The sequence below is a fragment of the Gobio gobio genome (assembly GCF_949357685.1).
Source record: "Gobio gobio genome assembly, chromosome: 1".
In the NCBI taxonomy this organism is placed as follows: Eukaryota; Metazoa; Chordata; class Actinopteri; order Cypriniformes; family Gobionidae; genus Gobio; species Gobio gobio.
In genome coordinates, this window is record NC_137097.1 from 30868370 (window position 1) to 30977249 (window position 108880).

The following is a 108880-nucleotide window of genomic DNA, read 5'->3' on the forward strand; positions in this document are numbered from 1 at the left end:
TTAATTTTGTGTTAAATAAATATTTTTAAATTGTAGTTTTGTAAAAAAAAAAAAAAAAAAAAAAAATTCAATTTATTTTTAAAAGCAAGACAAAACAGTAAAAAAAAGCAAATTTATGCAATGGTGAAAAATTTGGCAAAAAAAAAATAAATGGAAAAAATATATAAAAACCTTGTTCGGTATTCGGCTTCGGCCTTCGGCCAAGTGTTTTTTTATTATTCAGCTTCGGCCAAGAATTTTCATTTCGATGCATCCCTACTAACTAAGCATTTATCAGTACAACATACTATTCATTTTTCACTTTACTTCACTATACTCATGCTTTTTTAAGTCTAATTTTACAGTGTAATACGTCAAAAGCTCAAGGAAATTTAGATTTCTCATGTCATGACTGCTTTAATGATGACTTTAATGATAACAGGTTATCGTGAAAGGTTTTTGAGGTGGGAGTTTCTGTCGACACTGGAAGGGCTGTGAAAGGCAGCGTGCGAGCTTGCCCACCTCTGTGGCGTCAAGGCCAGTTAGCATGCATCATGTACATAATTTCTGAGAAAGAGGAAGTGCCTGGCTGTTGACACAGCAGCTGTGTGAGAACCTTGGCTTATTCTTGTAACTACACTTATGCTACATTCAACCGAATTAAACATGAGGGAAATTACTTCCTGTGGTCTTTCAAGTTAGAGCCGGTCAGTTGTTTTCTTTTTATTATTTGTTTCAAAAAATAAAGTGTGAGATAAATTGGGTGTTACGTGTTACTAAGAGTACAGGCTTGTAACTGAGTTACCTGGAACTTGCATTTCACCACCACAATCCCGTTGCTTAATTCTCTACATTTTAATGCATTGAGAAAGCAACAAGAAATTACATCAAACTGCTCATCTTCTGCTGATTGGGAAACATTGTTAAACCCAGCATCTGATATACTGGTAATTTACATGCAACAATTTATTTAATAAATTCAAAGTTTTTTTTGTCGTTATTGTATCATAAATGTATCATGAATTTGGATCATTTATCTTCTTTTTGAGCAAGTGTGCAAACACATATACTTCAAGCTAAAGAAATATCAGAATGCAGTTCAGAAAGTGTTACTTGCATACTTGTTTCTGGCCTTGGAATGCAACCTCCACTGAGTTTATTACTTTCATTATGTATGAATGAGTTAATTACTTTTATTATGTTTTTATTTTCCATCTACCAATGGGGTAAGACAAATCTTGTTTCTGTTTGAAATCTTGTTTCTTGTTTCTGTCCCAAACAGAAATAGGATTATTTTTCTTACTCCATTGGCAGATCATTTAGCTTATTTCGCCCAGAAAACAAGAAAACAATATCTTGTCATTTGACTTATCTAGTGAAAGCATCTTGATTTAAGAATAATTTTTTGCAGTGGAAGTACAGCTTTCTGTCTTTACAGTAAGTATCGTTTTTACCACTTTCAGTTCTATTGAACTGTTGATTGTTCAATGATACTCTGCAGTGACACAACATCTTCAAATGCTGTGCAAGCCAGTGTCTTTCCCATTTTTGTAATATTGGCCAACCCTCAGAGTATTCCACTGTTACCAGAGAACATCTTGGCAGAATGCCTTTACTGTGCTGGGTGAGTGTCTTTCGGGCAGTCTTACAAATCTTTTTTTAAGTACCCAGTTTTTATGTGTAAACCAACTAAAGCAAAAATATCTCCCGCTATTTTGGCATCCTCCAGTGTTTTGTGACTGTTGGGATTTGACAGTATTTACTTTCACAAAAATGTTCCTATTCATATGACAGGTTAAAGAGGTACTTCACCGCTGACTAAATCTAATTTAAATAAAACTTGGTTGCCTATACAGTAAAAAGGTGATTTAAAAAAAATCAGTGCTGCATGATTACAGAAAACAGAGAAATGAGGCTGTTGTCTTCCCTTTTGCCAAATAGGTAGGACAACTTCACCCCCACTCCCAGCAGTCTGCTATGGGTACGTTTAGCCAGTGGTGTATCGTCTGGGTATGCAAGGTATGCATCCTCTCATCCTTTTCCCGAGGTTACTGTAGTGTGCCGGATCCGGGCCGTATCCAGATCAGATATTGGACCGGCAGCATTACAGGTCAGAAGTCCGATTAGATCAGAACATTCAGAATAGTTGTCCAGTTCCATCTGGTTTAAGATCGGAGTCATCACATAGGAGACGGGTTTGATGAGGCCTTCACAGGGGAGAGTCTATTTGACAAGTGTCTATGCAGACACTTCAGGGATGCGTCAGTCGTGTCTAGATGCAGGTCCACCAATTGATCTGGATACAGCAGACTACTGTAAACCTTGGGATAAGCAAAGAGACTAACATTAGCGTAGATATCATTCTTTTTATTATGTAACGAGTACATCAGGTGTTATGGGAAGTGTTCCTGGTTCCGGCTGACCTAGTTAGTGCAGCCTAACAATCATTTCACGAGTTTATGTGCCCATATAATCTTAGTGAAAGTGGTAAACAGATTTGGCTTGCTGTCTGCTATAGAGGGGCTCGGAGAGAATATTCTACCCAAGCTCCGATTGCCCCCCATAACAGGCAAAATTGTACAAAAGGAGGAGCAGGGGAGGAGGAGGGATGCTGCAGGAACTAAAAATGGGAAGAGGTAAGCTGCTGGTTTTTATACCTTGGTATTAATTGGAAGATTAGATGGGCGTACTACTCCCGAAATTACGTTCAATAACTTCCCTTAATTTATTTGAATAATAGAAATTGATAATGTTCTATGTGTATGCCAGGTTAAAGATATGTGTTTTTAGTCTAGATTTAAACTGACAGAGTGTGTCTGCTTCCCAAACAATGCTAGGAAGTTCCAGAGTTTAAGAAAAGGATCGACGACCAGCAGTTGATTTTGATAACTGGATGGAACTGGATGAATATTTGAATGCTACCGATCTGAATTCTGACTTGTGATGCAGTCTGAATCATAATAACACTGTGTTTGTTTTTGCATAATTGTCCTGTTATCACTGTAAAGCTGCTTTGAAACAATCTGTATGTTATAAAGCGCTAACTAAGCAAAGGTGGCTTGATTTGTCTTGCCATGCATATGGCCCCTGGGTTTTAAACATAATTTTCCCGGAGTGCGAGGGCTGACTTGCTAAACGCCACTGCGTTGAACAGTCAAATATCACCTTGCTTTAGTAGGAAATACTTCTTAGCAAACTTTTAGTCATAATGGTGTCGACTTGTATTGTTCCCGGGTGCAAGAATTCAGAGTAAACTTTTAGTTTCTTTCAGTTTCCAGTGAAGGATCCAGCATGTTTTAGGCAGCGGCTCCAGGTGGGTTAAACCATGGAACTGATATGCAGAAGGTTGATGGTTCGATCCCAGCGGTCACCACCAGTGTGTCCTTGAGCAAGGCACTTTACTCCATGTTGCTCCAGGGGGATTGTCCCTGTAATAAGGGCACTGTAAGTCGCTTTGGATAAGAGCGTCTGCCAAATGCATAAATGTAAAATGTAAATGTAGAATCGTAAATATGGAGAGAACACCACAACAGAAAATCTGAAAAACCTTTGTAGTCAACATTTCGAGTGATTTTAAAAGATAATTGCGAGTTTTTTATCTCACAATTGCGAGAAATAAAGTCAGAATTGCAAGATATAAACTCTCAATTGCGAGAAAACAGTTGTGTGTTATGTCATAATCGCAAGATATAAAGTCAGACCTGCGATTATAAACTCATTATTCTCATAATTTATTTCTTGCAATTCTGAGAAAAAAAGTCAGAATTGAGAGAGAAAAATGTGCAATTACCTTTTTTATTTTTTATTCTGTGACTGAAACAAGCTTCCATAGTTTTATTCCAAAAGGAGAGGGGAAAAAATGGAAAGAAACTGCCGTTCTGTCAGTTCTCTGCAAAATTGATCTTGGAAATGACTTGGAATATAATCACACAAGTTATATGGGTTATTTTGTGAAATGTGTCTCTATAAACTATGGTTATGGAAAAGCATGGCATTAAGATTCTTCAGAAAAGATTAGAGTATTGGAATGACATGAGGGCGAGTAAATAATCCTGTTTTTGTAATGTCAGGGATTTCAGGTTGAGTTTCAACTGGCCTGGCTTTTAAAACAAATTTATTTTGAAACAAATTTCTTTAAAGTTTCCTCTTTTCTATGGGTTCTATGTGGTTTATATGGCAACAGTAACGGTACAAAAATATTATATATTTTGCAGGTGGGTAGCTTGTTTCCATGGATACACCGAGGGCTGTGTTTGTGCTGGGCTTTGTGCTGTGAGGTTTCCATTGACGTCAGAGTCTCTGGCTGTAATCTGGAATGGTCACCATGGTTGCAGTGTATTTCTCTCTCTCTCTCTCTCTCTCTCTCTCTCTCTCTCTCTCTCTCTCTCTCTCTCTCTCTCTCTCTCTCTCTCTCTCTCTCTCTCTCTCTCTCTCTCTCTCTCTCTCTCTCTCTCTCTCTCTGGGAGTAGTTCCAAGCTTCCGCTTGTCTTTTCCAGTTGAAACGAGCAGGCGCATTTCTGTCTCTCTCTTTCTCTCACTCTTTTTTTTTTTGGGGGGCATTCTGATGTCTGGAGACTGACTTGTTTAGAGAAAACTTGAACAGAAAAAGTGGGGAAAAAAACGTTCACACTAAAAACAAGGCTAGAGATGTGGCAGTCACAAAACAATGACAGTTAGGCCATATTAAAATTTCTATCTAAATTTCACTCAATGCAATTATGAATGTAGCTCCTCTTTTGTTTTGTTAGGTTTCAGCAAACTGTGCTGTAAGAGAGCAGAATGGTGAATGACTGAGATCCAGTGTGATTCATGCTGTGACTTGTTCCTAGCAGTGTCACGGAAGATCACAGTCTCCATCACTGTCTGGGATTTTCATCTAATGCCTGGTACACATTGTATGATTTTGGGCTGTCCCAGATAAAAGATGACCAATCGTGGTTATTTCTGTAGTTGTGGCTCCTAAACGGTGGTCGTGCGTTGTACAGTGAGAGAGGTTCAAAGACGGACGCTGCCAAGCTCTTGCGGCCAAATATAGCCTGATTATTTTCTCACAGTGGCATTAATTTAGCATGATCATCTCACAGTGTTTGCTGCTATGACCTACGTCTATGTAATAGGCGTAGGCCAGTAAAAGCTAGCGACTGACTGTGGTCTATAGTGTCCTTGTTAGAGCACCCGCCTCCCACATCAGAGACCCCGGTTCAAATCCCTCTCAGAGTGGGTTGAGTAAGACCGGCTATATTTGGTGCCGTGACCTGGATGGGAGTGAGGTTTAGGGGGGCGAGTGTAACCGTCGTGGGCCAGTAAGAGCTGTGCGTGTAAACCTCATTCCCCTGGCCTCAAGAGGCGTGCTAGCGACTGTGGTCTTTAACGTCCTTGTTAGTGCCTGCCTCCCATGCCAGAGACCCTGGTTCAAATCCCAAGTAAGACCGGCTACATTTGGTGCCGTGACCCGGATGGGAGTGAGGTTAAGGGGGGGTGAGTGTAACGGACATAGGCCAGTAAGAGCTGTGTGTGTGAACCTCACTCCCCTGGCCTCATCGCTGCAGTCTTTAGCGTCCTTATTAGTGCACCCTCCTCCCATGCCAGAGACCCCGGTTCAAATCCTGCTCAGAATGGGTTGAGTAAGACCGGCTACATTTGGTGCAATGACCTGGATGGGAGTGAGGTTTAGGGAGGTGAGTGTAACTGTTGTAGGCCAGTTAGAGTTGTGTGTGTAATCCTCACTCCCCTGGCCTCCCTTCCTTGTTAGCGCACCTCCCACGCCAGAGACCCTGGTTCGAATCCCGCTCGAAATGAGTTGAGTAGGACCGAATACATAGTGACTAGTCAATAAAAATGCAACATGAAATGGTGTATTGGTCAACGTGATATGCCATTAAAACTTAAAACTACTTACCTCAAGCTCCATTTGCAAAACTTGCCTTGCCAAGTTGGCCTCTTTTTCATAGCCATGACCACATCCATATTCTCCTCTTTCTCTTCCTCCTCTTTTTTTCAACGCACATAAAACCACAAAGGTGTCATCACCGAGTCTACATACATGTCATACCCAAGTGTACTAGATCCATGTCATACAGTGTGATTTGTAATGATCTTATAGGATTGCCGATATCACACAGTCTGTAGCAGGAGTTAGACAGACGTTTATCTCACACTGAAAAAATGCAGGATGCATTATAATGTTGTAATTTCGTCTGTGCTGTTCAGTGTGTGAAGAAGCTAGTTGGACCTGTGCTGAGGAATTGGCTGTGTTTCATCAGATTTATTATAGTGGGATCAAAAAGTCTGAGACCACACTGCAATTATGCAAAAATTTAACATTTTGGAAAATGTAAAACCAAGAAAATGTATTATTAACTTTTGTATATTTCATTATATACAAGCAATCTGATTTATGTTTGAATAAAGGACGACAGCGAAGACAGATTAACATCTAAGAAGCACTAGAGGGCAATTACTCAAAGAAGTTATTATGTGTGAAAGTCACAAGACTGCTATCCTCTTTTATATGTCCGAGTTTTATGTGTTCAGCTGTTTTGTTTGACTCTATTAAGGTTGGATTTGAAGCACAACCGTGGTGCAAAATCAAATATTAATTCATATTGCGAGAAAAAGTTGTTTAATTATTCCATGTTTTTAATGAGCTGTGTTGGTAGTCACCAGAAATGACATTATGTAATAGTTCTCACACTATACACCCTTTACATGTGAAACTTCACTTCTGAATGATCATACAAAGGAAGGATATTCACTAAAACTTTAGTATTTGAGAATCCCTATGAATCACCTTTTCACCTTTTCTCTTATTTCCTTTTTCACTTTCTACTTCAACCTCTTTGCTTTGCTTTAAGCACTTTTACGGTAAGCAGAAACTGTCTGGCCTGCTTGTGTTGAAAATGAAACAAAGGACATGAAATATTTTGACCTTTCCTTTGTTTCGTTTGGTTTGATTTAATGGAATTAATCGTGGTGTCACATGCACAGATGTGAGCATTTTCCCTTTTCTGTGTAACTACAGCACATGGAAACTCCAATCCTTTCAAACAAATGTCATCTATTTATTCATAGGGACATTTTAATTTGGTTCCCTTTCTTATAGATGGAACTCAAAACTAATCATATGACAATATATGTTATGCCAACAGATATGTAGGAGGACCAAAGGGCATTTGGAAAAATGAAAAATGTAATCGGCGTAAATGCCAAAATAATGAAGCAAGTGGTCTTTTAAAGAAAGATAGTACAAGCACACCTTTCAAGCAAATATTTCACAGATCACAACATTAGAAATAATAAGTTCAAAATGAAAAGTATTGAGACAGGTAACGCTTTATTTCAATAGTCAATTTATCCAACACAATCTCTGCAATTCGTGACTATTTTGCGTTTTGCTGAATTGGTGGCTAATTCGTAAAAATGTATACAATCTCATTAAAATGTTTTCGTATGATCTGATGGGTAGGTTTAGTGGCGGGATTAAGGGTGGTTATTCATAATGAGATTCATTTGAATATCATTCATTTTTGTACATTTATCAACTTGAACACCTGTTCAATTTCTCATTAATGCAATTATTTAATCAACCAATCCCATGGCAGTTGCTTCAATGCATTTAGGGGTGTGGTCCTGGTCAAGACAATCTCCTGAACTCCAAACTGAATGTCAGAATGGGAAAGAAAGGGGATTTAAGCAATTTTGAGCGTGGCATGGTTGTTGGTGCCAGACTGGCCGGTCTGAGTATTTCACAATCTGCTCAGTTACTGGGATTTTCACGCACAACCATTTCTAGGGTTTACAAAGAATGGTGTGAAAAGGGAAAAACATCCAGTATGCGGCAGTCCTGTGGGCGAAAATGCCTTGTTGATGCTAGAGGTCAGAGGAGAATGGGCCGACTGATTCAAGCTCATAGAAGAGCAACTTTGACTGAAATAACCACTCGTTATAACCGAGGTATGCAGCAAAGCATTTGTGAAGCCACAACACGCACAACCTTGAGTCGGATGCTCTACAACAGCAGAAGACCCCACCGGGTACCACTCATCTCCATTACAAATAGAAAAAAAAGAGGCTACAATTTGCACGAGCTCACCAAAATTGGACAGTTGAAGACTGGAAAAATGTTGCCTGGTCTGATGAGTCTCGATTTCTGTTGAGACATTCAGATGGTAGAGTCAGAATTTGGCGTAAACAGAATGAGAACATGGATCCATCATGCCTTGTTACCACTGTGCAGGCTGGTGGTGGTGGTGTAATGGTGTGGGGGATGCGTTCTTGGCACACTTTAGGCCCCTTAGTGCCAATTGGGCATCATTTAAAGGCCACGGCCTACCTGAGCATTGTTTCTGACCATGTCCATCCCTTTATGACCACCATGTACCCATCCTCTGATGGCTACTTCCAGCAGGATAATGCATCATGTCACAAAGCTCGAATCATTTCAAATTGGTTTCTTGAACATGACAATGAGTTCACTGTACTAAAATGGCCCCCACAGTCACCAGATCTCAACCCAATAGAGCATCTTTGGGATGTGGTGGAACGGGAGCTTCGTGCCCTGGATGTGCATCCCACAAATCTCCATCAACTGCAAGATGCTATCCTATCAATATGGGCCAACATTTCTAAAGAATGCTTTCAGCACCTTGTTGAATCAATGCCACGTAGAATTAAGGCAGTTCTGAAGGCAAAAGGGGCTCAAACAAAGTATTGGTATGGTGTTCCTAATAATCCTTTAGGTGAGTGTATATATATATATATATATATATATATATATATATATATATATATATATATATATATATATATATATATATAAAAAACCACTGGTAAGGAAAGAGTTAACAATGTAAAATGACTATTTAATTACCAAATTGCATTGTGTAATGAGATATGTACGATTAGAACTCAAATGCCGTGTAAATGCTCAGTTCAGCAGTCGTGAGGTGTGGCCCACTCATTACGTAATAACAATGCATGACTTGCATCTAATAATGTACTGAATGTCCTCACTGCTAATTCTGTGAAACCAGCTGATGCGGTTGTCTGCCCGAAGCTATCATTACTGTTTCTGGCATTAAAAATAGAAATATTCTCTGAGATGAGAAAGGAATCTATTGTGGCAGTTCCACTGGAGCACCGGGGATTCCTGCGAGCTCTTTATCTCTGTTTCAAAAACAAAACAACAGAACTCCAAAGAAGAACTAAAGCACCTCAGGTCTTCTGACTTGTCTGTCTGGTATTTTTACCCTCATTCCCCCTGAATTTCGTCTGAATCAGGGAACACATAACTGGGCCTTTTGAGGGAAAACACCGCCCAAATGTTTTAGAAAACAAAATGGGAACATTTGCCATTTCAAATGTACAAAACCAAAACTGCATCCAAAGTTCTATGGAATCGTGAAACACATGCCACCTATAGACGTGTAACACTTGTCTACCTGTTCTGAAGTATAAATAGTTTTTCCACTGTTTTACAAGCTATGCAAATTGTTCCTTATTTAGGATAATAATACGCATGATGTCATCTGCTTTTCACTGTTTCCATGAACTCTGTTGCACTGCTATTTTAGCATGCTGTTGTAAGCAGGATGTTGCAGTGCTCGTTTTGGCTTTATATTGAGAAATGCTGACATATATGCACAGGGCTGTAATGTCATATAAGATAGTTAGTAATCAAGATTAGTAACATCCTGTATGAGAGCATTTTAGCCATTTCACAGAAGTCCTCTTTGAGAAAGATTGGTTTACCTACTAAGGAATGCTATACTGCATTCATGCTTAATTGCTCGTGCTTATAAGGTTAGTGCAAGAAAATATTTGGCATGTAACTTGTCCCAAATTGTGTGGCTTTTTGAGGATTGTGATTTTTATGATTTTGCCTGACATGGCTGGGAAAATCTCACAAACTGGAGGAGCGACCTAAGCAATTTCTAGAGAACTGAAGATCATGGACTCTTTTAAAAATGTGACTGTATAAGCCAGAGGTCTTCAGCCGTGCCCTTGGGGACCCACTGTCCAGCAAAGTTTATATCCAACCTGCTTCAGTACAACTTAAGGGGCTGTTGGTTTGCACAACAACAGCGTTTTGGTGGCAAGATTTTGAAAACTTTTTTATTTTGGTTTTTAAGTGCAAAGTGCTGGACTCTTGCATTGTCAATACAATATTTTGACCAAAAATTGATGCACCTCTTGATGGAAATATAATTACTACATTTATTTTCATCAACAGGTACATCAGTTTTTGGTCAAGATCTTGTAGTGACAATGCAAGAGTCCAGCACTGTGTGTAGTCTCCTTCAGCACATCCCAAAGACTTTCAATCTGGACTCAATTCATGTGTGAAAATGATTCTTCATTCTTTCACATTTGAGGCCTGATGCATCTTGACATTGTCATCCTGGAATATGGCCATGATGTGTCTTCCTACATGGCTGTTTAAGAAATTAAAAGCTACACACTCCATCAATTAGGGTTAGAAGAACTGATGCCAAACATATAACAATGCTAGAAACATAATAATCACTACAATAATGATCCAATCATAGACTCTTTAAATCCAAAAGGTGATTTTTTTTTTAGCCGTCCATTGTATAAGAATAGTTCACCCAAAAATGAAAATGTTCTAATATTTAATCACCCAAAGGCCATCCAATATGCATAGGACTTTCTTTCTTCGGCCAAAGAGAAATGAAGGAAAATATTCCAGGATGGAATGCTAGTAAATGGTGCCCAACGTAGACTGTTGTTAACGGTCCAAAATTCATATTTGGGTAGCTTCAAAGGGCTCCACACAACCCCAGCATACAAATAAATCAATGTTTTCAGGCAAAACAATCAGTCAGAAAAAAAAGTATAGAATAATATACTTTTGGTCTGCAAATGCTCACCTTGGTCCAGCTCTGTGAAGCATGTTTACGAGATGGTTGAGGTCACGACCTCTCGACGTGACGTATGCAGCAAGAACACTGAGGAGATGGAGCGCTGTCCAAAACAAATGGTCCTTTCTGTAAAAAAAGTATTTGTTTGAGTTTATTTTTAGAAATGGTCCATTCAGGAATGTATCCCGGATGTAAAATCCTCTAGTAAACAATTCTTGATTCTTGCTACCTATGTCATGCGTGACCATATGGTTTGTTGTCATGACATGTCATTTTCAGTCATACAAGATGAATGAACATAATTAGTATTGCCATCATTTAAAATGCAGTAAATTGTTACATATTTATTTGTCTTATATGGACCTGTTGATATAAAACTGCTTTGTTTTTAGAATTCCTCTGACAAGTTTAATTAGATGTAGGACCCCATTCAGGGTCATGTTACTGTGAAGCCCATGACGTGCACATGGTAAGATTTTGTCTCAGAATTGTTCAAATATTAAACTTTTTTGGAACTGCTATAAAAGTGTTAATTTCTGTTGTCCTTTGGTACGACACCCCTATATTCTTAATTATTTCTATGTCACACCATAGGACACATTTCAGGAAAAAATTTCAAAAAACAGTGAAAGTTAGTGACCCCTTATATTTTTCCTCAAACATCTTTGACGACTTTTTTTTCTTCAAAAGTGGTGTTTTACAAAAAAAGAGAGCATTTTTACTGCTTATTTGTCAACTACCCACATACATTACCAGCTTTTTCTATGGGTCGCTATACATCCGCCATATTGGAACAGTCAAAGCCAGTCTGTAAACACTCAAGAGCATCTGCAACCGTAGTTATACACATGTATGAATATCTATATTTGCATCTATATTTCTATTATTCTGTAACTTTATTTTAATTAAAACATTAAATTGTAAGGTACCCTTTAAACGCATTAAAAAGAAAGTCTCAAAATGGCATTGCATCATGAGAGTTCAGGGTGTTGTATAATTCTGTAACAAGTCCTCACATGGTTAAAGTCATAGTCCGCACATATAAGCACAATGAGCGTGACTATGCATATGTAGGTGTGTTTACATACTGCACTTGTATGAGTGGGATTGAGACGTGCCCTGCCTGACTCACTCTACTCATCCCCTGACTGCGCTGTATCACAGAAACCTGCCAAACAAGCACTTGTCAGAATGGTTTAATTTATGAGTATGTTTGGAACAGTATGTTTTACACTTTTGGGCAGTGTGTTTACACACAGAGCACAAGACTTTCGAAATGTTGCCTCTCGCAGCCTCTTCCCTGCACAGAGATTACATCATTTCCATTTCGTCATACGGGAAAAGCGCAGCCACACAGCTGCAAATGAGAAAAATTACAATGAGGTGCTTGTAAGGGGACGTCCCTCTGATTGTCATCGGCGTCTTCTCATTTTACTATAGCGTTTCATGTCGTAAGCTTCGGTTATCTTAAGTGTCCATAAAGGAACCATTTTATTTTCATAGACATCTGAGATAAGTGTTCTGGGAAGTTATGACATCTGTTGTAAAGTTAAGTTGGAAGTTGATAAAAATATGAAAAGTGTTCACTTACAGTACTGGGTAATATTAATGAACTATGTACTTACTATAGAGTTAGGGTTTGGTAACCTTAAAATAAAGTGTTACCGGTAGTTTTTGGTAAATTCCTTAATATTTGACCTCAGTGTTGTCAATGAATCATTGTAGCGTCATACTTCCACTTAGTTGCGGTGAAATTCAACTCTGATATTTTAGTCTTACTTACATTTGGTTTTGTGTCCTACATACTTCCTTAAATGGTTTCTCTTTGAATGTACAACTTCCTTATTCTTAAAGAAAAGAGCCCTGTCAAGGCAGCACACGTTGAGACAGAAGACAAAAGCAGTTTGAAAAAGGAAAAAGCAAGAGAAGTCGTGAAGCGTTTACGACAGCTCACTGTGTTGTGTAATAACAAAGAAGTTCTGTGGAATCACATGATCACTCAACCGGCTACTAGAGAATTTCACATTTGATTATGGAGTACACTGGAAAACTCTGGCAGCTGGCTTAGAACTGACGTTAACCCGATCAGACCTCATGAAAGGATCTTTTGTTGGGTTTTTTATCACAGCAACCGAAAATAAAAACAACTGTTGGTAGTGCTTGCTATTGAGTTAAAGATTTGAACACACCCCTAACTCTCAGTGTTAAACTTCTGTTCTGAACTTGTTTTGCCCCTGAGAGAGAGGCGTGCGGTTATCTTCCTAAGTGGACAATAAAATGGACAAAATTATATCACAGACGTCCATTGAAAGAGGGAACTGATCCATATATAGAGATGAGAATATCATAAAGACCTGAGGGTGAGATTTTTCCCTGAACAACCTAACAGTGTTGCCAATTTAGCGACTTTGTCACTATAGATTAGTGACTTCTCACACCCCGTTTAAAAAAAAAAGCGACTAGTGATAAATCTAGCAACATTTTTGACTGCTGGTTAACATATAGTCAGTCACTATATCACACTTGTTCCGTTGTCTGACATAAAATATGTAAATGAGAACAGCTTTGTTGGACATTTGGCTATATATTGTATTAAAATACAGTATGTGAGCATGGATTAGGAAAGAAAATGTAAAGATCTGAAAGTTGGCGCATTACATCATCTAGTGACTTTTACTCTACATTTACACTGCAGGTACTGATGCCCAATTCTGATTTGTTGACTATATCCGATTTTTTGACGACCAGCATTATCTTTTAAAAGTGACCCATATCCAATATCTGGATTTACACTATACACTTTGCGAAACAACCCAAGGTAGACATACTGACCCGGAGAAGCTTAGGCCGAAAAGGAAGTAAAAATGGACGCAGATTAAATGAAAATACAAGCTTTTGCTTTCCACACCATCTCTAAAGGTCAGCAAAACATTAGTGTCTTAGTTCGCGTCATTCAGCAAGTCGCTTTTTCAATGATATACGACTCGCGTTGACAGGGGAATATCCGATCTGTCCACACATTTCTGATTCATATCAGGTTTATTTCCTCAAATGAATGAGGCCTGAAACCGATCTGAGAATATCAGAATCCTTGCTTTTTTCCTGCTTACCATGGATCATATCCTATCTTGGTTTCACTTTATTTTGATGGTCCCTTTAACACATTCTGTTGGCTATAAGTAACGTTGCACCTACAAGTGTACTAACTCTCATTAGAGTGTTAGTGGAGTATTATCAGACTGGTAGGGATAGGGTTAGAATAAGTTGACATGCAGTTTCAAAGTTACTTATAATCAGTTGAATGTCTGTTGAGGACACAATAAAGTGTTAGCAGATATTAAGTAATACTCTAAAGAGAGTTAGTTTACATGTAGTTGCAAAGTTACTTATAGTCAACAGAATGTTTATGAGGGACATCAAAATAGGGTTTTACCCAAATCTGTGCCCCATGGGACGAAAAAAAAAAAAAAAAAAAAAATCAGAACTGGGTCACTTGAACCATTTAATGTTAGAGACTTTCTGAGCAGGCTTTAGCTACTTTCCATTGAAATTAGTTGGCAACACTGCTAAATAGCATAGCTGTTCCCTGGAAACCACCCATAACACCTTGACATCAGTTGTGCATGTACTTGCAAGACTTTCTTCAAATAATGTAAACATTTCAGTTTCAAATCTAAAACCAAAGGTCACTGGGAGGTACATTTATGATATCTATGACTTGACTAGTACAAATACAGAAGAAATGTGTAGTTTGTGTTCATTCTTGTCTTTCATTGTATTTCTTTTATATTTTACTATCAATGAGGATGCATTGTTAATGGCACATATTGACTGTTGGGGGAAACGCATTACAAGTAAGGCATAATCAGATTACTTTTTTCAAGTAACAAGTAAAGTAACACATTACTTTTAATTCATCTTAATTTGTTTTTCCATTTATTGATTGACTTTGCATTTCCTTCAGCCTTCTTATTCATTTCACTTTGTGAAAGGGGCTTTTAGGTTAAAAAATAGAACAAACAAACAAGCCCAGCCCAGGTGAGAAAAAGTAATGCAAAAGTAATGTAACGCATTACATTCTATAAAAAGTAACAGAATTAGTTACTTTTAACCCTTAAACGCATACCTCAGTTCCTTAGTGACCTGGGACGTTATTCACTACCCTCCTCCTCATTAATTTTTTTAAGTTAGACATCAACCTTCTTAGAATTCCTCAATTAATGATTAACAATATAACATCATTATAAACAATATTATATTAGGCTGTGTTCACACTGCAGGCTGAAACGACCCAATTCCGATTTTTTTGCCCTTATGCGACCTGTATCTGATCTTTTCATGACAGTCTGAACGACACAGATCCGATCTTTTCAAATGCGACCCAGGCCACTTGGGTATGTGGTCCAAATCCGATACATATCCGATCTTTTGAAATGCGTCTTCAGTCTGAACTGCCAGGTCACATGTATCCGACCCGCACGTCGTTGATACGCGACAAACGTCATCATTGTACGTTGAAGTAGGCGGGAATGAGAAGATAAACAACTATAAATAAAAGAAGTACGCACCTGTTGCTAGCCAATACACTCCAACTCCAACGCGTTTCTGCACTGTTATGGGCCGCCGCAGACGTGTCTCTTCCCGTGACAAAGTTAAGGCGCTCACAAACATAATTGAAGGTGGATCTGGTCATTCTGAAGTTACTGACGAATTCGGTAACAGTAAAGCCACTCACATCAGTATCCCACCACTCCTGGCTGCGACTCACACGTTTCTCTGTACCGACGTTGCTACCACTGCTCCACAAAACGCCATGGCAAAAAACCTTGCTCTCCTCCTCTTTTTTAATTTTCTTCTTAACATGAGAAGGTTGTAATGGTGCTGGCTCCGTTGCGAAAATAACTTTAATAAAGCCAAACGAACTCCAATGCTGACACCCATATTTGGCTACTTCCGTAAACAACAAGTGACGTCGTTGACCGTTGAGTACTCTTCTGCGCATGCGGGTCACTTCTGGGTCATTTCACGTTCACACAGGAGATCACAAAATGTCGCATTTAATTGGAAATGTGAACAGCCTTGCAAAAAAATCGCATTTTTTCGAAAAATCGGAATTGAGCATTAAGCCCTGCAGTGTGAACACAGCCTTAGTGTCGCGTACGATCCGAGGTGTGTAACAGTGTAAGTATATTTTTTTCTGCACAACAATAATTGAATCTTTGCTGACTGAATAAGTGCAGTTCACCTTTATTCCTCAAAGTGGCAATGTCTGACACACAAAGATGAAGTGACTTTTCACTCATAGATACCGCAGGCAGAAAACAAAAGGGTAGGAAGAATCATCAGCAAAACTTGAAATGGCTCAGCGATTTATTGCTGAACGCGATCAAATATGAGTGTCACTGTCACTTGATGGTGGATCTGGTGAAGAAGCTGACAGGGCTTTAAAATATTGATTTTGAAGATGTTTAAAATTATAGTTTTGAGAATATGTTTGAGATGGTGAATATTAGGCAGATGCTGAATGTACTAGGAAATAAGCTCTGATGAGGACAGTGATGATGGTATAAAACATCTGCTCAAACTGAACCCTTCCAAGCTCCAAAAGATAACAAAATATGCTTTATTTTATTCTTCTGTAATTGTTACTCTAATATCCGGAGAGTTTAATTTTATCGCGACAGGTAGAGATCCATCTGTTTCAGATATAGAGCTGGGTCACTAAAGACTAGAGTATGTAATAATGATTGGCGAAACATTCATGCATTTAGAGTAACACACTACTGTAACACATTCATTTTAAAAGTAAATTTTCCCAACATTGCATATTTACAGCTGAGAGAATGTGCACCCAAACAGCTGACTACCAGTGAATTCTGGTAAACGCAGAGAGTCGAGGTTGTTCTGCACATGCGTGCACACAGCAGCTGGTTGCACGCCTTTGTGTGGCTGGTATGAAACTGTTTCCTGGGTACAACTCTCATAGTTCTCATGTCTTGTGAGAGAGGCATGCTTTTCTCGCTTTACTGTAAACGTCAGTATAGCAGGAAGAAGAAGGGCTGTAAGTACGAAACATGTCTGTTTGTCAGAAGCACCTTATTTCTCTGTGGTGAAAAAAAATGTTTCCCTCTCGACCAAACTTTAAAACTTGACATTTTGTGCGATAAATCCATGGGCGTGACCTCAAAGCATTTGGTTTGTGATTTATTGCAAAACTCTGTAATAGTTCTGGAAGGGGATAATTTGGCACCGCATGAAACCAAAACACAAGTTTGAGTAGTTTTCAATGAAAGAGTGTGTACTAAATGTCAGCTTAAAAAGTAGCTTCATCAAGGTCTGAACTGTGAAACGAATGGATTTTTCCCCCCTCCTTGTGACATTATTCTGCCAATGTATTGATCGTCACATGCGCATTCTCTTACTCACACACATTCTCAGACGTAGCCTCACACACACTCCCCGGCTGTCTAAGTACACTATATGCACACCACGTGACTTTACAAACCTGACTGGTTTCCCAGCAGACTTCAAGTTCAAAAAAGTTTAAAACAGTCACACCTCTTCCCTTTTATCGCATTCTGTACCGAGTAAAGCTAGACTGGTTTAAAAAAAGACATCAGCTGTAACCACACACACACACACACACAAACACACACTAGTCAAAGGTGTGGACACTTGACTGAATTAATGATTAATGAAGCTTTGAAGCTAAAGGCTTCTGCTTAAATGCTTGAAATGAGTTTTCTAGACAAATATAAATGTGTATGAAGTTCTTTACAATACAATAATTGTATTTTAATTCATTTTTATTTATGTTTTATTGACTTTAGAGTAAAGAGACGGGTGCAGAATTCAAATAAACTCCATCAGTATCATTTAAAAAGGATGTAAAACATCAAGTTTGTTGAGAAAAATCTGTAAGCTAGACTAAAGAAATAGATTTAGAAGTTTTAGTCACTACTTAATTCCATTTGTGTTATTTTATATACTCTCTAAATTAAAAATACTGGGTTATTTGAACCCATGTTTGTGTCAAATATAGACAAACTAAACCGTTGGGTAACCCACGATAACCCAGCATATTTAACCCATGTTAAATATAGTAACAACGAGTAGTTCTGTTCAAGCTATTGAATATTCAATGTTTTGTAACCTTTTTGGGCTTAAAATGTGGATAGAATCTGATTACGTACTTTATAAAAAGAAGAAAATAAGGTAACGAGTAGGTTAGGGATAGCAATATAAGGTGACATAGTTGCAAAGTTACTTATAGTCAGTAGAATGTCTAAAGTGGACCATCAAAATAAAGTGTAACTGAAAATATAATGGGTAACATATTAGTGTCATTGTTACATATGTTACATGTAGTTACTATCATCGGAACCATTGTACAAGACAAGACCCACCCACTTTTTATTCTGTTCACCTACCCCATTGGTGAAATGTCTGTGGGCTTCAAGAGATTTATAGTTTTTAAATTGTTCACTGGTATATGCGCTAATACCATAAACAAGATAGTTGACAATGTCAAGGTATGAGGATGGAGGGGTAGCAAAGAGGGGTCAGCGCTCCAACTTACTTCAGTCAGCTCATATGGATCTATGTTCTGAAAAGATGAAAATTTTTCCAAATAACGGTCCCTAGCATATTTATTGAGTAAAACGCGGTACGGCTTTTTCTCATTTTTCTTTTGCTTCTCCAGTTTTGCGAGTTATTTATTTCTGATCGCTACGTTTATCATATCTTCTATACGAGTCAGTCAGTAGCGATACCTCAAAAATTACAAAGGCCAATAAACACTTCATTATTAAACACACGTTAGACACTTTATTTCCACTTTTCAAATGTTTTCTTAATTTTAATGAAAATAAATGCTTTTCCGATCTGATATGTGATAGGAAAAGGGAGTAGAGCGAGTTCGGCAAAAGGCGGATTCGAACCTAGGGTTGATTCGCGTCAAAATGTTCTGCCATGCGCTTTACCCCTATTGCCACTGTAAATAATTAGGTGACTTTTGTAATTTTGTCTGGCCCAACCAGACGTTTAGTAAACGGTGTGGACTATTTGCACTTAATGTAAATTGCATCTCCAGTAAACATTTTGGGGGGACCCACCCACATTTCTTTTGCTTCCGACGCTAACTATAAATTATGCATTACATAACTAACCCTAAACCAAACCCTAAGTCCCCTATAGTAACCCTAGTAAGTATATGTAGTTAACTATTACTCAGTACTTAAATATATAATTACACTGTAACAATGACACCTTAGATTAAAGTGTAACCCCTAATCTGAACCCTAAGTACACTGTAAAAAATATATGATCAATAAGTTGACAACATGTTTTACAATAAGCAATTTTCAACTTTTTAGTTTATATTTTAGTTTATATTCAAGTTCTTCAACTTATTTTTAGTCAGTTTAATGTCATTTAAGTTGAAATGACTTAAACATCCAAGTTGATTGTACTTAAAAAGTTAAGACAGCAACTATTTCATAGTAATATTACTCAGTACTTAAAAGTATAGTTACAGTGTAACAGAGACGCCTTAAAATAAAGCGTAGCCATAAAAGGTTATCATTTGTAATTTCCTTTTAATTGCAATAGAAACACTTATCTCTTCTCGCATGTTATAGCTAGTCAGTCGCTTTTGTTGTCCAAGGTTGTTCCTTTAAATACAGTGTAAAACATTGACTGTAATCCTGAGCTTCCTCATATCAGTCAACGTCTTACTGGAACAGCCTTGTCGGAGAGCGCGAGGGGAGGATCATTCCCGCTCGCTGAAGTGAATATCTCTGAATCAACGTTAACCCTTCCAGGAGAAGGCGCTGCGGGAATCTGAATCATCTCTGATTCATCTACAATGTGAACTATTTCAAGCATTTTCAGTCTGAGGATGGAAAAGACTTGAGAAATGAAAAACCCAAGACGTGGAATTCATTTGTACAAAAATAGTGCTCTTTAATAAATTATTGAAATGTTCTTTTTTTGTATATAAATATAAATACCTAACATCAAAACATGGTTGAGATGTCTTTACAAAAGATAACCGATCATATGTAAACAAGTGTCTTGTACGACAAGGTGAAACATGGGTGATCTTTTAGACACAGACCACTCATGTATGTTAATACATTCAATTGCAAGCAGTCTCATTTAAACTGCTAAACACACAACTCTACACACAGACATTTTGTTTCAAAGTCTTTCAAGTACAAGCAGAATGTCCATTTTTATACGTGTTCAGTCCTGGTGTGTTCCCACCCAGAAGTCGTTTCTCAACAGCATGTCTGCTGTGCCTCAGTGCTGTGCTGTTGCTCACTTCTTCCTTTTTCCCTTGAAAGGCACAAATATTTACTTGGAAGAAGGCGGTGGCGGCTGGTTTCGGTTAAATGACTTTGCTGTCTCCCTGCTTGGCGGAGCTCGCAGATTCGGGGCAGTGCAGAGGCAGTGATTGGTGCCTGCAGATACTGGCACTGGTACAGGCGAAGGAACAGTACAAGTGTCCATTCAGTGGCAAGAACGAGGCTTCGAGATCCGTCACATGATAGTACTCATGAACAGTTCAATACTTCTTTGGCCCATCAAGCTTCCAAGGCTTGTCAGATTAGCTTCAGCTCCCTCATCGCTTAGCTCATTCCACAGATCAGTGCATCTCAATTAGCTTGCACTGGTTTAAATGGGAGCATCATACTCTTGTAGGAAGTCTTTGAGCTGTTGTGGCAGCTGCTCTTTTTTGCCAGACACGTCTATATGTCCATTCACGGTCTTCCTGCATAGATGCTGCAGGGAGGACATTGTGCAAGGTAGGGGCCTCAGCAGCTCCAGAGGGATTTTCTCCCCCCCTGTGTAGATGTAGTACGCGCTTCTCGAGTTTCCAATGGACAGAGCGTTTCTGGGCATGTAGTGATGGACGAGCTTCAGCACGCAGTCAAAGCGTGGCACGGACTGCATGCTCTTGGAGTCCGTCTGTAGGAAAAAGGACTTGTTGTCGCACTGCACCCGCAGGTTCTTGGTGCCCGACTCGGTCTTGACGCTGAGCGTGAAGAAGTGCCGGTTGTCCGAACTGTCTCTGACCAGAAAGGTCCCGCTAGGCTCCGAGCTCAACAGGTGATTGGCCTCTTTGCCGCTGATGGAGCCCCAGTAGAAGCCGCTCTCCTGGAGCATCCGGATGGCGTGTTGCACCATCTGGTATTGCAGCTTGGAGCTGAAGGTTTTGTAACGGTGAGACGGCAGCCGCATGCTTGCTTCAAACAGGCTGCTGCTCATTGCGTTGTCAAACTTGCTGTGGGTTACCATGGCGTGATCCTCTCAAAGATGGTAGCAGAAGCCTATGGAGAAAGACTTGGGATGAGTACCACAGGAAACATGCGTTCAAGAAGACTGCATTGAGTCAACAGTGTAGGGGTTTAAAGCCAGTTATCAAACTAAGACATTTAATACTGTTCCATCATGGCAGATTGAATGTAATAAAGATACCCAACTTATTCAAGTATAAAAAAATTATGATTTGTTGACAACATATATTGACTATATCACTAACATGTTAATTTAATGTCATTGTTAACATGTAACTAACCCCAAGCCAACCACTATTCCTAATCCTAATGTAATTAATTATTACTCATTGTAACACGAACACCTTAAAATAAAGGGTTACACTTTATTTTAAGGTGCCATGTTAAATGCAGTTACTGTAGTAATAACTATAATGTATGTATAATTACATGAAACTATCCCTAAACTAACCCCTATTCCTAATCTTGACCCTCTAGTAAGTACATGTAGTTAATTAAATAAAGGGTTAAATTTTATTTTAAGGTGTCTTTGTTACACTGTAACTATACATTTAAGTTCTGAGTAATATTAAGTAACTACATGTACTATAGGGTTAGGACTAGGATTTGATTTTGTTTAGGGTTAGTTGCATGTAATTATGAATAATTTATAGTTATCACTATGCAGCTATTAGGAAGTAAGAATTATTAAGTTGCGAAAGTTCACCCAAATATGAAAATTTTGTCATTATTTACTATGGAAGTCAATGGGGTCCATCAAATGTCTGGTTGACAACATTCTTCAAAACATCTTACTTTGTGTTTAAAAGAAGAAAGAAATTCATAATGAGTAAATAATGACAGAATTGTAATTTTTGGGTGAACTATCCCTTTAGGATAAAGTCAGAGCACTCTGATTAGTTTACAAGACGCTACATAAGAGAAAGCCTCTCTTACCTTTGAGTCTCTTTTAGTAGATGATAACTTTTTTGTAATATCCAAAAAAAGTAGTAAGTCTCTCTCCTCTGTTTGCCTGCGTTGACTCGTGTCTTGTCAAGAGAAGTTAGTGTTTCTCTTCACTGTGCCGTGCCGAACTCCTCTGTTATTTGTAGTGGCCTCGTCGTCATGTTCTAGTTTGGCTCCGCCCAGGGTTCTTCCAGTAAGGGTAGGTTGTCAGTAATACTATTCCTGGTACTACAAAATGCTCTTCCCCTCCCCCTCTCCCTCTCTGCTCTTCCAGATCTACCGCCTTACTGTAAACCTATTCCCTAAAACAACACCTCCCCATTGTTGATGGATAGATATCGTTTCCTAGTAACAGATATTTCGAATTCTACACATTCAAGTCATTCATGATAATAAGTCTTCTAAACGGTCTGTTTAGATGATATAGTGTATACCGACCGTATGGTATTTTACACATTAGTGGCCAACAAAATGACTATACTGAATATATCACAACTCGTGAGCTCTAACACACGACAGAGCTGAAGCATATCTATCCACAAGAGGACGCCAATGCTATCGGCTTATATTTACTATTAGAGGATAACTAAACGATATATAATAGTAATTATATTATTATATATGTAACTACAGACATTAATTACAGATGTAATTACATGCAGGTAATTTTTAAAAGGTCTGTACACAATAAATGCATTGTATCAAATTATTAATTTAAATGTTAGTAGCCTACTAGTTAAGGTCATCTGATATAAGTGGGTCTGTATTGGACCCATTTTATTTTAGCTAGAAACGTGAATTAATCATGTATTTTAAACAATGCAGGCATATAATAATCAGAATCAGATTTCCAGGGTACTAAAAAAAAACAGAGTAAAACTAAAAACATTAAATATGGCTGTCTAGATTGAGTAATCGTGCACATTATTTAGCCCACTGTCTATAGAACTGTATAAGACTGATTCTATGATTGAAAAGTCATTATTTTTTATTATTATAAGAAGACACCCCAGGTGAATAGAGTAAAAAACGAAATAACTAATAGGTATCACTATACTTCCTCAGTTGATCGATTACGTTAAGAATTCCCCCCAAAAAATTGTATCATAAGTTTTTTTAATTGTTATGTTTAAATATGCAAATGAGTTGTCTAATTAAATATGCACAAATTTGCATACATTACTAGAACAGGTTCAAAATTATTGTTCCTATTTTTGACATATTAGAGTCAAAAGTTTTTACAGAGGGAAGATTGGATATCTCTTTCATCACTCCATAAATTAGAAAATACTGTCAACAGCCAGAAAAAGCTTTAAAAAAGTTAATTTTCACAATTTTTTAAAAAAATAAAATGTATAAAACCAAATATGTTTATATATATATATATATATATATATATATATATATATATATATATATATATATATATTCCCAAATTCAGTATTCAGTTTTTTCCTTACCATCTGTTTTGTGTATCTCCAATTATAGTCACTTGTATTTATTTATAAACTTGAATTTACATGATATGCATGTATTTACGTCATCTAAAAGACTATAAAATACATAAAAAATACAATAAAATATATAACCCTAATATTTTGTTATCACAATTTTCTTTCGTCAAATCAACTTAGATTAATGTGGTTTAGATAACATAATATTTTGAGTTTCTGTTGATTAAACCAAATTTCTTCATTGTATTAACTCACATTTTTAAATTCAATCAACTCAAAATGTTAAGGCAACTTATTTTCTTAAGTTAAACCAACAATAATTTACAGTGTGGCTACTTTAATACTATTTTTAAAAACAGGAAATTTGGTTTATTTAAAAAAAAAAAAAAAATCCATTGTACTTTTCATGTAAATTTATTTGAACACTTCCCAAACATGCCAATGGCCTATATTAAAAGATTATATTAAGTATTCATTATCAAAAAAACAGTATCAAATTAGTCACCTTGACTAATCCGGTTTTTCATAGACCGTACAGTCAACAGCAAAGCTCACTTACTGAAAATGCTAAATCTCCTCAGGCAGAAACGTAAGCTAAAATTACCATGAAAACATGGACAGTCTGGCGAGAAACAGGAACAGAAAGACACATGGTCTCACATCTCACTAGAAACTGGACAAAATATAGCGTATCATGAGAGTGTGTCTGGAGGTCAGTTTTCCATTCGTCCTTGCAGGGAAAATGGCCCTGGACTTTCCAGACCGTTTGCAAGTTGAGAGTTTTGCATAGAAAGGAATTAAAACAAAACAAATGTCACAGTTCTCATTTAAAGGGAATACAACAGAAGAACAGTATCAGTATCATCTTCACCCATCACGGTTTCCTGGTTTGAGTTTTCCTGCTAACCCAGATACACACACAGAGAGAGAGAGAGAGAGAGAGAGAGAGAGAGAGAGAGAGAGAGACAGAGATGGCATCATCAAACTGTCGACACTGTACACACACTCTTCACAGAACAAATGCGGGAATATATGTTAATAATAAGTCAGTGCACACTTGCCAGATAGCATTTGCTCAGAGCAAATATGTAATGTTGATAATTGGTATAAGATCCAGGAAGGGTTTTTATTATGTTTAAACAAGCTGCCTTAAAGACAGAGCATGAGCTGCCGCTTATCAAGCTCATCTAGTAAAAGCACTCAGGCTATTGCAGAATAAAGGAGATATACTGTCAAGGAAAGATAAGAGTCGGATAAAAAACAAGATTGAGATGATGTTACAGTAATGCAGTTCAATTTCCGTGTGAATGCAGAAATCGGCAGTATTTTCTATTCTGCTTCCAGTTTTCGTCTCTGAAGTGCAGCGAGGTGATATTACACATGCTGTGCAATTTGTCACAAAAATAGCACAGTCTTATCAAAACTGTGTTAGGTCAGCTCTGCCAGTATAAATCAGTGATTTCACTGTACACTCCTCTTCCCATCTTCCTGCACACTGTATTTAAATCACATTTCGGGAAGTTGTAGCCATATTCCAAGATATACAAGGTGCATATATTTACAGTACATGAAGAAAAAATGTCATTTAAGGAAGTATTTCCGCATACAGTACATCAAACTTTCATAAATATGCTCTGGTAACGCTCAGACTCTTTACTCATTTGTATTCATGAATATTATTTGTTTTGATTTAAATGCCTCATATATGTTTCCATTTTGAAAGATTCAGTTGATGGGATGGTATAACAAATATTTTGAATGTGTACATTTGATTATCACAATAATTTACTTCTAAATAACAAAAGAAAACAAACTAAAGCCATTTTTACTAAAGCCATTTTTGACCTTTTAAAATTGTGAATTTATATATATTTAGTTTAGCCAGTTATATTATCCACATAATATTTTACTGCAATTTCTGGCACTATGTCAGGATTCTTGTTTTATCAGATATATAATTATATTACAGCATTAACAGTTTGTAATATTATGTGCTTTGGATAAAATAAAGTCACTTATTTCTTGTTTTAAAAATGTAAAATTGCTCCCTGCAGGCAAAAACACATTCCCAGCAAGCATTGCTTCCTTGAGCATGGCAACACTGTCCACGTTATTAATCCGTTGGGCTTATAATTGGGATTAGTAAAATATTTTACTAGGGAACTTGATAAGCATTTTGACTTCTGATAAGATCTCAGTGGCGTTTCCTGTACGCCATCTGTGTTTCTTGATTATTCATATCAGGGGAAAACCTTTCCTGATTCACTGAAACATGTGCTGTCTGACGATACAATGCTTTATGACATATTGTTGTATTAAAAAAATAATAAATTGTGGCAGAAGCTCATTGTTATAATGGGATGGAAAAGAAAACACACCTGCACATGATCTGCTGTATAACTGTGTGATGATTCAGTGTGAACTATGTGTACATCAATAACACTCGTCTTTACTGTAAGGAAGTAACCTGACAGGACCTTTTATCATCTTCCTCGTTTCCTTTTGGAAATGGAAAACTGTTAGGAAAAAAAAAAATTTGTTTAGCAAATTATTTAAAACCGAAAAGCAAATATCAGCAATATGACATTCATGATTTATGATAAATTATAAGTCAATATTGTATTTCTGTCAAGTTGAAAAAACCCTTTTTGTTGATCTTTCTGGGCATTAACAATGAGGAGGACATGTCACATGATCATAACCGGTGTTGTTTTGTTTTACATTATATTTTTATAATAAATTATTATTAGTTTTATACTTTATGGTATATACATTATAAAAATGTGTGTGTGTGCGTGTGTGTGTGTGTGTGTGTGTGTGTGTGTGTGTGTGTGTGTGCGTGTGTGTGTGTGTGTGTGTGTGTGTGTGTGTGTGTGTGTGTGTGTGTGTGTGTGTGTGTGTGTGTGTGTGTGTGTGTGTGTGTCAGTAAGTATATGCGTGTCAGCCAGTGTGTGTGTGGTCCTGCTAAACCCTTGGGGACAAAATGTTCCTATAATAATAATAATAGTAATTTTTTTATCTTGTGGGGACATTTTTTGTTCCCCATGAGGAAAACTGTTTATGAATCATATTATATAGCCCCGGTTTCACAGACGGGGCTTAGATTCAGTCAGGATTAGGCCTTAATTAGGACATTAAAGTGGCTTTCATAAACATGCCTTAGAAAAAAAAAACATTACTGGTGTGCATCTTGAGTCAAAACGTCGCATTCAGTTAAAATAGCTCTTTTTCATTTTAGTTCATTTTAGATTTGTGAACCTTTATGAATCACGAAATGGCAAATGGGACCCCCTATGGTGGAGTGCTGGGTCTTCCTTATATCCACTGTCCTGCAGAGCTCAGCTCTAACCCTAATCAAACACACCTGAACCCTCTGATCAAGCTCTTCAGGATCACTTGAGAAGCTGAAGCAGGTTCATTTAGAAAAACACTGAGTAAAAACCATCCTACATTTGATCTTACGATCATTTCTCAAATGTGTGTATGTGTAATTCAGAGAACGAATGTACGCACATAAAACGAAGATCCCCGCCTTGTAAACGCTGCCTAATTAAAATCATTAACATATGTGACCATGGACCACAAAACCAGTGATAAGGGTACATTTTTTGAAACAGATTTATACATCATAAATAAATTAGCTTTCCATTGGTGTATGGTGTGTTAGGATAGGAGCCGAGATAGAACTATTTGAAAACCTGGAATCTGAGGGTGCAAAAAAGTCTTAATATTGAGAAAATCTCCTTTAAAGTTGTCCAAATGAAGTCCTTAGCAATGCATATTACTACTAATAATACATTTTTGATATATTTACGGTAGGAAATTGACTAAATATCTTCATGGAACATGATCTTAATATCCTAATGATTTTTGTCATTAAAGAAAAATGGATAATTTTGACCCATACAATGTATTGTTGGCTATTGCCACAAATATACCCGTGAGACGCATGACTGGTTTTGTGCTCCAGGGTCACATATAACAGAGCACCGGTCAACGTCCAAATCCTTTACTTGAGAACGGCGAGTGGCAAGAATTGCCTAGATTTTCCAAATAATGTGGCACTAAGCTAGCCTGGCTCCGCCCTCCTACATACTTCCACTCAATTTTAGTTTTCCTTCAGGACTCCGTCTGGGATTGCGGTATATTCTCTGGTTTTCTCCGGTCAAATTTTAACCGGTCCAATCAGCGAACAGAGGGAGTGACCGAGAAAGATGACGTTGATGTCATGTGCTAATTTGAGATGACGTACGACCAAACGTTAGCGAAAAAGAAAGTTAACATTTGTCAATGGAGAGTGGCCAGACTCTCTGTACAAGTGAAATGTACAAGAGGCTGATAGGACCAGGCTAGCACTAAGCAGTTTTCCACATCAAAGTGCCTTTTTATAAATATAAACAGTGGTGTGGATTTTAGTGTACGCACACTCTACTAAATCTGCGCACACACATTTCATAAATGAGGCCCCTAGGGTCTAGTGGACTTCACAGATGTGTGAAAGTCAAGACACCTAGCGCTTAACACAAAACAGATTGTTTCAAAGCAGCGTTACAGTGATGACAGGAAAATGACGCATTTCGGCTGTTGTTCAGCTGAAGTCAGCTCAGTGTTGATTCAGTTCCGTTGTAAAGATGAAGGAAGAAGAATGGAAGTGGATTTCAGGTGTGATTTAGGACAGAGCTAGATTTACTGTCTCCCAGATAGCACATGTGCATCTCCACAATCTTAATTAAAGGGCACTTAATCTGGAAAGAATCTGTGTTCAAACATCTTTAAAAATGCATCTCCTAAATGTCTGAAAGGAAATATCTTTTCCTCTTCTATAAGAAAAAATGTCTTATCCCGTGTGAATGTGTCCTGTGGTAAAAATACATTATTCCATCGACCCTTGTAAAACTAATCCTGTCCGAATAGGGCTTTAGGGAGCACTATTTGTATGGCACAGAGTAGATTTGGGGCAGATGGTGGTCTGGACTTCTCTGCTGCTTCGCAGAGGTGCAACTGTTCCCTGCTGGACTCTGGACTTCCTCTCATGCCATGGTTTCTGGCCACTGTCTGCACTTCCTCCATGCTTCTCTTCCCAGCCAGTGAGAGTTACAGTGAGAGTACAGCAGTGTTCAACAAGAAGGAATCTGACAGTTACTCGGTTCACTGACATTGCCCTGCACGGTTGCATGCACACCTTTACTAGATTGCAACTCTTTTATCTGATGTCTGAACATCTTTTGACCTCAAAATACCAGAGAGCTGAAGCAGGCTGAGGCCTGCTATCTCAGGACACTTCCTTGCTGCTCCCTTTACATGAAAGAGGGTTCCGGCCTACAGGAAACTCCTCTGGAAGCACGCCAAGTCTCTCGAGAAAGAACAATCTGTTCCAGCAGTGCCAGCTCAAAACAATCTGCTCAGCCTTGTTTACAATTGGTGGCCTTTGTTGGAATTGAGAGGAAAAGCATTTGTTTACTTTTACAGTCTTAACACGGGAGCATTTCAGTCTAATTACAACTTAAAGGTGAACACTATTTAATTAGTTGTTGTTGTATACCTAGCATCCTAGCATCATGTAGAGGCAGCTAAGTAAGCATTGGTAGGTTAACTGTCCCCAAAATTACACAATATAATAGCATAATTTGCTGCTTCCCAAATTTATCTGTGCAAAGATACAGTAAACTGTATCCCTGTATCTCTACACAAACATGTGTTTACATATTTTTTTTTTTTGCAGGTTTACAGGATTTACAATGGTCACGACAGAAGTCGAGGATTCGAGATACACTACATTGCCAAAAGATTTCGGACGCCTGCCTGTACATGCACATGAACTTTAATGACATCCCATTCTTAATCCGTAGGGTTTAATGTGGACTTGGCCCACCCTTTGCAGCTAAAACAGCTTCAACTCTTCTGGGAAGGCTTTCCACAAGGTTTAGGAGTGTGTTTATGGGAATTTTTGACCATTCTTATAGAAGTGCATTTATGAGGTCAGGCACTGATGTTGGACGAGAAGGCCTGGCTCGCAGTCTCCGCTCAAATTCATCCCAAAGGTGTTCTAATCTATTGGGTTGAAGTCAAGTGCAGGCCAGTCAAGTCCTCCACACCAAACTCACTCATCCATGTCTTTATAGACCGATACTTTGTGCACTGGTGGGCAGTCATGTTAGAACAGGAAGGGGCCATCCCTAAACTGTTCCCACAAAGTTGGGAGCATGAAATTGTTCAAAATGTCTTGGTATGCTGAAGCATTGAGAGTTCCTTTCACTGGAACTAAGGGGCCAAGCCCAACCCCTGAAAAACAACCCCACACCATAACCCCCCATTATAACTGAAATATTTGGACATTTAATTTAACACATAATTACATTAAAGATGATTGAGAATATATAAGTGCAAATATATAAACTAAGCTATCAGGCTAATTGCTTTTCTGTATACTATGCTAGTATATAAGCTAACTAATACAGACATAAATGGTCATTATAATGTAGTTGAAACAGCATTTATCATAACATGATTTTGTAGGAGTTGTAATCAGGCACTAAAGAAAGTACTTATTAAAATGAATGGACTGGTGCAGGTATGATATCACTTTGTAGGCCAAAAAGTGGAAGTGAGTTAGCATTTTAGCACTTCCGGTTCCCTTGTCCCAAAGTCAATGGGTTTTTTGAATGGGATTTTGGTTAAATCAAGGTCTGTGGTGAACACAAGCTCAAGACACTTTCACGTTTCATTCTACAACATAAAACACATTAGTATTACCCCACTCATGATTTTTTAAAGCTGTTACATGTCTTGAAAAATACGGTTGCTAAGAAGTGGCTTAATGGGACTAGAGAGGCTGTCAAGGAGATTAAACGTCATCATGCCTAACAGGTAAACTCAGTCCGCTTTTACAACCTTATTATGCTTATGATTGTGCTCTTATAAACTAGTCTAACTCAAACGCTCTGGGAAAATGTTTTGAGATAAAGACTGAAAGAGTTGTCAGAAGCTTTAATGATGGAGACGTTGAAGTCGAGCAACCATGGTGTAGTTTGTTTATAGCCTACCTTTAGCCTTTTACTTCTGGTAACTGCATTAAGGCTTCAGAATTCATAAAAGTTGTATTCATCTGTGATAATTATCTTTATGGACAAAATGTGTAAGTATCATGCACTTTTGTTGATTACACAGCTTGATTTTTTTGCAATAATCCAAAAGCCTATGGGAAAATCCTTGGGTTTTTATCAAGGGGAACCAGTGCGATGCTAACTGCCGATTGGCCTACAAAGTGACGTCACACCTGCACCAGTCTTTTCGGAAGCAATTACTTGGGGTCCTTAAGAAGACCCGATTACAGGGGGGGGGGGGGTGTACCCGATTTGTTACTATACACACGGCATAGCAACTGCCATTGAGATGAATGGGAATGCTAACGGCTAGCTCTCGCCAGGTATCATAGACCTCACTGTGAACTTGGCTTGACTTTACATGCCCTAGGGTTTCCAAGAAACTCTGGCTGTGGCTGCATCTTTATTGTTATTCCCACAATGCATCCAGTGTAGAATGAAACACTGCTTCTCTTGTGAGTTCAGCCTACAATAATATCTCTACAGCTCTCTCTCTCTCTCTCTCTCTCTCTCGCTCTGTCTCTCTCTGTGGTGTGATCGACTGTTGCTGAATCAGGCAGGAGCGTATGAGCGTGAGGCCAGGAGGAGCTCCTCTCTTCTGGGAAATGGGCTGTAGTTAATTGGCAGCCTGTGAGTTCACACATGGATCTGTTTAAGAGAGGGGACGAGGAATCCCGCAAGCTCAGAGATCTGTCCTCACGAAACTCACGCTAGTCTCCCAGCAGCTGCTCCTGCTGCTAATCGACTGCCTGGCATTTCCAGTATGCTGGCACGTACAGTAATAATGTGTACTGGCTGCCGCCCAGTTTCCCATCCAGGACAAGGAAACCCTCACACTGAGTTCGGGCACTGATGATGCATGTTTAAGTGAGGAGGATATACCACATGCACTTGTTTTACACCACCCTCTGCATTAGTGCTGCTTGATAAATGAAGCATCAATATTACAGCAAATTTACAGTAAAGTCTCAATTGTTAACATTAGTTAATGCATACTTACTGTAGACATATACACTATATTGCCAAAAAATTTGGGACGCCTGCCTTTACATGCACATGAAATGTAATGACATCCCGCTCTTAATCCGTAGGGTTTAATATGGAGTTGGCCCACCCTTTGCAGCTACAACAGCTTCAACTCTTCCTGGAAGGCTTTCCACAAGGTTTAGGAGTGTGTTTATGGGAATTTTTTACCATTCTTCTTGAAGTGCATTTGTGAGCTCAGGCACTGATGTTGGACAAGAGAACAACATATATAGGCATGAAAAACACGGTAACACTTTAAGTCATGGTTGCATATATGTTACATGCAGTTACGCAATAATTATAAATGATGCATAATTGCATGCAACCAACCCTACAGCAAACTCTATTCCTAACCCTAACCCTTTAGTAACTTTATGTCGATAATTACTGTAACACAGACACCTTTAAAAAAAGTGTAACCAAAAACTCATCACTGTACAAAAACAAGTTGCTGCCTTAAATTTTTAAGGACAGTCAACTTGGATGTTTAAGTCATTTCAACTTAAATTACATTAAACTGACTTTAAAAAATGAGTTGAATCTTGTATAACAACTGATAAACTTTAATGTGTTAAAGCAATGCCGAGTTTAATGTAATTTAAAACATATGTTGTCATAACTTATTGATCATATAATTTTTTACAGTGAAAGCAAAATGTTATATATTACATTTGGGATATTACATGGGATTAGTCAGCAAATCCTCATTAAACACTGTCGGCAAGTATATTGATGATGGTGACTTTATTTCTTCTTTAGCTATTAATCCATGTAATACATGCAATGTAATACAGAATTATTATGTCTAAATGATCAAGTTTTAATTTTTCTCCAGAGACTTTAAGGTGGATAGGATCATATTTGTCCGGTCGCACACAGTATGTCAGAGTTCAGAATTATAAATCAGCCCCCTTAAGTATGTCCACAGGTGTTCCCCAAGGTTCTATTTTGGGTCCATTGTTATTAACATTGTATATCAATTATCTTCCATCCGTTTGTCCCGACACAAACATCCAAATATGTCACAAGTTGCAATTTAACTAATCTGTGGTTAAATGTTGGCTAGAACAATGCTGTTTACAGTTAAATATGTGTAGTGTGTAGCTGTGTAGTGCCAGATGTTGTTATACCAGGGGAAAGGATACAAGTTGTATCTGAAAACAAGTACCTTGGAGTTGAAATTGATTCTGGACTTTCTTTTAAGCCTCAACTTAAAAAAAGATTTGTAACCAGGTTAGATTTAGTCTGTCAAATTTAAGATTTATACGAGACTATATGTCAACAGAGGCTGCTATGTTGTATCTACATTCTATGATTATTTCTTATATCACTTATTGTTTAACAACTTGGTCACAAGCGAGTACAACTATACTCTAAAACCATTGGAGTCTCTGTATAAACAATTAATAAATATTCTTGATAAGAAATCAATTAATTTTCATCATTGCTCAATACAAAAAAAGGAAGTCCTTTTTAAAAAGGAAAACCTGCTTAAATATGTAGATATATGTCTTATGATTAAGACTATACATAGCCGGCGGAGAAAGAGGGGACTGCATTATTCCTCTCAGAAAAAGTAAATTTAGTCAGTCTGTATTTTCTGTCAGAGCAAGGGAATGGAACTCCGTCCCATCAACAATTAGAAGACTGGATATAGATGGTTCTTTTAAGTTTAATAAAAAAAATTTTAGTTTCTAATCAGCACTGTCAGCATTAGTATCTTAATATTTTGCTCCTGTTGTGTGTTAAAAAACTACAGTCGTGGAGGATGTGCGAGTCCGACGGTTATGTAGAGAGGTTTAGATAAAGGGGTTTGAGTGAATAATAATCAGTGTCTAAACTGACGAAAATATATTTTTTCAACATTATCCACATAAAAAAAACTGTATCTGCAGCGGCAGTGAGAACTTTTGTAATGATATGTTTGGCCATTAACTTAGGATGTGAACTGTGATAAGATGATTGACAGGGCAGTTTAAACGGTGACAGGATGCACATAACTAAGCAACAGAGCTGTCCGTTAAAGATGACAAAGTAGTTTGTCCCAAAGCCTACCTACTCTTCTGCTACATGCTCAAAAGTATTTACTTTTTCCTTCACAAAAAGAGTACATACTTTTAGGACGTAGTATTAGCAGGCGATTGGGACACAGCAATGGTATGAGAGTAGTATATGCTATGTGTGGTTCTGAATTCAGCAACTGCCTTCCTCTGAAACTTTAAATAAAATGTCATGAATGCACAACCTCTCTTGCCTTAACATAATATGAGATGATGTCAGATACTGAAAGGCAGATACAGTTACACAGCAAGTGTTCCAGCACATCTATTGTTCAAAAGTCCGGTTTGTTAAAAAAGCCCTTGAATGAAGACACACTGTGTTCTCATGTGTTCATGTTTCCCAAAACTACGGGTAAAATTACCAAAACAAAAAACAGCATTCCTGCTGGTTTCATTTGACATGCTGTGTGCTGTGCTCTCTCTCTCTCTCTCTCTCTCTCTCTCTCTCTCTTCTGTAGTCCTCATGTTTCTCGAAAATGTCACATTTCAACAAAGCACATCAAACGCCCCTCTGTTCCTCGACAGCGTGTTCTCAGTAGAGCTGGAAGAGTGTGTGTTTCAGTAAGAGTGTGTCATGAGGAAATATCCCAGCTGGCTGCCTGAACGGTGGGAGTATTGATAAGAAGTCCATAAAGTCTTTAAACACATATGTCACAATTTTCTGTAAATTGTGTTACAACTGTTTTAGGACTGATATGCCCAGGAAGTCAGAGGACCAGGAAATTTCTGTCCATAGCAGTAACTCCTGCACAATGTTATGCAACTAACAACATGTTCTTACTATAAGGTTAGGAACAGGGTTTGGTTTAGGGTTAATTATACATTACTTGTATAATTGTAATAAATGTGTAATTACACTGTAATAAGGACACTTTAAAATAAAAGGTTACACTTTATGGTCCCACTTTATATAAGGTGGCCTTAACTACTATGTACTTACATCAACAAATAAGTACAATGAACTTATTGTGTTCAAATTGTATTGCAAAACACTTTTCCTGATATTGAGGTGAGATAGGGGTAAAGTTAGGGACAGGTGTGGTGTATGGGTACGTTTAAGGGTAGAGTTAGGGACAGGTGTGGTGGTATGGATACGCTTAAGGGTAAAGTTAGGGACAGGTGTGGTGTATGGGTAAATTTAAGGGTAAAGTTAGGGACAGGTGTGGTGGTATGGGTAAATTTAAGGGTACAGTTAGGGACAGGTGTGGTGGTATGGGTAAGTTTAAGGGTAGAGTTAGGGACAGGTGTGGTGGTACGGGTAAGTTTAAGGGTAAAGTTAGGGAGAGGTGTGGTGGTATGGGTAAGATTAAGGGTAGTTAGGAACAGGTGTGGTGGTATTGGGTAAGTTTAAGGCTAAAGTTGGGGACAAGTGTGGTGGTATGGGTAAGTTTAAGGGTAAAGTTAGGGACAGGTGCGGTGGTGTGGGTAAGTTTAAGGGTAAAGTTAGGGACAGGTGTGGTGGTATGGGTAAGTTTAAGGGTAGTTAGGGACAGGTGTGGTGGTATTGGGTAAGTTTAAGGCTAAAGTTGGGGACAGGTGTGGTGTATGGGTAAGTTTAAGGGTAGAGTTAGGGACAGGTGTGGTGGTATTGGGTAAGTTTAAGGCTAAAGTTGGGGACAGGAGTGGTGGTATGGGTAAGTTTAAGGGTAGAGTTAGGGACAGGAGTGGTGGTATGGGTAAGTTTAAGGGTAGAGTTAGGGACAGGTGTGGTGCACTCAAAAAAATATTTTGGTCTAAATATAAGTTTTATGTATTTGAATTACATTACATTTTTCCATCCATTTGGACTACATGGTTTTAACATAAACAAACAAATAAACTTAATGTGATTCATATTTGTCAGTCAAACGTAAATGAAATAGGTAAGTTTTATGTAATGGTACACAGAAAAATGCCCATGATAAATTAACACAGCCTAGTGCACACTACTGAGATAAAGTACCATTGAAGCAGTGTTCAAGTTAATGAGATAATTGAGTGATGATTGAGAATTAATGATGAACACCTGATGATAATGAGCAGAATCACTGACGGAAAGAGAAACACAAGAACTACAACTGACTTCAGCCACAGCCTTAGATGAAATCAACTGAAGATAAAAGAAGACATTAAATCTCTGAAGATATCAGTAGATGAGGATTAAACAACTTCACAAACAGCATTATGAGCTTCACGCATTACTAACCAGACTGACTTTATTTCTGTAATTTCTGTTTTAATGAAAATAATAGTTTCATAGTATGGAAGTCACCATACTGGAGATGAGTGTCTGCTTTAGTTGGGCTCTTGACCCTTAATTTGTTTAGCTTTAGTTTTTCTCTGGCTCCTTTAACTGTGTGTTTATAAAGCACATTTGTTATTTCAAGGGAATCCAAGAGAAAATATTATCAGGTGATGTTGGCTATTTGTTTTGGCCTGAATCATTGCTCTAATTTAGAGGCTAATTTGCTGGTTATAGAGGTAATGTGTTATTAATTGTGTTGTATTCATAGTATTAGCCATGGGATTATGCAGCACAAGATACAGGACGGTTGTGTTAATTGAATAATATCCAGATAAAAAAATAAAAAAAAGTGCACAAAAGGTTTTAATCTACGGCATTACTTAGACACACACAGACATCATGAATCAGCGTTTGAATCTCTACAATGGTGACAATAAAAAAAAATTAAGATAAACAGATCAACTTTGAACATAAAACAAGCAACTAAAATGTCACGACAAAAACAGCAAAAGTAAAAGCAATTAGTATGTATCAAAGAAAATTTGTCAATTCAGATGCATAATTTATTCATGCCGCAATGCATGCTGGGACACATGGGGGGGGGGTTGATTGGTGGTACCCAACATGCACTGCAGCTTGAAGATTTTAATTGATTGTCACCATTGTTGAGATTCATCCATTGATTCTTGATGTCTGTGTATATCTAAGCAATGCCATAGATTTAAATCCTGCATATTATTCGAGTACCACAACGGTGCTGTAACTCGTGCTGTAGAATCGCATGGCAAGTATTATGAATAAAACAAAACTATTAACACAGTACCACAATAACCAGAGTATTAGACTCCGAATGAGATCAGTGATTTAGCCACACGATGTCATTAACAATATATAAATAGCCAACATCTCCAGATATTCTCTTGGATTCCCTTGCCATTACAAATGTGCTTTATAAACACACAGTTAAAGGAGCTAAAGAAAAAAGTTAAAGAGTTAAGAGCCCAACTAAAGCAGACACTGATCTCCAGCATGGTGACTTCAAACAAAACTATAAACAGAAAATTACAGAAATAAAGTCAGTCTGGTTAATAATGTGTGAAGCTGGTAATGCTGTTTGTGGAGTTGTTTAATCCTCTTCTGCCAAGATCTTCAGATGTAATGTCTTCTTTTATCTTCAGTTGATTTCATCTAAGGCTGTGGCTGAAGTCATTTGTAGTTCTTGTGTCTCTTTCCGTCAGTGATTCTGCTCATTATCATCAGGTGTTCATAATTAATTCTCAATCATCACTCAATTATCTCATTAACTTGAACACTGCTTCAATGGTACTTTATCTCAGTAGTGTGCACTAGGCTGTGTTAATTTATCATGGGCATTTTTCTGTGTACCATTACATAAAACGTACCTATTTCATTTACGTTTGACTGACAAATATGAATCACATTAAGTTTATTTGTTTGTTTATGTTAAAACTATGTAGTCCAAATGGATGGAAAATTGTAATGTAATTCAAATACATAAAACTTATATTTAGACCAAAATATTTTTTTGAGTGTGTATGGGTAAGTTTAAGGGTAGAGTTAGGGACAGGTGTGGTGTATGGGTAAGTTTAAGGGTAGAGTTAGGGACAGGTGTGGTGTATGGGTAAGTTTAAGGGTAGAGTTAGGGACAGGTGTGGTGGTATTGGGTAAGTTTAAGGCTAAAGTTGGGGACAGGTGTGGTGTATGGGTAAGTTTAAGGGTAGAGTTAGGGACAGGTGTGGTGGTATGGGTAAGTTTAAGGGTAGAGTTAGGGACAGGTGTGGTGTATGGGTACGTTTAAGGGTAGAGTTAGGGACAGGTGTGGTGGTATGGATACGTTTAAGGGTAAAGTTAGGGACAGGTGTGGTGTATGGGTAAATTTAAGGGTAAAGTTAGGGACAGGTGTGGTGGTATGGGTAAATTTAAGGGTACAGTTAGGGACAGGTGTGGTGGTATGGGTAAGTTTAAGGGTAGAGTTAGGGACAGGTGTGGTGGTACGGGTAAGTTTAAGGGTAAAGTTAGGGAGAGGTGTGGTGGTATGGGTAAGATTAAGGGTAGTTAGGAACAGGTGTGGTGGTATTGGGTAAGTTTAAGGCTAAAGTTGGGGACAAGTGTGGTGGTATGGGTAAGTTTAAGGGTAAAGTTAGGGACAGGTGCGGTGGTGTGGGTAAGTTTAAGGGTAAAGTTAGGGACAGGTGTGGTGGTATGGGTAAGTTTAAGGGTAGTTAGGGACAGGTGTGGTGGTATTGGGTAAGTTTAAGGCTAAAGTTGGGGACAGGTGTGGTGTATGGGTAAGTTTAAGGGTAGAGTTAGGGACAGGTGTGGTGGTATTGGGTAAGTTTAAGGCTAAAGTTGGGGACAGGAGTGGTGGTATGGGTAAGTTTAAGGGTAGAGTTAGGGACAGGAGTGGTGGTATGGGTAAGTTTAAGGGTAGAGTTAGGGACAGGTGTGGTGTATGGGTAAGTTTAAGGGTAGAGTTAGGGACAGGTGTGGTGTATGGGTAAGTTTAAGGGTAGAGTTAGGGACAGGTGTGGTGTATGGGTAAGTTTAAGGGTAGAGTTAGGGACAGGTGTGGTGGTATTGGGTAAGTTTAAGGCTAAAGTTGGGGACAGGTGTGGTGTATGGGTAAGTTTAAGGGTAGAGTTAGGGACAGGTGTGGTGGTATGGGTAAGTTTAAGGGTAGAGTTAGGGACAGGAGTGGTGGTATGGGTAAGTTTAAGGGTAGAGTTAGGGACAGGTGTGGTGTATGGGTAAGTTTAAGGGTAGAGTTAGGGACAGGTGTGGTGGTATTGGGTAAGTTTAAGGCTAAAGTTGGGGACAGGTGTGGTGTATGGGTAAGTTTAAGGGTAGAGTTAGGGACAGGAGTGGTGGTATGGGTAAGTTTAAGGGTAGAGTTAGGGACAGGTGTGGTGTATGGGTAAGTTTAAGGGTAGAGTTAGGGACAGGTGTGGTGGTATGGATACGTTTAAGGGTAAAGTTAGGGACAGGTGTGGTGTATGGATACGTTTAAGGGTAAAGTTAGGGACAGGTGTGGTGTATGGGTAAATTTAAGGGTAAAGTTAGGGACAGGTGTGGTGGTATGGATACGTTTAAGGGTAAAGTTAGGGACAGGTGTGGTGTATGGGTAAATTTAAGGGTAAAGTTAGGGACAGGTGTGGTGGTATGGGTAAATTTAAGGGTACAGTTAGGGAAAGGTGTGGTGGTATGGGTAAGTTTAAGAGTAAAGTTAGGGACAGGTGTGGTGGTACGGGTAAGTTTAAGGGTAAAGTTAGGGAGAGGTGTGGTGGTATGGGTAAGATTAAGGGTAGTTAGGGACAGGTGTGGTGGTATTGGGTAAGTTTAAGGCTAAAGTTGGGGACAGGTGTGGTGGTATGGGTAAGTTTAAGGGTAAAGTTAGGGACAGGTGTGGTGGTATGGGTAAGTTTAAGGGTAGTTAGGGACAGGTGTGGTGGTATTGGGTAAGTTTAAGGCTAAAGTTGGGGACAGGTGTGGTGGTATGGGTAAATTTAAGGGTACAGTTAGGGAAAGGTGTGGTGGTATGGGTAAGTTTAAGAGTAAAGTTAGGGACAGGTGTGGTGGTATGGGTAAGTTTAAGGGTAAAGTTAGGGAGAGGTGTGGTGGTATGGGTAAGATTAAGGGTAGTTAGGGACAGGTGTGGTGGTATTGGGTAAGTTTAAGGCTAAAGTTGGGGACAGGTGTGGTGTATGGGTAAGTTTAAGGGTAGAGTTAGGGACAGGTGTGGTGGTATTGGGTAAGTTTAAGGCTAAAGTTGGGGACAGGAGTGGTGGTATGGGTAAGTTTAAGGGTAGAGTTAGGGACAGGAGTGGTGGTATGGGTAAGTTTAAAGGGTTAGTTCACCCAAAAATGAAAAATGTCATTTATTACTTACCCTCATTTCGTTCGACACCCGTAAGACCTCCGTTCATCTTCGGAACAGAAATGAAGATATTTTAGTTGAAATCTGATGGCTCTGAAAGGCCTCCATTGGCACAATGCACGGTACACTCTCAAGACCCTTAGAAGGTACTAAAGACGTCATTACAAAGTCCATCTCACTACAGTGGTTCTAAAATAACTTTATGAATCGGCGATAATAGTTTTTGTGCGCAAAAAAACCCTAAATAACAACTTACATAGTGATGACGATTTCAAAACAAGGCATCATGAAGCTTCGAAGCGTTATGAATCAGTGAGCCGAATCATGATTCGGGTCGCGTGTCAAACCGCCAAACTGCTGAAATTTGGCGATTCAAACTGCTCATTCGACTCACTGATTCATAACGCTTCGAAGCTTCATGAGGCAGTGTTTTGAAATCGTCATCACTATGTAAGTCGTTATTTAGGGTTTTTTTGCGCACAAAAACTATTCTCGCCGATTCATAGTTATTTTAGAACCACTGTAGTGAGATGGACTTTGTAACGACGTCTTTAGTACCTTTTAAGGGTCTTGAGAGTGAACCATGCATTTTGCCAATGGAGGGCTTTCAGAGCCATCAGATTTCAACTAAAATATCTTCATTTGTGTTCTGTAGATGAACGGAGGTCTTACGGGTGTCGAACGACATGAGGGTAAGTAATTAATGACAGAATTTTGATTTTTGGGTGAACTTACCCTTTAAGGGTAGAGTTCGGGACAGGAGTGGTGGTATGGGTAAGTTTAAGGGTAGAGTTAGGGACAGGTGTGGTGGTATGGGTAAGTTTAAGGGTAAAGTTAGGGACAGGTGTTACAATGTAATTATATATTTAAGTACAGAGTAATAATAATTAACAAAATGTACTTACTATAGGGTTAGGGTTGGTTTAGGGTTAGTTGCATGTAATTATGTATAATTTACAGTTAAGTGTTACCAAATAAATTATAACCGTTACTTACTGAAAACCCTAGATCTTGCCTTCTGAGTAGGAAAAGTACTACAGATGTCATGTCGGTGCCACCTGCTGGTATTTCTCAGTTATTGCGTATGCATGGTGTTCTTATTTCTGGTGAGCAGCTGCATAACAGAGCTTATCTTCCCAGGGAACAAAAATAGAATGTGTTGCGAGTTATAAGTACCTAGGTATTTTATTTGATAGTCAACTAACTTTTAAGCCACATATTGATAAACTTGAATGCCCCAGTACATTACTTAAAAAAAACTTGATACCGTTTATCATAGCGTTTTACGTTTTATTACTGGTTATAGCTATCGAACACATTGCACTTTATATGATAAAGCTGAGTTGCCATTTTTATTTCTGAAGTTTTAGTTGGTATTGTTTTATTTATAAATCTATTTGTGGTTTAATTCCATCTTACTTGTCTCTCAGCTTTTCTAATATAAATTGTTACAATCTTCGTTCAAATGATTTGTTACACCTTAAAGTTCCTCGAGTTCGAACAGAGCTAGGAAAAAGAGGCTTTAAATATAATGCTTCCTCTGCTTGGAATCATTTACAAAAGATCTCACTTAAAGAGCTGACTATGCTTCCATCGCTAAATGAGTTTAAGTTTATGTGTTTTCTCCTTTGGTAAATTGTGTTTTTCTGTCTGGATGTGTTCTGTATGTTTATGTTATTGTAGCTGGCTTCTTGGCCAGGTCAATCTTGTAAAAGAGATTTTAATCTCAATGAGTATTTTAACCTGGTTAAAATAAATAATTAATTATGCGAGTGAATCAGACCAACTTTGTGTAGACAAAAAGCAAAACACAACCACAGCTGCGATAATATCTTTATTTCAGCATGATCTGGCTTACCACTACAATGGTATCGAACTCCAGAAAATCTAAATTAAAAAAGAAAGAAAGAAAATGGCACTCGACTAGTACAATACTGCTACATACAGTACACACATTTATAAAATGGAAACCAATATTCTCTATACACTAAAGTATGTACATCTCTGATAAATTAAACCAATACTGCTTAGATTGAATATTTAGCGTGAAGAATAACTTGGAAACCCAAGAAAGAAGGGGCGACTGGAGAAACGCGAGCAGGCACTGGAGCATCCCGAGGACTTCAGTCGTGACTGACTTTCAACAGTTGTTAGGCACATTTACTCATTTTATGAAAAGCGTTTTACTTGGAGGTCTGGGTTAAAAGACCTCGCGGAAAATAAAAACATTACCATCTGTTAATTGCCGTCCTGTCTGTCTGAGAGGTAGTACCAATGCATGATATCCTTGTAATGACGATATCCCATAATCCTTATCTGGCCACCATCCAGCCTTTCTGCTTATGTATGCAGAACGTCTGCGAACGCTGCCAATATACAAAGCACTGCAGCAGCTTCACACAACACGCTATACACGCATGTCGCATTTCAAGAAAAACGCTGGCGTCTGCCAAGAAAACAAACAAATGCCCATGGAGCCGTTTACCGTCAACGTTATCTAGGGTGATTTTCCCACCCTTTCCGACTTCTGTTGCAAATAATAGAAGTTTCTTTGAGAATTTTTTTTTACAATTAAATACACAAATAAACCTCTGAGGACTAAGCCGCTTGTGCACAATAAAAAAATGTAAAAAATACACGTATTGCCTATACATCTCATAGCACAAAGGACATCTTTCTCCGACGCACGTAGGAACTTTCGTTTGGTTTTCCACATTCTGTCAGACCTGCTGATTTCAGATAATGCAAGTGCGCGCGTGTGCAAGAGAGACGAGAGGGATAGAAAGAGAGAGAGAGAGAGAGAGAGAGAGAGAGAGAGATAGACAGAAAGAGCATATTTTGGTTAAGCATGAGGAAAAATGTTCTCTTTGGGGGTTTTCAAGGAAGCAGTAGCGAGTTAAAATCCCACCGACTTCCTTCCAACACGCACACGCACACGCACACACACACACACGCGCTTGAGCTGAGCGAGAAGACATTAAAAAGAGGCGCAGAGTCTATAGCAAGGTTTGCCCTCGCTGATCCTTGTAACGGTGTCTTTCTGAAGTTGGGGGTTGTTCTGGACTCTTCACAGCTCAGCTGCCTCCACGAGGGGAAGCGGTTCCAGTAGCCCTGAATCTGTTACACCGGCGTCCTGAGCAGCTCTAGTGTCTCTTTATAGAGGAGACCTTCTTCTTCCTCGCTGCCAGCATCTCGTAGAAAGGATCTCTGCTGATGGCCGCTCTGGGGATAAAGAGGAAGAATGTCATGAGGAACTGCTCCATTATGCTTTTTCATATGTAACCTTCCAAGCAGTTAACGTAAAAGACCTGCAAAGTTTTGAAGTCCTAAAAAAAAGAGAATCGATTCCGAACTGCTGAAATGGGTGATCCGTAATTCCAGTCTTACTTCCTGCTACGTAGCAAAGGAAGCATAAAACCAGTCTATGGTCTTCGTTGGCTGATCAACATCCAGACTCGGCCATCTGACCAATCAGGGCAGAGTAGACTAATCACATCAGACTGGGCCATCTGACCAATCAGGGCAGAGTAGACCAATTACAATAGACTGGGGGAACGCTCAAGCTCATACAAGCTCGGTGTGCAACGTTTTGTTACGGTTTCCGGGTTGAACGTCATGTTTCCTGGCAACGGTGTGCAACAGGGTTTGAGATACGTTTTGTTTTGTTTGGTGGGTGTGTCAAAAATGTTAGCCCAATCAGCAGCAACATATATATAAACCATGCGGTATTTAAGAGACATATTTTACTCTTGTATAGTGGAGTGACACTTTCATAAACTTTTCTATACTCCTCTGATTATATAATGGTAAATATTACAATATCATAGCACAACATTGACCAGCAGTAATGATGAGCCTAATACTCACAATAAAAATAATAACGTCATATAGATCATAACAGTCTCGGAGGTAGGAAGTGGATTATCCTTAACCTGAAATCTTAGTCTTTTCATCCTGAAATGCGAGGCAAATGTTGGATCACAATAATTAGGGATCACAGTTTCCACAAATCCCTTCACTCGATTGGGATGTTCTCTTTTTTTCTGGACGGCAAGGGCCGTGAGTGTAACATTGAGCGTGTTTTGCAGTATTAAACGCGTATTTATACCAATTTCATCAGGCTCTGATAATTCTTGAAAAAAAAACACAAAGAATGGCCTTCTCAGCTGCCATAGTTGCAACTCTTGCGTCATCAGAACAGTGTGTTCAACGCAGCACCGTTTCCGTTTAAAAAACGTTTTGCAATGTTTTGTCGGGGCTGAACGCAGCCCAGGCCATCTGACCAATCAGAGCAGAGTAGACCAATCCCAAAATTAGGAACCTCGAAATAACAATACCTGAGTCAAGATGGTCATTGTTACAAAATGGACTTAAATTTGATGACTTGAATGGATATTAAATATTGACATATCTTATTATATAGAATAAAGAGTGTGGAGTGAAATGATAAACATGGAACAATGATCAAATTATACAGTTTTGTGTTTGTAAAAAGGACCACAACTGGCTGTGTTTAAAGCAGAGTATGCCTTTAATCAGCATATCACTGCGTTTAGATGAGCAACACTCACTTAATGCTGTTCATCCATTCGTCTTTCTCCTCGATGGTGGGAGCAGAGATGCGGTAGAAGGTGTGATTCCCTTCCACCACCCGTCCGTCTGCCTCTGTTTTGCATGCCTTGATCACCTGGTCCTTATTGTCAGGGATGAAGAGCTCAAAGCAGTTCTGAGGAGCAAACACATGCAGACAATCACATATCTGACCACTAGGAGGAGATACAGTGCTTTGACAGTGGAGTCAAGCATTCAAGTCTATAAGTCACTGTTAGCATCAAGGAAAATTCATTACTTTTTAAAAATGTGTCTCTGCATCTGGACACCTTTGGCACCCTACTCCCAATATAATATGATTTGGGACGCACTATTCCTTGCACACTATAGTATGAATATGTTATTCGGATGCAGCCCAAGTGTTGAATTCTCTCATGGTTAAAGTTCATGCAAAAATAGGGACCGATTCTGCACATCAACTCCTTCAAACACCAGATCAGAGCTAAACTGTCCCTAGATAATCAGTTTAAAAATCACCCAAAAATGAAAATGACCCCATGATTTACTCACCCTCAAGCCATCCTAGGTGTATATGACTTTCTTCTTTCAGACGAATACAATTGGAGTTATTTTTAAAAAAATATCATTGCTCTTTCACGCTTTATAATGGTAGTGAATGGCGACTTGCGCCACAAGAACGATCCGTGACGTGATGTAGGAGTAGCGTAAGCTTGGATGCCTTTCGTGGTTTGAAAAAAATAGGTCTGGGCAACAAACTCAAGCTCCTCTGATAATTCTCTTTCAAAATTCTAATTTTAGGCTTCAGTATTTCCCATTGGTTGAGAATTTACTTGTGGTGGTGGGCAGGGCAGTGTGGCTTGACCCCGGTGCTTGATAAGTGGGTTCAGAATAAACTATGAATTGATATGCAGATAAAATGAGCTTTTAGTAACAAAAGTAATGTGCAAAAACCTAATGTAAATATTCTGCTCTTTTTAAATGTAGGTTATCATTGTTCTTTTATAGTATCACACTGAACCGAGTTCAGTGATTATAAAAGCAGCACACTTTACGAGTGTTTTGACAGCAAATTTTGATTTCATTTTAGTCATAATTTAGTCACCTGAATTAGATTTTAGTTGACTAAAACAAAAAACAATGAGTTTAGTTCAATTGTAATGCATTGAGCATTTAAGCATTACATAACTGACTGTTACTTGAATACATGTCAAAACTGAAATTGACATTATTGTGTTTTTGACATTAATACACAAAATAGAGCTCAATTCACTTTTATAGTTTTTATAATTTTGTATTTCTGTTTACGTTAGTATATCAGGTTAAGCTAAAGCTTCAAATAAGTTTAAGTTGATTTATTTTTTTAAATTTCAGTTAACATTCATTTTTATCAAGTAATGAAGATTTTTTAATGGTTTTAGTTAACTATTATAACCCTGAATTGAATAATGGGTTTCAAATGCTGTTCTTAGTCTTTCCTCCTGACTATGAATTAAATGGGAATGAAATTAAATACAGTTTATAGTGTAACCAAAAACGTTGATATAATGCGTGACTTTTAATCATAAACAAGCTCGAAAAACACTGTGACTCTTATTTTGAAATATCTGCACCTAACTATTGCAGTTGCACAGTTCAGACAAGGGAGATAAAATATGCATTGTTACAACCGTCTAAAACAGAGTTGTGTTCAAAATAATAGCAGTCCAACATCACTAATCAGATCAATCACTGTTTTTGGTAGAAATTATATTTCTACATGGCAAATATTTTACTAGTTGGTGTAGTAGAGTAAAAGAAAATCAACAGACCCAACAGCCATGACATGCATGCTGCGGATTTTCTGTAATCGAATCATTAATTGAAAAGGGTGTGTTCAAATTAATAGCAGTGTGGAGTTCAATTAGTGATCAATTAGAGGTTATTCATTCTGTGAAGAAACTGGTGTCAACAAAGTGGCCCTTATTTAAGGATGAAGGCAGCAAATGTTGTACTGTGCCTTTCTTTCTCTCTGAAAATCGGAGTAAAATGAGTCGGACATTGTTGAGAAGAACAACCAACTTCTTAATGCAGACTTTGATTAAAAAGCTGATTAGAGAGGGGAAAACATAAAGAAGTGCAGAAAATAATAGGCTGCTCAGCAAAAATTATACCAAATGCTTTAAAATGGCAACCAAAACCAGAAAAATGTGGAAGAAAACGGAAAACTATCATTAGAATGGATCAAAGAATAGCCAAAATGGCAAAGACTCTTCTAAAGTGACCTGTGAGTACTGTAACCATTAGAAGACGCCTATGTCAAGCCAAGCTATCGGCAAGAAGCCCTCGCAAAGTCCCATTGTTGAAAAAACGACATGTGCTGAAGAGGTTACAATTTGCCAAAGAACACATTGACTGGCCTAAAGAGAAATGGCGCAATATTTTGGGTAACACTTTAGAATAATGGTCATTAGTTAACATTAGTTAACTACATTAGTTAACATTAACAAAGATTAATAAACGCTTTATAAGTGCAGTTCATGATTAGTTAATGTTAATTTCAACATTTACTAATGCCTTATTAAAATCTTGTTAACATTAGTTAAAGAGCACCTATCATGGCATTTAAAATGTTCCAAATATTGTTTTAGAAGTCCCCAACAACAGTTTTGCATGCATGCAATGACAAAAAAGACTTTAGTTTTATTATAATATGCATTTATTTTTACCTGTTTTGACAGCGATTCTCAAATGATTCCTTTAGTGATTCACTTTTCAAAACCCCGCCTTTATGTGACGCTAATCTGCAGTGATTGGTCCGATGACCCAGTCAGTTGTGATTGGTATAGTCTGTGCAGATATTTTCGGAAACGGAACGCCCATCAAAGTCTTATAGTGACAGTAATTTGTTAATATGTGTCAGGAGTTATGAATATGAAAACCGCGTCGGAACCGTTTGATTGTAATATGAGCCTCAGCTGATCTCATTCATAAAAAAACTCCTCTATTCTCCTCACGAAGACTCGCGACAAATCAACATCCCTCAGGGCTTCTAGTTCAAAAGTGTGCAGATGAGGAGACATATTGATTGATTCTCATATGTCTGTGTCAAATTTCTAAACCGAGGAGTATTTTTTATGCAATACTTCCTCAAAATGCCCAGATGTAGCCTAATCATGAGCGATTGAGTCTCTAATGTGTTGTTTTCAATTCATACTGGCAGCCGAAGGGCGCTCTGTGCACATGTAGTCCATATATGGCACAGACAGACGAAGAAGAACCATGTGCCATTATAGAAGTCCATAATAAAAGCTTCCTGAGATCGCGAAACATGCAAATAGAGACATTTGAAGACTAATAAACACAATCGCGACGATGTATGGTTTGTCTTCAAGCCACTTAGTCTTCAAATGCTCATCCTTGGGCAGATGAAAAAAGTTTGCTTTTGAGTCTCACTTCAGAACACAGCGTCTCGTCGCCATGATGTTTTCTAGTTTTCACTGGCCTCTTGGAGCGCAATAAGTGGGCGTATCGTATTCAAATAACTTGACAAGTTGACGTCATCTAGTCAGAGAAAAAGCTTCGGTCTTCTAACGATTCTTAAAAATGACTCAGAGTCGACTCTTACTTTTGAAAGAAAATAATTATATATACGGTGTACTGTCATATTTCAAACTTTGCAGGATGTTTTTGTTCATTTAGATCTATGGTACACACTACATGAAAGGTAAATTTCAAAATTCCATGATAGGTGCTCTTTAATGCACTGTGAACTAACATGAACAAACCATGAACAGCTGTATTTATATTAACTAACGTTAACAAAGATGAACAAATACAGTAACAAATGTACTGCTCATGGTTAGTTCATGTTAGTTAATACATTAACTAATGTTAACTAATGACCATTATTCTAAAGTGTTACCATATTTTGTGGACTGATGAAAGCAAGATTGTTCTTTTTGGGTCTAGGGGCCACAGACAGTTTGTCAGACGACCCCCAAATACTGAATTCAAGCCACAGTATACTGTGAAGACAGTGAAGCATGGTGGCGCAAGCATCATGATATGGGGATGTTTCTCATACTATGGTGTTGGGCCTTTTTATCGCATTCCAGGGATCATGGATCAGTTTGAGTACATCAAAATACTTAAAAGAGGTCATGTTGCCTTATGCCGAAGAGGAAATGCCTTTGAAATGGGCGTTTAAACAAGAAACGACCCCAAACACACCAGTAAGGGAGCAGCATCTTGGTTCCAGACCAACAAGATTAACGTTATGGAGTAGCCAGCCTAATCCCCGGACCTTAATCCAATAGAAAACTTGTAAGCAAAACCAAGAAATGTGGCAGAGAAATTGTGGCATGTAGTGCAATCGTCCTGGGCTGGAATAGCTGTTCACAGATGCCAGAAGTTGGTTGACTCCATGCAACACAGATGTAAAGCAGTTCTCAGAAACCGTGGTTATACAACTAAATATTAGTTCAGTGGTTGACAAGAAGGCTATTAGACATCAGTATTAACATTAACATTAAGTTCATTAACACTGCTCTTTACCTGCTTTCTGTGTAATTCAGTCACAATTTGTAGAAAAGTTTTAGTTTTCATGAGACTTTGTGACTTCCTACTTTTTTCCCCATATATTTAAGCAGTGGAAAGTCAATAAGTGCCCTCTTTAAACTTTTAGTTTTACAAATCATCACATTAAAAATAACATTAAAATCGGATAATATTTAGAGATTTTAAGTGCTGGAAAAAGTGCGAAGCCCTTGAAATCCCTTGAAAAGAGCTTGTTTTTCACTCTCAAAAGGTTGCACGAATCCTGAGATGAATAATGACATTCAAAAAAACATTTGACTATTTCTGCCACAATACCATTTGGTGTTACAACATTAAATACATGGTTTATGATTTGTGGACTGAAACCCCTAAACTACGTCGTGTGTCAGGTCAGGGGTTACTCTTTCGCCTTAAATCGATGCGTATGGCCATCTGTCTTAAGCTAGTTATTTTTTTAAAAGTTATAAATATGGATATTTTTCTTACACAAAAGTATCGCTTCACTTCAGAAGGCCTTTATTAACCCTCGGAGCAGTGTGGAGCATTTTTATAATGGATGGATGTCCTTTTTTCTAAATCATGTCCTCTATTCACTGCCATTATAAAGCTTAGAAGAGCAATGATATTTTTTTTTAAATATAACTCTTTATTCGTCTGAAAGAAGAAAGTCATATACACCTAGGATGACTTGAGGAAGAGTAAACCATGGGCTAATTTTAGTTTTTGGGCGAACTATCCCTTTAAGATTCTGCCTCTGGAGTTTAAAACAGCTGAAAAGATGTTTTACCGGCTTCTTGTCCTCCACTTCACGAATGCTGAGGTTTTCCAAAGGGATGATGCCTCTTGGTTCTTTATCCTACATGAAAAGAGACCCATTAGTTTCTGTTTATCATAATTTCTTTAAACACAATTGAATGATGGTCAACATAAATCACCTACTGCAGCACGACATGTTTTATCAGTACTTACAGTAGTGTACTCAAAGTAGTAAAGGCAGTTATCTGTGAGGATGAACCACCGTCTTTTCCAGGTTTTGACACGTCCTCCTGAGGATCAAAAAAGGAGCGTTAGCCTTCCGCGCAACGAGACGTCAGACGTGCAGCTGAAGAGTTGAGCGGCAGAGGAGCAGACAGACAGACAGATGAACAGACGATGAGAGCTCTTCTACAGCCACTCCATGTCCAATAAGGCCCAAGCACAGCATTCCTTACCGGCAGCACACCATGCTCAAACCACTCCGTCAATGAACCGCCACAACTATCACACATCACCCGATAGTTGTCCTTCCTCTTAACTCAACTGAAAAGATCCCTTTACTTTCTAACAGACCAGCAAAATGTGTTTAAACAGCACTTTTCTAGCCGTATCGAGCTATGATCAGGTTGAGCTCACATTCTTGGCTCATTTTCCCACGTCTCTCTCTACAGGGACTACAAGGTAAACACCGCACTCAGTGATCCGAGGATGACCTCTGACCTCTGCCAGCCTCGCTTCGTCGGCAGGGAAACCTGATCACAGTGGCAAAGGAGATGCCATCAAAACACTTTTAACTAACTGTGTGTCAGGGTAGTTGATGCAAAACATGCCCATAGACATTTTTTTATAATTTATTAATCAATAGAAAAGAAGAATATATAGGGGAAGGTATACTTCCATCTATCCAGCATTTCCCTTTCACATTATATTGTAGCTGATTTTGCAGGGTATTTACATAAATTCATATCCAAAATTATGAGCGCATAAAATCTGCATGCATTATGACTATATAAAATAGTTAGAAAAATGCTGTTTAGGCCTGTCACGATTATTTGATTAATCGTCTGATTGCGGTTATTGGATCTAATCGCAAATATTTGAGATAACTGTGCGGTTTAAATTTCAGTCATATTTTGCAATTCAAATCATTTAAATTTAAATGAAAATATTGAAAATATTATTCTGAAGGATCATGTGAACGGCTGCTGAAAATTCAGCTTTGCCTTCACAGGAATAAATTACATTTTAAAATATATTAATACGGAAAATACTTATTTTAAATTGTAATAACATTTTACTGTTACTGTATTTTTGATCAAATAAATGCAGCCTTGGGACTTCTTTCAAATGTCTTTTTTTATTATTATTATTTTAAACATTGACCATATTATATTATTATTCTATATTTTTGTAGTTACAAGTTAAGTTATATTATACATTGGTGAACTTTAGAGACTTCTTTCAAAATGTTAATTATTTTAAACATTTAGCCATTATTACATTATTTTTTATACTATATTATAGTAATTATATTATTATATTTTTGTAGTTATAAGTTGTTATATTATGCCTTTGTGAACATTAGGGACTTCTTTCAAAAACATATTTTTTAAAAATTATTTTAAACATTTGAACATTATTATATATATTATTTTATTATATTTTTGTAGCTATAAGTTAAGTTATACTATGCCTTGTTGAACATTAGAGACTTCTTGTTTGACCATTATTAATATATTATATGATATGATATTATTATTTTTGTATTTTATTAAGTTTTGAGTAATATTTTAACTTTGAAAATATTATTTTCACAGCAGCAAAGAAAATCATATGGGTCTATTGAATTGAATCCAAGTAAAATATTTTAAAAAATTGTCAGGGTAAAATTCATGGTCGTGACAGGCCTAATATTATTAAAATGAGTTTTAGCTGTGATCCGGCACTGCACACAAGCAGGACACGTCAACCACCCTAAAGCTTTTCTGCTGAATAGGAATTGATCCTGATCCTCCTGCGCTACAGACTGCTATTGTATATGAGTACTGGCATGAGCGACAAACACAACGAATACGGATCAGAGCACTACAGCAGGTGAGAGTTTTTGAGCAAGCTGATTGGCTGAGTTACCGGCTGTGATTAATGATCACTCCAGTTGTAGAGCAGAAGCCCCGTCCACAAATGTCTCTCAGAGGGAGGAGATTTGTGGAGAGGGAGTGAGGAGGAGGCCGTGCTGGGCAGACTGACACGGATACAGGGCTGGGTGAAGGATGGGCCTTCCAGTCACGTCTCTGACGTGACAACAGGAAGCTACAGCAATTACACATCTTTGGATTTGTTTTACATGTATGCTAAAGTATATGCTAATCTCTTATTGATATGTAAACACTTAAGAAACTGTTTTATTTTGGTATCAGCCTTGATTTGGTATCAATTGAAACCCACCTACACCCAGCATCCTAGTGGTGAGTCCGATCTGACCAAATACATACACACACACACACATTATCCTCAGCGCTGCAGTCCAGCATCACACATATTTACACACACACACACACACACACACACACACACACCTATACTTTACGTAGAGCATGAAGAATAGCAGTCTTTGGGCCAGATGCAGTTTTCTGACTCAGTCTAATCAGATCAAACACCACTCCAGACATTCAACCATTACCAGTAAAATGGTCGAATATCATTTTTAAAAATAAGAGTTCACAGAGAAATGAAAATCTGTCATCATTTGGTCCCAAACAGGTACGAGTTCCTTCCTCCATAGAAAACAAAAGAGGACGTTCCGAAGAAAGTCCAAGCTGCTCTTTTCCATACAAACGGGGGGTGGGCGATATTACCAAAATTTTGGTAACACTTTAGTTTAGGGTCCAATTCTCACTATTAACTAGTTGCTTATTAGCATGCATATTACTATGATATTGGCTGTTTATTAATACTTGTAGAGCACATATCAATGGCTTATTCTGCATGACCATATTCTACATCCCTTAAAGGGATTGTTCACCTAAAAATGAAAATTATCCCATGATTTACTCACCCTCAAGCCTTTCTAGGTGTATACGACTTTCTTCTTTCAGACGAATACAATCAGAGTTATATTAAAAAATGTCCTGCCTCTTCTAAGCTTTATTATGGCAGTGAATATAGGACATGAGTTTGAAGCCCAAAAAAGTGCATCCATCCATTATAAAAGTGCTTCACACGGCTCCAGGTGTTAATAAAGGAATAATGGAAGAATGTCACATACACCTAGGATAACTTGAGGGTGTAAATCATGGGGTAATTTTCATTTTTGGGTGAACTATCCCTTTAAATCTAAACTTAAGCACTACCTTACTAACTATTAATAAGCAGCTAAATAATGTGAGAAGGTTCTTTGGCTCGTAATCATAGGGGAACCACTTTAATTGCTGTATAGCACCAAATCTTGGTGCTTCAGTGGTTCTTCACCGGTTCTTTGGGATGACTGAGGTGCTATATAGCACCGCTACAGTATACAGAACCTATTAAGCCCCTTTAAAGGTTCTTTACGAGCCTAAGAACCACTTTTAGTGCTATAGTGTATAGTAAAAAAAACCTGCATAGTCTTTTCAGTATGAAATTATGAATTAAAGCTAAAAAAAAATAATTTAGTCAAGAACAGTGAGTGCTTTTCTCGTTGTATTTTGTTGGTAAACATTAAGAACTATGTTTGAGTAACATAAACGGCAGCAGGTTTATATAAGACCGAACACACTGATCTAATATATTGACACAGTATATGTTTGTGTTAATTCAAGAAATAACTGACTGTGTTTACAGGGATACTCACCAAGACGGGTGTATTTGCCCATTCAAGAATGTTAAGATGCAAACAAGCTGAGTACCAAATTGAGTTCTCGTTTGTGACTGAATGGTTTAAAATAGCTTGAATGTTTAAACTTGCAAGGTTTAAAAATGCATGCTGATAAAAATGACAGTACAGCACTGCAAGGTCACATCAAATTTTTACCGTCTACCAAAATAATAGCACACCCCTACCTACAATGAATCTGAATAAGGACAGATGCTGTATGGAACGAGGCAAGGGTGAGGAAACATTGACAGATTTTTCATTTTTGGGTGAACTATCCTACATATTTAATCGTCTTCAGTTGCCGTTTTCATTGGTGTTTGTTGGGATCTGTTCAGAGTGAGAGGAAGCAGAAAATACTGCAGCTTCCAAAGTGGAAATGACACAGAGAGAGAGAGAGAGAGAGAGAGAGAGAGAGAGAGAGAGAGAGAGAGAGAGAGAGAGAGAGAGAGAGAGAGAGAGAGAGAGAGAGAGAGAGAGAGACAGAGAGAGAACGTTTCGAACACCACAGCAAACAGAGAGAGGTGCTCTTCAATACAGTGGTCACAAAATCAAAAACCAAGCACCCGCCACCATACAGAGACAGGGCGGCACGTGGACGAAACGCTGATTCGATGGATAAAACAAGCCGTCAGACAAACAAATGAAGGAACATGTAAAAACTAGAGTAAACTCATGGAAAGACGAACCCCATGGAAAATAATGAACCTACAGTGGCTAATAACAGAAACAGGGGACAGGAAGCAAGGCTTGATCACCAAAAGCACCTGAGAGCGGAGAGATGAGCGATTGTTTGGGAAGAACAGGTGTACATACCTCCTGAGGGAAAGACAACAGCCAAAATCATGGGAACAAACAAACAAATGAGGAAGAAAAGGAAACAAAAAAATTAAATTAAATAGGAAATCATACTCCCCACACACGCTGCCTCTCTGATCAAAGAAAGTACTGTGAATTACCGCTCCAAAAATAAAACAGGGGAGGAAAGTACAAGTGTACACTAGGGTCAGAAGACATTCAATTCACAATCATGTTCCTGTCCGTTTCTTTTGTCTCTTTTCAGAGCCCTTTAAGGCCTGGTCTGTAATAATAAGCATGTAGTACAACAATAAAGAATTGACTTTGTTATGATTCTTAATCCTCATTCAGTAAATCCTGGAAAATGCTGTTGTGGAAAATGGGAGGTCTTGAAATTAACAAGGTTGAGAACCGCTTCTTTATTCATTATATTGCATTCATAAGACACCTTATACTCATTAATAATTTCAATAAGAGTTATTAAAGCAATAAGACTTTACTTAAACAGAATAATTCAAATAACTGTATGATGTTGACAACTGCTAAGCATAAACATATAAATATGCGGAATTTGGACAGTATTCATGGATATACATTTAGTGAGTATAATTCATCATAATTCAAGAGGTTATAATGCACTACGCTCATTAATAGTGTAACCATGAATAGTAAGTATTATAATGCATACAGAAATTCCTGAAAACTGTTTATGACAATATTGCAGATTACAAAGGGGAACTCGGTTATCACAAATAAGGTTATGAATAGATTTATAAGACATTATATATACATTGCTGCCTTAAATTTAGTACAATCAACTTGGACGTTTAAGTAATTTCAACTTAATTTACATTAAACTGGCTTAAAAAATGTGTTGAATCTTGTATAACAAAAAAAAGTTGAAAATTGCGTAACTTATTTTAAAACATTTAAAACATATGTCGTCATAACTTATTGATCATATAATTTTTTACAGTGTAGAGAGTTTCTCTCACACCTCTCATGACAGCGACCACATGGGATGTTGATTCCCAACATCTAACCGGATGTGTTCAAACTTGTGCAGCTGATTCATTGTGATCCTGATCTTCATATGATGTGAGAGAAGATACTGATCCATCAAGAGTGCAGGGAAAGATGTGCTACTCTATATGCTTTAAAGTGTTGTGAGGATCATCAGATGAGCTTATAGAAGTGAGAGTGCATGTGTGTGAGCCTCTCAGAGCATGTGTTTGGACAGGACACCTCTTAATCAAATGTAGGTGTAGAGCTGTGCGATCATCACAAAAGTGAGACATGAGAAAGTCAGGCGTTTACTCATGTAGTCCCACTCACCCAGTTTGAGCAGCCAGCCCTCTCTGTCCGGGTTGAAGAAAGTGTGCGTCAAGTCATTGCCGTCATCCTCTGGGATTTTGAAGGGCTCGTTCTTGATGCTGTCATATAGGTTCTGCATGAGTCAAAGCAAAAGACAATGAAGCACAACACACGCACTGCACCTACAGAACAGGTCTAGGTCATGAACTGGGGACTCATCCAGGATAAGGGACAAAGATAACAATCAGCGCTAAAACAATAATACAAACACACCCATGTAAATCTACAGACATAAGAAGTGAGAGGAGACAGACCCTGAGCAGGTCCTCTGGTAGGTCTCCTCCCTCATTGATGCCTCTGTTCATGGAGATGAAACGCTCTACTGTGGGCTTGTCCTTGACGTTTGGGTTGTGAAGGCTGGTGTTCAACATGATGATGGCGAAGGACAAAATGTAGCATGTGTCTGCAAAAAAAACAAGCTGTCTGTTACAACCATTCACACTGACATCCAGCATCTGATTCAGCAAACATTGTCATTTTCAGAGGCACATTGGCTATTTAAATAGTTCATGCTCATAACTCGAATTAATGCTAATGAGGAGGACTGTGGAGTTACAGGGGGGCGATCATAACAAGAACATCCAGGAAGGAAGATACTCTAATATAGCCTGGATGCCAGCCGAACTTAGCCCCGCCCTCAACATTTTTACTCGGGCAGTTCGGTCTGGACTTTCTCCGTAGAGAAGTAATTATGCCGAACAGAAACTGTTCGGACCAATTAAATTGTCAGGGCGGGCTTTAGACGATGACGGACAGATGATAAACAGTAACGTAATCATCCACGTCACCAAAGAGCGCTTGGGTTCAATTTGTTCTAATCCTAAACAGAGAACTTGTTGTATATGCGTTCACCTTTACTATTTCTCTCAGAAATGATGATCGTGTTGGTAAGTACTCTGTGTATCCTTAAATTCTTTTTTTACAACACGTAAAAACACAACACGATGTGTTTACGCTCATCTTTTTCTTCTAACGTAACTTATTCCAGCGTGCGTGCAGACAGGGTTGCCAAGTTTTTACAACAAAACCACCCAATTGCTAACGTTCCTCAAAACTAGCCAAAAACAAGCCCAATAGCTTTCCAGGGGGGTTCTCCGGGGGGAAAAGGCATTTGGGGGGTAAAATATGTGTTATTTTGGCAGGGATGGCAGCTAAAATCGCATTCCTGGGTCTGTATATCACATAATTGGGGTCGCTTCAACCCGCAGACATGGCAACACAGTGCAGTTGAGTTCTGTTGACATTTGACAACTAACGTTATGCGTCGCTCCGTTGCTCTGATTGGTTGTAGGTCTATCCAATTGAGGTCTTTCCTGGTTCGGCTGAAACACGCCCCATAATCACAGCCCAACGGAGCAGTATCAGACTCATATTCTGACTAGAATTGAGTATGACGACGTCAGGCTAACTCTAATACATCTTCAGTAAAAAGGCCAAAGAGAGAACTTAAAGGCAAGACAATCCTTGGGTGTAAATACCTGTATGCGGTATTTTTACATATTGCTAGCATTTACACACAATAAAAGTTGATGCCATTTGCCTGGAAAATTTTATTTAAGTGTGTTTTAAATATAGGCTACAGGTAAATTACATTTACTTTAAGATACACGCAAGTGTCAGTTGAATTCGATAATTCAAGCTCAATTTGTGAGCATTACAAGGGAAAGCGGTATTGGTAAAATACGGCTCATGTTTCACTTGAACACTGGACACAGACAACTATGTAGAGTAGACTCACCTGTGGACTGAAAGACTCCCGGGTTGCATTGGCAGTAGCGCTGGGCAAACGCCTCCATCATTCTGTCAATCTTCTGTGCCTCACCAGGAAGTCTGAAACTCCAGAGAAACTGCCTGTGTGGAGACGAACATCATAATAATATTAGGTCTGACCACAAAAATATATACTGAACACTGTGGCAAATGTAGTAGATAATTTGTAAATTTCAAACATTTCCATACTGTTCACAGTACACATACTGCATAATATTATTTACACAATTATTTCACAACCACAACTTTTACCTGAGAGCCTGAACCAGGTTCAAATCTGTGAACTCATGCAGCTCCACAAAAGCATGAAGGACCTGGATATTGAAGTCATCCCTGTTGAACAATGAAAATGAGAGCAAGTAGTAAGTATTGCAGCTGACACTTTCATCCAAAGCATCTTATAGTACACCTGAGGCCCGTTCACACCAAGGATGATAACTATAAACATAACTATAACCAGGCTTGGCTAGTGGCTTTCCAAAGTTACTAGCCGCTTAGCATTTTCACTGGCCATAATTTTGACATTAATACCATGGGGAAAAACTGCCCTATAGATATGCTTAATATCATCTCATAATTTGGCAGGAAGTTTATTAGGCTGCTGTCACTTTAAGACCTGACGCACGGATCCATTACACTGTTACACGTTTTCTTTCTCAACTGTTTACATTCACTTAAATCATAACTGACTGTGTTTATCTGAATACTCATCAAGACTGGCATTTTGACTATTTTGTGTATTTTTGACTGTTTAAGCACAATAAGCAGCAAAAAATAACTTAATTTAGTCCTGAGAGGCGGCTTTATGTGTGCGCACTTTGGGTGTGAGCACAACATCTGCGGGAATGAGTACAATTATGCCAATACGGCCTTGTCAAGCCCTGTAACAGCAACAATATTCATCCGGAGCAAATGAAACAAGTGAGTGAGTGGAGGCGGGTTTGTGTGTAACTCGCTGTCGGAGAGATGAGCGAGAGAGAGAAAGAGAGAGAGAGCAGCTGGTATTGTGTGTCTATTCTGTGGAAAATGAGTATTGGAAGCGTTTCAGATCTTTTAGTATCAATATGTATCGAAAAATCAACACTACACTGCACTTAGTGTATTATTTCAGATGGCTTTAAAAGACTACAATTGAAAAATGTATATATTATACATGAAATTCAACCCACCCAAGTAGCTAGTAGGAGAGATAATGTCAAGCCCAGACAATAACAATAACTATATTAGCATTCACACCAACAGACGATAACGTTCTGTTTATTACAAGTGCAAGCTGCAGTTTTGTAGACTGTCGTTTTAAATGCTCGCACTCTTTAAAGCAGAATGGATTCTGATTGGCTGTCAATTTTTTATCATTCATCAGCTGGAGAAAAAAAAAATCAATCTAAAAATTGGTTCCAATGATATAGTTTCTCTACGCCGTTATTGTCAAAGTTGTGGTGTTGATGATTTTTAGAACTTTATATTAACTACGTTAATGCTGTGAATGGGCCTTTATCGGAGTAACCAAAGTTTAAAGGGATAGTTCACTCAATAAATGCTGCCATCCTTTAAGGCGCTGTGTGTAATATCATTGCGCCTGCTGCATCCATGGTACGGTATAGTTGACGTTTGGGTTGTGAAGGTTGGTGTTCAACATTTTCTAGGCCATATCGGCCTAGAAAATCGCAACTTTTCCTTTTCCGTCGGTCTTAGTACACGATGTAACTACAGAAGTTTTAAATAGGAAAAATATCAAATGTTTTTTGGTCATTTTTGAGCGAGATGCTAACGGTCTAATCAGATTCAATGATCTATGCTAAGCTATACTAAAAGTGCTACCGCCAGACCCGGAGATCGGCTGAATGGATTTGAAAACGGTAAAACTCAACTGTTTAACTCGAGGGGAGCTGGCAAATGAGCCCATTTTCAAAAATAGTGGAGTGTTCCTTTAAGGAATAGTTCCCCCACAAATAAACATTGTCATTTTGTAACCACACTGATGTCATTGTATGGCTTTCTCTCTTCCCTGGAATAATTACTGTTCTTTTACATGCAATAATGATAAGCAAATTTGTCACTGATGTGTGGATACATATATTTGTCACTCATGACAAAGTGGATGTGAGATCATTCAGCACTGCATCACTTTTCGAAACCCTGACATTTAACCTCTGCACACGGAGGAGTGATATCCCTCTTGGGAATGAGGATGATCTCGCCCTCTCTACACCCTTTCCCGGCGATCTGGTGACAGTCCACACATGGGACAAAGCACTGCAGACCCCCTCCCTAACAGAGATCTGCTTTCGAAGACAGCTCTGCTCTCTATTTCCTGACCGTTTCAGCAGCCACACCCATACCGAGGAAGAACAGAAAACAAGGAGGCGGAGGCAACGGAATCCAGGATGAGGCCGAGAGCACAAAAAAAAAAAAGAATTCTTGCGCAGACGCAACCAAGTCACTAGGTGTTGCCCAGTGAGCTAGAATAACATGCCTCTCTGAATGTCTGAGTCCTGTTTGAGTCAACATTCCTTAAATATGAAGAGTCTAATGAGCTTAGAGTCCGGATAACAGGCTAAACAAAGACAGATGCAGATGGGATTTACAGAACAATCCACATTATCCTGTCTCAGCAAATTACAGTGGGAAGATGACACAGGTTTGTAGGAATTTAGCAGAAAGACCAGGTGACAGATATTAGGTTAAGCTAATGTTTCTACTGATGGTGGATTTCAAGGTGTAGAAGGGATCTAACCCTGCTTCCATCCTCTGAATTCACATTTTTACTTGATATGCATCTTGGTGATTCCAACACAATGGGCAATTTATAATATTTTATTGATTTGCATTTTAATTAGATTGTATTTAAATAACAAAGCTAATATCCGTTATATATGTATATATATATATATATTCAAATATAAACTTTTGAGACACTTCTGGGTTCTAAAAGTACGGTTACACTTACCAGTGCTTAGCAAAATGTATGAAAATCCAGTCGTTTCAATAGGAATCCGTGCAATTTGGAATTTCTCGTAATGGCGAAACATTTCTCCACACATATTTCGCAGCGTGTTCATGTTTCTCACGCAAACTCATCACGATGACCAACAGAAAGCTGCTTGGTTTGAAAGCGACATTTGTGTAAGCTGTGCTTTGTGCATCACTACACTATTGAGAGTGGATGATGACCTTTTTGCCTGCGATATTCACCGAAATGTCGCTAATGTGACCATGCAGTAAAGAAACAGGAGGATAGACTGCAGCTACTGTAGTTACAAAGCACTTAGATGTCCCTAAAACCTGAAAAATGTACATGAGTTCAACAAAATATGCACTTATTGCTGCAATACAAGAATAATATCACTATTACTACTGGTTTGTGTCCGTTCATTTTCTATTTTCAAGGCCTGTGACCCCATTACCGCAAGTGGCACCACCAAATCATGTGATGGCGGCACTATTTGTAAAACAAGCGGTCAGGCTGGAGCACCTGTGTCAGTGTGAACGGCCCTTTATCTGGCCTAGCGGACGTGCACTAATAAACACACACACCTCTCTCCTAGGTAGTCTCCTATTGCAGTCTTGTTAAGACCTTCACCCTTGTAGAGGAACCGTGCAATGTCTTCGCTGGTGTGTTTCAGAAGGTCATTTTCAATGAGGAACTGGATCCCCTGCAAAAACACACACGTTCAAGGTGTTTAGCCTCTAAGACAAATGATACACAGATCTTTCAATCAGTGAATATGCTTTAATAGACTGCTTAAATCACCTTTTTGGGGTCCATGTTGAATTTCTTGCGGCCCATTGCAACTTGTTTGTTCCTCTGCATGTTTTTCCTTCGGGGAAAATGATGATGATCAGCAGATTATAAACAGAACTCTGTTAATTATACTCTTTTAAAAAAGATGTCACAAGGTTTTTATATAATATAATATATCCAAACGAGATTGGGAAACGCATTTGGTTCTTATTTTGAACAACACTTACTAAAAAACGCTGACAGTGTTTCCTCTGCCAGTTCTCTGTAAATTCCCTACAGTGACTTGAATTTGCTTGAACAGTTTAAAAGATTCCAATAAAATGGGATGAGATGACATTCAAGTAGATTGTGTAGTTTGTGTAGTCAGATTTGATCTCACGCATGACTCACTAAGTGACTCATCAGTGGAAATGAAGTGCATATGAGTAGTCTGTGAGGGGACGTCCACTCACCTCTCCTCTGTGGAACCCAGGTTCTCAATCTCACTGGTCACTTCGGCTATCTCATCCTTCAGACGCTGTGGTGAGAGGACATGAAATGGTTCAAATTAAAAAAGACTCTAGAGATAATAATGCCACACCATAGTGATCAATACAGATGAGAAATCAAACAAAGACACACATGTCTGGAGTTGTCTTGTGAGTGAAACAGTAACCCAAACAAGAAACGCAGTGTCCTAAAGTAATTTTCAAACAATTGCAAACATACACGTGTCTCGCCATATCCGTAAATAGAGAACGTTGATCCGGCTACTTTTACGCGTGTGGGAGTGGCATAGGTTAGTTGTCACAACGAGCGAGAAAGGTTGACATGGAGCAGTTTAATCTTGAATCTCAGAGTAATCACTTGTTTTAAACAAATGCTGAACAGAGGAGAATCTGCTGGCAAAAAGAGAATGCGACAGAGCTCGTAATAAAACAAGAATCAACATTGGCTTTGCTTTTCGGAGATGGCGAGAACTGTGGGATTTGAAATGTTGTAAAAGAGACGGAGATGGCGTTTTTATTACTCAAGCAGCGAGTAAGGTATTTTATTGAACAGATAAATTGCCATATGTTGCTCTCTGACGGAGTTCATCGTAAAGCATTATCTGTTATGAAGGCTCATTTCATTATGGTTGTTGTAGCGCTGTGCTGGAATTTATTTTTAAGGAAGTACTGTCTCTATTAATGGGTTTAGCTACAGTAACGTCTTTAGCTAGTCAGTTTGAGATCCTTTCCATCTAAACTGGTTATATCTCGTAAGCCAACTAGTGAATGTTTTATGAACAGTAGGATAATCTCTCTCTTTTTTTTGGTTATAAGAAAGAACCAAGTATCGTGGCACTCTCTGCATGTGTCCTGTCCCACCTCACGAGGCCTGACATTAACGGCTCAAATCTAATTCTAGCAGATGAATCGTTTGCTCTGGACTGCTCTCTTTGATATACATGACATTAAAGGAAGATAACTGGAGAATGGCCCCAAAGTAAAGACTAGAGACATCAAAATTGGATTATTTTACCATGTCTTTGGGGAGATTAATGGTTTTAGGACACAGGCCTGTCTCTTCTGCCAAGAGTTTAGTGACGGTCTGGAGCCGGGCTGGTTCTGAGGTCACACGCTGAAGAGTTTTCCCTCCTCGTATTCATTTTCCTGTTTCACCACCAGCTGCATGGTGGTCAAATTTGGTCTCAAGTGCTTGTCGAGCTTGTTTTTTCTCTGTTTGTAAATCACTAGCAAAGAAAAGCCCGTTTTTGTTTTCCCAAAACCAGAGCAAACCCACATTCCTCAGACGCTTGTCCTCCCAAAGGAAAAGTGCCACAAGAACAGAAACACTTCTGTCAGAAGACCTCAAGATGTAGAAATTCGGTTTGGAAAAGGCAAGGAAGTTTTCTTAAATTTGTTAACAATGTAAACGGAGTGTGCTAGGAAAGTATACATTCCCATGGAAAACTAAAGGAATGTTAAGTAAGTATATAGTATACTGGAGGTCAGCGCCATGACAGATCAAATCCATTTGACTGTGTTATATTAGTAGAGCTGAAAGTGATCAGTGTTTGGCTCATGTATGAGTGTCCTTTTCTAAACAATTCCACCCTGTTCCTGTCAGCTTGAGTCACTTCCTTTTTGGGCTAACGGTGTTCATATTTAGGGAATTACTGGTCAGATTCAACAATATATCACACCGATTTTTAGATTCCTGAAGTTATAATTATTATTATGTTTCAGAATAAAACATTTTTCACATCTTATATAGCAGCTATTGGATAAGATTAAATACTAATATAACTAATGGTTTACTTTTTTTTATTTTATTTTTTATTTCTCTGTTACTTTATATTTTTATCTACAATTTGCTTCACACAAAGTGATTAAATGCACAGATTAAAATACTATTTATTTTATCAATTTTAAAATAGTTATAAATCACAACTGTATGGCTGCCACTAACGATTATTTTAGTAATCAATTAATCGGTCGATTATTTTGACGATTAATCGGGTAATCAGATTTTTTTAAGACTTAAAATACATATATAATAACAATGAGGGAACAACATTTGGTTCAAATAAAGCATCAAAAGCAAGCAAGGAATCATAGAATACTGTTAAAATATAGAGGGTGCCAACGGCCTGGTTGTGTTGTTACATTTTACAGCAGATCGGCCGAATGACATTTAATTCACAGTAATTTCTTGAACAAGAATATGTGGACATCAAAACATGCAAACCCAGAGCAAGGGTTTAAACTTTCATTTTGAAATTACGATGAACAGTTACCATATTTAGAAACATATCGATATTCTCCTGTGTTGGTGTAGGTTTATAAATTATATACCTTACAAATCTGATGAAATGGCACACATTGCATTCCCAGATGAACGTTATAAGCAACCCAAACTCACAGCATGTGCAGAGATGGAATTTGAGACGTGCTTCACGCATTTAAATGATAACAGTTCATGTGGAGCAGAATTTACTGTGAACGGCGCCGCTCTGAGACGCAACTAACCTACACTCATTTAAATAATTAAAATGCTCAATAGCATTAATTAAGCTGTAGTTATGGTTTTATTACATTTTAATACATTGTGTAGCCTTAGAAAACGATCTAATAATGCGGTTCATGGATTCTCTTTTGTGGAATGCACAACTGAAATTCCGGTATTTTACTCGACAATGGTAAATTGCAATCAAGGATTTTTTTAAATCGAGTACTCAAATTTAATCAAGGAATCGGGACAGCCCTATAACTGTAAATTATAAAAAAAATGAATAAACCACTCAAATCCAAGTGTGATAGTGACTGACTTTTTAAAAAATGAATAAACCACTCAAATCCAAGTGTGATAGTGACTGACTTTTTAGGAATCGGGACAGCCCTATAACTGTAAATTATAAAAAAAATGAATAAACCACTCAAATCCAAGTGTGACAGTGACTGACTTTTTAAAAAAAAATGAATAAACCACTCAAATCCAAGTGTGATAGTGATTGACTTTTTAAGTTTTAAGTTTTAAGTGAGTTGAATGAATGATTCACGGCAGTTCTTCATTACCTGAATGTCGTCCAGCAGCTCCTGCTTTCGGCGCCGGATGTTTTCCAGTTCTTTTTGCTCCTCAGGCGTGAGGTCGTCAGGCACTGAGGACAAGATAAAAACAAAGATTTTATTTTATTTTTTCAGCCAGTGACTTAGGCTTACTTTGAACTGACGAAATACAAAAATTGCTCTGATAATTTTGTAGTGATGATATTACACGTTAACAGAGGTGAAATGACTAAAGATCAGTGAACAAAAGGGCTGTAAACAGAATCGAAAGGACAAAATATTACCCAGCAGCCACTTTACAAGCATACACACATCAATCATCAACATATAACTGAAAAGAATCAACAACCAGGGCTGGTTTCTTATTGTGATGCACACGATATTGTAATTGTATCAAGAGTAAAACTTCTCCAAAAGTGTAATAGACACCAAGCACAGTGGCACAAGGAAATAAAAAGATCCGTAAATACTTGCAGATGTCCTTAAACTGATCCAAAAGACAAAGCACAAATCAATCGAAACCCTTCTGAGTCGCAGTAGACCAACAAACTAGCCTGAACGACGCCTTCAGCATCACAGAAATGGGCTTTACTGCTCTCTAGCCAGACGCCTCAATCACAGGCACAAACTTTTATTCACCATGTGCCTGTGAGATCTCACTCACAGCATCCTCCTGTAGCCATGGCAACCCATCACTGTTTCAAACCCCATCTGTGAGGGTGTCGAGAACAACCACTCATCACCTCACAGCAGATAATCCTTCTGAAATACACTTGAAATTATATGCTTCATTCAGTGAAATTGAATTTTCCAACTGTAACATTCAAAACAGTTTCATTAAGTGCCCAGTCCACCAGTATCTAAGTCAATCAAGAACTGTATAAGTATAAGTCACAACCGTGAGCTGAGTAACATATATTCAGCTGTGAAACCCTTCTGGATGAATGACAGTGTGAACTATGCCAATATGTGGAGGTTAATGAATCATAACAGATATTTACATAAACTTTATTGCCAAAAGTTTTAGGACGCCTGCCTTTGCATGCACATTAACTTTCATGACATCCCCACAATAATGACATTCTTAATTCATAGGGTTCGTATACAGAACTTCTTAAGTTGAATTTAATACCTTTTACTACCTTTTTAATACCTTCAAAATATTTTTTAATACCAGCGTGACTTCTGGGAAGGCTTTCCACAAGCTTTAGGTGTGTGTTTATGGGAATTTTTGACCATTCATCTAGAAGCGCATTTGTGAGGTCAGGCGCTGATGTTGGACGAAAAGGCCTGGCTCGCAGTCTCCGCTCTAATTCATCCCAAAGGTGTTCTATTGGGTTGAGATCAGGACTCTGTGCAGGCCAGTCAAGTTCCTCCACACCAAACTCACTCATCCATGTCTTTATGGACCTTGCTTTGTGCACTGGTGCGCAGTCATGTTGGAACAGGAAGGGGCCATCCCTAAACTGTTTTCACAAAGTTGGGAGCATAAAATTGTCCAAAATGTCTTGGTATGCAAAAGCATTAAGAGTTCCTTTCACTGGAACTAAGGGGCCAGGCCCAACCCCTGAAAAACAACCCACACCATAATTTTACGAATGTACCACGCATGAATTCACTGAACTCCATTCTTTCACAAATGTTTGTAGAAGTGTCTGCATGCCTAGTGCTTGATTTTATACACCTGTGGCCATGGAAGTGATTGGAACACCTCAATTCAATGATTTGGAGAGGTGTCCCAATACTTTTGGCAATATAGTGTATATTTGTCTGGTTGAGACCACATTATATAAATACTTTAACATTTAACATAACTTTATTTATGAGAACCAAGTATTTCCATGTGTAAAAGTTTTACTCTAAAAACCACATTGGAATGATGCCTGTTTTCTCAACATCACAAGGAAAGTTTATGACCCTAAAACGCCGTTACCAATTACGTAGAAAAAAGTAATTCTGCACAAAATGAATTTGGACCTCTAAAAACTGATTTGAAAAGAAACCCTTTATTTAACAATGTAAAAACCCTTGTAAGTTCTGAGAGTCTGAGGGAAAGATATGGTGAACCGCTTCACATACATGCTGCAGCTCTACTGTACTGACACAGTTGGATGACGGAAAACCCCTCGAACACACAGAGACATCAAAGTTCTGCTTTCTCCAGCAATGAACAATGAAACGAGGTGAAGAGAGAGCTCAGTATTTGCGTTTCTCGAGAAACCCACATGAAGAACATGAATTCACTGCAATGCCAGAGTAGGATGGGCTCCCCACACAGGTTCTTTCCCAACACCGAGTTTTTTTCCTTGCTACAGCTACTTCAGACTTGCTCACTGGGGGCTGTAATGCCGTGTTCAGACTAAACAATATTTTTGTCTGTTACGATAGTGTGAGACTACGTGATTTTGACTCCTAAATTCTTGCCGTGTCATGGACAAGAAACATCAGCTCTTGCTGTATTTAACAACATAAGTGATGTCATCGGGAAGGCAGAACTAGCGACTGACTTCCTGAAGCAAGAATACATTTACATTTACATTTTTTTTTTTACATTTATGTTAACAAACAATGGCTACTGAAAGGGCGAAGGAGAATACAGTGAATGATAGTTTAAAGACTTGTTCAAGTCAAGTCAACTTTATTTATATAGCGCTTTTAACAATGGGGCGATTATTGCACATGTTTATCGCCAACGTTTAACGCTTCGTGACTAAACAAAGGGTGCCAACGCGCAAAACGGCAGGTGTAAAAGTTTTTATTTTTTTTTATTTTTTTTTAACGCCTCTGGTTAGTTTTTTTGGTTTGATAAGCCGCATTAAAAACTGGCCAACCAATGAGATTGGCGCTTTTGTTCACGTGCCTGGAGCTGCTGAAGTTACAGTAAAACACGACTTAGCGGTGCTAAAGCACAAAACAGTCTTGCCGAGCACACATTAATACCTAAGAAGAAGATGATGAAAAGGAAGTAAGTAGACGAAGAAGAAGATGCAACGAGGCAAGATGAATGTAGAGCTGCTGGTCTCTTTGGTGTTTAAACGCAAAGAACTTCCTGACAAACGCCACAGCGACTACAAAAATCTCCATAAAAGGGAGTTATTATGGAGAGGAACTGCAGATTAAATAGGATTCAATGGCGAGTTTCCAATCAAATCCTATTTGATCTGCATTCAAATCAAAAGCGTCATCTACTGTCAGGGAGTGAATTTGCACGTTCAATCTGCACATCGACAGTGAAAAAAGTCTCAAAAAACGCTGGCACGATAATCCCGGAGTGCACGAGGCTTAATGCTACTCGCCGGGTTGCTGAAGCGCCTTCGCTATCATTCGTCAGCTTTTATCGTTTTTCACTCTGTCGTGGTTGTCACTCGAGGAAACATTATAAATGCAGGAGTATTGTTGCCATCCTGCATTGCATAATTCCATCTAGCAGCACCAATACCATCGACCACCAATCTCTCTTTTGTGTCGCCATGTTTGAAAGCTGTGTATGGAAGAGTGTCTGTGCTCCTGTTGGTCAGCGTAACAGATGTGATGGAACCCGTTGTGAAGCTCCACAGGCGTGTCGTTTGTTGTTATCCACTATGACACACTATACAATATAAAACAATAAATTCTTGCATCCCAACACCCATTGTCATTTACGAATCACCACGACACTCCACGTCAAACTGATCATGCCAAAATCGGGCTGATAGAGTAGTCTGAACCTGGCATAAGACATTACTGCATGCCTTTAAACAATATGGATTATAAAAGCACTATGTAAATACAGATTACTTTACATGAATTAAGACCGACGTAGCACAACCTATCAACAGCTATCTGCTGCTTAAAACTGATTAATGAGTCAATCTCAAAATTTTAGGGCTGCAGGTTCATATCAGGTCTGAAATCGAGTAGTTTCGGTGCAACAGTTAGTTAGTGGGCTGCTAATCAGAAGCATCCATACATGCTAATGCTACAACATCCCACACACATAAACCCACACATACAGCTAGAGAGACAAGAGTCACAAACAAAACCCTTCTTTCTGTCCCTGTCCACCTTATTATTGCAGCATGCAGTATTGCAGTAAGCCGTTTTATAACAGAAACTACAGATTCAAAGAGACGAAAACAGCATCTCTCGACTTGCATCTCACACACCCATGTTCTGGATTTTTAAAACACAGCTCAGCTGGTTTGATCAGGGTATTATCCAGAACAAGCTCTTCTGCTTATTCATTGACCTCGTTTATCATGTGCTTTTTTGCTGGCATATTTAGTGTGCATGCTCTCATCTCTCCTCTGAGAGTAGCAGGAGTTTATACTGACCTGTTTCTGTGGTCCTTATCTAAGCCGTAAAGAGTGAAGAGTGTTTTGCTCTGATCAGTCACACAAGCAGCTCTGCAGTCATTCTTACTGAATGGAAGGATGAAGGCCTTTCTAATAGCAGAGGCACCGTAACCCAGCAGAGAAAAACCACAATTACAGAGAGCCTCTTGACATAACCAAACCCTTGAAGAGCTAGCCCAATCTCCATCTTGTCAGGATTGGCTTATACTTATTTTCCATCCAGAACCTCTGGAGAACTCTCCTTGCAAAGTCAGGACATTAATACTTGAGGATCTCCTCCTTCGGATTGAAACCAGTTTAACATCACTTATATCAAGAGCTTTAATAACCAATGAGCAGCAAAGAAATTGCAGAGACATGCATCATCTCCAAGAGAACCTGAGGTCTGATTTCATTCCTGGTCATTGTAGGAATATATGACCAGCTATAATGGTAACAAAATTACATTGCTAAGGCAACAGACAACTGCAGACAGTGCTGCTGGATAATGAAAGTAGATGTTGACAGACATTTATCCAAGGACTGGAGAAAGAAGAGTGTCCTGCAATGCCGCCATAAAATGCCACTATGAGCATGTTACAGACAATCCCCCTGGATCCAACCTGGGGTGTGCCATGGGGACTCAGGCTCAGGGCCAAAAAAAGTAGAACGTTCCAAAAGGCTCCAAAGAACAGGACACAATCTGTCGGTCCCTCTGAACTTAACTCTAGGAGGTAAGTGTGCAATAAATAACCCTGGTTCAAGCCCTGGCTGAACATGGAGTTTGTATGTTCTCCCAGGGTTGTCGTGAGTTTCCTTCAGACGCTCTGACTTTCCCCACAATCCAAAAACATCAGGTCTGTGATGGACTGGACATTCATCCAAGGTGGTTCCTATGGCCCAGCATCCCCGCAATCCTACAAGCGTTTGAATGGATGCAATGTGGAAAATGGCGACTTACTTGCTGGCTAACAGGATTGTTCAAATAGTGGCTCATGCTTGCTCTTTGTGGGGATCAGAAACCCGCCAGTGCTGAACCTTAACCACTACAACTCAAATTGCTCCTTTGTTGCAAAGAAAACCTTTCCATTGTCTTCTCCATTTATCCACCTTTATGTCCTTCTCTCGAGACAATCTTATCTATTAAATACAGCTGATTCCCATCATTCAGTAGGATTTGTAAAACACAAAGTCACTGTAATGGAGCCACATCTGTCCTGCCAGCCTGTAAACATTAAACATTTACTCAATGAAACAAGTCTAGTCATGAGTCAAAGACACTTCTCTTAGGATGTTTTCCTAATAGTTTTGTCTGCTTTATCCGAATCGGAGTTCCACCTCAATCCCAATGCTTTGCTATGCAGGATCAGGTAATCCATCTTACTTGTGTGCCGTTTTTTCAAAGCAAATTTGGATTGTATTACCCTGATCCATATACACACTCTTTCAGATTACTAGTGCCCTAAGGCGGCCCTAAAGGGACATGGTGATGGAAAAATATATAAAACGGAGGGGGAAAAAATTTTTTTTTTTGCATTTTCTCAGAAAAGTTGTGAAGCTTTCACCCAAGAAACTTTGCGTTTGCTCGCAAATAACTTTTGACTGGTTCATATATTATGTTTGTGCTAATGTAGTTTACAAACAATGATAAAAAACACTAAATTAAATATAATATAATTTGTTTGATATGTACAGCTGTTCAGGGATTATTTTATGGTGGTAAATCTCTTTTTTACTTTACTGTAGGCTACTGAAAGGCTTAATAGGTAGCCTCATAATGTCTACTTCTAGTGTATAACTTTAATAGTTAAACTAATCAAGAGAAAAACAAATTGTGTGAGTGTATTACATGATACAAATTTATTTTTTGACCAGTTTTAAAGTTGTTAAATTTGTTCCTGAAATTCACCCTTCTGCAGGGATTAGAGAAAAATCACAAAAAAAAAAAGGTATCCCAGTTTTACTAAAACATTTTGAACAACACAAACTGATGATTTGATCCAGATCAAAACCAAAATTGGATTTTGTGATCTAACTTGATTTCTGAATCTTTTTTTTACTCTTGTTTTCAGCTCTTTGGTTTGACTTCCAAAATGTAACATTGCACATACCTTACCTCTGGTAGGTTGACCCTAAAGGCTGATTTATACTTCTGCATCGGACCTGCACTGTAGCTTCTACACCATAGGCTACACTTCGATTTTCATTTATACTTCTGCGTAGTTGTCCGAGTCGACGTGCCGTTACACATGCAGAAGGAGTCCCCCTGAGGGAGGGGTTCTGGCAGACCAATCACAGCGCTTGCAGTCTGCGTAGAATTGACGCGCTGTTACATTTTTGGAGAGGTGCACATCAGGGTACGTCGTTGGCTACACGTTCTACACACAGCCTACGACGTAGCTACAGCGAACACTCGACGCAGAAGTATAAATTGGGCTTAAGACTGAAATACTGAGAAAGTCCATTCACTGGATATATTACGCCATTGTTCAAAGTACTGACCTAGGTCTGACATTTCTTCACCAGGTCTAACCTGCTGAAAAAGACAGCATTTCCAAGGGCACCGTGGGACTTCTTGGCGAATGAACACAGATAAGGTAGTGGGCAGATAATAGATGACTGAACTGTATGCAACTATGCTCTAGATAAATGAGACAATGCCTTTCTTCATGGGGCTTTTCTGCCTGAGTTTGTCTACAACTGAATATGGTTTTCAGAAATCCCTTGAAAAACTTACCTGCAATAAAAAAACATTCCCATAGTGCCTGGAATCAAATACAGCTTGACAGCGTATCACAGAATCATTCTAGGCTCGAGCCAACCACCTATTTTCTGTCTAAACATGAACAAGTAAAAGTAAAGCTTGCACCTTTAACTCCTCCTAGACATACAATATCTGTTGCTGATGGATAAAATTAAGCTGATGGTCAGCCAGTGCAGCAGAAATGGAACAAATGACTGTGTGAAGGCAGAAGCCATGTGTCACCTAATCTCACGTGTCCAGTGAACGCTCAACACCAGAGAGTTTTATCGAGTCCACAAATGATCTTTCTGTTTGCAATCAAACCACTCAATATGTAAAACAGGCGTAATTCATTTTACAGGCGCTTGCACAGAAACTGTAACATGGAATCATCGCAAAAGTCTCAACACCCTGCCAAGTAGCCATTTAAGTATTAAAACAAACTGACCTGATTCTGCAATCTTTAGTGAAATGTGTAAGTCGTCCTGATATCAGCCCACTTCTGTTCACACATCAAAACTCTCTCCTTCATTATCCAAAACAGCAGCAGAACCAGAGATCAACTCAAACCAGACAACTTATCTAGGTAAGAAGTGGCAGTCAAATATGACAAAGACAGACCGAGAAACAGGAAGACACATTTCACATACTGCTGAAAATCCATGTGCAGACAGTCCTTTCCATCCCACACGCTGTCTCTCTCTCTCTCCTCCCTTCTCTCTCAGACTTCTCAGACTCATAATCAAGGATGCCCCATCTAGTGGTGATTCTCTGCTCCTTCTTGCAGACATTTACTCCCAATTTGTTCACCACATTATTTATGGATCAAGCAGATACACGGAGCACAAGAGGGAGCACAAGTTGCATCAGTAAAAACCAACAGGACAATGAACAATCAACAGTTTTTCTTTACAATCGCAAATTAAACCTCTCAGGAAGAGACCATCCCACTGACATCCAAACTATCCAACCGCAGTTAGCTTATTTTAGCCATGTACTTGCTATTCAAAGGACGGTATACCCAAAAATACTCATCTGTTTGACTTTCTTTTCTTCTGTGGAGCATAAGTAAGGAATAATTAAATGGCCGTCATCAATAATTACGCTTATGCTACAGTTACCACACCTCAAAAACATTGTTATGGTTTTGACCTCCAAAACATAATTTTAGAGCTAGTAACGGAGGCTTGAGCCATTGATAGCAGACTAATGCAGTTATATTAGTTATTAAAGAGAAAGAGGGAGAGAAAGAGAAAGCGTATGTGAATTACCTCAGTCTGTGTGTCTCTTTCAACAGTGTTCAGCAGCAGCGTCTATGTATACAAAACCGTAAGACCAGCTCCTTTATTACCTCGCTAGTGAGAAATGTCATGTAGCTTTTTAGTTGCTAAACTATTTTACTGATAAAATCGACCAGAACTGCGCTGACAACACGTTTCTGTGCGAGTGTGTCCGTACTATATGTGTGTGTTTGAGTAGGAGAGCAATGAGAGCGGGAGAGAGAGAGTATGTGCTTTACGTACATAATAAAACGTAATTTTGTGGCAAAAACATAGAAACCATGTAACCAATCATGTCCTAATACTTGGAGTATAAGAGATCGGTACTTACACATGTCTGAGTTCGCAGAATCTGACGCCAACATTTACCTCTATCCTCCCCACCACCACCAGGATGGTCCCTGCCTATTACCTCCCAGGGGGTCAGCTGCACCCCTGCCTTCATCTTCAAGCAGGAAATGCAGAGTTTGTTACCTTCGAGACGAGAGCTACGCCAAAGAACATCTAAATATAATACTTGCTGGTCTGTTAATAAATTAACCCATTGTTACTTCATCTGGCCTCCTGCGTATTTCTGGTAGAACTACTTTTGCTGTGCGTTTCCCTGAAAATAATTGCACACCTAAGAACGTTCGTCCACCAATCAGATTCAACAGCCCCGTAGTATAATAGAAGATACTTTTAAGACAATGGAAGTCAATGGCAACTGTTTGGTTACCAACATTCTTGAAAATATCTTCCTTTGTGTTCCCCAGAAGAAAATTTTGGAATGACATGAGGATAATTAAACGATGTCAGAATTTTTGGGTGAACAAACCCTTTAGCTCTCAATCTAGGTAACTATATATTATTCTGCAAATCCACATTATATTGGTGTATGAAGGTTTAGTTCATAAGACAAAGGAGAGCAGGGGAGGAAACGTCATCAGATTTACTCAGGCCAATGAGTCACAATGTCATCACTACTTCACTAACACATAGTGCATGTCGGAAATATAACGTTGAACTTGTTATACCATAATGATCAAGGCCTGAGATCATCATGTGAATCCTTTTTCCAGGAATCGGCCAGCCTCAGTGTGTCCTGAGAGGCTCTTTAATCAGAACGACTCTGAGGAGGTGACACATTTCTGTGTCACACACACGTTTTTCAGTATCGCACGACTCACAGGAGTGAGTGAAAGCCAGGGAATCAAGGCGGCAGGCATCAGCCAAAAATAACATGAACAACAATAAGAGATTGTTTCAAGGCCGGTGTGTGGAATGCAGGCCGATTTATTTTTATCATCAGCCTAGCTAAACGATCACGAGGCACAGGAGGATTTTGCAGCGGATCTGATGTGTGATCTGTGAGAGGGAGGCCTGAGCAGACGCCGCTGTGCTGAGAAAACATCCTGAAGCTCTGCAGAGTAAACATCCTGCCGTTTATGTGAGCAAACGAAAGCGTACAGGAGAAATCTGTTGAGTAAACACCACAAATGACTATAAATCCTGATCGGTGCAGAGGCTCACGCCATATACCGTTACATGTGATGACAATTACTGAGGGAAATGTTAGCGCTTAAACATTTCTAAATATTAAATATTCTCATTCATGAAGAGACATTTGGTCTAGGGCTGCCCCTGAATAGTCGACTAAACGCAAGTCGATGAGTAGAGGCTTAGTCAACAAAATTTTAATTAGTCGGTTAGTCGCAAGAAAAAAAAAACTGAGGGACAGATCGGTAACATATAAACCCCAAATCAATATTTTTCTTTTTCTTTTTCTTTCACAAACAGTGAGCTTGCTGTGCCTGGTAGGCTACAGTATTTTCACCAAAATAAAACTAAAACTGGTTCGCATTTCTGGCCAGTGCCTGTGGACTAGTCAGTGCATCTCTATTTTTTATTATTTTTTAAATCATGCCCCGGGCTGACATCTTTTTGGGCCGTATTAGGCCCACGTGCCGTGTGTTTGACACTAGGGATGCACCGATACCGATACCAGTACTCGGGTGTCGGTCCGATACTGTTGTGAAGTACTCATACTCGTAAAACTACCCCGATACAACCGCACCCGATACCATCTTCGGATGAGGAGCCACGTGGTAAATGACATAATTCGGCATGCACGCCGCGGCACCAAGTGCAAAGGGGTCTCGCGCTCGCAAAGCTCACGACTGCCATAGTATGGCGTCATTTTTGCCGCGCGCACCCGAGTGCTTGTGCGGACGCGGCGAGTATAAACCAAGCTTAACCTCTCGTGAGGCAGATACCTCTCGGTACTGAGTGCTGAAAGTGAAGGGCTGTTTAGTAGGGATGTGCGCAATGACTAGCCTAACCCCGGTAGTATAACAACCCTAAACAAGCTTAATTGTTATACTAGTTTGATATGACATGGAAGAAATTGGAAAAGTTGTGTAAGCTTTCAAAATCCTCCTTCACCCGAGTGGAGATTTATCTGAAGCCTCCGCGAGCACCAGAGAAAACCAACGCATGCAAAACCTGAGGTAAAATAAAATGATTTTGTTTTGCTGCAGATATACACTTTTCAAAATAATATATTAATTTCAAGATATAACATTAACACGACAGTAATATAAACATAGCCTTTGTAAAAAAATATATATATTTAAAACAAAACCTTAAATGTGCCAAAAAATGTAAACGACTAGTATTTTCCAAGTCGTCTTGCAGCACTAACGTTTAATCGACTAGTCTCGCACCTCCCTAGCTCAGTGTCACACATTGTAGATGAGAACAGAAACAGGCTCATAGCTGATAATGCAGAGAAGCTTCTTTTCATCTCCAAAAAGGGCTGTATGGCTATGATAACATAATAATTTAATTCAGTTGTTCTGCTACTATGTTGTGTGGTACTGGAATCCACTGAATGTTACAGGTTACATTTATGTGAAATGGGCAGCAGTGCCATGTTTGTTTAGAAAAAACACCAAGTTGAATGTTAAAATGTCAGCAACAGCATCAATTTGAGTATTTACTTTGTTACAGTCAGAAAGTGAAAAACATCTGATGAAAATAAAACATTGTTAGAAGAACTCTAATGGTATTAAGTACTCGTATCAGTACTCGGTATCGGCAAGTACCCAAATGTAAGTACTTGTACTTGTACTTGGTCTGAAAAAAAGTGGTATCGGTACATCCCTATTTGACACCCCTGCTTTTTAATGCATCATTCGAAACAGTAAATGGTCTACTTATATTTGTGTAAAATCACAATTCAACAAAACTCACGCTTTTGTAAAAAAAGGGGGGAAAAAAACAGGAAGTGCTTTGTTTGTACCGTGTCTGTCTCTGTGAACTGGAGTGCATCACAAAAAATGAACTGAAACTCAGTCTGAGTTTGTAATAACTTGTCTCACAGACATTATACATCTATAGAAAGCTTGAAATGTCTACTTTTAAACAAATCAAATCAAAAACAAATACTCTCGGATTATGTAATGTATGTGAATTTCTCCACTATACTGCGGAGATAGCGAGTAGCAACATAAACTTCATCTTTGCAGCCGACGCTGACTCTAATTTATTAATATATACTTAAAATGTCTCCTTGATATTATGGCACATTAATGAAGCTGGTGCTTTTTGGCAAGCTTTATGAGCGTGCTTGAGTATGGAACATAGACTGTAAAAAAATGTGGACGACGCGACTTCATTGACTTCCGCTGACCAGAGTTGAAGCTTTCGTAGGCCCGCACACGGAGCTGACATCTTGGGACAGAGTCTGCGCAGTAGCGTTCTCGGGACCGGAGTTGCGCACTAGAGAGCAGGAAGTAGAGGCGCTTTATTATCAAAAGACCGCCCACACTCACAGATGCAGAACAATTCATTATGTTGGTGTGAAATAAACAGTTATAGAAATGTAGAAATGAAAGCTAAAGCTCGAATCTCCTCCCAAAAATCCTGAAAGAAGTCTGTTAGTGCCTCAGTGACAACTTCACTCAGAGAAGCCGTCAATCTCAGCTGTCAATCATGACGTCACACCCCCCGTTTTTATAGCATCAAATAACTCACTAAAACTAAACTTATTTAAAAAAACAAACACTTGAAATGAAATCATCGTAATAAAAACTGCCTAAAATGACAGAAACCATCTTTAGGAAACAATTATTTGAAGTGTAATTTAATTGTTTAGTGTGTCTCGCGTCCATTCTAATACATGGAGAGGTGGGGTTTAGGAGCTATACTGGGACCGGCCACCGGGGGCGATCGAGGCACGGAGGCTTCAGTTTTTGACAGGAGTGCTACAGGCTTGGTATGGAATAGGCAATATATTAGCCTATATATTAAGGCTCATTATGTTTTAGTAGTCCCCCCAGTATATATTTAAGTAATTAAATTAATATAAAACGTGCAATTAGTCGACTAATGTCTTAAATTAATGACTACTAGTTGACTAGAAAAATCTTTAGCTGGAGGCAGCCCTATACATAAATGCTCTGAGTTTCATTTTTAATCTGTTTGTGTTGATCAAATTGTGTCAAATTGATCCGCCATAGGTTTCCATGCAATTTGCCAAAGCAACAAAATGAAAAACACATAAGATTCAAGTAAAAACAGAAAACTTCTAATGTAGATGGACAGATAATTAACCCCTTATTGCCTTTATTTTAGTAATCATCAAACATTTGAAATAATTCGAAAGCTTACGAACTAAAAATTAATCCTGTGAAAACATGTTTAAATTGGACGTTGTGTTACCATGGAAACGCTACTTTAAATTCTTTTAGCGGGCTCCTCCCCTAGAAGGCGGTGTCAGGTTTCATATTTTAAAATTTATTTTAACTACTTTATAAATCAAAACCTTTTCTAATCTTGACAAAAGACATTGTCCGAAAGGTCTCAAGGTTCCATATTTAGTGACTATTTTGTAAAAGAACTGATATTTGGACAGAAATGTATTAATTTGTTGCATCAAAAAAAAATCAATGAAATGTGGGTGACACCGGTGGCTATTTTTGGTATATATAACAATATTTCATAGGAACTTACATTTTTTTAATATCAACTTCAAATTTGGAACACAACTTGGTTAAACGTATGGCTTTGATTTGATAGAAATTTTAGAGCAAAAATTATTTTGTAAAATAAAAAATGTTTAGTACAGTAAATTTAATTTACAGTCAATTTAAACTTCCATAACTTTTTCATACTTGAACTTTTTTTAAGTGCTTTCCCTTTAGCAATAATTTTGGATATGTTTGGATAGTGCATTTTCATATCTATTCTCAAAAAGTCAAGGTAAAATATAAAATACATTAGTATAAAAAATACATTTAAAAAAATTCATCATGTCTACTTGCACTGCAAAAAAATGCTTTCCTTAGTATTTTTGACTTGTTTCGAGTCTAAATATCTAATACTTCTTACATCAAGATGCATTTACTAGATAAGTAAAATGTCATAAGATATTTTTTCTTGTTTTCTAAGAAAACTAATCTTGTTTCTGTTTGGAAGATTTCAAACAGAAAAGATTATTTGTCTTACCCCATTGGCAGATAATTTAGCTTGTTTTAAGCAAAAACTCACTTCATTTTGATTTGATTTTCCAGAAAACAAGAAAAAATATCTTGTAAAAATATATAATGTAATTTCACTTATCTAGTAAATGCATCTTGATTTAAGGATTGTTAGATATTTAGACTGGAAACTAGACAAAAAATTCTAAATAAGAAAAGCATTTTTATTATGCAGTGTGTAATGACTATTTGCATGCTAAGGTGCAAATAACTACACCTAAGTATAATAGTCTAGTATTTAACATTATCCATACTTTGTGTAAGTAGTATTTATTGCCTTCAGCACTGAAAATAACCTGTCATTTTGTTATGTCTGGTTTTCAAACCCTTGTAAAGGTAAAATGGGTTTCTCACACTTGTTTTCAGTGCCGCAACAGTCTAGTAACTGAGATACAAAAAAAAAACTAACAAAAAATCCTTTCACTGTGAAACTCAAACAAATGAAGAAACCAGGATGTGAATAGGTGAATTCTCAATGGATTATTGAGAAGACAAGTCTTAAGTTTCAAGTAAACCTTGAGTCTTACATTTCATGTATTTCTCTTGTGTTTTCATGCATTTCATATTTTAGTCTTTAACAAGCTACAATAAAGGTTTCCTGTTTGTTTGTTTTTTACCTTTGCATTTTTTTTTCAAAGTGTTGATTTTTGGCAAACTGCAAACCAATGGCCGTCTTATTTGACCCCAACACAATCGATGTAACCAACATTTGTTTCCAAAATATGATGTGACATGACTTCAGCTTATAAAAACAAGCACATTTGGTAGTAATGCGCTTACAATGGATGTCTATGGGGCACAAAAACTTGTAGATTTGTTAAAGCACTCAAGATAATAAAGTCAAGTGGATGAACTTCTAGTCATGCACTACAGGTGTAATTCCTGTGGGTGGACTCAATGCACTGTTTAAGAGATGGTGTTTTTCTGATGCAATGTCTTGCCCACAGAATTCTACTGTAATTGCTTATTGTAAACAACTTTTACTTGACTGTATAAACTGAGGGATGAAGGGTTGATAGTATTTTCAATGATCGTCAGGAGCATGTCACAGACCCAACCCATGGTACCAGTAAACACATCTCTATCCTCTATCTCTGATAGTGTGAACACAAGGCGCACATGGACAGCATCCCACATGCTCTTCACATGGTATAAAACAACGCCTGAAGCACGCAAGTCAGGAAGTCACGTGACCACAGCGGTCACATAACCAACAGCAGACAGACAGGAAACTGAGCAGAGCTGAGAAAAAAATCAATCAATCAATAACATCCTATTTTACACAGCAGCTCAATTCAACAGAGAGGTCACATGCTAATGATATTAAACTGCACTGCATTTCGCAAGATCCTTAGCTGCACTGCAGAGTTTTAAAGGGCAGTGAGACGGTTGCTTCTTCCGGTCAGGGTTCAATGTAAGGTGACATTTCCTGTCAGGGCTCCTTCTCAGAAGGCCGGTTAGATGGTCCACACCCTTACTATGGGAAAGAGCACAACTACATACCTTTTTAACAGTCAAAACGTAAAATGTGTGATTAGAAGAAATCAAATATGAAAAATGCTGGGTTGTTTTAATCCAATTTTGGGTCAAATATGTACAAACCCAGCTGTTTGACCCACATTTGGGCTGAAACATGTTAACCAAATTTTGGGTTTTGAAATACATTAAAGGCATAGTTCACCCAAAAACGAAAATATACTCATGATTTACTCTCCCTCAAGTCATCCTAGGTGTATATGACATTCTTCTTTGAGACGAATACAATCAGAGTTATATAAAAAATGTCCTGGCTAATCCAAGCTTTATAATGGCAGCCCAAAATTTGAAGCCCAAAATAGTGAATCGATGGGTTTGTGTAAGAAAATTATCCATATTTAACACGTTATAAAGAAAAATATCTAGCTTCCGGGCGGACCGCCTTCTGTATTAAACTTACGAAGAGAGTGTAAAGCTTGGTTTAGACTCGCCGCGTCCGCATGAGCGCGAAGGTGCGAGCGACAAAAATTCCGTCATCGCGGAGTGGGCGGTAGTGCGCATTGAGAGCGCGAGACCCTATTTTGCATGGCAGTGTGTGCAGCGCATTTTTTGTAACTTTCCGCGCGGATCCGCAAACAAAGATGCACGAGGCGAATCTAGCCGATCTCTTTGACGTATCATCACACCCCCACCCAATTTGCACGTAAAAATGAGCCTACAAAAGCAGAAATAAGTCTTTTTATTGAAAATAAAGATATGTTTAATTTTTTTAAAAATTCAAGAAACTAAATGAAAATATTTGGTGAAATAAGGAAATATTTAATATATTGTTAATTTAGTTGTATACATGTGTAGCCTACATACATTTTGTTCTAATGTCACAAGTAATAATCTCACGGTCAGCAAAGGCTCGCGCTGTGGAACCAGGCGAAAGTCAAGGCTTAACGTTTACGGTCCGCCGGAAGCTAGATATTTTACTTTATAACATTTTAAATATGGATATTTTTCTTACACAAACGCATCGATTCCCTTCAGAAGGCCTTTATTAACCCCTGGAACCGTGTGGAGCACTTTTATAATGGATGGATGCACTTTTATGGACTTCAAATTTTGGGCTGCCATTCACTGCCATTATAAATCTTGGAAGAGCCAGGACATTTATTAATATAACTCTGATTGTGTTCGTCTAAAAGAAGAATGTCATACACCTAGGATGACTTAAGGAGAGTAAATCATGGGCTAATTTTTGGGTGAACTATCCCTTTACCTGATGATCTGTTAACGTAACCATTGTATTTCAAACAGATTAATTTAAACACCAATCGGTATTTCATGTACATTTGTGTGTTTATTTAGAAAGCAGGCATGTAATAAGTGGGATAAAGTACAGTCAGTGCTGTACTCAAGCATGCTCAAGCGTGTTGTCACATTTGATCTTTAAAATATATGAAGTATTCCATTTTTAGTGTTGTTTGAGGCACTTACTGGCAAGTTTAGACCCATGTTTGGGTATATTGGCAAACACAACTGTTGGTTTAATACTTTTGATTACATTTTTAAACCCAACGGTTGGGTCCATATTTGACCCATACATGGATTGAAACAACCCAGCATTTTTTACAATGCTGTGCTTTGTGTTCTGTGTCCAAAATCGATTCTGATTCTCAAAATGGTTTCTTCTTTTATGGGTGGCTCTTGGCCAAAATAAGTTGCAGTCGATACTCGATAGTCAAAAGTCTGTCACATTCAGCATTCCCACAGAAAACATCCCAACCCCCCCATTGAACCCAGACAGCTGAACCGCATTCCTCCGCAACAGACAACAAATGTTACAAACACACACACATGACTGCAGCATGTTACAATAAGACTGCTGAACGTCCAGGAAACGTCCCGATATGTGAAATACTGCATGTGTGGATTCTTGCTCTGAATGCAAGAGTTAGTTCAGAGTCAGACAAGTCTCAGCCTGTTTGAGTAGGAAGACGGGCGAATTAAACAGTCAATGCAGGACTAAAAGTGAGGACAAAACCAGTTGTCAGACACTGAACTGCAAAAAAACTCTCCATAGCACAAAGCATATTAACATTTGCACATTCGTAAATAAGAGGATCAAGGAACAATAACACACATTCATCTCTCCTCAAAACCAATGAGGTCTTTCATTCACCGTGAATAATTCATAACTGCATACATACAAAGAAGAGATGATGGACAGCTCACATGAGGGATATTGTTGTCAAAAGAGACCTGCATTGTATCACACTCTTTCCGCATAACAGCCAACAAATAGTTTCTGTTTATCCTCTGTTTACACATTTTTGGTGTTTATTTATGGGCACATGCATTAAATTGTTTGCATGTTTTGTCAGTTAATGGCACATGAGAACTGTAGAAACAAGACCATATTTATTTATTTGGTAGCACTTTACATTAAGGTGATGTAGTTACATGTTACTACATGTTTTTATAACAGTAAATTATGCATAATTACAAGTAACTAACCCTAAACCAAGCCCTAACCGTAACTCTACAATAAGTACATGTAACTTAGTTAATTAATATTACTCAGTACTTATTTGAGTAAGTACAATGTAATTACATCACGTTAAAATAAAGTGTAACGTTAACCATTATTTTAAAAACAAAATTGGCGTTAACTTATAGGCTACTACGGGAAAACACATTACTATCAACTTCTCAATGAGTCAGCTGTTTAGTTTATATATCACTCACACACACACACACACACACACACACAATATAGGCAAACAGCGCGTGCTATTTATGATAAACAAGTTTGGTAAAAGTAACAGCTGTCGATCGTCACTCACCGACTCCATCTTCAGATTTCAGCACCATCGCGAGCTCTTTGGTCACTCAATACCGTAAATAAATCAACGGAAAGTTCAAAATGGCTCGGTTTACAACTACAACTCAACTTTAGCGTCAACTTTCGAGAACAGAGTCGGGTATTTTACATAACACTTGAGACCGGAAGGATTGCGGTTGAGGAAGGGTGTTCGTCCGTGATCAGGGGAGTGTCTTTAACCGTGACGGGCCAATCCCGAGCGCGCACCCGAGACCGAGAGGACAAACGCGCCTGCGGAATGACTCTACCGCGCTTCCGACACGGAGACACGGGCCGCGTCTCAAAGCACAGCTCGCTCACTCACTCTCACTGATTCTCGGTCGAGCGAGTCAATAATAAAGCACGCTACCACACAGGGCCCACATTAAATAGATCATCAATGATGAATGAATCTCAAATCTGAGCAACCCGTTTTATAGAAACATCTGAAATAATTGGGAAGCTTTTATTTGTAATTATGACATATCTGGGTAACTTTTAAACAGCAGAATTTGGTATAATTGGGCTCACTTGTACTCCAACAGCTTGTGTGATCCTAGAAAACTATAATATGCTTGAATAATTCACACAGGGTAAGCCTCCAAAACTTCCAAGAGGGCAGCAAAATAACTTAAAATTAATTAAAAAAAATTTTTTTAAAAAGTATAATATATATATATATATATATATATATATATATATATATATATATATATATATATATATATATATATATATATATATATATATATATATATATATACACATTTAACATGAACTGACTAATGAGTTTATATACTTTTGTGTCACATCATAAATGTAAATTATTTTTCTTTTTAACCCCCATCATTTTAAAACAAACACTTGGTTTCATTATCGGAGGAATTATCATTTATCATATTTCCCTCTTGCATCTCTTCTCTGATGATGTGTTTACTGGCACAAGGGTGGGGCAACCTGTCTCTCACATGAGATCCACCAATAGCAAACCACAACCCTCCTCCCAACCAATCAAATCCCCGCGGACAAGATCAATACATTTGTTCCCATTCTCATTCTCATTCTACTATATGTCACAATAGAGAAGAAAAGACTATCACAACTTCCGTTTCATACCGACTTCAACTTTAGCTCATGTGCGTCAAACTCATTTAACTCTTCATGACAGATGGCTTATAAGATTATGGCTTATAATTCTGACTTCAGCAACTAACAATTTCTTACTGTAATGAGCACAAACATTGTTTGAAGGGGGTTAAAATGCCTAGTATATGTTCACATTGGGATGTGGGATTGGGATTTTATGTGCTGTCTAGGTAGGCAGCTTACAAGGGTTTGAGACAAAGCCGCAGTATTGAGTTTCACCATCCACACCCTGTGCTGGCTGTGAGGGAGTGTGTGTGTGTGTGTGTGTCGGTGGGGGCAGGGAGAGCGAATGACGAACACAGACAGAGAACAACCCTGAACGTGTGTGTGTGGCCCTGAGCCGATAGCAAAATAAGAGAGATAACACCTGACCAGCCATTAAAACAAGTGTAGTGTGCTCTCATGAAGTGTAACAGACTTAGGACAGTACTATATAATTGCACATTATATAAGGTAGGCCTAAATACAACAAAGGTATCATTAATATGATTGACGCTAATAAAAGAAGGGTGTTGAAACTAGAAGTTTCAGTCGTGAAAATGGTTTCTTTAATTATCTAAGATTTCAGTCACAAAGACAGGCAACACACCACACCTGTTACCACGTATTATATAACATATAATTGGAAACTTGTGCATTTTTATTTCTTGTTTATTGTAATTTAGCTAAGATAGGCCTACTTCTAGCCAATTTGATAAGCACATATACTAAATAATCATGTCGGTATGAGCCATTTGAGATAAAAATCTAGAGTCTTCTTTGTGGACAGACACTCATGCGTGATGAGATGAGAGAAGTATTGTGTTTCAAAATAAACAGAGACGAAGCGGAGTGATGAAGGGGAACTCTTTATCCCTAAGTGCTTTCAGTAACAGAAACTCTGGGAAACAAGGAAAAGACTCTGTTTTGGTAAGTACTCCCTTAATTGTGAAACAGAAATACACGTTGGAAGCATAAAAAGAGTTAAAAAAAAAACACACTTTAAAAGAATATTGTCAGGTCGTGTTTAGTTTGGCATGTGTTTCTCTGTAGGATTTTGAGTTGATTAATTCTCTCAGTCATTGTTCATTGTTTGAGTTGGTATCCCCTTAGTTGGTTTGCACTGTTTCCTTTGCCTGTGTTCATTAGTTACCATGGTTTTTGCTAAGTGTTTTCCCATAAATAGCCCTCAGCTTGTTCAGTTCTTTGTCTTGTGTTGTTTAGGCTGCCACATGGTTTTCCTGTGATCTTCTTCATTGTGGATTATCTCTAGTTTTTGTTTAAAAATAAAAGTGCTGCAATTAGATGTAGTGAATTTAATGTTTTCAGACACTTAATTGCATGTTATTTGTGCAACGGGTGCTTGCAGGAAGACCGGTAAACAGGGTAACTTTACATATAACAATCCAATAGGTAGCAATCCAATAGGTAGCAATCCATAAAGAAGGCAAACACACATCATAATGTTAACATGATCGGACAGAGAATGACCGTGAGGGTATAGGAGCTCAAACAAGATGATTAATTGAACACAGCTGAACCAAACAAACTCATAATGACGGGGACCGTGGTAACAAAGGAGCGGCGGGAAAAATCAAACAAAGGAACACATGAGAATGAATGAAAACAAAAGTCCATGATAACTAAGACAAACTGAACACAACTGTGACAGAACGCCCCCTCCCGGCAAGGTGTGTCCTCGCGCCGTAGTGATGGCAGATGGAGGGATGGAGGAGGCTTAGGAGAAGGACAAGGATGTGTCATAGGGATGGTAACAGGGTGAGGCGAAGGGATGGTAATTAGCTAAATGGATGGTGATGGTGGGATGACGAGACCCGGATGGTGCGAGGAAGTCCACTAGCGTAGACCCAGAGCTTGACCGAGCCGACAGTCCACGGCGCAGACGAAGATGGGAGGAGCCAAGGTGGAGCCGACAGGTTGACACGCCGAGAAGGAATGAGGGCGTCCGAGGCCGGAGGTGAAGCCTCCTGGCAGGGCGTCCATAGCCTATATTACATAATTGTCAGGTCCGGATTCGAACCCAGAGTGTGTTGCTGGAAAACCCAAGGTTCTAACCACTGTTCTATTGGGGCAGTGTGGACCCAATTGGCAGGTAATCACAAGAGGCAGGTTTAGAAGGAAAACTGAAAGTCTTTACTTATTATTCTTGCAATTCTTGTAATCTTGAGCAAACACAAAAGATCTAGCATCAGAGCTTGGTAGGGCAAGATTCAAATCCACACTGGATGATGCAGGCAAAAGAGTCCAAAAACATAAAACAAAGATTACCAGAGAAGCTGGTCAAAAAGGTCTGAGCAAAAGTCTTTTAGGGTGGACCAAAAGGGTATACACAAAAACGTAGGCTAGGCAAGAAAAACTTCAAGACTGAGCAAAGGTACAAACAAATCCAAGTCTTTAAATATACACCTGTTAACCCTCTGACAAGCTAGGTACAGGTGATATCATTGAACCAATAACGAGCAATGAATTAGGAAGATCTTGTGCTCTTGGTTTCCCTCTGCTGGACAGACCGTGGTGTGACAATAATCATATATTTTACCATATTAACAGTATAATTATATAATACATTTATTATAAATTTAATTTATTGCCACACTTTAATATGTGAATTATATTATCAGAACACTGAACCTTTAGCATTGTCAGGCTTTTATTTGTACTTAAAGGGGCACTTCAGTTCTGGGAAGATGAATGTGTATTTAAGGCGGTGGGTACAACTTCAATAGGAACTCAAACAAGATGATTAATAGAACACAGCTGAACCACAACCTCATAATGACGGTAACCATGGTAACAAAGGAGTGGCAGGAAAATCAAACAAAGGAACACATGAGAATGAATGAAAACAAAAGTCCATGATAACTAAGACCACATCCACATGAAGCAAGAGCTTTCCCTTTCCGATCTTTTTTTTCCCCTCGTCTCAAGAAATATTTGCGTACTGAAAACGACTCAAAACCATGTAGTATACATGGAGTATACAGTGTGAGGCGCTGTAATTCTGCCACAGAGATACACTAAAACTGAGAGGTAGAGTTGTGGCTAGAAGGGGTACAGCAACGGTAGGAAGTGAGTCAAAATCTCACAATAAAATAACAATAAATAAATGTGCTGCCAGATTGTGTTTTATTAACGCCTACACCTACCCCAACCCTAAACCTGCCCTTACAATAATGCAAATACAGTAATTAAATAACGCAATATTGATGTGCGCATGCCCAGTGGCCGTAGTTGTATTCCTTCTAGTCTTTACCGTGCGGGACGTGGTCACTGTTTCACAAAATATACGGATTGGCTGTACACACGAAAACGCAAGGGTGTCGTTTTAAGATTTATCCACTCTGGGACCCGGTTTAAAAAAATATTGGTTTCAGGCTCCAAAAACACCGGATCCGTGTGGACAAAATGCTGATACGATACAAATTTTTACGTATGCAGCTAAACGCGTCACAGTTTGGACGGTGCCTAAGACAAACTGAATTAAATAAAATACAAATGTGTTGTGGTTTAAATTTATTAAATGCAATTAGCTGAACTTTAGGCTGCTTCTTTGACCCAATTAAGGACTCTTTATGTCTAATTTCATACTTCTGTTGCCTTTGAAATATAGTTAAACTGCCAAATGTTTTGACATACTAAAATGTTTTGATAAACTAAAATACTTTAAACTTGTATGTCATGATGAAGTTGCAATTTAGTACATGTGCTTAATGACATGTGCATTTACACAACAACAATGTACTAAAAAAGGGAAAATTAGTCCTTTTTCGCATACAATCAACAGCGTTGTCAAAACTATCCCCGTCCACACGCATCCGCGAAAACGACTAAAAACACTTTATGCCAGGAGATGGCAATGTCACTTCGTAAAGAAACACTACGCGCCTATAGACTGAAAACATAATACACATACGCATTCACATTTCTGTTGTTTACAGTATTGTATCTTTTTCAAAAACTTGTTTCAACTTGTTTTCAAAAGACGCTTTTGTCATGTAAATGAACAGCCAAAAAGTCTTTGTTGAAAACGATGACGTGTAAATGGCCCCTCAAATATGTTAACTGTTTTGACATACAGTACAAGTTTACACACTTTTTTTTGACGAGGACTAGAGAGCATTCCTGCCTGGTTTAACAGATTTCACCACTGTGTCCAGGTCTAACAATGTGTCCTTTGTTGAGCTGCATATGAAGAAGGCCTCGCCAGTGCGCCAGCTGACCTACATACATCAATTATATTGAGACAAGAAATCCTTGTTTCTGGACGGGAGGTCAGTCTTACAATCAGGGAACTTTCAGACTATGATGCGGTAAAGAATTATGCAATTCATGCAACATGCAAATTAGATGCCTGGATGTGTGGGCTGGAAATCTGATGTTTATGTAAATATTATGTAAATGTCAAAGTGACATGATTTGTTGAAAAGTGCTCTTGCGTAAAATGCATGTTCTGTACAGTAAATATCACTGTATGTATACAATTACAGATTATGCTACCCATTTCTGAAGAGAATGTGACTAGAGCTTGATTGTGCAAATCTTGCCGCCCCAATACTAGGTGGTTTGTTGGGATGTTCTGTGTAATACCTTACCTATCACATAAATCCACATTCAAAGGGTCTTTCGCACCATGAGTTCTAGGAACTCCGCTATAGGAACTAGCCATCAGGGTGGTCACAGAGAACAAAATTTTCCCTATAGGGTAATTTTTCTGGTTGAATTCACACTGCCAGTATAGGAACTCTGATGACGAGGGCAGGGCAACCTTTCACTCACATGAGATCCACCAATAGCAAACCACAACCATCCAATCAATTCCTGATGGATAAAATCAAGCCCTGCCCTACATTTGTTCTCATTCCAGAAGCTGTTTCATTCGTATATACGTCACAATAGGGAAAAAAAAGACAGTACAATGTACAATGGCTGAAGTGACGCAAGCCGGCCGACAGCAACGACATTTAAGTATAACATTTAACATCGCCAACAGCTGGAGAATGGAGTTGTGTTTTTGTTGTGTGTCGTTGGTTTACGTGATAACTGAGATGAAACCGTTACGTTATGTGAATGAAAGAGAAAAAGCGAGGGCCAAGAGATGAAATCTCCTACGACAACTTGCAGTGCTACATATCATTGAGGCTGAGAAAAGAACAATACCGATAGGTAAATGCCATTGAGAGAGTTACTTTTAAAAGTAAGGCATTACAATATTGTGTTACTCCCTAAAAAGTAACTAATTCTGTTAAAGTTATTCCATTTTTAAAGGCCCTTTCACACTATGGTCCCTATCATACACCCGGCGCAATGCGACGCCAGGTGCGACGCAAGTGTTTTTTTGCCAGATTCAGTTGTCATGTTCACGTCCAGCTCCACGTTGTTTAACTAGCAAATGCACTCGCACACATCTGTTCACACATGGGCGTGCTGGTCTGAAAACCAGGTGTGTTCAGGTGCATTGTTGGTGTGTTGCGTAATATTCTGAGTTTGCATTTCACTGTTTTTAAACATGTTGAGGAATACTGAATCTGTATTTGTGCAAGTGAGATGAGTAAATGCATGCTCACATTTAGTCAAGAACTACAATATCCATCACACACAGCACACACAACACACTTGCAATTTCTCTCATCATGGGGACTGGAGTGTCAGTCAATAAATGGAAAAACAAAATAACTTATATTACTTATTTAAAAAAGTTACTCAGATATTTTGTTGTAAATTTATAAAGTAATTTGTTACTTTACTAGTTACTTGGAAAAAGTAATCTGATTACGTTACTCAAGTTACTTGTAATGCGTTACCCCCAACACAGCCATTAACATTAGCTTTCGGTTTGTTTACATGCGTTAACATCTGCTTTCTGTGTGTTAGTTTGTGGAGTAAGTATATGTAAACTGTGTGTTACAGCTTTTGTAAAAATGCCAGGTGTTTCGTATTGAATGTGTTCGGCCAATCAACGTACACTTACGTCACTGCTAGTTCCTATTGTGCTGGGATAGACTCTGAAGTAGGAGCTAATTTAGTCCCCCAAAAAAGCTTTCTTAAATCTAAAATCATTACCAGTTCCCGTGGTGCAAACATGCCAAAAAGTATAGCCTACTTCTACAAATAGTTGCAAAAGCCCCTCAAGTCTCTATGATATTCAGCCTCAGGTTCCTCCTTCAAAGTCAGAGAGATGTTTTCACCGGTTTTATCTCTCACAAAGGGAATATTGTGCATTTGAAGTCACCATGATCAGCATCAAATTAATACTTGAGGTTAAAGGTTTGTTAAAATCCTGACTTAGCAAGCACTACTAATAAGAACACAATAGGTCTGCTTGTATTGAAGGCTGCAGGATTCCTCAACTCGACCGAATGCTTGCTCTCAAACTGCCTTGTGAATGTGATTGTTGCCTTGTTATCATAGCGCCACTGCTACAAGCATAGCTATTTGTGGAATGTTGTTTTTCCTTGTATTGTTTCTCAAGGCAGTGTCGGGAACACTGGAATGTGGCTGTGGGAACGAGGACCAGCTCTGTCATGAACGCCCTCACACAGACCGAATCCAGCATCGACCTACCGCATGTGCCATGCAACCCAACATTCAAAACCACACACATAAACAGACGAGGGTTGACCGGATGTGCCAGGAATGGCTTATGAAAGGGTTTAAAGTTTGTGCCCCAACAAATTGATCTCTTTTGTGCTGTACTGTTATAATGCAATTCTGTTCACAACATTCACTTCTATTATGATATTAGATTTTATACAACAGTTCTTTCTAGTTTTCGAATCTGATTGGCTGAGAGCTGTGCGATATTCTCCCAGTACTTACCATTTCACCATTTGTATCACTTCGCTTGCAACATTTCTCACTGAGAGTGTCATGGCAGATGAACCTCCATAATTTCACAAATACTACTGTTGTTGTGTCACGGATTGTAGTTTTAAGAGGTTTTTAGGTGAGAATGAGAATGTAGAATGTTTGCCGCTTGCTCTTACTGTATGTAGATAGTGGTTAACAACGAGAAATAATTAATTTGGGATATATCAAATGGACAATCTTTGGTCTTATTAAGCTATTACTTGTTCCAGAGCAAACCGATTTGAGTTAAAGGGAAAATGAAGTGTGATGGCTTTATATTTAACATTAGGCTGTTTATTTTAAATCCTGTATGGGCTACTAGAGCGCTGCTTTTGTACAGTTGACTGAATCGTTTGCATGTGTTTATTTCCTATTGTCTTTTATAATGGTTTTTGTTGTTAATTTAAATATCATTGTTCAATAAATATTATTTATATAAATAATATGCCGTATTTGGTATTGCATTATAATACAACTAGATGGCGGTCCTTATGAGTGACTGGTAAACTAGTTGTTTTAGCATTGTCTTGGTAAATCTTTTAATACAGACAAAGATATCGCTTTCCTCAGCAGATATTCAAACTGTTTTTTTATAATGGATATTATGGATGTCGACCTGAAGAATGAAAGCTATATCAGATGCAGGTAATACACTCGTTTAGTCTATCTCTTTCTCTCATAATACCATAATACTCTGCTCGACTGTTAAACTGTCAATTTGAGATTTGAATCTGTGGCGGAAGGAAGTAGTTCTGCACAAAAGAGAGTTTTTAAAGACACTCTGCTGTCGAACTGTTGTGTTAATGCAATATTACTTGAGTAGCCGTGTGATATGGCCTACGGCCGAATCACAGCCGTGCTGATATACAGCCATATCGCACGGCTACTCATGTGATATTGCTCATATATCATAAGAGAGTAAGGGTACATTTACATGACAACAATGTACTTAAAACAGAAAAGTTTATCCTTTGCATTTTCGATAGGTTTCACATACAGAGGACACCATTTGTTAAAACGATCCCGTTCTCAGGGATCCACAAAAACGACTAAAAACGCTGCATTATGCATGTCAGGCTAGTAGAAGGTGAGGTCAAAATTACAATTTGTTGGCGATGTTAGAATTTGGCGTATGTACTGTAAATGGGCCCCATTGACTTCCATAGTATGGGAAAACAAATACTATGGCCTATGTTTGGTTTCCAACATTCTTCATAATATATTTTTTTGTGTTCAGCAGATGAAAGAAACTCATACAGGTTTGGAGAGTGAGCAAATGATGACAGAATAAACATTTTTGGGTGAACTATCCTTTTAAGTGTACTTTGGATGTTTTCTTTTCAACAGTCTGAAAAAAAAGATGTTAAGAATTTGTTGATTTGAAAATAGTCCAAAATCTTAAAATTGACCAGTGCATGAATTAAACGATGATGGTTAGTAGTGCCAGTAGTGTCTTGCCTTAAGAGAGTAAATAGTGCTGACTTTCAGTACTTCAATGAACAGCATTTAACATTATAGCTTGCAAAGGCACTATGAGCACAGTTGAAAATCTTCTTGCATAGAAATGCATTGAGTGACCCCTGCTGGATCCTATGAGAAATTACTGCACAGCACCCAATAAGAGATGCCATTTCAATCCTGCCTCAAAGAGACTTGCATGAGGTATTTGTCATGAAACGATGGAAACTGAAGGAGAAACACAGGTAAAAAAAGACCATAAATGTAGTCCATATGATTTGTGCACTATATTCTAAATCTATAAAAGAGTATGATGGTTTTGTGTAGGGAACAAAAGCTGTTATTAATGAATAATATTTGTCTAAATCTGTTATTATATCCTTTTTGGAGCTTGACAAAAGTAGCATCTGAACGTGTTTACTGGGAAAAGACCTACAAGACAACCTTATTTAAAAAATGTCCTTTGTTTGACATTTTTGTGTGTAAATAACAGGTCTGACAAGGAAATAATGACAGAAATATCTCCTGTGCGTTACCATTGTTTTGCTTTGTGGTAGTTAATTTTATAATGTGCATTTGTAGGACATTATAGAATAATCTGAGCCAATAATCCAAAGGAAGAAACTTTAAATAAGCTCAAGACTCACAAGTTCAATAACAGTCATATTTCACTAGCATTCGAGGCCCATTGGGAATCAATTGGAATCAGGGTTATTCAGTGGCCATAAGAGCCTGAGTAATCCACTAAATCCTGGATTTGGCTTTCTGGCTGGTTCTACTCAGTTTCTGACCTTGCTGGAAAGATTAAAGCAGTGGGCATTTCCTGGCAAACACCTCCACACAATATCCCACTATTAGGACAATTCAGGACACATTCTTGTGCACTAAGTGTTGGCCTTTGTTTGCACACATGCAGATGGATGTAGCATCTTGTGAAAAACCTTCCCAGAAGAGTGGAAGCTATTATTGCATCAATGGGAGACGTTAATGCTATTTCTCCCTGCACATCCAGTACTTTTTTAATGAAATGCTAAGGCTCTGATATTAATTGTTGTTGATGGGATCTGGCTCACTGCTCCAGTTTATCCCAAAGGTGTTCAGTGGGGCAGATGGCCAACATGGCTGATCTTCAAGTGCTGTGTCTCTTTGGACTTTGTAACATGAGGAATCTAAAGTGCATGACTTCAAGCCAAATTGCTAGAAGAGTGCCTATTTGTATTAAGCACGGTGAAAAAGAAGTGTGCTTAATTGTATTGAATGTGCACTTGTAGTGTATTAAATCAATAAGCCCCATGAAGCCTTGGTTTACAGTGAATTTAGAACAGCTGTTGTTAGGCACGACCACAGCTTCATGGGGCTTATTAGTTTAATAAAATAGTCCATAACAAGGTGACTTATCATCAGATTTTATATTATATAATATATTTTATGATATAAGGCCACAGCCAGAGACTCGCTCATCCAACCACCAGAGGAAGCCCTCTCCCAAATATTGGCATCACTACATTTCTTCTACAAAAAAAAAAAAAAACCCTTCTACTGATACTTCCTATTTAGGTTTAAAGGGGTCATGACATGAGAAATCAAATTCACCTTGAGCTTTTGACATATAAGAGATATTTGTACCATAAAAACATCCTGAATGGCTCAAAAAAAGCTAATTTAAATATTACAGATTTGTGATGTCACATGGGCAAACACACTTGAAAATGACAGCCTCCAGAACAAGACAACAACAAATATCTATATCATCACACTATAGGCCCCACCCACTGGCGTTCAGTTGCTTAAAGGATTAGTTCACTTTAAAATGAAAATTACCCCATGATTTTACTCACCCTCGAGACATTCTAGGTGTTTTTGACTTTCTTCTTTCTGATGAACACAACCAGAGTTATATTAATACATATCCTGGCTTTATAATGCTTTATAATTCAAAGCTTTATAATGACAATGAACAGGGCTCACAAGTTTGAAGCTCAAAATAGTGCATCATAAAAGTGCTCCACACCGCTCCGGGGGGTTAATAAAGGCCTTCTGAAGGGAATCGATGGGTTTTTGTAAGAAAAATATCCATATTTAACCCGTTATAAAGTAAAATATCTAGCCTCCGCCAGACCGCCGTCCGTATTCAACTTACATAACTGGCGCGATGTAGGATGTCAGACGTTTTGAAGCGGTCCGTCGGAAGCTAGATATTTTACTTTATAATGTGTTAAATATGAGCCGTGTGGAGTACGTTTATGATGGATGCACTTTTTTGGTCTTCAAAACTCAATGGACCCCATCACTGCCATTATAAAGCTTGGAAGCGTCAGGAAATTAATATATATTTATATAATATATCTATATTAATATATCTCTGATTGTGTTCATCAGAAAGAAAAAAGTCATATACACCTAGGATGTCACGAGGGTGAGTAAATCATGGGGTAATTTTAATTTTAAAGTGAACTAATCCTTTAACAGCAGACATTTGCCTTCACTAGATGTAAGAGTTGCGTCAAGAGTAAATTGAAGCAATTATAATCAGTGATGCTGTCTACACTGATAAAGTATACAGATGCGTGTGCAGTTTCTGACACACTACACTCACTGGAGTCTGCCGACAACAGGACAACTGGAAAAGTGACATAACATTGACCTGGACGCGTCCAGTTTAAACAGCTTTTTTGTGTCTCTATACAGACTTCAGAAGGATACCAGCATCAGAAACAAGTGGATGGTTTATTTTAATGGAGTCCTGAATTGCGTCAGATGAATATCTGTTTGTTCAGAGCATTTTTGTTTTGTAAACAAGGCACAGCGTAATAGACCCTTTTCACATTTCCGGGTTTCTCAGAGCGGAAGTCGTCATAGTTGGGTTAACTATTGTAGTTGTGAACGAGAGAATACATAAAATATTTTTTTTGTGTACCCATTTACTCAAATAGCAAAAGAAAAACGGCACAATAGTGATTTTACAACTTTCAAAAAGAGGGAAAAAATAGAGTGAGATTGATAACGGCAATGAAAAGAGAGAAATATGTTCCTTTTTACCATCACTCCCATAGACGCTATTACTAAACACCCTCACAGCAGCGGTAACTTTTTTATTGTAATTTGATGCAAAAGTAATAAAATACAAAGTATTAGTGTTATAAATGTACATATATTTAAAAAAAAAATGAAAATACAAAAAAACGCTGCAGGATTTACGATATTGATGACCGTTAAAACGCGTCATCACAGTCTGTGAAAAGGGTCTATAGAGTGTTCGCAAAGAAACATGTTGACAGATGAAGCAGCAACTGTAGCATAATCTGACAGCAGCTGCATCACAAACCATAAGTAAATTATTTCATAATGCTTTGTCTGTAAATAATGGTTTTATATAGATAATGTGTTCAAAACACTAACTCATGTTAGGGTAGGGAATGGGAGATGAGACTCTGATTGGTTTATTGGACGTTCCGGCCAAAACACAGCCATGACTCATTAAGAGAATAGGTACAACCCTTTTGGACCATGCGTCTGGTGCGCCGACCGTTTTCTCCATTGTTAAACTAGCAAAACTGAATTCGGACACATCCTAAGTGCACCTGCACCATGCGCTTCAGACCATGTGCTCAGATCGTTAAAATAGGGCCCTATAAGTGACCCTCAAGGGACATATTAAAATGATTTAAAAAAACATGCCATGACCCCTCTAAAAGCCATGTGCTTCCATATGCTCACGTATTGCTCGTTCAACTGCCTCACTGAGTGTTTCCCCATGTTATCATTGTCTTGTCTCATGTTATGATCTTCTACCTGTTTATTCGATGTACATTTCTGGATTATCATTTCTGCCTTGATTGCTCGTTGGTCTGTTTGCCTGTTATTAGACTACTGTCTGTTTTACTGACCCGGTTTGTGCCCATTGTTTGGATTTGTTCATTAGACTCTTCTGCGAAATGGATTCTAACCCAACCTTGAGTCTGAGTTCATCTGAGTTCACAAACATGCAGAGTCTCTCATGTGTTAACTGGTAATACCCAAATGTAGTGAGAACAGACTAAATGTAAAGCAATGAAGTATTGGATCTTGTGTCTCAAATGTCCACCTCTTGCATTACCCGCTGTGATTTTCCAGCGGTCAGAGTAATGAGCCCCTGTCTTGATCTGTTCCCCATCGCCGCCTCCAGCCAAACGGAAGTCAAAACGTAGGGAACAATTTCCGTGTCACAAAGTGGACGGCAGCTATAATTTCAAAGCACCTGCTCTGAACTGACATACACAGGGTTTTAATTCAGTCTCCTATTTATCAAGAGCAATTAAAGCAACATTATCTTGGGATTTGTTGCACATTTCCAATACAATAATTGGGTTAATTAGATGGAGATTTTCATGTTTTGGGGGGATGTACATTCACAGAAGACCATTGCACTTGGAAGAGGTGAAATTAAGACCTTGCCAATTGCCATGCCATAATAAAACATTTAAATTGATTAGTATATTTGGTTTGGCCATGATAAGGAAGGAGCACTCTATTTCAAACAGTTACATCGACAATTTAGCTGCGAATAAGTGTATGAAATTGTGATCTAGCCATTAGATGAGTCATGCAAGACTCTCCGAAAGCATTCATGCATTAGTTCAAACTCATGCAGTCTTTTTGTGAATGTTGGGAGGGTGTTGAAGCTGAGGGAGGCACAGAGTTCAGCAACGTGAACTCAAATGAACTCTAACACCATCGTATGACGGCATTTCTGAACAAAGCTCCATTGCCCAACACAACAGGAGCAAATTCCCTATTGTCCTCTGTACATTTGCATCACACCAACTCAATCTACAAACCGGAATTTTCAGGTTCAGAAATTCCTGTCCCCATAAGCATCAGCATGCTGACTCGACATGCTGACGAATTCCTAGAACACTTCCTCAATCTGGCAGTCTAGTGAATGTGCTAACTGAAAGCGATGGGGAAATGTCAGCCCAACCAAATCTTGCATGCAGTAGCTACATTTGCATGTTTTGAAGAAAAATTCTTTACCACTGAGAAGCAATCTGAGACGTGGGAACTAGTTAGGTAATGCTAGCAGATCTTATATAGCTACCTGCCTAATGTTGTAGCAAAAAAGGCAACATTTGTGCCGATAAGAAAATTAATTAAAGAGACAAAAATCCAGTCTGGTTCAGTTATATCATTACTAGGGGTGTAACGGTACATTAATTTGATTCAAACCAACACGGTACAGACATCACGGTTCAATGCATTCAGTCAGACGATGAATACAGTCAGTCACAGAAGGGGGACGCGTGATAATGCAATGCTGTTTACTAACCACCACAGGAAAAAGAAAGGAAACAGAGGAGAAGAAGAATAGACGATCTGCAACAACCCAAAACAAGAGTTCAGATGGCACGCAAGAGCTTAGAGCCTATGTACTGAGTTTCAATTAATTTTTGTGACACACTCCACAAGCTTCACGGAAAGGAAACCGGGATGACAGAAAGTGACATCGTACTTGTTTTCTTTATTTTACACAAGCACAATGATTTGTTTTATTGTGAGTGTAAAGAAATAAAACCAGACCCTTTAGTTTCGAATGATCTCTTACTCTTGTCTGTATGATCATAAATGATGGAGTATTTTAAACTGTTTCCGCTGTTAAAACAAACCGTGACCTCAAAACTTGACTTCGGTGTCCCATTACACCCCTAGTCATTACATATGTGGAGTTCAGTCTTCTTGTCTTCACAAGTACACACTTACATCTTTGTCATCATATACTTTTTAATGTTGTGATTAATCTTGGAGCTGGTTGTTTTGATTCATGGCTTACAACTTACTGTTTGAACAGAACCAAGACAACCTATAAACTGGGCTTTTTAAAAAAAGAAGAAGAAGTTAAAAGCACACTGACTTGTGGATTCTACATGAGAATAAAGCATTGCTTATTCATTTTGAAGCTTGTGGTGTGTCTATATTGTTGACTAGCATTATCATTGGGATTGGTGTGCTTGAGACAGCTGTAGTCTAGACCAGACCTCCTAAGACCTAGACATATACAATCCCCAGACAGAAGGACACTTTAGCATACTCTATCTTTAAGTGTCTTAAGAACACTTACTTGGTTTTTATTTCATTAATATTATCCAGAAGTACAGTTTTTAAAATATACTTTTAAGATTTGTACAGTACAAGTGCACATTCGCTTAGTGGACAAAAACGCCCGTTACACCCCTAGTAATGACATAACTGAACCAGACTGTTTTTTTGTCTCTTTAATTAATTTTCTTTTTGGCAAACACAAATGTTGGCTTTTTGCTACAACATTAGGCACACAGCAAAATCCTCAGTGTTAAATGAACACTGCTGGTGTTTATATGAGTCCACATTCAATACAATTAAGCACACTTCTTTTTCACAAGTGTACAGCGTCATGGAATGTGGACAGAAGCTTTCAAGCTGAATTGACCCAGCCAATCACAACAGTGGCCGTTTACACTGGAGTCTCACAGAAGCCAATCACAGCAGTGGGCGTTTACACTGGAGTCTCACAGAAGCCAATCACAGCAGTGGGCATTAACACTGGAGTCTCACAGAAGCCAATCACAGCAGTGGGCATTAACACTGGAGTCTCACAGAAGCCAATCACAGCAGTGGGCGTTTACACTGGAGTCTCACAGAAGCCAATCACAGCAGTGGGCGTTTACACTGAAGCCTCACAGAAGCCAATCACAGCAGTGGGCGTTTACACTGAAGCCTCACAGAAGCCAATCACAGCAGTGGGCGTTTACACTGGAATCTCACAGAAGCCAATCACAGCAGTGGGCGTTTACACTGAAGCCTCACAGAAGCCAATCACAACAGTGGCCGTTTACACTGGAGTCTCACAGAAGCCAATCACAGCAGTGGGCGTTTACACTGGAGTCTCACAGAAGCCAATCACAGCAGTGGGCGTTTACACTGGAATCTCATAGTAGCCAATCACAGCAGTGGGCGTTTACACTGAAGTCTCACAGAAGCCAATCACAGCAGTGGGCGTTTACACTGCAGTCTCACAGAAGCCAATCACAGCAGTGGGCGTTTACACTGGAATCTCACAGAAGCCAATCACAGCAGTGGGCGTTTACTCTGAAGTCTCACAGAAGCCAATCACAGCAGTGGGCGTTTACACTGGAATCTCACAGTAGCCAATCACAACAGTGGGCGTTTACACTGGAGTCTCACAAAAGCCAATCACAGCAGTGGGCGTTTACACTGGAGTCTCACAGAAGCCAATCACAGCAGTGGGCGTTTACTCTGAAGTCTCACAGAAGCCAATCACAACAGTGGGCGTTTACACTGGAGTCTCACAGAAGCCAATCACAGCAGTGGGCGTTTACACTGGAATCTCACAGAAGCCAATCACAGCAGTGGGCGTTTACACTGGAATCTCACAGTAGCCAATCACAACAGTGGGCGTTTACACTGGAGTCTCACAGAAGCCAATCACAACAGTGGCCGTTTACACTGGAGTCTCACAGAAGCCAATCACAGCAGTGGGCGTTTACACTGGAGTCTCACAGAAGCCAATCACAGCAGTGGGCGTTTACACTGGAGTCTCACAGAAGCCAATCACAGCAGTGGGCGTTTACACTGGAGTCTCACAGAAGCCAATCACAGCAGTGGGCGTTTACTCTGAAGTCTCACAGAAGCCAATCACAGCAGTGGGCGTTTACACTGAAGCCTCACAGAAGCCAATCACAGCAGTGGGCGTTTACACTGGAGTCTCACAGAAGCCAATCACAGCAGTGGGCGTTTACACTGGAATCTCACAGAAGCCAATCACAGCAGTGGGCGTTTACACTGAAGTCTCACAGAAGCCAATCACAGCAGTGGGCGTTTACACTGAAGTCTCACAGAAGCCAATCACAGCAGTGGGCGTTTACACTGGAGTCTCACAGAAGCCAATCACAGCAGTGGGCGTTTACACTGGAGTCTCACAGAAGCCAATCACAGCAGTGGGCGTTTACACTGGAGTCTCACAGAAGCCAATCACAGCAGTGGGCGTTTACACTGGAGTCTCACAGAAGCCAATCACAGCAGTGGGCGTTTACACTGGAATCTCACAGAAGCCAATCACAGCAGTGGGCGTTTACTCTGAAGTCTCACAGAAGCCAATCACAGCAGTGGGTGTTTACACTGGAATCTCACAGTAGCCAATCACAACAGTGGGCGTTTACACTGGAGTCTCACAGAAGCCAATCACAGCAGTGGGCGTTTACACTGAAGTCTCACAGAAGCCAATCACAGCAGTGGGCGTTTACACTGGAATCTCACAGTAGCCAATCACAACAGTGGGCGTTTACACTGGAGTCTCACAGAAGCCAATCACAGCAGTGGGCGTTTACACTGAAGCCTCACAGAAGCCAATCACAGCAGTGGGCGTTTACACTGAAGCCTCACAGAAGCCAATCTCAGCAGTGGGCGTTTACACTGGAGTCTCACAGAAGCCAATCACAGCAGTGGGCGTTTACACTGGAGTCTCACAGAAGCCAATCACAGCAGTGGGCGTTTACACTGGAATCTCATAGTAGCCAATCACAGCAGTGGGCGTTTACACTGAAGTCTCACAGAAGCCAATCACAGCAGTGGGCGTTTACACTGCAGTCTCACAGAAGCCAATCACAGCAGTGGGCGTTTACACTGGAATCTCACAGAAGCCAATCACAGCAGTGGGCGTTTACTCTGAAGTCTCACAGAAGCCAATCACAGCAGTGGGCGTTTACACTGGAATCTCACAGTAGCCAATCACAACAGTGGGCGTTTACACTGGAGTCTCACAAAAGCCAATCACAGCAGTGGGCGTTTACACTGGAGTCTCACAGAAGCCAATCACAGCAGTGGGCGTTTACTCTGAAGTCTCACAGAAGCCAATCACAACAGTGGGCGTTTACACTGGAGTCTCACAGAAGCCAATCACAGCAGTGGGCGTTTACACTGGAATCTCACAGAAGCCAATCACAGCAGTGGGCGTTTACACTGGAATCTCACAGTAGCCAATCACAACAGTGGGCGTTTACACTGGAGTCTCACAGAAGCCAATCACAACAGTGGCCGTTTACACTGGAGTCTCACAGAAGCCAATCACAGCAGTGGGCGTTTACACTGGAGTCTCACAGAAGCCAATCACAGCAGTGGGCGTTTACACTGGAGTCTCACAGAAGCCAATCACAGCAGTGGGCGTTTACACTGGAGTCTCACAGAAGCCAATCACAGCAGTGGGCGTTTACTCTGAAGTCTCACAGAAGCCAATCACAGCAGTGGGCGTTTACACTGAAGCCTCACAGAAGCCAATCACAGCAGTGGGCGTTTACACTGGAGTCTCACAGAAGCCAATCACAGCAGTGGGCGTTTACACTGGAATCTCACAGAAGCCAATCACAGCAGTGGGCGTTTACACTGAAGTCTCACAGAAGCCAATCACAGCAGTGGGCGTTTACACTGAAGTCTCACAGAAGCCAATCACAGCAGTGGGCGTTTACACTGGAGTCTCACAGAAGCCAATCACAGCAGTGGGCGTTTACACTGGAGTCTCACAGAAGCCAATCACAGCAGTGGGCGTTTACACTGGAGTCTCACAGAAGCCAATCACAGCAGTGGGCGTTTACACTGGAGTCTCACAGAAGCCAATCACAGCAGTGGGCGTTTACACTGGAATCTCACAGAAGCCAATCACAGCAGTGGGCGTTTACTCTGAAGTCTCACAGAAGCCAATCACAGCAGTGGGTGTTTACACTGGAATCTCACAGTAGCCAATCACAACAGTGGGCGTTTACACTGGAGTCTCACAGAAGCCAATCACAGCAGTGGGCGTTTACACTGAAGTCTCACAGAAGCCAATCACAGCAGTGGGCGTTTACACTGGAATCTCACAGTAGCCAATCACAACAGTGGGCGTTTACACTGGAGTCTCACAGAAGCCAATCACAGCAGTGGGCGTTTACACTGAAGCCTCACAGAAGCCAATCACAGCAGTGGGCGTTTACACTGAAGCCTCACAGAAGCCAATCTCAGCAGTGGGCGTTTACACTGGAGTCTCACAGAAGCCAATCACAGCAGTGGGCGTTTACTCTGAAGTCTCACAGAAGCCAATCACAGCAGTGGGCGTTTACACTGAAGCCTCACAGAAGCCAATCACAGCAGTGGGCGTTTACACTGGAGTCTCACAGAAGCCAATCACAGCAGTGGGCGTTTACACTGGAGTCTCACAGAAGCCAATCACAGCAGTGGGCGTTTACTCTGAAGTCTCACAGAAGCCAATCACAACAGTGGGCGTTTACACTGGAGTCTCACAGAAGCCAATCACAGCAGTGGGCGTTTACACTGGAATCTCACAGAAGCCAATCACAGCAGTGGGCGTTTACACTGGAATCTCACAGTAGCCAATCACAACAGTGGGCGTTTACACTGGAGTCTCACAGAAGCCAATCACAACAGTGGCCGTTTACACTGGAGTCTCACAGAAGCCAATCACAGCAGTGGGCGTTTACACTGGAGTCTCACAGAAGCCAATCACAGCAGCGGGCGTTTACACTGGAGTCTCACAGAAGCCAATCACAGCAGTGGGCGTTTACACTGGAGTCTAACAGAAGCCAATCACAGCAGTGGGCGTTTACTCTGAAGTCTCACAGAAGCCAATCACAGCAGTGGGCGTTTACACTGAAGCCTCACAGAAGCCAATCACAGCAGTGGGCGTTTACACTGAAGTCTCACAGAAGCCAATCACAGCAGTGGGCGTTTACACTGGAGTCTCACAGAAGCCAATCACAGCAGTGGGCGTTTACACTGGAATCTCACAGAAGCCAATCACAGCAGTGGGCGTTTACACTGAAGTCTCACAGAAGCCAATCACAGCAGTGGGCGTTTACACTGAAGTCTCACAGAAGCCAATCACAGCAGTGGGCGTTTACACTGGAGTCTCACAGAAGCCAATCACAGCAGTGGGCGTTTACACTGGAGTCTCACAGAAGCCAATCACAGCAGTGGGCGTTTACACTGGAATCTCACAGAAGCCAATCACAGCAGTGGGCGTTTACTCTGAAGTCTCACAGAAGCCAATCACAGCAGTGGGCGTTTACACTGGAATCTCACAGTAGCCAATCACAACAGTGGGCGTTTACACTGGAGTCTCACAGAAGCCAATCACAGCAGTGGGCTTTTACACTGGAGTCTCACAGAAGCCAATCACAGCAGTGGGCGTTTACTCTGAAGTCTCACAGAAGCCAATCACAACAGTGGGCGTTTACACTGGAGTCTCACAGAAGCCAATCACAGCAGTGGGCGTTTACACTGGAATCTCACAGAAGCCAATCACAGCAGTGGGCGTTTACACTGGAATCTCACAGTAGCCAATCACAACAGTGGGCGTTTACACTGGAGTCTCACAGAAGCCAATCACAACAGTGGGCGTTTACACTGGAGTCTCACAGAAGCCAATCACAGCAGTGGGTGTTTACACTGGAGTCTCACAGAAGCCAATCACAGCAGTGGGCGTTTACACTGGAGTCTCACAGAAGCCAATCACAGCAGTGGGCGTTTACACTGGAGTCTCACAGAAGCCAATCACAGCAGTGGGCATTTACTCTGAAGTCTCACAAAAGCAAATCACAGCAGTGGGCGTTTACACTGGAGTCTCACAGAAGCCAATCACAGCAGTGGGCGTTTACACTGGAGTCTCACAGAAGCCAATCACAGCAGTGGGCGTTTACACTGGAGTCTCACAGAAGCCAATCACAGCAGTGGGCGTTTACACTGGAGTCTCACAGAAGCCAATCACAGCAGTGGGCGTTTACACTGAAGCCTCACAGAAGCCAATCACAGCAGTGGGCGTTTACACTGAAGTCTCACAGAAGCCAATCACAGCAGTGGGCGTTTACACGGAAGCCTCACAGAAGCCAATCACAGCAGTGGGCGTTTACACTGAAGCCTCACAGAAGCCAATCACAGCAGTGGGCGTTTACACTGGAGTCTCACAGAAGCCAATCACAGCAGTGGGCGTTTACACTGAAGCCTCACAGAAGCCAATCACAGCAGTGGGCATTTACACTGGAGTCTCACAGAAGCCAATCACAGCAGTGGGCGTTTACACTGAAGTCTCACAGAAGCCAATCACAGCAGTGGGCGTTTACACGGAAGCCTCACAGAAGCCAATCACAGCAGTGGGCGTTTACACTGAAGCCTCACAGAAGCCAATCACAGCAGTGGGCATTTACACTGGAGTCTCACAGAAGCCAATCACAGCAGTGGGCGTTTACACTGAAGCCTCACAGAAGCCAATCACAGCAGTGGGCGTTTACACTGTGTTTCACAGACACGCCCCTTTAAACAGAGCATTCAAGTCAGAGGCTAAAATCATACTAACATTATAAGTGCACCTTAGGAAACATTATAAAATAATAATAAAAATTCAGTTCAGGACCCCTTTAAAAAGGAAAGCATAAGCACCATAATCACAATCACAAAGGCATCATAACAGTCCATACGACTTCCGAGTCTTCTGAAGTCAGTCGATAGCTTTGTGTGAGGAACAGACTGGAATTAGAGCAGTTATACTTCAAAATATCTCCTTTTGTGTTTGTCTTTGGGTGAACTATTCCAGTAAATTGTAAGATTCAGATGAGGGCTTTATGAGGTCTTGAGAGGGTTTCAAGATCAACCCTGGCAAAGATGCTCAAAAAATCTCTTGACCATTGGGTTCGAGGGATTACATTACATCCGCCTATATAGTCCTTAATGACATTAAAAGATCTCTTCCTTCGGCTCCTGCCTGAGACTGAAGATCCTTTAAGCTGACCATACCAGCTCCAGGTTCATTAGGCAGAAACAAACTCTCTCTAATTCAGTCCCTCAGTTTGCTTTTCCATCACATGTTGATTATAGTGCATGAACTACTATTGCTTTCTGACTGCTCTTACCCTCTCAAAGTGAAATAAACTTGAGGATTGAACATTCAAGCTATTGTGGGATCTTTTAACTTGTGTATTGCCTCAAGTTAAAAGATCCCACCTCCAAGTCTGTGCAATATTCTGGTCTCGTGTCCCTCTTTCAGTGTATTCTTTATCATCTGTCAGTCATAAAATGGTAAGTATGGTTGCTTAAAGTAACAGCACAATGCTGAACAGTAGAATCAATGGTTGTGATTACAATGCCATGAAATATTAGACAGCTCTTACCTGGATAACTCCTTGGTATCGTTGGACACAAGAGAGCTTGAAAACTGGACACACACAATTCACTAACACTCCCCATGATCTCAGATTTAATGTTTTTTTCTGGTCTTTCTTTGCTACTTTTCTCCCTTCAGTGCCCGGGTCAAGCAACGCACGCCAAAAGCAGCCTGCCTGTCATGTCTCAGTATCTCACAGCGCTTGCTCCATGGGACTCGTCCTTGTGCTTGTGTGTTGTGCCTTGCTTGATAATCCCAACCGCTCTATGACACGCTCAGTACCTCACAATTTCATTTGTGTGTTTGTTTCCTCTTTCGCAACCTGCCACAAGAACTGCAACTCGTCTCTTCACCTCTCACCGCTAATGCCTCGCTCCACTTCTCTATTCTCCTAATCTGCCTTTCTCACACACACACTGACTATGAGATATTCTGAAGTCTGCACACATATAACACATATAAACACCACTGAAAATTAGTCTAAAAGACATACTTGTGTCAAATCAACATGAACTGATTACATGTCCTGTCTTGAACCACATAATGTGAACAATATATTAATGCACATTATCCCGAATAAACAAAGGCAAGATTTATAATGTTTTATCAAAATGTAATAACTTGTTTCTCCTCTGAAATTACTTTCTCAGGTCATGTGGGCTAAACAACCAACAGCAAAATAGCCATTTGCTTGAGCAGTTCTGGCTTCATTCTGGTTGGCAACGCCTACTTTTTGCCATCAAACAGTATTTTGCCATTTTTCCTTATTAGTGGCATACAGTGCAGGATAATTCTCACTCACTATCTCTGTCACACAAACCTGATGATCTATGGTTATTTTTATTTCTCCCATTTTAGTGATTTAAAGCAAGGAATATTTGTGTATGTGTAAAAATCTTAGAAAACGATTGATTTTCCATTACAGTGGCATCCAATCATTTCTCGGCATAAAATTAAGATCCGCTCCACATTCTTATTTATTTTGAATATCCTAGAAATATATAATGAAAGTAAAATGAGATGAGATGCATTTAATGCTGACTTAGTCGCAGACCAGTCAGGGTGCCCATGCTGACCCCTGTCTACCGCCGAAAACACCAACAATGGGCACGTGAGCATCAGAACTGCACCACAGAGCAATGGCAGAAGGTGGCCTGGTCTGATGAATCACGTTTTCTTTTACATTACGTGGATGGCCGGGTGTGTGTGCGTCGCTTAGCTGGGGAACACATGGCACCAGGATGCACTATGGGAAGAAGGCAAGCCGGCAGAGGCAGTGTGATGCTTTGGTCAATGTTCTGCTGGGAAACCTTGGGTCCTGCCATCCATGTGGATGTTACTTTGACACGTACCACCTACCTAAGCATTGTTGAGACCATGTACACCCTTTCATGGAAACGGTATTCCCTGGTGACTGTGTCTCTTTCAGCAGATAATGCACCCTGCCACAAAGCAAAAATGGTTCAGGAATGGTTTGAGGAGCACAACAACGAGTTTGAGGTGTTGACTTGTCCTCAAAATTCCCCAAATCTCAGTCCAATCGAGCATCTGTGGGATGTGCTGAACAAACAAGTCCGATCCATGGAGGCACCACCTCGCAACTTACAGGACTTAAAGGACCTGCTGCTAACATCTTGGTGCCAGATACCACAGCACACCTTCAGGGGTCTAGTGGAGTCCATGCCTTGACGGGTCAGGGCTGTTTTGGCAGCAAAAAGGGGACCAACACAAAATTATAATCATAATGTTATGTATGATCAGTGTATTTTATGTTATAATAAGGACACACTATAAAGATTGCTTTATGAAATGAAAGGGGAAGAATGGTTCTTGCAGACAAGTTATGAAAATAAAATGTCTTATTTTGCAACTTGCCTGTCAGAACTATTCTTCCCCTTTCATTCCATGAAGCAATTGCCTACATATGAACATGCACTGAAATATGACAGCTGGATCCCTGATAGAGATGCTGTTGTCCTTTAATGTCTTTCTCTTCAATGATTGTCATCAACTGTGCCTGCATTACTGCGAATCACCCAGTAGTCACATAAATGACACGTTACACGCCTCTGCCAATTCAGCATGCCGACTGTCTTTCTGTCAATCACAGTCAACAAGAGCGTGAAAATCACGAGTACAGAGAGAAAGAGAGAGATGCCGAGGGACAAAAGTCTCATGCGTGAGCTGCATAGTCAGGGAATTGAAATGCTGCAGCTGCACGTCAAACGTGTCACAGGACAGCAGACTGTCTGTCACCTCAGCAGCTCTGCTCACATCTGACCTTCACTTCCCTCTTAGCTGACATTTATTCTGCTGCTGCCAAGACGTGAAAATACGGCAAACGCTCATGGCACCTTCTGAAAGAGTTCCCACATCTGACCAATGAATTTATAAGACAACAGTCTTTTATTATTATTAATATATTTATACATGACAGTATAGTATTTCACAGTTTTTTCTTATTAGTGGCATACAGTTCAGGTTAATTTCTCACTCTCTATCTCTGTCACACATGACCCATTGCTATTCAATCTATGACGAAGTTCCCAAAAAGTTATGAACCAAAGTAAACATTTTTCTCGCTTTTCTGAAATAATTTCCCAATTCCAGCTCACCAATCTAGAAAACACATTTATTTACTGTGGAAATGTTCATGGCTTTTCCATAAATTATATTTCCAAGTTAGCCAAAAGTGTGGGAACTTTGAAGAATATAAATTCAGTATAACATATGCCTGCATTTGTGCAAATTTACTTTTAACTTCATATGGAATATAATACTTGAGTATATATAGATTTAAAGATAGCTGAATACCACTATTACAAATTACAATTTACCAAACAATACACATTGCACCATGAATATTTATTTCTATCCCAGGCCATCTAAAAAAAAAAATATTTTTGTTATATCACATCATTATGCATTAAGGGTTTAATTTTTATTTATTTACTTATGTATTTATTTCCCCCCACTATATTTCCTTTCAGTATATTTTGAAAATGCTGATTAAATGCAATAGAAGACACTTCAATTATGCTACAATGTCGCCCCTCAAAGGCCACAAAGTGTTATGTCAAAACTACAGCTGAGAGTCATTCAGTTCATAGGGACTGTTTTCATTTCTTCAAAGAATGTTCTTTGATAATCTTCATGCTGAAGCCTTTCCTGAGAGGTCCAAAGCTGATACAGCAGAACTACGATTTTAGTAACATTATTTAAATCAGGGGTCTTCATGTTCCTGGAGACTCACTGTCCTGAAGAGTTTAT

At 39.1% G+C, this 108880-nt stretch overlaps 2 protein-coding genes and 1 long non-coding RNA gene across 7 annotated transcripts; all 3 read right to left on the bottom strand.

Annotated features, from left to right (window-relative positions):
- Nucleotides 1-817: 817 nt before the first annotated feature.
- On the bottom strand, nt 818-12842 carry LOC307128819. Its single transcript, XR_013816812.1, has 3 exons — nt 12643-12842; nt 10869-10985; nt 818-2300 (listed from the first exon to the last, which is right to left on the bottom strand). It is a non-coding gene; the product is annotated as an uncharacterized lncRNA (long non-coding RNA).
- A 6605-nt stretch (nt 12843-19447) lies between these two features.
- socs3a (suppressor of cytokine signaling 3a) lies at nt 19448-22271 on the bottom strand. The gene is made up of 2 exons (XM_079818084.1): nt 22097-22271; nt 19448-21193 (listed from the first exon to the last, which is right to left on the bottom strand). Exon 2 carries the CDS (start codon nt 21159-21161, stop codon nt 20538-20540), a length of 624 nt encoding a protein of 207 aa, XP_079674210.1. The 5' UTR covers nt 21162-21193; nt 22097-22271; the 3' UTR covers nt 19448-20537.
- A 19417-nt stretch (nt 22272-41688) lies between these two features.
- Nucleotides 41689-105964, bottom strand: cyth1a (cytohesin 1a). Of its 5 annotated transcripts, XM_079816260.1 has the most exons (14): nt 72505-72566; nt 72303-72380; nt 64808-64890; nt 61721-61785; nt 61278-61344; nt 61061-61179; nt 57776-57856; nt 57492-57604; nt 56008-56156; nt 55715-55826; nt 49945-50021; nt 49763-49831; nt 44439-44593; nt 41689-43089 (listed from the first exon to the last, which is right to left on the bottom strand). In XM_079816260.1, the coding sequence occupies exons 5-14, from the start codon at nt 61335-61337 to the stop codon at nt 43011-43013; spliced, it is 1014 nt and encodes a 337-aa protein (XP_079672386.1). In that variant the 5' UTR covers nt 61338-61344; nt 61721-61785; nt 64808-64890; nt 72303-72380; nt 72505-72566; the 3' UTR covers nt 41689-43010. The 5 variants fall into 5 exon arrangements, with proteins under 5 accessions (XP_079672386.1, XP_079672383.1, XP_079672384.1 ...); XM_079816257.1 differs by lacking the exons at nt 72303-72380; nt 72505-72566 and adding an exon at nt 105618-105964; XM_079816258.1 differs by lacking the exons at nt 72303-72380; nt 72505-72566 and adding an exon at nt 82967-83284.
- Between the last annotated feature and the right edge of the window lie 2916 nt (nt 105965-108880).

What these genes read in the sequence shown, in the direction of transcription:
- socs3a (XM_079818084.1), bottom strand. Translation starts at nt 21,161, where the DNA reads ATGGTAACCCACAGCAAGTTTGACAACGCAATGAGCAGCAGCCTGTTT.
- cyth1a (XM_079816257.1), bottom strand. Translation starts at nt 105,693, where the DNA reads ATGGGGAGTGTTAGTGAATTGTGTGTGTCCAGTTTTCAAGCTCTCTTG. An exon ending in CTGGGTTCCACAGAGGAGAG is followed by an intron (nt 61,345 to 61,720) that starts GTGAGTGGACGT and finishes TTTTCCCCGAAG; the next exon opens with GAAAAACATGCAGAGGAACA. An exon ending in GGGAGTCTTTCAGTCCACAG is followed by an intron (nt 56,157 to 57,491) that starts GTGAGTCTACTC and finishes TTTTTTTTGCAG; the next exon opens with ACACATGCTACATTTTGTCC.